Here is a 125,000-nt window from a genome sequence, read left to right on the forward strand (position 1 = left end):
TGATGACTCTCCCGTCTGTTGCTCTTCTCCCTAAATATCACCCGTGCGGTCGTCTATAGACGGAACGGAAATATAAGACGATTTACGGCTCACGACTGCAGCTTACAATTATTTTTACAGTGAAGTAATCAATCTCTCTCTCTCTCTCTCTCTCTCTCTCTTTATAGTCACAACATTTTAAATATACAACATACCGAAAGTCTATAAATATCTTTCCAGCATTTCATTCAAGACACGTCACTCTTCATATCATAGTGATCGAAAACGAAACACATTTCAGATTCGCGTCGTCGTAGCCAAACATCTTTCAGAACGACGGAAACGGTCTTTAATCACGTACAACACGAACACTCCAGTCTGTAATATATTTATTTTAAATGAAGTGGCGATCCGGCGAGTAACGTAACGACCGTTTATCAGGACGTGTCTTTTTATCCAGCGTATCCTCCGAGGTCACCGATAGATGTGTTTTATGGTCCGCGCTTTTATAGTTTATACCGTACAGACCTCCGTATGGCGTTTAATCACGCCACTGCCCTCTAACCAAGAATCCTCCTCTCCTCCATCGCCGTACATCATTTTAGTCGTGTTGTCTGTGGTCACCTTCAGAGTATCAGGCAAGTCTGATTTAGTCCCGCGAAGACGTCCGCGATTCCTGTGTCGGGGACGTCGTGTTAAAACTAGTAAAAAAAAAAAAGAGAGAGAGAAATATTGCAATTCTTTGAGGAATTTCTTTACTACATGATGCGTTTATTTATGGAGACAGGAGTTTGTTAACAAAGCAACGTTTGTTCGAATAAAGTGACGCTTTATTTAGGTGTTTTGTCCACAAAGATTTTAGAAATAAAATCTATACACAGTACCACAAAAAGTTAAACATAGCTATGACCTACAAGTAAAAGTCAAATTCATTACCTTCTTCCTCCTCTGGAGGAATGCTCGTCATTAGCTATTATGCTCGTCATTAGCTATTACAGCAAAGAGCAAACCCGTGTAAAGAAAAATCGAGACGTAAACCACTCCCAATCCACCGTTACACATGGGGCTGGGCGATAAAACGATAACGATATGTATCGCGATGGACACACGATCGATATCAATAAAAAATTTGTTCGATAAAACGTTCAATGTTTTTTGTTTTTTTTATTCTCCGTGGTTGCATTAACAAAGGCGCTCGTTCTCTGGTAACCTAGCAACGTCGGGAGTGACAGGGTAACAGCCAATCATGTAACAGTATCACGTCTGGTTGCGCCATATCGTCGTCTCGTGCCGGTCTGCTGGATTCCTCTTCAGTAACCGGCGACTGATGAGCAGAAAATGAGGAAATTGTAAATAAAAGAGGAAACATCAGCGCGCCAGTACAGCAGTTTTTTGGATATTATAAGTCTGACCGTAGTCACCAGAAGTGAACAGCTAGTGAACTTCCTCACACTAAACCTGCACTAAATTCTCAGGTTTTTGTGTTTATATTTAACACTTTGCACTATTTTATTACACTTTATTAAGCATTTCATACATTTTCTGTCATTTCTCACCTTAAACGTTAAGAGATAATAGTTAAGTGTTCATTGTGACTTTAGACTCATGTTTACATTATAATTATTGGAGGTTTCCTGGTTGTTGACGTTTCTGTCTTAATAACTGAGGGGATTCTGATCAGAGGAAGGTTAAGTTTAAAATAAAAAGGTTTAAATGTAATTTTTTTCTCCTGGTCCTTATTTTAAATGGGTCATAAAAAATAATCGATAATTATCGATATCGACCGATACGAAACACCGATATCGTGATACAGTTTTCAGTCGTATCGCCCAGCCCTAATTACACATCATGGTCACGGTTCTGGAGATCATCAGAAGTTCAGATCGCTTCTGTTTTTACAGAACTGTTACTGATCGCTTCGCAATGTTATAACATGAGGTGTAACTGTAGAATCTCCAGAGCGTCGTGTTTGTCGTCGTCACCTAACAAGTGCGGACGATTTTGGATGATCGAGACCTTCGGTGTTCGGCGTAATCTCCTAGTATAAGATGTGATCACACTCCTAGTCACTCGTGTTAAATGTTAACAGTTGTGGTGTGGTTACCTTTTTGTGTGTGTGTAGTGGGGATCCCGACAATTAAATGGTGCGGAGCTGAAGGAGATTACAACGTGATGGTGATGGAGCTCCTTGGCCCCAGTCTGGAGGATCTGTTCAACTTCTGCTCCCGCAAATTCAGCCTCAAGACTGTTCTACTGCTGGCTGACCAGATGGTAAATCCAAACACACACACGCACACACTGTTAATCAGAGGTTTTGTGTAGTAAGGTGCCTCCTACAGGAACCGGCGTTCATGTTCCGCCGATTCGAGCGCTGTGTCTCGCTCTTTTGCATCGTCACTGCGGATCGTCTGCGGATGCTAAGAGCGTTTTCTCTGACTCTGATTGGTCAGAAGTGTTTAGTCCTTACACATTACTATTAGCCATTTATTATTATTGTTTGTCTAGATCTCAGAGGAGAACCGGCTCTTGAAGTCGGAACACGCCGAACGCGCTCACGCACCCTTTTCTATTCCGTTTGTGTTTCCAGTCGTTTACAGACATCGTACACGTAACGTTTGTCGTGCGAGTTATCTATACGATCTGCGTGCGTGTGTGTTTCAGATCAGCCGTATCGAATACATCCACTCGAAGAACTTCATCCACAGAGACGTGAAGCCCGATAACTTCCTCATGGGCCTGGGGAAGAAAGGCAACCTCGTTTACATCATCGACTTCGGCCTGGCCAAGAAGTACAGAGACGCTCGGACGCACCAGCACATACCATACCGAGAGAACAAGAACCTCACCGGCACGGCCCGCTACGCCTCCATCAACACACATCTTGGCATAGGTACAGAGAACACACAGTAAATACCCTGCTCAGAGTTTTAGCTCTGTATTATTATTATTATTATTATTATTATTATTTATTATTATTATTATTTATTTTTTTAATCACGTTTATCGTCTCCTTTCCCGACGCAGAGCAGAGCAGAAGAGACGACCTGGAGTCGCTCGGCTACGTGCTTATGTACTTCAACCTCGGTTCTCTGCCCTGGCAAGGACTCAAGGCCGCAACCAAGAGGCAGAAATACGAGCGGATCAGCGAGAAGAAGATGTCCACGCCCATCGAAGTGCTGTGCAAAGGATACCCGTGTAGGTTCTGATTGTGATTCGGTTATTGTCCTATTCACACACACACGCAAAGGGCTCGTGTCAGTGCAGGTTTTCATTCCAATTTCAAATGAAGCAAAAGCAGAACACACCTGAGTTTATTGAAAACCAAGATCGAGTGATTAAACAGGTGGAATGTGCTGCTGCTCTCAGATAGGAATGAATAAACACACTTCTGTGGCGTTAAAGGCGCTCGTGCCCCCTCATACGACCCCATGTTTATTTCCTGAGGGTCACGGTGGCTTAGTGGTTAGCACGTTCACCTCCATGGTTGGGGGTTCGATTCCCACCTCCGCCTTGTGTGTGTGGAGTTTGCATGTTCTCCCCGTGCCTCGGGGGTTTCCTCCGGGTACTCCGGTTTCCTCCCCCGGTCCAAAGACATGCATGGTAGGTTGATTGGCATCTCTGGAAAATTGTCTGTAGTGTGTGAGTGAATGAGAGAGTGTGTGTGTGTGCCCTGTGGTGGGTTGGCACTCCGTCCAGGGTGTATCCTGCCTCGATGCCCGATGACGCCCGAGATAGGCACAGGCTCCCTGAGAAGTTCGGATAAGCGGTAGAAAATGAATGAATGTTTATTTTATTTAACGTGCTTATTACTTTTCCTCAGTCAGTGAACTCTTGCTTCAGCTCCTCCTCTTTTGTCTCCTCACAGCCGAGTTCGCCACGTACCTCAACTTCTGCCGCTCCTTACGCTTCGATGACAAGCCCGACTACTCCTACCTGCGACAGCTCTTCAGGAACCTCTTCCACAGACAGGGATTCTCCTACGACTACGTCTTCGACTGGAACATGCTGAAGTTTGTGCGTGTCCACGGGCCGGGGCTTCGCCTCAGCTTTGTTACATTAATAGCCGGCTTAGGTTTTGTTTACGTGATTTTTAGCGGGATGTATAAAGAAAAAGCTCAGAGGAGACCCGATCCTCCCGAATACAATTACAGATCATTACATTTGACGATGCATAATGTCTTTCAGTGAAATTAGTAAGAAATTACTCTCGTAATATAGTTACGACTTTAGCTCCGACTGTCATAAAGCGCCGACACCGGAGACTCCTTCCGTAAAGCTCAGAACATCACCGTCATGTTTTGTCTCAAGCGACACGACTACGTTCTGCTAGTGGTGTAACCGTAGTAACGGATAGCGATAGATAGAGATAGAGAGAGAGCGGGCGTGTCTAATTTGCTGCGATGAAACAAAAGGCTCTGCAGTAGAACGTGTTTAACGGACGGCAGTCGATTTACACGTTTAACTCATTTTCATCTATCTTTCAGAAGCTGATAGAATTTAGCTGTGTGTTTTAGGGAGCCAACAGAGCGGCAGAGGACGCCGAGAGGGAGAGGAGGGACCGAGAGGAGCGCCTGAGACACAGCAGGAATCCGGCGGCCAGAGGAATGCCGTCAGCCTCCAGCAGACCCAGAGGAACGCAGGACGTAGCACCACCCGCTCCGCTCACACCCACCTCACACACAGGTGAGAACGCTCAGCTGATCGTCACGTTGTTTTGGAGAAAAGGGTGAAAAAGCCACCATCATATTAGACTGACGAGGAACACGGAGTAAATGTTGTATGCAAATAAAATCCTTTGTATGTATTTGGTATAAACGTGGCCGAGGGCTTCGGGTTCTGGTGACGTACGTCTCTTTTCCATCAGAAAGAACCGGGTACTGGTTCAGAGCTCGTGCTGGTGCTGGTTCAAATTTGCTTAGTGATCTTTCTAAGAACCGGTTTGCCTTTCCATCGGTTAGAGAGCATCGCAGAGCCGAGTGTGACGTCACTGTATACATGTCACGTTACACAGCAACGTTAGCGCGGCAGCAACAAACACAACGTCAACAATGGCGGATGTTGCTTTACTGTTAATGCTCATGGCTTTGTGAACCTACATTAACATCCAAACGCGGCGAATCCATCGTGTACGTGCGGCTCCGTGTAATCTGTATAAACGGAGGTTGTAATCAAGAAAGTACTTAACGTCATTTTATCATTAACACAGAAAAACGTTAGCCTTAGCATGTAGCTACCTACTATCATGTGTGCTGATAACTGATCATATTACGGTAAAGTAAAAGTGCATTAAACATTAGTATACTTAAGGTACGTTATCAAATGCGCTAACAGTAGCCCAGCCCACAGCTCCTGACGCAAGCGGTTCTTAAGTCTAGACCAGCAATGTTTTGGTGCTACTTAAGAACCACTTTTCCTGGTTCAGAGCCGGTGCTTTGGCTGTCGAAACAGAAAGAACTGGTTCTAAATTAGGCTCCGAACCTGCACTCAAACTGCCTCAGTGGAAAAGGGGCAATAGATGATTTCCCTAGAGTTTTCTATCAGCTTTCTATTTTGTAATCAGCTACCTGGAAACCGAAAGGTTTTATAATATTCCATACCACGTCTGTGACTAAACCCTGGTTTCAGACCGTGCGAAAGTCGGTTTCATCGACGTTTACAGCACCGAGCTTCACTTCCTGCCTTAGCAGTGACATTTGTGGTTTTCGGTAGCAGCTCGGCGTCTCCTCGGGTTCCTCCGATTCGTGTTTATGTTGTCAGCTGAGAGGAAGCGGTTACACACCTTCCTTCTAAACAGGAAGTCACGATGAATAGTTTAGTTTAGCATTGAGGGATGAACCTGATGTACCTTTATTAGATGGAGGAAGTAACCAGGGGCCCGATGTAAAAAAAACCCGCCTCCGTATTGTTCTTACTGCGTGCGTCTGAACCTTATAATCGTGTCGCGTCAGTAAATGTGTCGCAATTCAGAGCGTAAACTGGCCCAAAACTGGAGAAACCAGCACTCAAGCTTTTATGTCTGGTTTCTTTTTGACGAGCACAAGCCTCGAATACTTTTATTTTGTTTTTGTTGTTGTTTTTTTAAATTCCATTTGAACAGTTTATGATGTCAATAACACATCTGTGTGACTCGAGTATATCTAAAGAAACGATTCTTGTTTACTTGTCGATTTAGCGAGAAGCTCGTTACAGGAAACCGATCCGCGACAGGATCCGTGACTCGGCCCGACGCGAAGCCGTCAGGTTTACACGTTACTTTACACGTGCCTGCGCAGGAGCGGCGGTAACGTGACCGTAGTGCGAACAAAGCCACACGTGTTTAACGTCACCGTGTATAAAATGCAGTGTAGTCGATGTCGTAAAACACGCCGACGAGCTCTAGGTCTCTCTCTCTAAACCGTTCGCCGTCGTCCAATCGTCGAGCCACGTCTCAGACCCAGAAAAGTCTGGATCTATATATTAAAACGTTAGTGAGTTCTGATGCTCGGGCAACACGAGTCCTGAACCTTTCTAACATGATCTTTTATTAAGGAGTTTTTATTTATTTATTTTACTATATAATCAGGTAGGTTGTACGAATGACATGATGTTTATACCACGATGTGATCGTTTTTAAGCGTCTGCCAGGTAAATCAGTGGTGAGAACGTCAGTTGAGATTTTGTTGTCCTTATTATTGTGCCACACTTTCAGGAATGGAGCGTGAGAGGAAGGTCAGCATGCGGTTACACCGCGGCGCTCCGGTGAACATCTCCTCCTCTGACCTGACCGGCCGACAGGACACCTCACGAATGTCCACATCACAGGTACAGATCCTGCTCGCGTCTCGCTCCCCGTCTCCCCCGAGCTTTCCTGTCGTCCGTGGCGCGTAAGCTGCCGTTTGGCTGTAACTGTGGCCACAGTGCTACTTCCTGCTCCTCCGTGGCTCCCCGTCTTTGTTTTCCTTGTCCTTCGGATGTAAACCGACTGACCCTGTAAAGCCTTATGTGGTGTTTCCCCCCTCTCTTTTTATCGTTATCTACAGGAGACGGCAGCAGGGAGCCTTGCGACAGCGTTACGATGCTGTTCACGTGCTAAGGCTCGGCATTAAACTTTATTAGTTGTTATCCATCTCAGTTTAAAATGCAGATTTAAACTAGAAAAGCCTTTAAATCAGAGCGTACAAGAGGTTCGTGATTGACGTGTAGATCGTCTTTCCAAACGAGTGGTTTGTCACCGGATACATGTTGAGTCGTGTGTGTTATCTGTTCTACTTTAAACAAACTGGAGAGATTTACATAATGGTCGCTTGTCTGGTTTATAGCTTTACACCCTTGTTTTTTTTTTGTTCTTCCCCGTTCCTGTTTCCATCCAAAAGCACTGCGTTGTAATGTGCTTGCCATTGTTTTCTTTACATCCTCAATGTCTCTTTCCCCTCCTCCTCCTCCTCCATCTCGTCCCCTTCAGAATAGCATTCCCTTCGATCTCCACGGCAAGTAGAGAGGCAGCAGCGGGTGAGTGACGGTCTGCTGCCATTATGTGTGGCTGCGTTCTTCCTGCACTCGAATAAAACCACTTCCTGCCCGCTCGCTCCTTTGCTCTGTATAATCCTAGCACTTCCTTTTGTGAAAGCCATTTCGATTGGGGTGGGGGTGGGTTCAAACAAAATTATTATTGTTATTATTATTTATTAATTTTTAATAATGAACGGTACAATCCGCGAGCACCAGGTTAGGCAGTTTGTTCCATCGATTATCTGCTAGCTGTAAGATTAGCGCAAACTTCGGCTTCGTCGTCTTGGCCACGGTTAAGAAATCCAGATAGCGGATGATTTATTTTTTCTGCGGTTTAATCTTGCACAAGTCGTCTGAAGCCGAGGAAAAGGGAACGAAGAGCAAGACGCGTCTTTGGCTCGTTTTTCCTGTTCGAATCCGTCGCCTACACTAATGAGTCATACGGGAAGAAATACAGCAGGAATAAAACACTGCACCATACTAAAGGCTCGCATCGGGCGGTTTGGGGCGATTTTATAGAGCGACCTTTACACGCTGGGGTAAAGGTGTAAAGATAAATCAGACATCATGTGTGAGTCGGTTATCTCCTGATATCCCTCAAGGTATTAAAAAAAATCAATAAAGACCAAAACCTTAGTTAGTTTATGTACATAAACCTGGAGTATTCATTTTCTCATGTAAGGAATAAAACAGTGTTTGTGGTTACAGGAAAATGAAGCAACACGTTCCTGTAACATCACGTCCCAGTGTTTTATTCCTCTTACACCACAGCAGCCTGTTAAACCTTTTTAACATTTAACGTTAAACATGTCCGTCACAGTAGCTGTAAGCGCCGCCTTTCCCTCGTTAGCATCTCTTTCGCTCTCTTGTCTCGCTCCGGAACGTTACAGACGAACAGAAAGTCGCCGGAAAACCGTCGCGGTCCGTGAACTTTATGTAACATATATATTTTTTTTAAATTTGTTTTATTACGTCCGATCGGCGGCTGTCACCCGAGTTCTTTGCGAACGAGCCGTTACTATAGAAACGATAAGGTATTAAATGCGTTAGCAGGATGTCAACAGTAGAAAACTAATCATCTAACCAATCACAATCCAGAATTCAGCAGCGCCGCGGTATCGATTTAACACAGACGGACAATTTACTAAGTAACCGTGTTTACTCATTTAAGTGTGGGGATTTTTTCGATAACACGCCGAACTCAGTAAAAGGAAAGCGACACACGACGTCTTTCCTCCGTCTCTCACTGACCGACGTGAAGCATAACGGAGCTGTGAGACGTAAAGGGGGGAAAGTCGTCCACCTGCCGAGCGAAAGGCCTGCGGCGATCTTTACTCAGAAGCGTTTAACCGAGACGAGGAGATTCAGATGCAGACTAAACTGCACACGTGTCCCTCTCACACACACACACACACACACACAGAGTGGAAACGATGATGATGATGACAACGAGGAAGCGGTCTAGAAACAAGGAAATGCAAGCTTGTATCAGTGCAGATAAAGGACGGACTTTTAACCATTCAACAGTTTGTGCCCATTTTATATCTCTGGATATAAATACATCTCCGGAGCGTCTCCTGTTGCACCAATAGTGTGGGAACAGAAGATTAATCAGCGTGCAGTCAGAGTTTTGTCCCTACATGGACTTGAATTCCCACCAGTCCATCTGCTGGATCTGTGTCCTTCCAGTAATCATATCTTACCGCGACTGCCACGAAACGTGTCCATCTGGAGCTCTCATTACATAACCGACTCTTTTTATGTATTTATTTATTTATTTATTTTGTTTATTTGTAACTTTCAGCTTTTTAAATAAAAATCCCACCCGATCACTTCGTAAACCGAGACGTCGTCTGAGATCCGGTTATTCTGAAAGACTCGATTTCCAACGAGACGTCGAGGAACCGTGTTGCATCACACGGCGCTCGCCCGTGTGTGTGTGTGTGTGTGTGTGTGTGTGAGGTGTTGTAGAGGTGGAGTGAAGGACTAGGATTAATCGTGTGCTTTTCTCACACTGCTTTGCACCGCTTTAACCGCCTACACGGCTGCTGAGCTGCTCGAGCGACGTTCTTTTAATCCCCGAGTGTGTGCTGCGTGTTTGTCCAGAGTGCTTCTGATCTCACGGGTCCGGGGATTAAAAGGCCGCTCGCTCGCCGTCCCCACGCTCGCCGTCCCCACGCTCGAGCAAACTGAAACCCGGGGCCTTGTTTAGAGACTGATGGGAACGTCACAGGCCTTACGGCGGCCCATAAGGGAACCTTCATCAGACTCACATCATTAATTATTAATAACCGGTTTGTTGTGATAGTTAGTGTTAAATTAATAATACAGTTTTTCCCTTCTTTCTTAAACCATTCACGTATTTTGTAAATGTTAAATAAATAATTAAAATTGGGTTTGATTGATTTTTGTTGTTTTAAATGAAAGTATAAATTCCTGGTAGCTGTTTTAGTATCTAAACTGTGATTCAGCTTAAATTACTTAGTGTTGGTTATAGAAGTAATTACACACACGCACGCACACACACACATACATACACACACTCACACACATACACTCACACACGCACACGAGATTCTAAAACATGACTAACAGACAGGTGGAGGTAACTAATTTCCCATCTGCACATAAATCAGGCTCCTGGTTGCGCTGTGTACGCGTGTGTGTGTGGTGCATGATAACTGGATCATTCCCACTGCACTGCTGTGTCATGTGTAAACCTGCACTGCTTTACGCTGTGTGTGTGTGTGTGTGTGTGTGTGTGTGTGTGTGTGTGAGAGATTTTAACATGTAGAATTAAGAGCTTCATCTTTTATTTGAATTTCTCTGTAATGGAACATCGTCTGAGCCTCAACACCACATTACTACAGTGTTGAGTAGAACGGAATCTCTCAAAGAACCTGAGTTTACCTTCAGACCTCAACGTCCCCTCTCTCTCTGTCTGTCTCTCTTTCTGTCTGTCTCTGTCTCTCTCTCTGTCTCTCTCTCTGTCTGTCTCTCTCTCCGTCTCTCTCTGTCTGTCTGTCTCTCTCTCTCTGTCTCTTTGTCTCTCTTTCTGTCTGTCTCTCTCTGTCTCTTTGTCTCTCTTTCTGTCTGTCTCTCTCTGTCTCTTTCTCTCTCGCTATGGGACACTGGGGGTGGGGTCACCTCTTTTTTTTTTCTTTCCACTTCCTGTTTTTGATTTGTTCTTCCAGCTCCACATGTTTAGTTTTACACTCTGCACCACGATCACTTCCTCTTATTGGAGGATGTGTGAAATGCTGCAGTGTTTATTTTACTGAAGAAAACAAAACAGTGCATTTTTGTTATACGCCCTCCTCCATCAGAAACTCTACACACCTCCACCTCTCTACATCCCACACTGTTTCTTTCTCTCTCTCACTCACTCACTCACTCACTCACTCACTCACACACACAAACCTTTCTATAGCTCCAAGTCTGTGCTGCCTTTTGGTTCTGTCGCTCTCTCTCACTCTCTCTCATGCCATCTTTCTCTCTCCCTCACTCATTCTTTTTTTCTCTTCATCCTTCTGTTTCTCTCACAATCTATTTCTGCCTCCATCTCCTGCTCCTGATGGAAATAAAACTGCAGTTGAATCACAAGTTTATTTTATTCAATTAATTGTTTAATTAATTAATTAGGGGGAATAAAAAAGGGATATTTTTCATGGTGTGAGACGACACTGACTGACTGTGTGTTTGTGTCCCATCAGGCTCTGTCCCGCGTCACTCCGAGCGGCCTGCAGTCTGCTGTTCCTCGATGAGCGTCTGCGCAGCCGCAGTCACCCTGAGCAAATCAAAGCCACACACAGACTCGACCTTTTCTTTTATTTTCCTCAACACACTAACACAAACTGTCACTGATGGAGACGGAGACACACACACACACACACACACTCTCTCACAGTCGCACTCGAATCAAACAGCCGAGGCGTGTCGTCTCCACGTGTTTCTTCACTCTGTTTTACTCAGCCCTCCGGAGTGGGTGGGGCTTTGGCTGAAGGGGGAGGGTTCTAGGCGGAGCCATCATGAGCAAAAAAAATCCCACAAACCCACTCGGCTTCAGACGGAGCCGTACTCACTGATAGCCATCGATTTTGTTTCTCTGAACTGTTTATGATTTTAAATTTTTTAATCCTTTATATATATATTATTTTTTTTCCTCTCGTTTATTAACGAAGATTAAACTCCACCAGCCGCAGGTGTGCCGATTCGCGTGAGACGACGTTTCGAAACGTTCTCACGAAACGATCCAGGTGGACGAAATCGTAGACGACAGAAAGCATTAATTACGTTTTTTTTTTTTCCTTTCTTTCGTTTTCTAAAGTGTAATCGTTTTTTTTTTTTTCTTCGTGCAAACTTCGAGCTGTTGATTACGTTTTTGAGACTTTAGGTCAGATCTGTGGTGGGGAATAAACCAGCGTTTGACTTGATTATAGACGTTTATTTGTTGTGAGACGTGAATAAATTGATCACATCGCAGTCGCACCGGAATTCATTGACGTTTTGTGTCCGTCGTCGTCATCTTTTTATTTTATTTCATTTTATTTTTCCTTTCCCTTCCCTCCTCCTTGCATTCCCAGAAGCTGTGAAGTTCACATTGCTGCAGTTCTCTCTCTCTCTCTCTCTCTCTCTCTCTCTCTTTCTTTCTTTCTCTCTCTCTCACATGGACGTGTGTTAAGTTTGGGATCCGTGTCCACGTTGCGTGTTTGTCGTGTTAAAGGACTATAGCATGTTGATTTGGTTGGGGTTTTTTTGGGGGAGGGTTTAATGACTTAAGAATCCAGGGATCGAATGCCGATGATCTTTGAGAGAGAGACGGAGACGTCGTCACCCTTTAAGCAAACTTTTTTCCTTTTTAACCTTTGATATTTTATTGGCTAAACGTTTTTTAGGCTAAATTCTGGGCGGTGCTCGAGTTTGTAGAAGGAAATCAGCGGCTCTTCGGCGTAGTCGAGCGTGTAGGCGTTTCTCTGTAGTCGGGCGGGGTGACGTAGTAGTGCTGAGGAAACTCATTCTGTTGTCATGTATATAGGAAGTTGTGTAGTTGATCTCGAGGTACCTTTTCTCTCCCCCAGCTGTAGCCTCTCGTTTGGTTGGTCGTCTGGATGTGTGTGTGTGTGTATAGTGTGTGTGAGCCAGACTTTAGTGTTTTAGAGGGACGATAAGGACTTTGTTACCCCTCCCCCCCTTATCTCTCTGTCTTTTTTCTTCTATACGCGGTGCCGGTGCGAGCGAGCGAGAGCACACGTTGGGATCGAGTGATTCTGGGGTTCCTTTTTTTTTTTCTTTTCTTTTCTTTTTCCCCCCCTTTGTCTGATTTCATCACCACCCAATCACCACACTGTGCTGTATCTGATGGAATGATGGGAATCTTCCTGCTTGGGAAGGTTTTATTTTTTTTTTTCTTCCTCATTTGTATTGCCACTGTATTTGTGTATTTTAAATCGTGTAAATAAATTAATAAGTACTTGTATGTTTCAGGAGTTGAATTTATTTATTTATCCCCCCGTCAGGAGACAAGAACAAGCCATGTTGCTGAATGTGTTAGTTTAAAACAGATCGGATCTGGATGACATGTACACCCTAACGGGCTAGATCAGACTCCTGTGTTGCTTAGCAACAGCACCGATTATTAAAACCCAGAACCCAAATAATTAGCGGTTTGGATTGAGGAGGCTTTTAATCGGAAACAATCAGACTAAGAAGGTAACGGGATCAAACACGGTTAAACTGTTGGATGGTTTGTTTATTGGGAGAAAGATTCAGTGGAACTGCACAATAAAACATGACTTTCACATTTACAAGAAATTATAAATATTTCTCAGATTTGCCGTCATCTTCATTGCAGGAACAACAAAAAAAAGTTAAATCAGCTTTCGATTATTTTATTTATTTTTTAAACACCGCCGTTAGAAAGACCGTCGTCACGAATCAACAAAGTGTTTACTGGAAATTAATCTATTACAAACACAAACAAAAACAAAACGGCTGTTACAAAGACGCGGATAAAAAACACTTCGGCGGCGTGAAAAGTCAAAGCGGGAACCTGAACAGCGAGTGAACGTCTCATTACACCATTTAACAATAAAGTCCATCCCTTTTGTGGATGTTTTAAAACAATACTGTTCCTCATCAAGGTCAGTCTCTCTCTCTCTACTCAGGCTTTAAAACCACTGACAAGAAAAAGAAAAATCTCACAACAGAATTTATAATTTATGGATAAAAGATTACGGAACGTTTCCGAGCTTCATCTCCGCGCTGATGAAACCTCTTAAGCAGATCGTCAAATTCAAATCAGACGTGACCAGTGTGTCTCAGACGAGAAAGAAATCCATTAGTGACCTCACCTTAAAAAACAAAAAAAAAAAGCCGAAATAAAACCTCCTCGGCGGAGATCCGACCCAAAAAGCTTCACTAAAAACAAAAACGAACTAAACAACGATTTCTTCATCTCTCTATCATTCTATCGGTTTAGCTTAAACACCTGCAAAAAACAAACAAACAAAAAAACTTTTCCAAAACTGTTAAAGTAAAAACTCGGATGAGACGCGAGATTAATACAAGCCTCAACATTAAAATAATAATAATAATAAAAAAAATCATTTCTTTCTCTTTGTGATTGGAGCTCGAGCTCAACCTCAGGCCAAAACTTTTAAGTCTGGAGATTCTCAGATTAGAAATAAATAAATACATCTATGTGGGGTTTAGGATATTAAGGCAATGCAGTGGCGTCGTCTTCATGCTCCTGTAGCCTGTGCGATTCTGGACGAGGACGATTAAAGGGACAGACGGAGGGAAATAAAGCAGGATATTGTGGCAACGGAGGGAAAAAAAAAAGCGACATCACGGGGGAAATAAAACGATGACGCACCGATCCGATCTCGCGACACACACCGTCCATCAACCTCGAACTTTTGTAGTGTCAGACTCGAGTCCGCTCGTCGCACGCCTTCGTCCTTCAGAGAGCGACGATGAACCAAAACGGTTGCTCGCGGCGTCACGCGTGAATACGGCGGCGTTACTTTACCTTTAAACGAGCTGGACGCCGATGCTGAAGCTGTGCAGGATGCAGACTGGACTGTGTGTAAAACAGTCAAACTCCTTTAAAAGGTAAAGATTCGCCGCTGCGTTTACTGCGTCCGTGCGAACGGATATTTCTATTAGAATTCTATGAGAATTTTTACGACGCTATTTCGGTCTTAAAAGTTCTGAGGATGTGTTTTATTCCAATGATGGTGTGAGTTTGTTACCAGGTCCGGCTCTTCTCTGACGTTTACGATGCAGAGAGAACAAATGGCTGGTTTTAAACTGAAACCCACAGCATTTTAAAAACGATTCTTAACTGAAGGACGAGTCAGAGTCAGGGCTGATTGGTGCTCTGACCGTGATGTCTGGATTGATGTTGAAGGTGATCGGTGCGCCCTGAACAGTGGACTAAATCGGATAAAACACACACACACGCGCCTCCGAGCACCGTCCTGCATTATAAAATCCCCCCTGCAGAGGGGAAGCACAACTCGGTCAGTGCAGCACTCAGAGGATGAGAGAAGGCTGTGAAGAGAAACACACACACAAAGTGAAAGGAGAAAGAGGGAGATTGTGGTCCAGAATTTCGAGCACATCTTCAGGGATTAGTGAATATAAGCTCTGTAGACTGCAGACATGTCATTGTCAGACTGGTCCAGAGCCTTCGCTCGCTTATACACCTGCAGGAACAGACGAGAGTTTAATCAGCTCATGCTTCAGTTGTGTTCATGCTACAGAGTCACTGTGCTCATGTGTCATGTAATCACACACACACCAGGAGACATAACAGGAGAATAACTGCAGGTAGGAACTAAACATCAGGAAAAAGAGAGACAGAAAGAAAGAGACAGACAGCCAGAGAGAGAGAGAGAGACAGACAAAGAGAGAAAAAGAGAGACAGACATAGAGAGAGAGAAAGAGACAGACAAAGAGAGAAAGAAAGACAGAGACAGATAGAAGAGAGACAGACAGAGAGAAAGAGAGAGACAGACAAAGAGACAGACAGACAGAGAGACAGACAGAGAGACAGACAGAGAGACAGACAGAGAGACAGACAGAGAGACAGACAGAGAGACAGACAGAGAGACAGACAGAGAGACAGACAGAGAGACAGACAGAGTTGTTACCTCGTTTGCAGCAGCTGCCATGGGTGTAGGGTGATTAACAGAGTCTCCCATGGAAATCGCTAATCTTAAATCTTTCTGAATGTGTTTTAGGTAATAATCTGGTTTGAAGTTGCCCTGCAAAATATCTGGAGAAGAAAACAAAAAGAAACAAACATCAGATTATCATAAAACATCATAAAATCTGTAATAATCTACAAAATTCTTCTGTTTAACTTCTCAGGGACTTTTTTTTTTTAATTGTATTTGATATTTTACTGCTTCTGTTGAATCTAATGGGAACTAAAGCAGATGTTGGACCACAGGACCATCAGTGTGTAATAGGTCCTTATTAGTTCATAAGGGAATATCATCGATTATCAAAACACACGAGTGCGATTTGGCTTCATTTCCTTTCACACGCTGCCCCCTAGTGGTGAAACGGTCTCAACATCAGCGTCTTCACTTCTGCAGAACAAAATATCTTTTATCTTTTAAAATAATCTGTAGCGCGGTCTTCGTCGCCTTAGCAGATCGTCCTCAAGCTCGGCTCAGGGGCCGCAGGGGCTTCGGAGAAAACCTCGGCTCCGGCTTTTTATTTACTCAACAATCGACTGAGAAAAGACGTCTTAACGTCACTGAGGTAGAACAAATAAACGTAAAGTCTGCTCACTTTGGCATTTCTGGTCCACGAACGTACTGGCCATTTGTCCCTGACACAGGATGTCCAAGAAGGTCTGCTGTGATTGGCCAGTGGCCTGAGCGAGGGTCAACCCCTCTGCAATGGTGGCCATAAAACTGCCCTGGACCATGTTGAGGATCAGCATCATCCTCGCTGCGTTGCCTGCTTCACCTAAACACACACAAAAAAAATCTGAACAAATTAAACTCCGCCCACAATCCAGGAATCTGTGTCGCCGTTTTAACTACTTCCTGTTTTGGGACACTGATAATTCAGCGAGCGTACAGAGGAGTACGGCAGGAATTCTCAGGTCAGATCACTCGTCCAGATCATCATCATCATCAGTTTAGACAATCAACAGTCTTTATTTACTTATCCAGCACTTTACATTAAACTTCTTTTAATTCATCTTTCTGGTGAAAAGAAAAAAACAACAACCCTATAATAACTGTCTGAAATCTGCAGCACTCTCATGACACGCTACTCAGAGAACCCTGTGTGTGTGCTTTAACTCTCTACATTTGATTAAATTGTCTTCTGGTAAAGTAGGTTCCTGACTTTTGTATACCATCTGCTTAACTCACTTTGTTCTAGAGTAGTGTGATTTGAATTGTGTTATATTCTATAGCATTGTTGATTTTATAGTGTTGGTCTTTGTTGTTCTCTCAGCTGATTAATCAGGAGTAGTTTCAGTCTCCCTTAAGGTGTGACTTGGGGGCAGGGCTTACCTATTTAAATTGAAGGTTCTCCCGTTTGTCAGAATCTCTCTCTAACATTAATGTCTAGTTCTGTTTGATATATTCTACCATACCTTAATTCTCACACTTGTTCGACTACAAATATGTGCCTATGGCCTTCCTCTGCCCTATGTTCACTAAACCCAAGAAAACTTCTTGTTCTGCTCCTTGGCTTTCAGATGTTCTGCGCAACAATTGAAGAGAGCTAAGATCATCAGAGAGAAAGTGGAAGAAATCACAACTTGATACAGATCTTGATTTTTACAGAACACTTCTTGTCAAGTTCTCCTCAGATGTGACTTCTGCCAAGACTTCCTTCTACAAGGAAAAGCTTGAAGCTTCCTCACATGACCCTCGGAAATTCCACATCATCTCTTCTCTGCTCAACCCCCTGGCTCCACCTTCTACATCATCCCTGACTGCAGAAGACTTTGCTTCTTTCTACCAGGAGAAGATTGAGGAAATCTACCGGACCTTCACTTCAGCCCCGACTGCACTTACATCTCAGAGTATGGATTCCCCTACACCTTTGTTGTCACATTTCTCAACTGTGGCAGCAGAAGAGATTTTACAACTCATCCAGTCCTGCAATCCTACCACCTGCCCATTGGATCCGCTCCCTACCACTATGCTCCAGACCATCTCACAAGATCTCTTGCCCTTCAATTCCACTATCATCAATAGATCCATAGCATCTGGTCAGGTACCAACTACTTTCAAGAGAGCAAGGGTTATTCCCATCCTAAAGAAAGCTGCTCTGGATCCATCAGACATCAGTAACTACAGACCGGTATCACTTCTCTCATTTCTTTCAAAAATTCTTGAACGCGTTGTCTATAATCAACTGTCTGTCTATCTCTCACAGAACAACCTCCAAGACCCCAACCAGTCTGGCTTTAAAGCAGCTCACTCTACAGAGACAGACCTTTTGGATGTCTCTGAGAAGCTACATGCTGCTAGATCAGCCAAACTATCATCCGTCCTTATCCTCCTTGACCTTTCAGCAGCGTTTGATACGGTCAACCACAAGACTCTCTTATCCACCCTCAAGAGCCCTGGTATTTGCGGATCAGCTTGGGAATGGTTTGCTTCCTACCTGGAAGGACGCTCATATCAGGTAACATGGAGGGGAGTGACATCTACTCCACACAGACTCTCCACTGGCATCCCACAGGGCTCAGTACTTGGTCCTCTTCTTTTCTCCCTGTATACTCACTCTCTTGGGGAAGTTATTTCCTCACATGGGTTCTCTTACCACTGCTATGCTGATGATACACAACTTATCTTCTCTTTCCCACCCTCAGATGCCACAGCTTCTGACCGGATCTCAGCATGTCTGGCAGAAATTTCATCTTGGATGACTGCTCATCAGTTAAAGCTCAATCCTAGCAAAACTGAACTGCTGTTCATCCCAGGTGATTCATCCCCAGGTCATGATCTTGCTATATCCTTGCACAACGATCTGATCTCCCCTTCAGCCACAGCTCACAACCTTGGGGTAACCATGGACAATCAACTGTCCTTTTCCTCTCATGTTGCTAATGTGACTCGCTCATGTCGGTTTCGTCTCTACAACATTAGAAGGATTCGGCCATTTTTGTCCACACAGACTGCTCAGGTACTTGTTCAGTCTCTTGTCATTTCTAGACTGGATTACTGCAATGCACTGCTGGCAGGTCTACCTATGAACGCAATCCGTCCTCTGCAAATGATCCAAAATGCAGCTGCCCGGCTTGTTTTTAACCTGCCAAAGTTCTCCATACCCCCCCGCTGCTGCGATCCCTCCACTGGCTTCCGGTAGCTGCACACATCCGATTCAAAACACTGATGCTGGCCTACAAAGCCAAAAATGGACCAGCTTCCTCTTACCCCAAAGCCCTCATCATTCCTTGCACTGCACCCCACACCCTCCGATCTACCAGCACTGCTCAACTGGTTCCACCATCTCTCAGGGTAAGAGGCAAGTATACTACAAGACTCTTCTCTGTTCTGGCACCAAGGTGGTGGAATGAACTTCCCATAGAGGTCCGGACAGCTGAGACACTGGCTATTTTCAAGCGGCGGTTGAAGACCTACTTATTCAGAAGACACTTCAACTAGCACTTCTTTCCTTATCTTTTGCATTTAAAAAAACAAAACAAAACAAAACAAAAACAAACACCTTTCATTGTAACTTTGAACAAATGTTTTAAACTCATCGTATCTCTTACCTGTCGCCCCCCCATTTTCATGATTTTCGCCTAGATGACATACCCACCTAAAAAGTGGTACAGCTCCCATATACTTTAACACACAGAGGTGAACTTGGTCTCATTGGAAAGAAGAGAGTCTCTAGTTACTAGAGTCTCTAGTCTTTCTGATACAAGTGTCAGCGTGATTCTAGGCCTTACTGACACAGAGTTACCGAGGCTATAATGGAGGATTTTTATTTCCATCTGAGTTGTTTACCTGATAAACTGATTACATACATTGCTGTATTTAATGATGGTAGGTAAACAACAAAAAAAATGAAGTCAAAAGACTCAAAAATGGATTTTATATGGATATTTTTCTACGGACATGTCCGTCCATTCATGTTTATATTGTTTATTTGTTTACTGTATAACTTTGTATAAAAAGACTGCATGCTTAGTTCAAAAGTCCTATAACAAAGACAACCCCTCTGCCTAGACGTCTGCTGTGAAAAAAGGCCTGTAAACTGACACCCTGAGGTGTGAGTGTGAAACGTTCGAGAATTGCGCAATAAAGGTGAAAAAAATTAATATGCGCATGCTCATTGCACAGCCCGCCCTCACCAGATGTATCATGTTGCATCTCGTTGGAATCGTCTCCTTATTGGCTATAGAGCTATGATGCTCGCGAAACATCAAATCGCTACTGGAGGGAGCAATTGTCAGTCAAAGGGAGGGTGACCCACATAGCATGGAGAGACCTCATTGGCTTCTTAGCTGCCTATCTCTGCAGCACAGGCACGGGTTAGCTCATGAGAGGGCTTGTTTGATTCGTTAGACCCTCGACTACAAATCTGACGTGTTTTGTAAGTTTTGTAAGCCTGAAATGAGAAGTAGGAGTCGAACAAAGGACGGAAGTGAACCGCTGTTTACAGTTTCCGGTCAGAAACATAATTCTTGTGTGGTGAGCAAAGCGTTTTGGATTAAAAGGCTTACATATTCCAGTTCCTTGGACTCTTGGGGATTTTTACAAGCATTTGTTTTGGAAAATACATTAACATTGGTGACAATGTGAAGAAAGGGAAATTTAAAGACCAGCGTTTAAAGGTGAGTAAACAAACCGAACTAACGCCACCTAGTTCAGGTGGCTATCAAATGGTTGAATTACTATGACTGCTATAAATCATATTATGCTTTGTGTGTGCGCTTAATAAAATCCTGAGAGTCTAAGCTTTCAAACAGTATATAATTTAACCGTGTATTTAGAGGATTTAATGCTTAAAAGTTACAATGAAGTTACAATGAAGTTGATGCAGTCTCGCCTCCTAGCGGTGGTGGCTCGTTCTCGCGACGGCGACCTGATAAGTGGTTAAGTATGTAACCTAGTGAGCCAGCATTAATGTATTCAATGTTAGAGATTTAAGCACTTATGTACGTCGCTCTCGATAAGGGCGTCTGCCAAATGCTGTAAATGTAAGTGTGTGTGTGTGTGTACCTAAGAAGAAGGAGGTTTTGCCCATAGCCTGGAAGCAGCTGCTGCAGTCCTCATAAACAGTTCGATCTCCTGCTGCCACGATCACCAACATGCCGTCATTAGAAAGTTGCTGACTGCCTGAAACCGGAGCTTCCAGGAAACGACCTCCTCTGGACGTGATCACCTTCAAAAACATCCCAACATCTCAGTTAGAGCAACGAGGATAAACGAGGCTATGAAAAGGTGTGAGAGCTGCGTGATGAAGATCACCATCATCAGTCTCAAAATCATCTACAGGAGTCTGAAGCAATCATCATCATCATCACTCACAGATCAGTCTGTGTCAGTCTGGGATTATAGCTCTACTGCACATGGGTGGGAGAAAGTCTCAGACACAGTGTCTCTCACACACACACACACACACACACACACACACAGACAGACACACAGTGTCTCTCACACACACACAGACAGACAGACACACAGTGTCTCTCACACACACACACACAGACAGACACACAGTGTCTCTCACACACACACACACAGACAGACACACAGTGTCTCTCACACACACACACACACACAGACACACAGTGTCTCTCACACACACACACACACACACACAGACACACAGTGTCTCTCACACACACACACACACACAGACACACAGTGTCTCTCACACACACACAGACAGACACAGTGTCTCTCACACACACACACACACACACACAGACACAGTGTCTCTCACACACACACACAGACAGACAGACACACAGTGTCTCTCACACACACACACAGACAGACAGACACACAGTGTCTCTCACACACACACACAGACAGACAGACACACAGTGTCTCTCACACACACACACACACAGACAGACACACACACACACAGACAGACCAGACACACACACACACACACACACAGACAGACAGACCAGACACACACACACACACACAGACAGACAGACCAGACACACACACACACACAGACAGACAGACCAGACACACACACACACACAGACAGACACACAGTGTCTCACACACACAGACAGACACACAGTGTCTCACACACACAGACAGACACACAGTGTCTCACACACACAGACAGACACACAGTGTCTCACACACACAGACAGACACACAGTGTCTCACACACACACAGACAGACACACAGTGTCTCACACACACACAGACAGACACACAGTGTCTCACACACACACAGACAGACACACAGTGTCTCACACACACACAGACAGACACACAGTGTCTCACACACACACAGACAGACACACAGTGTCTCTCACACACACACACAGACAGACCAGACACACAGTGTCTCACACACACAGACCAGACACACAGTGTCTCACACACACAGACAGACACACAGTGTCTCACACACACAGACAGACACACAGTGTCTCACACACACAGACAGACACACAGTGTCTCACACACACAGACAGACACACAGTGTCTCACACACACAGACAGACACACAGTGTCTCACACACACAGACAGACACACAGTGTCTCACACACACAGACAGACACACAGTGTCTCACACACACAGACAGACACACAGTGTCTCACACACACACAGACAGACACACAGTGTCTCACACACACAGACAGACACACAGTGTCTCACACACACACAGACAGACACACAGTGTCTCACACACACACAGACAGACACACAGTGTCTCACACACACACAGACAGACACACAGTGTCTCACACACACACACAGACACACAGTGTCTCACACACACACACAGACACACAGTGTCTCACACACACACACAGACACACAGTGTCTCACACACACACACAGACACACAGTGTCTCACACACACACACAGACACACAGTGTCTCACACACACACACAGACACACAGTGTCTCACACACACACAGACACACAGTGTCTCACACACACACAGACACACAGTGTCTCACACACAGACAGACAGACAGACTCACACACAGACAGACACAGTGTCTCTCACACACACAGACACGCAGACAGACACAGTGTCTCTCACACACGCAGACAGACACAGTGTCTCTCACACACGCAGACAGACAGACACACACAGTGTCTCTCACACACGCAGACAGACAGACACACACAGTGTTTCTCACACACGCAGACAGACAGACAGACACACACAGTGTCTCTCACACACGCAGACAGACAGACAGACACACACAGTGTCTCTCACACACGCAGACAGACAGACAGACACACACAGTGTCTCTCACACACGCAGACAGACAGACAGACACACACACAGACAGACACAGTGTCTCTCACACACACAGACACGCAGACAGACACAGTGTCTCTCACACACGCAGACAGACACAGTGTCTCTCACACACGCAGACAGACACAGTGTCTCTCACACACGCAGACAGACACAGTGTCTCTCACACACGCAGACAGACACAGTGTCTCACACACGCAGACAGACACAGTGTCTCACACACGCAGACAGACACAGTGTCTCACACACGCAGACAGACACAGTGTCTCACACACGCAGACAGACACAGTGTCTCTCACACACGCAGACAGACAGACACACACAGTGTCTCTCACACACGCAGACAGACAGACAGACAGACACACAGTGTCTCTCACACACGCAGACAGACAGACAGACAGACAGACACACAGTGTCTCTCACACACGCAGACAGACACACAGTGTCTCTCACACACACACAGACACACAGTGTCTCTCACACACACACAGACAGACACACAGTGTCTCTCACACACACACAGACAGACACACAGTGTCTCTCACACACACACAGACAGACACACAGTGTCTCTCACACACACACAGACAGACACACAGTGTCTCTCACACACACACAGACAGACACACAGTGTCTCTCACACACACACAGACAGACACACAGTGTCTCTCACACACACACAGACAGACACACAGTGTCTCTCACACACACACAGACAGACACACAGTGTCTCTCACACACACAGACAGACACACAGTGTCTCTCACACACACAGACAGACACACAGTGTCTCTCACACACACAGACAGACACACAGTGTCTCTCACACACACAGACAGACACACAGTGTCTCTCACACACAGACAGACACACAGTGTCTCTCACACACACAGACAGACACACAGTGTCTCTCACACACACAGACAGACACACAGTGTCTCTCACACACACAGACAGACACACACACTCCTGTGTATGTTGAGCACTACATCCTGTGTGTGTGTGTGCCCTCGAGTAACCTCTCACTGCACAGCTCCTCCATTTCCTCTCAACATCAACACTTCCTCATATTAGTGTGTTTCCTCAGTTTGCGTGTGTGTGTGTGTGTGTGTGTGTGTACCTGTGACAGCTCTGTAATGGTCTCAGGATCCACAGTGGACATCTCCACATAACACTTTCCGGGTCTGATTCCCTGTAAAACTCCACTGGGACCCAAAACCAGCTGGAAAAAAGAGAAACAAAAAAAAAGTCATGAAAATAGTAAAGAACATCAGAACATTAAACAGATCAAAGCTAATAAGCACAAAAAAACAAAAACGCTTTAAAATAATAATCTAAAAATAGATTATTAAATAGATAGATAAATAAATAAACAAATAAATAAAGACTTAATTTGATCAGATGATCTAACAAATAGAAAATTAACTATTTGGAAAATTTTTTCTGTAAGAGAAATTATTTACAGATATAGAGACCGAATTGAAATGTTACAGTTGCTTTTTATTATAATTGGTGATTTTTGAGGTTCTGTCACATGTCCACCTACATCTCTGGCAGCTTTGGGGTCTGACACGCAGGAGAAGGTGATGTCACACATGGACACGACCTCGGCTGGGGTCCGTCCTAACCTGGCTCCTTCCTGGATGAACAAGTCACACTGCACACAACAACATCACGCCCATGAGACTCGGCTGTGCATCTGCAGGTTCCTGGAACCTTTTTTTTAGTCCCCGACCCACTTTAGTTTAGTTCAGAAAGCACTTTCATCTCATTTATATGAAAACACTCTTTTAATCTGAATAAAAGTTCATGTAAAACCTTTTTTTTTTAAAAATAAACGTCAAATTAAAAAATAAATAAATAAAAACAACAACATGGATTCATCTCCGGCTGGAACGTTAAAGGTGGGGTCTCCGTTGTTTGAAAGCCAATATTGACATAAAATCACCAAAACAAACACGCCCCTAACCCAAATGGGTCCCACCCCTGTATCGATAGCTCCGCCCACACGTACATACGTAACCCAGGCGACTAACAGAAAGAAACGTGTCTTTATCATAGCTGAAGGGAAGAACAATACGATTGTAGATAAACAAACAAGCAAAAATGCCACACAAGCATAATGATGTAAAGGACAAAGGCATATATTAGTTCTGTGTAACAAAGCAAAACCAACGTTACTCACCTATCGAGAAAGAAAAAAGCACATCGGCGTCTTAAGTAAAGTCGGCCACATATTCACAGGTCGGAGTTTCCCGAGTCGATAACTCCTGAGCTAAACGCTGTTACTACACAAAACGCGGTTGTAGCTGCCTCTCTACATTACTACGATAGAAAAGAGGTGTTATTTGTGTAGTAACAGCGTTTAGCTCAGGAGTTATTGACTCGGGAAACTCCAACCTGTGAATATGTGGCCAACTTCCTGCTCCTTCAGTTCTCTCCAGCGCTGGAAAGCTGATCCTATATTAACACGTCCTACTTCTTGCCTTATCGTAAGTCTTTCTTCTCTTTCTTTGTTTTTATCCTCCATGTCGATGTTAATACCGCTTTCTGCTAATGTCACACATGCACACTGAACACTCACTCCGCCCATACTGACAAGACACGCCCCTTTCTGCTCATTGGCTACAGTTTTGTTTTTGTTTCGTTTGGCTGCCTGACGCGGTTTTCTGAACGACGGAGACCGCACCTTTAACTCCGGTGCTTCATATTAACTCGCATTCAAATCAAAATCAGAACCGCCTACTGAATATCAAACAACCTGTAAAAATCTTTCTCTAGCAAGAACAGATAAAAAAAAAAATTGTTGTGAACTGATTATAAAATGTTAATTGGACTTGTAGTAATCAGACTATAGTTCGTTGTGTTTGCGGTTTTGTTCCTTTCCCGATTTGAAAGCGTACTTTTTCCGCCGTACGATTCCACACGGTCACCACGTGGCCCATCTTCAGCAGGTTAGAGACAATTCCGCTGCCCATCAGTCCGAGTCCGAGGAAACCTATCCTGTTAGAGCGAGGAGACACAAACACCTTTAATACTGTAATCAACACACATGTATGATGTTTTAGTCACTTTTACCACACACACACCTCGGCGTGTACCTTTTATCCGTGGGCGTGATGCTGCCGTTGAGCGCCGTGCTGTCTGCAGCCTGAATGGACGTTGAGCCGGAGTCCTGAACGAGACGATTACATCATCACTCCATCGACCAGTTCTACAAATCCCCAGTATAACTATTTGTAAATAAAATAAACTTCTCACCTCTTCAATAATCTTCAACCGTTTGCTGATTGGCTCCATGGAAGATGCCGGCTATATATATAAAAAAATAAAAACCTCGTCACACATCGACTGTAACATCGACATTGGCAGGACAACATTGGCAGGACATCGCTAGCCTTATTACAGCCGCCGTATGAACACCACGTCTGCTTTTATTTCGTTTTGGATTTATTGTTTGTGTGTGTGTGTGTGTGTGTGTGTGCGCGCGCGCAGTCAGATCATCAAGCTTCACTAAAGCAAGTGATTGTTAGGTTCATCGTCATCACCATCGGAAACGACCAAGTGCACATTAAGCGACTTCTGCAGACTCAATGGCGACTAAATACGACAGAGAGTTGGTGTAAGGTCAGTTTTGACAACACGTGTGTGTTTGTGGGTGGGTCGGTTTTTTTGGTGTTTGATGGGACGACGAAAATAAAGAGAAAGCGCAAAACCTTTCAACATAAACTAGGTGCCAGATATCTGCATCGGTCCCTTCATGATTCCGCAATTTTACAAATTGCAGAAATAAAAACAAATCGATTCACTTACTCCAGGATATTTTAAGGAACCTGACGCAGATTTGGGGCGAGACGCGTCGTATGACGCCGTCAAAACGTCACTGAGCTTGAGTGTGGAAATGACATCATTTCCCAAGTTCCCAGCTGTTCCTGCCGACACGGATGCAGTAGAACATCTGCTCCTTTTACTATAATGACTTCGGGAGATTAAACGCTCGGGGTTTACGCTAGCGAGTCTGATTGAGCAGAAATTCACACAGGAAGCGTTAAAAGGTTTCAGGAAGTCAGTGAGTTTACACAGGAAGTAAACGACTAAACGGCGAATAAGCCCTCGATGATCTGATGCGCGCACACACACACACACGACACGTATAAAATGGACTAGAGGAAGACGGGAGCTGATCAGACGTGTTGTTCGGACGGAGGTTAAAATCATCTGCCGTGACCGTGTGATGATTTTAATGTGGCTCTGTGCTAGTCAGTGGGTTGCCTCTTCCTCTAAAGCTAATCCAGCATCCCATCTGACACAAAGAGCCACACACACACACACACACACACTGACACACACACACACACACACACCGCAGTGTTATCTCTCACATCCATGCGCTGACTCACTTCGAACCAAACAGAAGCTTGAGGCAACCGACAGACCCGCTTTTTTCCCCCCCTTCTGTTATTTTTCTCACTGAACATTTCGGATCTCATCCCCTTCTGAGAGAACGGCAGCAGGAAGGAAGCAGCAGCGAAGCAGAGTGCAGAGGAAAACAGAGGAGGTTTCACTAGATACCGGAGAGAAAAGCGCTCATGCACGCTGAGGGAAACTTGGACAGGACACGCTGTCGCCTGACTCGGGCCTGACTCTAGTACGACTTTTTGCTGGAGGACTTGTTATTAATCGCTCCGCTGTAAATAACATCCCTGTGCATCATCCCATAAACAAACAAACATTCACCAAAGTGTCTGAGGAGTGAGGAGGAACTTTCCAGACTAAATCAACTAATAACTAAAACTCCTGGGCGTTGATGACTAATCGTTCTCGTCATCGTCCTCTTGGGAAAACACATCACCTGCTGCTTACAGAGATGAGAGCAGCTGCTTTTCATGGCTTCCTTCACTCACGGGTTTCGTTAGCAGGCCGCAGAGTTAAACGGACTCGGATGCCGAGCGTGTCCTGGTTACGTACAATCGGATCGAGCAGAAAGAGTCTAATAATAACTCCTGAACCTGATCGGTCTGGGAAGGAGACGCTAATGTAAATAGGATCACTTTCAGTTTGATTTAATCTGGAAAAATTCCTCCGAAAAGAAAGAAAACTGGAGCTAGAAGATTTACTGTAGCAGTGAAAAGAGAGTGGGAGAGAGAGATAGAGACAGAGAGAGAGCAAGAGAGGGAGAGAGACAGAGTGAAAGAGAGAAAGACAGAGAGAGAAAGACCGACAGAGAGAGAGAAAGACAGACAGAGAGAGAGAGAGAAAGACAGACAGAGAGAAAGTGAAAAGGGGAGAGAAAGAGACACAGAGAGAGAGTGTCTGAGAGAGAGAGCGAAAGAGACAGAGAAAGAGACAGAGAGAGAGAGAAAGCGAGAAGAAAAGAGAGACAGAGAGAGATTGTTTCAGGAGTTAAAAAGGAAACATCAGGTCAGTGCAGGAGACAGAGGACAGAGGACAGGGAGAAATGCTGACAGCTTTCTGCACATCCTCTTACCTTCTCAGACTGGCTGAGCAGAAAGTGATGGAAATGTGGGTCATCCTTTACTGGCTACAATGGGAGAGAGTTAGATTGGAAGCTATTCTGTGAAGAGCTGACAGTCTACTTTGTGTGTGTGTGTGTGTGTGTGTGTGTGTGTGTGTGTGTGTGTGTGTGCGTGTGTGTGGTGAAAAGAAGCAGATCTGAGGGGTCGGACACTGTGCCAATGACACGCGCCGTCGAGCGGACAAAGTAACTGCCTCCCAGATTGCACTGTGAGCGGAGACGAGCAGAGACGAGCGCGTCCTGATCTCACTGTGTACCATCTGATTTAGTCGCCCACACAAAACTGAGGGCATTTTTTTTTCCCTGCTGCTCTTTTACTTGAAGTAAACTAAATTTGAATCTCTTCTTACAGAGTGTCCTGTAAATCACTTGCTGTTCGATACTCAGACGTGAACGGATGCTGAGGTCAAAGTGAAACCTGACAACCAACTAACTAACTAAGTAAACAGTGAAGCGAGGTGAAGGAGTGCTGTTACACACCACGTCCCGGTGACGTCTTTCACCCGCCCGGGTTCGAACGCTAGCGGAGGCAATTACTTTCTCACGCTTCACACTGAACAGACGGCACACGCACTGATGTCGCTCAGCCCAACAGAACACAGCACATGACACACACTAAACAGTTTAAACAGCTTTAAAAAAAAGAAGAAGAATCTTGTAAAGTGTCTCTGTTAAACCTAGGAGTAAAAGTGTCCCTCGACAAAGCGACAAAATCTGTCCTGGCGACACTAAATGACGACGAATGACGTTTTCTCAACCTGCTGCAGCGACCTGAGCCTTGTTTCTATGGCGACGTCCGACGTCTCCTTTCTACCGGGCGCGTCTCGTAAGATCGTTTGTTTCGTACCTTTGTAGATAACGAACAGAACTGTAGTACAGGAGGAACAGGACGCTTCGGGGCGAGTCGCGAAATGAACCAGAGCGGGGTACAGTAAAGCGTTTTTAATCAGTCTCTGGTCTGTGAAGTGTCCAGGAGGTGTTCCTGCCACTGGTTGCCATAGTAACTACGGTTATGATCGTCAGGTTTCTTGCGACTGAAATAAAAGGTTCTGGTGGTGTTTATCTGCAGTGGCTATGTGTGTGTGTGACAGGAGCAGAACTCCACAACACTGATTAGTTTCCTCCAAGAGCGTTTTATTCCTCACACTGACAACCGCTCTGCCTTTTCAGGTACAACGGACGAGATAACGACGGCACGGAAAACGTCGGGATGCTCTAACTTTACTGTTATTATCTGTCTATTATTGTAGTTAACGCTCACGGATCCAGAACAAAGTCAAACAGGAAACTCTTCTGGGATTCGATCCTGAGGCTAAAAATAAACCTTCGGGAAGATAAAACGCTGCCTGTTCTGTAGAGAATACGTACGATCGTGATACAATTATAAACAAAACAAAAAAAATCACCACCAGACGTAATACGTACCGGATCGCGTCCGAAAGATCGGCGCGGCTTTATTCGTCGAATAAATAAAGCGTGTGTGGGGCGAGACGACGTGGACGCCTTTTACACGACGAGTGACCTGCTCGGTGTGACTCGATCGGGGACGAGATTGTGTTTGTTTGTTAAGCTTGCACACGCGGCGTGACGGAGAAGAGCGAGATTTGTTCCGATCCCGATGAAGTACGTGTTTCTGCGTTGAAGTCGACGGCACGAGATAAAGTGACGAATTCCTTGTAGTTTAAGATACTTTGTTTTACGCTCATGCATTCTGACTAAGAGTCAAGACAAATAAAAGGAAGAGAGAGAGAGAGAGAGAGAGAGAGAGTATATTGGTATGGGCCCTAATCAGTGTGGTTTAAGAGGAAAGAGCACAGGGCCGAGTGTGAGTTTATCACCTACACTGCTCTCCCATTTGAATCCTGCAACTGTTCCAGCCACCAGCCGCTGCACAGAGGACGGTTCTGGGTCAGAGTCAGTTTGCTCCTTAAGGGAAAGAGAGACACATTTACCACATACTTAAGTTGTTTTTATAGAACACGTGGCACCTGAAGCAAAAAAGCAGCTCGTGCACAAGGAAGCCTTGTGTGTGCGCTCAAGCCACCAAGCACAACCAGCAATCAAATCAAGCCATGATGTGCGAATGAACAGGAAATGTGCGAATAGAATCCCGTGAGACCATGACACACAGGAAGTAGAGAACACACACACAGACAGACTCTCTCTCACACAGAAACAGGCAGGCACACACACACACACAGAGACAGACAGGCAGACGCACACACACACACAGAGACAGACAGGCAGACGCACACACACACACACAGAGACAGACAGGCAGACGCACACACACACACAGAGACAGACAGGCAGACGCACACACACACACAGAGACAGACAGGCAGACGCACACACACACACAGAGACAGACAGGCAGACGCACACACACACACAGAGACAGACAGGCAGACGCACACACACACACAGAGACAGACAGGCAGACGCACACACACACACAGAGACAGACAGGCAGACGCACACACACACACAGAGACAGACAGGCAGACGCACACACACACACAGAGACAGACAGGCAGACGCACACACACACACAGAGACAGACAGGCAGACGCACACACACACACAGAGACAGACAGGCAGACGCACACACACACACAGAGACAGACAGGCAGACGCACACACACACAGAGACAGACAGGCAGACACACACACACACAGAGACAGACAGGCAGACACACACACACACACAGAGACAGACAGGCAGACACACACACACACACACAGAGACAGACAGGCAGACACACACACACACACACAGAGACAGACAGGCAGACACACACACACACACACAGAGACAGACAGGCAGACACACACACACACACACAGAGACAGACAGACAGGCAAACACACACACACAGAGACAGACAGACAGGCAGACACACACACAGAGACAGACAGACAGGCAGACACACACACAGAGACAGACAGACAGGCAGACACACACACAGAGACAGACAGACAGGCAGACACACACACACAGAGACAGACAGGCAGACACACACACACAGAGACAGACAGGCAGACACACACACACAGAGACAGACAGGCAGACACACACACACAGAGACAGACAGGCAGACACACACACACAGAGACAGACAGGCAGACACACACACACAGAGACAGACAGGCAGACACACACACACAGAGACAGACAGGCAGACACACACACACAGAGACAGACAGGCAGACACACACACACAGAGACAGACAGGCAGACACACACACACAGAGACAGACAGGCAGACACACACACACAGAGACAGACAGGCAGACACACACACACAGAGACAGACAGACAGACACACACACACAGAGACAGACAGGCAGACACACACACAGAGACAGACAGGCAGACACACACACACAGAGACAGACAGGCAGACACACACACACAGACAGGCAGACACACACACACAGACAGGCAGACAGATAGACAGGCACACACACACAGACACACACACGGACACACAAGCGGTAACGTTTAAGACCCTGAGCAGCATGGTGAGACCGACCTTGTCAGAGGAGCCACCTTTAAATGCATCCTCATCATCTTCCTCTATGATCTTCATCGGCTTCGCATTGGCCTTACGCCCCTTCTCGGATTTGCTTTTGTCGTCTGAGCCGTGTGCCTGGAAAACGTTAAAAGAGTAACAACGGTGAAGATAACAGCAATCACCAGTGTCTTCTTGTTTTGTCAGCAGTGATTCAATTCTAATTTATTTGTATAGAGCTTTTAACATTGGACTTCGTCTCAAAGCAGCTTTACAGAACAAACACAAAACAAAAAGTTCATATAAAGTTTAAAATAATACAAAAGGTCAATATTAATATTAGACTGATATTTAAATGTGTTTATCTCTAATGACAAAGTCTGAGGTGACTGAGGTGAGGAAAAACTCCCTTAGATGGAAGAGGAAGAAACCTTGAGAGGAACCAGACTCAAAGTGAACCTCATCCTCATTTGTGTAACACTGGGGGTGTGATTATAAATATACAGTCTGACAATTGTGTATCGAAGAGGAGATGGTTGTTGTCCACAAAGACCACATGGAGTTGGCGTCTCCTCTTAGAATGTCTAAATATTTCATGAAACGGGATTACATCCTCCTTCCTAAGAATTTGATCCATGAACCATTTACAACATCTCTCAAACATCACACGGTAACCACGGTGACGCCCAAGCAGGCTGGGAACGAAACCCATCACCTTTACAGGATCGACGTACTATTCGCCTTCTCAAGCGTGAAATTGGAGAACTTCGAGAACTGAAGAAACGTAGATATATAGACAGATGGGTTTAGGAAAAAGAACCCACACATTAACACAACCCTGAAGCCCTGGAGCTACAAGTCAAATAACTGAGAAGGAAAGGAAAGAAAAAAAGGAGTCGATTCACTTTGACTGATTGATATGATTCGTTCAAACACCGATATGATTCGATTCAGATCTGATCCTGTAAGATTCGTATCACTGTTGCATCTAAATTCCCTGCGGATTTCTATTAAACCCACAGGTTTTCTTTTGCCTCAGGTCAGGAGATCCATGTTCCACTAAAAACGATGGTGTCATGTATCTGGGCTCATGTCTGAACTCTGTGTTCTGCAGAACATGAGTTGATGTTGGGGATGAGTTAGTGGTCGCGAGCTCTGAACCTTGAGCTCGGAGCCCTGTGTGTTTAACTCACTTGTTCTTTTCCCTTGGCCTTCTTCAGGTACTCCTCCACGGCATCGACGGCCTGCTGGAAGCGCTTGCCTTTGTTTATCTTGATCATCTCTTCCTTGTGGGGGTGGTATGGCTTCAGCTGTTCGACCTTTATCCATGCACTTGAAGGGGGCAAGAAAAGAAAATAACATATGAACACGTGTTTCGTTTCAAACAGTCTTGCAATGTAAAAAACCCAGAAAGGACGCTTTGTACTCACTGATCTTCAGTGCCGAAGAATTTTACAAAGAAGCATTTTTTGCCTCTTGGCTTCTTCAAGTCCTTTGGAGGACTGACAACCTATATGTATGTAGAGAGAGAGAGAGAGAGAGAGAGAGAGAGAAAGGGGAGAGACAAGACAAAGAGAGACAGACACAGGGAGAGGAGAGAGAGCGAGACAGACACACAGAGAGAGAGAGAGCGAGCAACAGACACAGGTGAAAGACAGGGAGAGAAACACAGGGATATATATATAGAAAGATAGATAGAGAGAGACACACACACAAGGGGAGAGAAAGCCGAAGAGAGACAGACACACAGGGAGAGGAGAGAGAAACAGACACAGAGAGAGAGAGAGAGAGAGAGAGAGAGAGAGAGAGAGAGAGAGAGAGAGAGAGAGCGTGTTCAAGGTCAGAAGCTGAGTCTCCTCCTACACATTTAGTAAAACATCAACACAACTCGGACAATTTAAGTTATTGGACATGGTGGACATAGTTTATTGTTGGACATGTCGGACACGTTTCTACAGCTCTTACCTTTCCTGGCCACGGCGGATACCGTCCCAGTTTCCCCCTAAAACACAACACAATGAGACACTTAGTTGTTTACCTGCAACACAAGTGCGCTGGTGCTGCGCTAAAGTGGCTAAACCTCTAACACAACAAACACGAGCAGTGTAGCAGCGCAGCTTACTGACAGACTCGGTACAGACTCGGTACAGATTCGGTACAGACTCAGTAGCCGTTATGAAGCTGTTTAACTCTCGAGCAGAGCCTCTAGCCGTTACACGGTGTTGTGTAAATATTAGCCGCTAGCACGTCTGTGCTAACTAGCTAGCAGCGCTGAGGGGTTTAATTCGCCTCAGTTCACCTGTAAAACTCTTTATAAAACTATCCGTCACACACACAGGGGCATTAAGGCATCAAATGTGCTGCGAACACAGCGACGGAATAAAAGACATAATCTCACCAAACCAGATCCCCGATCCGAAGGTGTACAGTCGCCATCTTAATTATGCTACTGAAACGTCGCACTGAATGCAGGGAAAGGAACAAGAACACACCCACCTACCGGTCACGTGACTCGGCTGCGTAGTCACGCCCACCCGCTCGTCACGTGAACAGCGGTTCTTTTTAAATAATTTAAAGTATATAAAACAATATTGTAATAATATAATATAAACCAGTAGAACGTTAAATTATTCGATTAGTTACAATTATTATTTTTATTTTTTTTTTTAATTGTAAAAAAAAATGTAAAATAGTATATATACTTTATATATATATTAAGAAAATATTTGAAAAAAAAAACATTTTAAACAGGAAATCTATTGTAAAATAAAATAGAAATTTTTCTAAATTTTAATTTCATTATTAATCTATATATCGTATAAAAATTACAAAAATTATATTCGAAAATTATTATAATATAATATAATATAATATAATATAATATAATATAGGGGGGCACGGTGGCTTAGTGGTTAGCACGTTCGCCTCACACCTCCATGGTTTGGGGTTCGATTCCCGCCTCCGCCTTGTGTGTGTGGAGTTTGGATGTTCTCCCCGTGCCTCGGGGGTTTCCTCCAGGTACTACGGTTTCCTCCTCCGGTCCAAAGACATGCATGGTAGGTTGACTGGCATCTGTGGAAAATTGCCCGTAGTGTGTGTGTGTGTGTGTGTGTGTGTGTGTGTGTGTGTGTGTGTGTGTGTGTGTGTGTGTGTGTGTGTGTGTGTGTGTGCCCTGCGATGGGTTGGCACTCCGTCCAGGGTGTATCCTGCCTTGATGCCCGATGACGCCTGAGATAGGCACAGGCTCCCTGTGACCCGAGGTAGTTCAGATAAGCGGTAGAAGATGAATGAATGAATAATATAATATAATATATAATACTAAAATTAAAAAATATATTAATTTTAGTATACAAAAATATATTGGGACTTTTATAGCCTTCTTTTATTAAGGTTATTTGAAAGTGAAATCATTTAATTAACATTTTTTAATAGAACTTAACTTTTCAAAAAGATATAATTATATTTTATTTAATAATAATAATAATAATAATAATAATAGTAACATAGTTAATAAAACTATTTTAATAACATTGATATTATTTAAAAGATATACATCATGTTTTTAAAAAGTGATCAAATATCTACTAGTATCATTATTGTTGTAAAAAATTATGTAGACTTGTTAGTTCTTCATTTTTCTCTTCTTATGAATAATTTTATTGTCCACATTTTAATTATTTATAGAAAAAAAACAAATTTATTGTAAACACATATATAGATATTTATGAATATTTATGAATTGTGGATTCTGGTTCAATTTAAATGTCCCTAAGAGCACAGTTTAAAGAGTCAGCATAATTAGAAATGCCATGTGTGGTATGTTTATTGAGTACATAAAGTATTCAGGTATGTTACGATGCCTGCTATTTTGATGGGAAACAATCTGATTTATAGCCATGTTTCTAAACAGGTATGAATGTGGATGTTATACGGTCTGCAGTACACTTTCACTTCCTCTACGTTTAGTATTCCACTAAAAGTCTCCTTGGATTTCTTTGTGACATTCCTGACATAAATACCAGAAAATTAAATTTTTCAAATTGAATTGTTTTCAGGGCTTTAAAGAAAGTATGTAAAATATTCATAACTTTTTAATTCAAATCTCTCCATTGTATTTGAAAAGTTTCAAACATTTCTTTTGTTTGTTTTTTCATGACCTTTTTTAATCATCTTGTGGAAAGCAAAAAGTCTGTCACCAGAATAAGTGAGAAGTGGATATAAAGTCCCTGGGGGGTTTAAAGAGCTCAAGTTCTGTGAATCTGTTGTCAGAGGAATTTAATTTAGCACTTTTGTGAATTCTTCTTATCTACTAAACAGTATTCGGCATCAGAGTCCGTATCAGCAGGTGTCTCTATTTCCTTGTTAGCCGTATATACAGTATACATATATGCTGAATAAATGGACGCTTGCATGCATCATACATCACTGGACATAAAAAAGGGGATGTCCGACCAACCGCCAGTCTCAAAACATCAAAATAACCCCATTCACACGAAACCAAGTGAAAAAAAAGATACAGTAGTTTCCCATATATATTTTTATTTAACAACATCAGACACTCTGTGCAGACAGACAGTAGTGTTTTAATTGTTAATAACAGCACAGATATTTCTGGTAGGTGTGAAGTTGAGTATACTGATGTCAGATAACGTTCACTGATATATCAGAATACATCTACCCATCAAGAGGAAGAAGAAGAAGAAGAAGAAGAAGAAGAAGAAGAAGTTTCATATAACGTTCTCCCTAATATATTAGCGCGGTTACATGCAAATAAATATACAGTGCATTAAGAAAGCCCAACCCAGAAAGCCTAAGAAAAAAAAAATTAAACTTGTGCTTAAAATCAGAAACATCGCCCAATAGCTCCACATCAAGTAAAGTGATCAAACATAAACCAGATAGATTTCTTATGGGATTAGTAACGCTTTGCAGAAACCATGAGCCCAAACTCCTGGAGGCTGATTTCTTTGTTCTGGTACTGCTGCAGCTGGTTTTTGGTGATGGTCTCGGACCGCAGGGCATCATCGATGGAGAACTCTTTGCCCGATTTTTTGTCGCAAAGAACCGACGACGCTCCATTTGGACCATTGACGGTGATCTCCTCCCAGTCGCATTCCTGGGTCTGGAGGTTGACGAACATCTTCCCCTCGATCAGCCCCTGCTTGAAGGCCTCTTCTGGCCTCATCTCTTTGCCCGTGTTGGGGTTGATGACGACGAAAGTGCGACAGAAGTGGTTTTCCCTCTGCTCTCTCTTCGCACTCACAGCAGACAAGCTCTTCTGTAGTCCTTCGATTTCTTTGTCTTTCTCAGACGTGATGCGTCTCAGGTCCTGAAGCTCTTTGTGCAGTGCCGTTAGGCGAATTTCCAGGCTCCTGCTACTGTCCATTTCAGACTGGAGTTTTCTGATCTTGCTCTGCAAGCGCTGGTTCTCCTGGAGAAGTCTGCTGCTCTCTTCGCGGATGTAGTCAAGCTCTTTGGTTGACTTTGTGTTCGTGAACTCCAGTTCGATTAGCTTGGTGGTGGAGGTGCTGAGCTGGATGTCCAGTTCTTGTCTGCGTTTTGTCTCTTCTTCAAGGGTCCTCTTCAGACGCTCGATCTCATGCTTGGCTTCTGGGTCTGCCTCAACTTGGACCTTCTCTGTGCAAACTACTTTCTCCCGGACCTCCATTTTCTCCAGCGTTTGATGTTGCTGCACCAAAAGGTTGTACTCTTTCTCCAGAAGCATACGCTTGTGTCTCTCTTCTTCGACCTGAAGTCTTAAGATTGAATGCTCTTTCTCCTGCTGTGAGTCTTGCTGCAGAACAACCTTTTGTTTGACTGTAACTTTCTCTCTGGATTCTTTGTCCCTGATCTCGAGCTTGCTGTCGGTCTGAATGGTTTTGACTTCCTTTTCAAGCTGCTGCCTTCTCAGGATCTCGTCCTCCAGCTGATTCTTAATTCTACAGGATTCATCTCCTGGAGCAGAAGATTTCACCGTCTGAACGTTATGCTGGATGACTTGCATCTCTGCTTGCTGTTAAATATTACATTTATGAATAATCAGTTAACAAGCAAAACACGTCATAGTGAAGCGTTTTGGTGGACGTTATATATCGTACCCGATTGAGAAGACTTTGTGCAAACTCGAGGTTCTGGAGTCGTTGCTTGTTCAAAGCATTGACCTCTGTGAATTTGGCCTCGATGGCTGCTTCCTGTTTAATACAATGGTTTCAAAGAATAAGACAAAAGGATGGTTAAATAAAGTAGAAAGGTTATTGACCACGGCTTCCACCAAATTCCACGAAGTTTGCTTGCTGTTTTTAGGAACGATTTGGACTGTACTGCCCCTTTTCCTCCGAGGCAGTCTGAGTGCAGGTGCGGAGCCTAATTTACAACCAGTTCTGTCTTTTTCGACAGGCAAAGCACCGGCTCTGAACCAGGAAAAGTGGCTCTTAAGTAGCACCAAAACGTTGCTGGTCTAGACTTAAGAACCGCTTGTGTCAGGGGCTGTGGGTGGGGCTGGGGGCATGACTACTGTTAGCGCATTTGATAATGTACCTTAAGTATACTAATGTTTAATACACTTTTACTTTACCGCAATATGATCAGTTATCAGCACACATGATAGCTACTTTTTTAACTTTTTTCTGTGTTAATGATAAAATAATGTTATGTACTTTCTCGATTATAACCTCAGTTTATACAAATTACACAGAGCTGCATGTACACGTTGGATTCGCCACGTTTGGATGCTAATGTAGGAAAAGGGTTATACCTGATGCTTTATTAAAGGCAGTTAAACAGTGTTGAGTGTTAAACAGATATACGTCCCGTGCTAGATTCTATATCAAGATGTTTTTTTGTAGAATTTTTAACTCTCAAAGCCCACTTTTTACTAACAGTATGTTATCCAACTTAAGAAAATATAATTTTCCAAATAAATTTATACCAAATTGCTAATATAAGGCTACACCATCATTGTATCTCTGTTGGTCTTGGTCCATATCTCTATATTATCATGGAGAAAACCATGCTTTACATGTAAGAGTCTTATCATTGTACCTCTCTCTTGACTCTCAGTGCAGGTGATTCCAGTCGGCTTCTCTTGTACGTTTGCGTGACCAGGCCGTCTTTGAGGTTGAGAACGAACCTGAACCTCTCGGCTTCATTTTCATAATCCTGAACAGAGAATCCACAAAGAGCAAGACGTTAAGGTTTCACCGCAATTCATCTTGTATTTTAAATGATAAAAGATAATGTATCTGTATGGGACAGAGACACACCCTGACTGCTTGTTGGTAAAGCTGCGCGTTCTCAGAGACGGTGTTCAAGTCCGATTCCTTTCTTGAGATGTCGGAGAGCAGGTTCTAGGGACGAACAAAAAACCTGTCAAATTTGCTCAACCTAAACGACATCGGTACTGTAGGTGAGTCGAGAACTTAAATATACGCCATGAAGCGTTGATGTCAGACTCAAGTGGACTTACTCTTTGGTTTGTCAGTTTTCCTTCCACCTGCTGGATTGTGTCAGTCTCTTGCGCCTCGTAGTTTGGTATGCGAGAGAGCCAGCTGTTCAGATTGTCGTAATCTTTACGGTAACCATTGTACGAGTTTTTAGCTCTTTGCAGACTCTGTGATCTGGGGGTAAAATTAGTGCAGTAAATCTACATTGCCCAGTAAGTGGGCTTTTATTTTGAGCTTTGTCCTGGAAAGCTGATCCTATATTAACACGTCCTACTTCTTGCCTTATCATAAGCCTTTCTGCGCTTTCTTTCTTTGTTTTTATCCTCCGTGTCAATGTTAAATCCGCTTTCTGCTAATGGCACACATGCGCACTGAACACTCTCTCCGCCCATATTGACAAGACACGCCCCTTTCTGCTCATTGGCTACACGTTTGTTTTGTTTTTGTTTTGTTTGGCGGCCCGACTCAGTTTTCTGAAGCGTTTGTCAAACATCGGAGACCCCACCTTTAATAGCATTGATAAGCTGTATATTTGGGTTTAACAAAGTGTACGTGAGATACGTTTCACACAGATTGTTACCTGGTGTCGATCTGCCTGAGAAGATTGTCGTAGCGTTTGTTGAGTTTTTGAACTTCGGCTTCCTGCCGGTCGAAGTCAAGACAGTGCTCCTGCACCTTGTTCACCATGTTATCACAGCTGTTTTTTGAGCTCCTCAGGTTGTTATCCAGCTCCGGGATTATGGAACTCTTCGCCTTCAGCTCCGAGCCCATGTCCTGTGTTAGATGAGATATGTAATAAGTGTGTGTGTCTGTGTGTGTGTTTGATGTAGCAGATAAATAATTCTTTATATATATATCGCGCTGTGGTGTGTTTGTGTAAAGGCAGTGTCTTACAGATAGCTCACGGAGAGCCATATCCAGAGAGGTTGGGTCAGAGGGAGCGATTTCTTCCCTGGCCAACCTGTTCTCGTAGGGCATCAGCAGGTTTTTGCCGTTCTGTATCGAGGTCTCCAGCTTGTTGGAGTTCTTAAGTCTACAGAAATAAACGAGAACATTTTTCGTTTCAGGTTTCTCACACGTGCGAGCAAAAACAAGCATAAAAGAAGATCCAAAGCACCTACCTATCATCCGCACACTGCAGCAGCTGCTGGACCTTGTTGTGTTTGTTGATGGTCGTGTCGACCTTGGAGGAGAGCTGCGGGGCGCTGGCACACTTGGGGTTGGTTTTGAGAAAAGTCTCAGCCTCACGAATTTTGGAGGTCTTCTCCGGTTCGATTTTACGGACGGCGGAGGCGATGTCCTAATAATAACATATTTCAAATGGTTCATATTTGGAAATTGCGGTGTGGAGAATCAGGCAGCGCTTTACATTAAATGAGAATGTTCTGATTTTTTTTCATCAAGCATCTGCATGATGTAAGTGTGGCATTCTAGTTTATTTTCAGCGCAATAAACAAACGTGTGCATGATCTATGTAGTAAAGTGAATAAATCGTCGATAAATATACCGGTGTCGATATAATATGAAAGAATTTAATAAATAACTAATAACAAACTGTATGTAAATATTATTTCAGCACAAAAACACCATTGCATCTTATTTTATAATGAGATTGTCATGTTTGGATTTACTTAATTATTTATTTGTTCATATTCAAATTTCCTGACAAGAAAAAAAAAATTATTTATCGAACTGAAATATTTTTGTTGCTATAGCAACATCACATAAATCTTCTATTTATAGTATATAATACCTAATATCTGTTACGTGCAGCTCAGAGTGTGTTTAAGCTGAACTATAACCTTGTGTAATCTGTATCTGAAATTATTATATAAGTAATATAATATAATTATCATTATATAAATATAAATAAGTATTCATATTTATATTCAAAGTATATAAATATCTTTTTTTTTTACCCTCATGTTCTGAAGCCTGTCAGCGCTGTCCTGTACGGGGCGGTTCTGCTCCAGAGGGGGGCGCACTTGGGAATAAATGGCTTTCTCCTGCTTATCGAGGTCGTTCACCACTTTATCCAGTCCGGCCATCAGCTGGCGGCACTGCAGCTCCTGCTTATCTGTGATACAGGGGCCAGAAATCAGATTAATACCTTCAGGTCTTTAAAGTAGGTCAGCTTGACAGAATGAAGCACAAAGTGTGAAGAGGATTAAGATTCAAGCATTTCCCACATAATAAAACTAAAAAAATCCGTCAGGACCAACGGTGGCTCCCCAGAAACTTTTAATAGGGGTGGCCAGAGGAGGCCACAGCGAATCTTGGGGTGGCACCAACGACGAGACAGAGAGGGGGAGGGGCAGTGAAACAGCTACTCTGGTGGTGCCAACAATCTACAATCTTTTTTGGTGGCTGCAGCATGTGCTTCATTTTATTAATTAATTTATTTATTTTTCACTTCATAAACTATTCTGAATTTTCATTATGCATTCAAATTCAAATTCATACTAGGGGTGGCCACAGGGGTGGCCAGAGTTTATACAGGGGTGGCCGTGGCTACCACTGGAAACCCCTTAGGGGCGCCGCGATGACTATTATCATAAAAATAATACAATAAGAGATCCAATAAAAGGGATCTGTTTGGTCCTAAGATTATTCCTGAGAGGAATATTCTGGAAACGGACCGACGTCTGAACCCTAAATACACGTCTTCATGAACATGTTATGATTCCACCCACCTGCCAGTACTCACCAATCATCTGACCCCTACCAGGTGAGGAAGATAAAAAGGTGCACACATGCTTTCTCTGAAACATGGGAATGAACCAAAGCATCTATTCTTTACAAGGGCAGTGTAACATTCTCCTCTGTTAGGAAAGCGTTATTGAAACCCTTCGTCATACACGAGTTCACAGACCCCTACGATTGGTTGGTGATGAACAGGATGCATGACATCACTCATTTTTCTCTGGACGACAGAATCCCAGGCTAAAAATGATCAGGGTTTGGCGATCAAGTGACAACATTAATTATTTTGCTGTAAATCACTGCACAGGTCTTTGAGCTAAAAATAAAAATACTCGTGATGGCATAACACAACAAAACACACCCCTTAATTTTACAAGAAATAAAGATCATTATTTCCTTGCCTTGGGTAACAGAACAAAGATACGCACAAACCACAGGCGTCAAAGTCTGTCACGGATTTGATTTATTATCCACAACAGTACAGTAGCTCAAAATAGGCGAGTCTTTTTTTTAGTAGAAGTGATTTGTAATACAGTTTGTTCACTGACATTTCTCCAGCTTCGTTACTCGAGTATGTCAGTATATTCATGATGACGTGTACGATGACAGACGTTTTTAACGATGTGACATTCAGCATTGAATTAATCTGAATTCGTCCCAGAAACACACCTTGTCCACCTGTGCTGTCCTTCTTCAGGTCACCCAGTCGGGTCTGCAGCACTGTTTGGCTGCTTTCCACCTTCTGTTTGTTGGCCTTCTGCTGACTCACCAAACTGTATTGCAAAAAAAGGAAAAATAAATACTTCATTCATTCATTTATTTTCTACCACTTATCCGAACTTCTCGGGTCACGGGAAGCCTGTGCCTCAGGCGTCATCGGGCATCAAGGCAGGATACACCCTGGATGGAGTGCCAACCCATCACAGGGCACACACACACTCTCATTCACTCACACACACACTCATAAACTCACACACACTCACACACAATTTTCCAGAGATGCCAATCAACCTACCATGCATGTCTTTGGAAACCCCCGAGGCAACCCTGGAGGTGTGAGGCAAACGTGCGAACCACTAAACCACCGTGCCCCCCACTGTAAATCGGCGATCAACGAATTAGCTAAGTAACTGAACTGAACTGCACATGATAATAAAAGGTTTCGTGGTCCACCCTGGACGGGGCACTGAGGACACACGGACACACGTCAGACAATTTAGTGACGCCAATCAGACTAGAAAGCATGTCTTTGACAAGGAGGAGGAAACCAGAGAACCAAATGGAAATGTGTCTCGTAGCCTCGACGCAAAACATTTCAGTTTCGGACTAACATTCTTTTAATATTTGTTTTCACAGCACGCCACTTTGGTAAACATTACACCGTTCAGGACACAGGCTCTTTAAAGCTGCGAGTGAGATCTGTCTGGTTAGAAAGCTAGACAGAAAGAGGAATACTCACTTTTCAGCGATGGCGACAGATTCCGGGTCAGTAGGTGGGATGATGAAGCATATTCCGGGGGCTGCTAGGGTGCGACCTGATGAGTCTTTCACGTCCCATTTCGGTCCGTTGTTCCTAAGCATGGTGTAACGTTCTCCTCGGTTGATCTGACCCTGCGTGTGGCGTAAATAAAGAAGGAAAAGCGTTTGTGTCAATCGTTTTCCATGAATATCTTCCAATAATAAAGAGGGACAGAAGATGACTAATGGTTAATACCCCTTCTGTGTCAAAGTCGCACAGAGCCTCGATGGGAAGGAGTTTTTGTGGTGCAGTTCTGCGGTACTTCAAGGGCAGAACCTGAAGGCTGCGGTTTTGAAGCGATTTCACTCGATCGTCAAAGGAATCCATGGCTTTCCCCTGGTCCTGAACGAATAAAACACAACACAACCTTTACTGAGACTCTAACACTACCTTACATGCCCAGACTTACACACACAAAGCAAATCCTATTAATAAAATGCCAAAAAGACTATTTACTTTCAGGTCCGCGAGTAAGCCTTCTAACTGGTACTGGTCTTTAAAGTCAGGGTTGTATTTCTGGTTGATTTCAGTTTCCAGGCACTTCAGCAGGTCCAGAGTGTCTCTGGACTCCATCTGAAACTGTACATGGCAAACGAGAGACATAAAAATCCCACAAGCTTTTTTAATGCTCTGACATTGTATGGATGTTTGTTTAGCCCTTAAAGCGAGCGCACGGTTCCTTACCTTATGGTACTCGTCCATGTTCTTGAGGTGGTTCTCTTCACAGATGAGCAGGTTGAGATATTCCTTCCAGTCTGCATGGACAGCATCCATATACGCCTGGATACGAATAACTTTTTTTTTTTTCAGACAATTCACAATAAGGTTTACTAACAAACTATTTTTCAACGACTACAGAGGTACATTATTTAATAAGCTACGGTTTTAATGTTGCCGAACAAAATTCATTCATTCATTCGTTCATTCGTTCATTCATTCATTCATTCATTCAATCATTCATTATTCGTTCATTCATTCATTCATTATTCATTCATTTTCTACCGCTTATCCGAACTACTCAGGTCACGGGGAGCCTGTGCCTATCTAAGGCAGGATACCTGTGCCTATCTAAGGCAGGATACACACTGGACGGAGTGCCAACCCATCACAGGGCACACACACACTCTCATTCACTCACACACTACGGACAATTTTCCAGAGATGCCAATTAACCTACCATGCATGTCTTTGGACCAGGGGAGGAAACCGGAGTACCTGGAGGAAACCCCTGAGGCACGGGGAGAACATGCAAACTCCACACACACAACGCGGAGGGGGGAATCGAACCCCAAACCCTGGAGGTGTGAAGCGAACGTGCTAACCACCAAGCCACTGTGCCCCTCAATTTAAACATCAGCTACTTCCAATTAGATAATCAGACAGATTGAAAATCCGAGGCGGGACACAAAATTTCCAGAATTGGGAATTCGTCGTTTTTCCCTGAAGCAGTGACTACACTAAAGTAAGCTTTAAGACCATTGTGCGTTTTCCAAAGGTCCAATCACAACAAGGTCAAGACAGTGAATGTCACATGTATCGAAATGAATACATCCGAAAAACATCCGAAGAAGTGGATCTTGCACCGTAACAAATCGCCTGCACATAAACTGAGGGGTTTTAACGGCAAAACTATGCGGTCATGTCATCACATCCACCATATTTACGAGATCTCACCGCTTGTGTGTGTGTCGGTTCACAGTCACAATTTTTTTTTGTTTTCCCCCAGACTCCTAACCACCATAATAAATTAATCGAACAATTCAGCTAAAAAAAAGACGATCATCATCATCACGGTGTGATTTGATCTGATGTGCTGTTTCGGCACCAAAACACTGATCTTGAAAACCTTCGTCTAGCATAGTCAGATAGCAAAACAAACAATCAAACAAACAAAAATAAACATCTTAAAGTCATGTGATCTTAGGGGGGGAAAAACGACACAAATGTCACTATATCCATATGACAGCGTCGTATCGTGTAGCATACAGTAACTCTTTCGATCGGTTTCGATTTCGACGTATGTAGCAGATTTTCTTTACAATAAAAAATTGGGACCGTACCTCGATGATGTTCTTTCCTGGGTGTCCCTGGGCGATGAGTTTTTCCCCGTCATCACTCAGTTTGGTGATGGTTCCTTCCTTGGATTCCAGACACTTGCTGATGAAGTTCTACATAAAAAGTGTTAAGGTGGAAGTTTTCAGCCTTATTATTATTATTATTATTATTATATTTATTATTATTATTATTATATTTTGGGTTATAAACCCGTTAGGTCTGGTTTGATTGATTCATTCATTCATTCATTTTCTACCGCTTATCCGAACTACCTCGGGTCACAGGGAGCCTGTGCCTATCTCAAGTGTCATCGGGCATCAAGGCAGCATACATCCTGGAAAGTGTGCAAAGCCCATTGCAGGGCACACACACTCTCATTCACTCACACAGTCACACACTACGGGCAATTTTCCAGAGATGCCAATCAAAGGTTGTGGGTTCGAGTCTCGGGCCGGCCACGACTGAGGTGCCCTTGCGCAAGGCACCAAACCCCCCAACTGCTCCCCGGGCGCCGCAGCATGAATGGCTGCCCACTGCTCCGGGTGTGTGTTCACGGTGTGTTTGTGTTCACTGCTCTGTGTGTGCACTTTGGATGGGTTAAATGCAGAGAACAAATTCTGAGTATGGGTCACCGTACTTAGCCGTATGTCACGTCACTTTTATATCTTATCAACCTACAATGCATGTCTTTGGACCGGGGGAGGAAACCGGAGTACCCAGAGGAAACCCCCGAGGCACGGGGAGAACATGCAAACACCGCACACACAATGTGGATGCGGGAATCGAACCCCAAACCCTGGAGGTGTGAGGCGAACGTGCTAACCACTAAGCCACCGTGTCCCCCCGGTTTGATTTATTTTACTGAATATATTAAGGTTAATATAGTAAGACAAAATATTAGGGACGTGTTTCATCGATTTTCTTCAGTAGTTAAAGGGTTAGGGTTAGACCAGATAACCAGATGGGGATTTTTCAGGAAACGTTACAGCAGGTTTGTTATTACAGCACCATGACACACACTTGGTGACGGTTGTTACCTCGTACTGCCTCTTGCGAGCCGGGTAGTCGAGGTTGGCGTCGCTCCAGTCGTACATGATGCGTTCGTCAGCCTGCTGATCCAGCCAGTAGAGCTCGTTGGTGCAGCGCTGCATGTAGTCTCTCAGACTGAGCAGGTTCTTCTGACGAGCCGTAGAATTTGCCTGAGTGTGATTGGCATAAAAAATGCATTCTGTCATCTGTTTGCTGAATAAACTCAATCTTACACCGATCTAAATTCTTAAACCATCTACTCAAACTGGATGAACTTCAAACTCACAGACTTTAGAGCTCTTGGATGAAAGGCTACTGATGAGTTTGATTTCTCTACACAGACTTTTAATGAAATCTAATGCTAGAACATGCATGAAAGCATTTACCAGGAGTTTGTTGTATTTCAGCTGCAGGCCATCGACATACTCCTGCAACACAAATGGGAGAATCAGATGAGTCCTGCTGATTTGGAAGAACAATCAGCAGCTTTGGAGCACAGCTTTAACATATGATTATGCGCCAATGCTAATAAGCAAATTAGCCGTGCGGTTACATCACCTTGTCTCCCTGTCCGATGTAAGGAGCCAAGGCCTCCACTTCACTATGAATGATATTGTGCTCTTCCACTTCATTCTCAATGGTGGGCAGATCTTCTCCAAATCCTTTGCTGTTAAGAATTGCCTGCAACACACACACACACCAACACAGACACACACACACACACCCTTCCTGATAAATAGTTGGCTTTGACTTGATTTCCAAAAGAAGACATGGAAATAAAAAGCGAGCCTAAGAGATGAAGAGAGAAGGAGATCATTGTGATTAGTTACTCACCGTTTTCTCGTCGATGATCTTGTTCCAGTTGAGGCTGGGAACCCCTTCGGATCGTGTCAGGTGGTAAATGTGGTCGTGGTCATTACACAGCTTCTTCACACGCTCGCGCAGCTGCTTCATACTTAACAAAAAACAAACAAACAACAACCTCAGTGTACTTTGTGTATCGTTTAATCCACCGCATCCTAAACTACCTACAATGTCGATGCCTTAATGTTAAAGCAGCAAGACAGTAATGATGGTGGTCAAGGTGAGGGGAGGGAGGGTTGTTGTAAATTATTCTCTGAACATCATTAGAATGATCAAAGATGCTACATGATTTAGAAGTTCTGTAAACCTTCTGATTGGAATCGTTGTTTATGGTAAAGAGTGAAGCTTCCTATAGAGTAAATATCAGTGGGACATGTTTGCACATTCAACATTCACAAGGATGTTAAACTGTTGATGTCATGATTTTATCGGCGTTCTGTCTTGTGGGCATCTACTCACTCGTGCTCGATCATCTCGGCCTGCGGGTGCTGCAGGCGCTTGGCTTCAGCTGCGTTCTCGTCCAGACCATTTAGCAGTAACAGCGAGTTCTCGATGGTCTTGTTAGTGGAGTCCTGATACAGCGGCGGCTTGCCCTCGTTGATCTTGATCACATCCTGTAGTCATTGAGGAAGTCATATGGTTAGGATGATGAACTTTTTTCATTCCTGTTGCCTTTGGTGTTCCCTCAGACACGCATCAAATCTTCGGACATGCTTGTTCCTTTAATTAGATGACCTAGAGAAAGTTTCTTTGGAGGATCATTTTGAGAACAGGATCTTTAAACGGTTTAGATCTTCAACACCGGATACGTACCGTCCCTTTTTAACCACGTTAAAACTGATATGAAATAGAACGAATATTTATCATAAACATTAGGGATGTCGTAAGGGTGTTATAACAAATAAGCGTCACCTTGTTGAGATTCTGCTCCGTCTCCAAGATGTTCTTTTCCACCTTGTCAGCATTCTTCTGCAGCTTCTCGATCAGAACGGTCAGATCCCTGGAGTGCAAAAAGAAGAGACCAAAAAAACCACGTTTACTCTACAAACTGAAACGAGCGAATATATATATTTTCCACAAACAACTGAATCTAAACGTTACAGCCGTTCATAAACAGTTTATAGAGAAAGACAATACGGCACCCGGTCCCTCTGCTCACCTGTCAGATAAAACAAGTCCACACCTGCGTTTATTTTGTTAAAAGTGATGTGTGCACAAACTCTCTTCGTTCCCAGAACAGAGATAGAGTCACACTGGGAATCGAATGTCCTATAAAACTACTTTTCCCTCTACTTTTTTTGACCAAGGCCTGTACTGTATTGTGTTGAATCATGAGGAAATCTTTGGAGTTGTAACAAAGGTGTAATATTTGTTATTTTGCACAGCTGGACCTGACTTAACTTGAAGAACCTGACAGCACTTTTACCCAGAGGTCTTCTCGTGCATGATCACTTTAGCTCTTTAATTCTTGGAGAAAAGCCTTCATCTGTAAGAGCTTTGTCATGCTAGGCTATCCTATGTCATGCTAGGCTATGGTATGCCTAGTGGTGTTAAGCTACGTCATGCCATGTTATGCTTCGCCATGTTAAGCTATGTTTTGCCATGCATGTCACGACGGGCCATGCCATGCAATGCTAGATATGCTATGTTACGTTTTGCTAGGTAATGCTATGCTTCGATACACCTTGCTATGCTAGGTTATGCTATGCTACGCCATGTCCGTCATGTTACACCAGGTTACGCTATGCCTTGCTAGGCCATGTTATGTGTATGTCATATAAGGCTATGTTATGCCAGGTTACGTCATTCCTCTCCCCAATTTCCGTTTTATGCTTCGGTTGATATGCTATCCAGCTCATTAAAACAGTCGACAAGCTGCATGGTTGGGCAAAGCCGACATCGCAGATGACTTAAAAAATAAAAATAAAAAAGGCACTAAAAGGAGCTTCAGGAAACAGAGCAGAGAACACAAACCCACCTGCGGAGCGAGTGAGCACCTTTAAGTTCTCGTGTTAACATCAGCGAGGATCTCACCTGGACCTACACACTGACGCAGCGCCGAAGAAGGCACTCAATGTCTCTTCTACCCAAGACGGCCGAGGAAGATAGGAACGAGCCCTAGCATCCCCAGCATGCTACACCTGCACTATAAAGAGCATCCTGTCGGGTTCCTGGTTCGGAAACAGCACGCTGGCAACTGTAAAGCTCTGGAAGTGTTGCACAAACCACCAGCCACATCGTGGGAGGTGAGCTTCCCTCCCTCCAGGATATTTGCACAAAGCAGCTTATAAGGAAAGACCGGAGGATCATCATGACTTCAGCCACCCGTCCCACAGACTGCTCTCTCTGCTCCCTCAGGAAGATGTCTTCACAGCATCCAATCCCGCATTAGCCGACTGAGGGATAGCTTTTCAACATGCTCGTTGCAAACATGCCGCCATCCAGGCAGCTCAGGGGAAGCTCCCCTGCTGCACTTAGCTGAGTAGATATACAACATGCTTGTTGTACTACAACAACAAAAAATTGCATATGCTGCCATCCGCTCAGCTCAGGGGAAGCCCCCCTACTGCACTTAGCTGAGTGGATATACAACATGCTCGTTGCAAATATGCCACCATCTGCTTAGCTCAGGGAAAGCTTCCCCTGCTGCACTTAGCTGAGTGGATATACAACATGCTCGTTGCAAATACGTGTGCTTTAACTCTCTACATTTGATTATATTGTCTTCTGGTAAAGTAGGTTCCTGACTTTTGTATACTATCTGCTTAACTCACTTTGTTCTAGAGTAGTGTGATTTGAATTGTGTTATATTCTAGACTATTGTTGATTTTATAGTGTTGGTCTTTGTTGTTCTCTCAGCTGATTAATCAGGAGTAGTTTCAGTGTTCCTTAAGGTGTGAATTGTGTTATAAATTTATTTGATCGCCCTCTCTGTCTCGGTCGCTGGTCTCCAATTGTGTTGTGTTGATTATGTTGTGTCAATTATGTTGTGTCAATTGTGTTGTGTTGTTTGTGTGTAATAATATTGGTTGTACCTATAGTTGGACATGGGTAATTCAGGAACAAAATATCCTAAGCCAGACCATGAGGAAACTATTTGGCATCTGCTTACATTCAAATTTATGATGGCTTCGGGGATCCTGATTGGGATTATCAGTACATGACAGACAGTTATAAGAAATGGCTAGAAATGAAACTGATCTGGGATAAATAGCACTCTATTCCAAACTCAAAAAAAATAAATTAAAATCTCTGAATCTCTGAATTAAACCGAAATCGCTAATCTTTTGTTCCTCACAACCTTCATGCATAATTGTAGATTTGAGGTGCAAAAGGTTCTTAAATATCAGCTCAAAGATCATGGCAATATGACAGTTAAAACTCTATGGGAGAGAGTGTGCACCATGGAACGCGATGGTATTTTAGAAAGTAGACAAGTAGTATGCCTCGCTGTGGCTGAAAAAAATTTATATAATGGTGACTCGGCCCGAGGGAGAACCCGAGGGAGGGGCTGAGGGAGAGGCCGGGGAAGAGGAGGAAGTAATTCATACTCCTGAAGCCCCGGCGCCTGTTTTTATTGTGGTAGGAATGCGCATCACCGGGATGCGGGCAAATCCTTATCACGCATATGTTGCTACATTGTACATATGAATCACATCAGGTAAATGAAATGCCTTTTCTTGAGTTATGTGTAAGTAGCACAGTATATTCTTTCCTCTTTGATATAGGAGCTACAATGTCAGTAATGGGGAAGCAATATGAGTGTCCTCTCTCAGGGGGATCCGTTAGCTCTGTGGGAATAGAAGGGGTCACAAAAGAAACGCCTTTTACTCCAGGCCTCCTTGTCAGATGTCCTTCTAATCCTAACATTTTTTATATCACTGATCCGTTTAATCTTTTTTGGGAGGGATCTCATGAGCAGGCTACACGTTTCTATTAGCTTCTCTGGCTCTAAACTTGTCGTTTCTGTTCCTGAGTCTGCTCCACTGTCACATTTATCTGATATGACGTTTAACGACTGTTTTCTCTCTTCCACACAGAAATCACCATCCCCATCTTTTGCTTTACTAGATGCTCTACCACCCTTATTGTGGGCTGATCATAAGAATGACGTGGGTCTCGTGCAGTGTACACTCTATGAGGCTAAGTTAAAACATTTAGACCCTGTGTTCGTTAAACAATATCCTTTGTCTGAAGCTAAATTGCAGGGCTGATGGAGTTTTACAATCTCTTCTACAACAGGGGGTAGTCAAACCATGTGTAAGTTCATACAAAACTCCTGTTAATCCTGTCCCTAAACCAGATGGTTCCTGGAGCTTCACACAAGATTTGAGGAAAATAAATGACATCATCCCTGTGGCACCTGTTGTGCCTCAATTCTCACCTCAATTCCATGTGAACATACTTTCTTTTCTGTTATTGAATTAAGTTCTGCCTTTTTCAGTGTTCCTGTCGAAGAGCAGAGGCAGCCTCTCTTTGCCTTCACACACAGGAGGCGGCAGTATACGTGGACATGCCTACGACAAGGGTATATTGATTCTCCGGCAGTGTTTTCTGCCGTTGTAAGGGATGCATTATGTGATCTTGTTCGCCCCACTGGTTCTGTTGTCTTACAGTATGCAGATGACCTCTTAGTCTCCGCAGCCTCTGAAAAACTCTGTGAACAAGCCTCCCTCTGCCTCCTGCGCCATCTAGCTTCAAAAAGGTTCAAGGTTTCAAAACCCAAGTTGCAGTTCTGTCTGCCCACGGTGAAGTATCTGGGGTTTGAACTCTCACAAGGCAGAAAAAAACTCTCTCAAGACCGTATACAGGTAATCCTCAACAAACGGCGTCCTGACACAAAACACGCTCTCATGGGCCGTCAATGGATACCCGACAGTTCTTACTATGACAAATGTCTCCGGTCTGCAATCTCTCACAAGGACCCAATGCAACGTCTGCTAATGTGGACTCCTGAAATGCTCGAAGCGTATGAGGCTCTGTGGACAGCTCTATGTTTCGCTCCTGCTCTGGGGCTCCCGAACTATGCGAAAGAGTTTCATCTCTATGCCTGCGATCATGAGGGCACTGCCTCTGCTGTCTTGGCCCAGGAGCATAGGGGGGCATGAGACCATGTGCATTCCTGTCAAAAACACTTGATACTGTTGCCCAGGGCTTACCAGTGTGTCTCTGGGCTGTGGCCGCCTGTGCTGTGATGGTACAAGATGCTGAGAAAATTGTCCTGTCTCATCCATCTCATTACATTTACCACATCAGGTAAAACAGGTCCTTCATAACTTACAGACTCAACACATGACGGCACAAAGGAGGTCAGGTTATGAATCTACCTTATGTTCAACCAGTAATCTAGAAATTAAAGCCACCTCCTCATTAGATACTTAGGTCTTGCATGTCTATTTAGTACTCAGGATGCCACCCTGCACGACACTCCGCATGATTGCTTTGCTGAAATCATTCACTCTACTAGCATTCTCCCTGATTTAGATTCCACTCCATTAAATACAGGCGATTTGCTATTTGTTGATGGCTCTTGTTCAAAGCCACATGAAGGTCATTTTCTGTGTGGGTATTCTGTGTGTGCTCTGCCTGATGTTGTTGTTGAAGCTTATTCTTTACCTTTTATGTCTGCACAGGCAGCTGATTTTTTTTTTGCTCTAACCCGTGTGTGCATTCTCTCTGAGGATAAGGATGTAACAGTTTACACTGAATCCCGTTATGCTTTTGGCGTTGCCCATGATTTCGGACGAATTTGGCAAACACATGGCTTTTGCTTTGCAGAGGAGAAAATTATTTCCCACTTTTCACTGGTGCAGGTCGTGCGCGAGATTCACAGTGTTACACATCACGCCCGAAGAGGGGTATGGGAAGATATGAATAAACTCTTTTGTGTAGCTAATTTAAAAGGTACAATAGACTTAATCCTATCTAGATGTCTGACCTGTGCTCAAAATAATCCTAATAAAAGCACAGCTAAACATGAAAATCTTCCAATACCAACTGCACCATTTTTTTTGAATGACTTTTTTAAAATTGATTTTGCACATATGCCACCACAGGGGCCTTTCAAATATCTCCTGGTGATAGTAGATAAGTTCTCAAGGTGGGTAGAGGCTTTCCCCTGTCAGCGAAAAAATTCTAAGGTTGTTACACATATTCTGGCCAAAGAAATCTTGCCGAGGTATGGTGTCTCACAGGCTATTGACTCAGATAAAGGAACGTCTTTTACTTCTAAAATAACACAAGATCTGTGTAAGTACTGTACCTGTCTCTGTCATGGCGCTTTCAGTTTCCATATCATCCCCAATCCTCAGGGATATTGGAAAGAACTAATCGAACAATTAAGGCTAAGTTGACTAAAGCTATGCAGGCGACGGGTAGCAAAAATTGGGTTGATTTGTAACCCGCTGTTCTAGCAGAAATGAAAAAGACGTCCATTTATCACCACACGAAATTATTTTTGGTCGTCCGTTTCCCACACCCTTGAAGAAGGGTAAGCCAGCTATAGATACAAGTAATTTTGATGTGCACATCGCTGAATATTCCGCTGCCCTGATTCAAAACATTATGAACAAATATCAGCAACTATACCTGTCATTTCTAAGCCGACACATCCCTTTAAAGTGGAAGATATGGTCCTAATCTAAACCATTGGGTGAAACTAAATATGATGGACCAGCGGAAATAGTCACGACTACTCGCACAGGTATACTAACTGATCTTTTTCCACAATGGATCCATGCTACCAGGGTGAAGAGATGTCCTCCAGGGGTCGACTCCGCCATGAATGTATAAAAGTGTACTCTGTGTAACACCATTTTCTTTATGTTACAGAGATACAGCTTTTTAACCCTTCCATGAGTTTTTAGAAGGTAATCATTAATATAAAATAATCATTCTTTATGTTACCAACCATGGAAACTAAGGGAAGTATAGGTTCACTTCCCCGATAAGATATGACTTTATTGGGGTAACGATGACTATATATTCCTGCTTTTCCTAATAAACTTTGGAACTTCTCTTTGATATACTGACATGTGTGTGTTTCATTGAGACTTCCCCAAGGCCTTGTGGAGAACAGAAACCGAGCAGAGGAACGAGAGGCTGAATTTTAGGTTATCCTGCCCAGGCGGCAGACGAAAGAGGGTTTACCTGTCCAAGCGACGGATGAGAATTCCTTACAAAGAGACATTGATGCCTACTGAATTCCCAACGAGGCCTTGGTCTATGGTAGGAGAAGATTTGTTCCAGAAAGACAACAAGCACTACTTGGTCATTGTGGACTATTTTTCTAGGTTTTTTGAAGTTTCCAAACTGTCCTCAATGACAGCGGAAGCTGTAACTGAACACTTCAAATCCATCTTCACACGTCATGGAATTCCTGAGTTGGTGCGCTCGGACAACGGGCCACAGTTTACTTCTGAGGGTTTCCAGGCCTTCGTACGGGGCTGGGGTTTTGGTCATGTGACTTCAATTCCTCGCTTTCTGCAGAGTAACGGGGAGGCAGAGCGAGCTGTAAGGACCATCAAGGACCTCCTTAAGAAGTCTGCGGACCCCTACCTCGCACTTATGGCTTATCGAGCGGCCCCTCTCCCCGATGGTTACAGTCCTGCCGAGCTCCTAATGGGAAGAAAGCTCCGAACACGAGTTCCTGTGATTCCAACTCAGCTCATTCCAGAGATTGCAGATTTGGAAAAGCTAAAAATGAAAGAACTGACGTACAGACTGAAACAGAAACAATGTTTCAACCAAAGACACAAAGCATGTGACATGACGTTCTTGCGTCCGGGTGAACATGTGTGGGTCTGGGTACCTCTGGGTGTGTTATATATTTACATGTTCAATGTCTAATAAGAAAGTCAAGTATAGTCATTGTTGGTTTATTTGCTCCCCCATGTGTTAAATAAAGAAAAGAAAAGTAAGAATCTTATTTATGAAAAGGGGTATGTAGTATTATGTTACTTATGGTAATGCTATAAGGCATAGAGTATGCTTAGGAACCTATATTGGGGGTGTTACGGTACTGTTGGAAAGAAGAATAAAAGTTCTGGTAAGAAGTCATGGCCGGCTGTGCCGTGGTTCATTTATGAACGATTTATGTTGTACCTATTAAATGACAGAACAGCAGACATTTTGTCAGTTTAATTCTTGTAAGTATATTTCCCACTATAATCATCATAGGCTCTACATTTAAATTTACACTTACATTTATAGCATTTGGCAGACGCCCTTATCCAGAGCAAGGTACATAAGTGCTTAAATCTCTAACATTGAATACATTAATGCTGTTTCACTAGGTTACATACTTAAGATACCATGAGTTAAAAAAATTTGTTTAAAGTTACAATGAAAAGTGTCAAAGGTTTTTTTTTTTTTTTTAATGCAAAAGATAAGGAAAGAAGTGCTAGTTGAAGTGTTTCCTGAATAAGTAGGTTTTCAACTGCCGCATGAAAATGGCCAGTGACTCAGCTGTTCGGACCTCTAGGGGAAGTTCATTCCACCACCTTGGTGCCAGAACAGAGAAGAGTCTTGTAGTATACTTGCCTCTTACCCTGAGAGATGGTGGAACCAGTTGAGCAGTGCTGGTAGATCGGAGGTTGCGGGGTGCAGTGCGAGGAATGATGAGGGCTTTGAGGTAAGAGGGAGCTGGTCCATTTTTGGCTTTGTAGGCCAGCATCAGTGTTTTGAATCGGATGCGTGCAGCTACCGTAAGTGTGGAGGGATCGTAGCAGTGGGGTGGTATGCGAGAACTTTGGCAGGTTGAAAACAAGCCGGGCAGCTGCATTTTGGATCATTTGCAGAGGACGGATTGCGTTCATAGGTAGACCTGCCAACAGTGCATTGCAGTAATCCAGTCTAGAAATGACAAGAGACTGAACAAGTACCTGAGCAGTCTGTGTGGACAAAAATGGCCGAATCCTTCTAATGTTGTAGAGACGAAACCGACATGAGCGAGTCACATTAGCAACATGAGAGAAAAAGGACAGTTGATTGTCCATGGTTACCCCAAGATTGCGAGCTGTGGCTGAAGGGGAGATCAGATCGTTGTGCAGGGATATAGCAAGATCATGGCCTGGGGATGAATCACCTGGGATGAACAGCAGTTCAGTTTTGCTATGACTGAGCTTTAACTGATGAGCAGTCATCCATGATGAAATTTCTGCCAGACATGCTGAGATCCGGTCAGAAGCTGTGGCATCTGAGGGTGGGAAAGAGAAGATAAGTTGTGTATCATCAGCATGGCAGTGGTAAGAGAACCCATGTGATGAAATAACTTCCCCAAGAGAGTGAGTATACAGGGAGAAAAGAAGAGGACCGAGTACTGAGCCCTGTGGGACACCAGTGGAGAGTCTGCGTGGAGCAGATGTCACTCCCCTCCATGTTACCTGATATGAGCGTCCATTCCCAAGCTGATCCGCAAATCCCAAGACTCTTGAGGGTGGATAAGAGAGTCTTGTGGTTGACCATATCAAACGCTGCTGAAAGGTCAAGGAGGATAAGGATGGATGACAGTTTGGCTGATCTAGCAGTATGTAGCTTCTCAGAGACATCCAAAAGGTCTGTCTCTGTAGAGTGAGCTGCTTTAAAGCCAGACTGGTTGGGGTCTTGGAGGTTGTTCTGTGAGAGATAGACAGACAGTTGATTATAGACAATGCATTCAAGAAGTTTTGAAAGAAATGAGAGAAGTGATACCGGTCTATAGTTACTGATGTCTGATGGATCCAGAGCAGGTTTCTTTAGGATGGGAATAACCCTTGCTGTCTTGAAAGTAGTTGGTACATGACCAGATGCTATGGATCTATTGACGATAGTGGAAATGAAGGGCAGAAGGTCTTGCGAGATGGTCTGGAGCATAGTGGTAGGGAGCGGATCCAATGGGCAGGTGGTAGGATTGCAGGACTGGATGAGTTGTAAAATCTCTCCTGCTGCCACAGTTGAGAAATGTGACAACGAAGGTGTAGGGGAATGCATACTCGGAGATGTAAGTGCAGTCGGGGCTGAAGTGAAGGTCCGGCAGATTTCCTCAATCTTCTCCTGGTAGAAAGAAGCAAAGTCTTCTGCAGTCAGGGAGGATGTAGAAGGTGGAGCCAGGGGGTTGAGCAGAGAAGAGATGATGTTGTGGAATTTCCGAGGGTCATGTGAGGAAGCTTTAAGCTTTTCCTTGTAGAAGGAAGTCTTGGCAGAAGTCACATCTGAGGAGAACTTGACAAGTAGTGAAATTCTGAAACTCTAAATGAGTTGTATATTAGCATAGTACAGATGCAGCAGCTCAGAATTGCTGTTTGACACTGTGATTCTGGCAGACATGCACCAGGAGTGCTGCAATGGTCATGTTCCCCCGCTCTGACATAGTTAATGAGTAGCTGCCTTATTCACACCCCTACACGCATCTGTTGCAATGACGCATTGATCCACCAGGTGGCGCAGTGATTAGTGTAACAGCTGCTGGCATTAACCAATGAAAGTCATTATATTAAATGTAAACAAATTGCAGCAGAGAGAGAGACACGGCGATCAGACACCGCCTCGCATTGTCATGGATATAAATATCTATAAAAATTCATATTTTTATGATATTTAAAATCCTTGCACGGTCTCAAGCTACTGGCAGAAGGATGTGGGAGCAGTGAATACTTTGGGCCAATCGGTACATCTACAGTACCGGCGCAGAGACACCGTCAGGGTAATGGTGCCGCCTCCTCTGTATACGGACATGTAACTAATAAAGCCGGCAACTATCGATAAATATAAGCGTGGTGCCAACGTCTAGCACGTACGTATGATCACAGTACAACCACGTTATGTTTTTCCCACTGTTTAAGCACTAATATGTGAGGGTTTTTTTTTCAGAACGGATTTATTTCCTATTATTTCTTATGGAGCGGCCAGGGTTTCCCGCAGCGCTTTTCAGTTTAGGCGGCCCGCCAAAGCTGGGAAGCTTTACCGCCTTAACTAGGTCGTCCAAAAAAAAAAAATCCCGCTGCACAAAAGGCCGTCAAGTGCATCTTGGGGAATAGCATAGACTCGCTTCACACCGCGAGTGCGCACGCACGCCACACGGCCGAAATGAGAGAAAGACGTGGTCCGTCACTGTCTAGAGGATAACTAGCCAGTTGATAAAACGTGTGTCCACAAAATTTTTAATGTTGTTTTGCACTTTCTTATTTATTATTATATGTTGTTTAAATTTTATATTTGGTGTTAAATAAATAATTGTTAAATGTAGTACAGAGTCACTCCGTCCAGGGTGTATCCTGCCTTGATGCCCGATGACGCCTGAGATAGGCACAGGCTCCCCGTGACCCGAGAAGTTCGGATAAAGCGGTAGAAAATGAGTGAGAGAGAGTGAGTACAGAGTCTGTGGTCTTTCTCACAAAGAAGCGCCGCCCTGCCCCTGGCCCCGCCCACCCACCGAACCCTACCGCTGAACCCTACCGCCTTATCTAACAAATTTTCTGCGGGAAACCCTGGAACGGATTATGCTAGTATCTCAATGTATTACTGTTGTTTTTTTTTCACAAAAAATCTGTGAAATTGATTTGTCATTTGCAGTTCTTTATACTAATAAAGAATTCTAGTGATTACTGTGTGACAGCAAACAACAAGTTCTTTGCACTAAAATTGTATAAAAACAAAAAAGAACTTTTTTTATATAATTATGTAATTATTTTATATAATTAAAATAACCCACCCCCAGAATAAAGACAACATATAACATTTATTGAATGGAAAGCAAACATTTATTTGGTGAATTTTATTGCGTATGTTATACCACTGCCCTGTGGTCAGATCTGGAAATCTGTGAGTGACATATTCATGTATTTTTCCTGTTAAGTTTCTGGGAAGCCGTGGCATGGAAGAGTGCTCCGCCACAGGAAGGCTGGAAAGGGCTCATGGTGGGTTTAAGTGGCTGGTTTTCCAGGTGGGGGCACCACAACTTCACCATGTGCATTTGCCTGTTATTACTTTCTAGTGCATCCAAATCAAAGAAAGACTCGTGGAAGTTTCATCCAGAAACGTATCTCGAAATAAATGTTTGCTTTCTGTTTCATAAACATTTCATGTTGTCTTTTTTCTGGGGGTGTTTTATTTTAATTATATGAAATAATTACATAATTATGTAAAATAAAAAGTTGTTTTCAATACAATTTTAGAGCAAATACCTTGTTTACTGTCACAGAGTAAACACTGGAATTTTTAACTGGTATAAAGAACTGCTAATGACAAATTAATCTCTTTTTTACATTTCTATTGTTAGAACTAATTTTCTTTTACATTTCTATTGTTAGAATTAAGTCAGCTACCATTTATTTGATGACTGCATTTTCAATACTTATTTAATTATCTTTATTTTTATACTCTTTAATTATTTCTACTTGTATTTCATCTCAGGTGTTTTCAGCTATAGTTTTAATGTATCAGACACTTCCATTCATTCAGCATTCCAGCTTTCACAGGGCACAGAGACACATCGTGCAGCCACTGTGAGCCAATACACAAATTCCAAGGGGCCACTAGATTTACTAAATTTGGGTAAATTCCCTGGACCTCACACCTACTAGCACCCCTACAGCTCCATTGTTCTCCTGCTTTTTTTGTGAAAACACCCCCATTACCTGTGAGGCCTGGCTTATTTGCATTTGTTCACTCAGAGTAGCTCAGATCCAAGGCAGGCCAAACCTCTGTGTGTGACATGGAAACCTTCAGAAATGTATCTATACAAAATAGTCTGTTTTATTTATAAAAAAAATTGTGTGCTAAGGTTTGTCATTGCCATAGTACATATCATATTTATATAACCCTTGTGCAGACCTGGGGTCTATTTGACTCATCTGGAAAGTTTAATGTGTCATAACTCGGGTTTCCTTCCACATATTTGCCTGAAATTTACCAGGATTGTTCAAAATTATGAACTTTGCAAGTTATAATTAAGTTAAAATTAATTTAAATTTGAAAGTTAAAATTAATTTAGTCTATTTTTGTTGAACTATGTGTTCATAAAATAAATACTTTCCTTCTCAAGTCCTCCCGAGTCAGTTTGACTCGGCCACATTTAGTGGGGCAATAGGTCACACTTTTGATATGCCTTTGCCTAGCAGAGGGCAGAATATGATCTACCAAAATGATGCTGCACACACATGCACACACACAGTCAAACACTGTTCAAAGCATTGTTCATTGCATTTCAGTTGGCCTCCAGACAGAACAAAAGCTATACATTTGTAAACATTTCACACACACACACGCACATGTGCGCGTGCACACACACACAAATTGGGCCTTGCATTTCGTTAGGCCTCCAGAAAAAAAAAAAGCTACACTTTTGTAAATATTTCACACTTTTTATATGCCTTTGCCTAGTAGATGGCACACCTCGGGACACCCTGTGTCTTCCCCAGCTCCTTAGAGAAGATGTGCCTCTTGTACCGCTTTGACATGTTGCACTTACAGTAGGAAACATCTCCGTCCAACAAACCACAGTTTCTGTTTCTCACATGTGCTGCTTTCAGCATTCTTGTGCAAAGTGCTAATGAGAATAAAGTTTTTCCCTTGTTGGGGGCAGTAAGACATTATTGTTGTTACTGGCTGCTCTGAACAGTACTGTATGTGAAGACTTTCTCTTTAGAAGCTCCTGGCCCAGGTTGTAGTTTGTGAACAAATTGTTACAGGTTATGTTGTTCCAATCAAACCCAAAAGTTCCAGTCATAACAAAACTGAATTTTTGCACCTTATAGATGATGTCAAGACAATATAGGAGAGTGTGTGACGTAAATATGTCTCACAGCTGCAAACAAAAAAGTCCTACAGTATATGACATTTAACCCTACAGTACTCTAACCCCATGATTGTAGGGAGGGTTGCAAATATGTGATGTTAACCAATTTTTGAGGAAGTTTTAAGCGGAAAAAATACTTTCAACTATTTGTTTATTTTTAAAAAAAACTTGTAGGTCAATTTGACCTGCAACATACTGTAATAAGAGGGTTAAAGTCTAAACAGGTCCTAGATGCATGTCCTGAAGATATCTTGTCCTCGGTTCAAATCATGCTCTTGGCATACAGTATATTTGTCTTAGTTTTCATTTTTGTAAGTAAAAATGCATCAAATTTTTAAGAATGCTTGATGGTAATAAATGATCCAAAATCATTCTTTTTTAATTTAAGCATAATATGTCTGTGAAGATTCTGAGTCATCCAGGTGAAGTGTTCTGAAAGTGAAGGTTTTGTCTCAAGGCACATCATTCTCCAAGAAGAGAGAACAGTCGAAGGAGGATGGTGAGAACATCGCTGATAACACCCAGCTCTGCTCCCCTAGTAAGCATAACAAGAGGTGTTCTCTCCCTCACGTCTCACAGACAGATACTGTAGGTCAATCTACAAACTCTGGTATTCACCTCCTGCAAATCTGAGGATTCCTATTAAAACAGATGTCTCTAATAGTGCAGTGTTGTTACACTTGGTGATAGATGTTTTAATATATATAATAAAAACTGAATTTTTTTATTTAATTTGCACAAGTTCAAAACACAAAGTGTCACCAAATACAACATCCATCTGTCTGTCTGTCTCTCTCCAATGTGTGAGAATGACAAAAGTTTCAGGTCCTTCCTACTATCTTCCTGCTGGACAGGTACAAGGTGAAAGAGAAAAATTGCTTCTATACTCTTAAAAAATGTTGTCACTGTCCTGTAAAGTCAGGGTCAGAAAGTGTTTGTGAGCAAAGCCCCATCTTCTGGTTGTGCCCTGGAATTGCAATTACAACAGCTAAAAATGGGGGTGGCTACATTAGAATATTCAACATGTGATGAATGCCTGGCTAGCACCTGTCAGGTGCAGGAAAAGAACAATTTTGAGCCGCTACATCTGTATATATATTTATGCTGTATGCGAATATGAAATTAAATGTCTATTACTTATTACTCCATTGAAGATGAGGCAGAGGCAGGCTCAGAGAGTGAGGGAGAGCCCATTGAGCATCAGCCAAATCAGACACCTTCAGGTAAGTGTCTGGCTGACAAGTAAAGGATTCTGAATATGCTAGAGTTTGATAACAAGAAATATAGTCAATAAATTATTTGAATGTAAGAGTAATATTACAAGAACATGAATTTAATTATCACTAAAGCCTAACAATTGTATTTAAAATATGTGTATATGTATATGTATTCATTCTCTATATTAAATTGCCTCAGAATCAACTCAACAGAGTACAAGTGTAGGTCTTGGAACTGAGCCAGAGACAGAAAAAGTTCAGAGAAAGAAAGGCAATACAATGAGACAGAGATGGAAGAGACAGACGCAGAACAGGAAGAAATGGAGAGTGAGGCAGCCACAGCCATGTACACAGAGGAGAAAGATCCAGAAGACTTTGAGTTTTTGCTTCACTTACAAAATCCATCAGATCCTGCTCATGTAAAGAAATACAATATAACATACAATGTGGCCTTCACAAAATATTCTTCTCTGATCTTCTGCTTATGGCCATTGAAAAAAGACATCCCAATCATAAAAGATGAGGTTATTAAGATCTTTCAGGACATGGTAGCAAAGAGAAAGGTTTTGCTGTAAAAGGGAAATGTAAATATAAAAATGTAAAACAGCAAATAGTTTCTGTTATTATCACCAATGTGTAATTGTAAATCATAAAAAATTTGGTTATCAAGATCTTTAAGGTCATGGTACCAAATAAAGTGTTGCTGTAAATGGAACAGGTAAATAAAAAAATGTAAAACAGCAAATAGTTTCTGTTATCAGCAATGTGTAATTGCTGTTATGTTCTATCAAAACATCTACAATAAAGTCTAAAATGTATTTGAGCGTGTGCTATCTTCTCTTTTAATTGTACATTTTGTAATAACTGGATAATTTGTGTTAATAAGCAACCACCCCTTTACTGCCCCTTTTTTTGGTTTAGGCCACTGCCCCTCAAAATGTCTGTGCACGGCCCTGCATACACATACACATACTGTACACACATGCACAGTCCTGAACTAATGCAGAACGAAACAAAACTCACTTTTTAGTGACTGACATCGGAGTAGTCACACCGGTCCTCAATGTCTTCTTGAACAACAGATTCCCAGCTCTTGTATCTGTAAAATCCACTCAGTCGCGTGCGGTTGTGCTTTAATGTTTATCTATACACTGAGCACTGGTAGAAACTCACACTGAACACTCGCAAACCAGGACTGACAGCTGTTCTGTTATAGCCAACACCTGCAGCCTGGGCTATTTTACCATGCACAGGGCAACGCCCACGCTTGTGGGCGAGGTTTCAGATGTGGGCGTGGCTTCATGCACATAATGCATGAATGTGTGTTACAGGATTTAGGGTGAACTAGAAAAGGTTTAACTCCGTTTAACTACAGGATAAAATTATACAATTTTAGAAAGCAATGGAATTAAGCCTTGCAATGAAAATCATACCCAGAGGATTAAAAAAAACAAACATAAAATGACACAAAGCAATGACATCATACTTTATATAAAGAAGACAGAAATATAAAATATAGAATGCAGTAAGAAAAATATATATAATAAAATTAGAGAATGAAAAACAATTCGAATTATTATTTTTATTTATTTATGTATTTATTTTTTTATTTTTTTACACCATGAACAAAATTCCAAATGAGCCAAAAACAGCAATAAATAAGTAAATAAATAATCAGAATGGAAAAGAACCTAAATCAAAATACCCAAGTCTATGACGTTCAGACTGCAGAGCAAAAAAATACAAAGAAACAAACAAAAAACAACAAAACATAAAAGTACAAAATATGATTAAAATGTTTTTCTTAAAAAAGAAACATCACAATATATTATTATTATTATTATTATTATTATTATTATTATTTTATTTATTTATTCTTCTTATTATTGTTGGTATTATTCTTGTTATTATTATTATTTTATTTATTATTATTATTAGCACCAATGCTAAATTTTAGTCAAAACCAAAAGATTAAATGGTGACGGAAAACAAATTTTCGAACATATTTAAGCACAAATGCATCTAAATGTTTTATAGCCAATAATGTTTGATGTTCTAGGTAATGGTCTACATTTTGCACCTTCAATTTGTGTGTTCATTATTGTATAACCTGTACATGGTCATTGTGAATATGCATTAAATATTAATGCTGTGAAGCAGACAAACACTGTTAGTTACAATACTGTTGTGAATACATAATAAACAATGACATGTTCGGTAATGAAGTAAGGGGCTTGTGTTCAGGTGAAATGTTACTGTTGTGCACGATCGAGAACGTATAATGATTTGGAAACAGCTGACGGCTCAGAGAGAAACTCCAAATCATAGCCTGTGTACTTGGAGTCTTAGACTTGTTCCTTCAAACCATCAAGTTAAAAACATTCATTCTGTTTCCTGACTGGAATAATAGAAAAAATATCTAATAATAAACTTTTTTTTTTCTCTCCACAGTACAGTATTAACTTTGTGTTCTGGTTCCAGTCCCCTGATGGAGCAGATTAATGTAACCTGTCTAACCTGTGTGAAGAATGCATGCAGGTGTCATTATTGTGTCTTCATCTGTCAGGCGCTGATTCGTGGTAAAATGTTATAATGAAGAAACGTGTTGAGCTCAAAAAAAAAAATAAATTCACTGGAAAGCTAACCAGTTGATTTCACTGGAATGTGTAAGGAGTGTGGAGGACAGGGCCATGCACAGACATTTTGAGGGGCAGTGGCCTAAACCAAAAAAAGGGGCAGTAAAGGGATGGTTGCTTGTTAACACAAATTATCCAGTTATTACAAAATGTACAATTAAAAGAGAAGATAGCACTCGCTCAAATACATTTTAGACTTTATTGTAGATGTTTTGATGGAACATAACAACAATTACACATTGCTGATAACAACAGAAACTATTTGCTGTTTTACATTTTTATATTTACCTGTTCCATTTACAGCAACACTTTATTTGGTACCATGTCCTTAAAGATCTTGATAACCAATTTTTTTATGATTCACAATTACACATTGCTGATGACAACAGAAACGATTTGCTGTTTTACATTTTTATATTTACATTTCCCTTTTACAGCAAAACCTTTCTCTTTGCTACCATGTCCTGAAAGATCTTAACCTCATCTTTTATGATTGGGATGTCTATTTTCAATGGCCATAAGCAGAAGATCAGAGAAGAATATTTTGTGAAGGCCACATTGTATGTTATATTGTATTTCTTTACATGAGCAGGATCTGATGGATTTTGTAAGTGAAGCAAAAACTCAAAGTCTTCTGGCTTTTTCTCCCTTGTGTACATGGCTGTGGCTGCCTCACTCTCCATTTCTTCCTGTTCTGCGTCTGTCTCTTCCCTCTCTGTCTCATTGTATTGCCTTTCTTTCACATTCTGAACTTTTTCTGTCTCTGGCTCAGTTCCAAGACCTACACTTGTACTCTGATGAGTTGATTCTGAGGCAGTTTCATCTTAATATAGAGAATGAATAACAAACCTTTTACCTAATTATTTTAAATACAATTGTTGGGCTTTAGTGATAATTAAATTTATGTTCTTGTAATATTACTCTTACATTCAAATAATTTAATGACTATATTTCTTGTTATCAAATGCTAGCATATTCAGAATCCTTTACTGTCAGCCAGTTTACACTTACCTGTAAGTGTCTAATTTGGCTGATGCTCAATGGTATAGTATTGAAAAAAAGTATTGATTTTTTAAAATGATGAAAAATCATAAAAAATCAACAAAAAGACATTCCCCTAAAATAAATGTTTTTGTATATGTATTAGGACATCAGTGATGTGTGATCTGAGTTTGGTGACAGTACAGTGTATTACAGTAAAGTTATTAAATATAATTTCCATAATAGTCAATTTATTGATTTTTTATATTATGAAAAATCATAAAAAACAACAAAAAGACATTTCTCCCAAACAAGTGTTTTAGTATATGTATTAGGACATCAGTGATGTGTGATCTGAGTTTGGTGACAGTACAGTGTATTACAGTAAAGTTAATGAATATGATTTCCATAATAGTAATGTAAACATGTCATCTTTATTTGTAAACTTGTCAAAGAAAGGATTACTTTTAGCTCATTTAAACATATGCAGTCTTAGAAACAAGATTCATGAAATCGCAAGAATCTCAACAGAAAATATTCATGTTTTAGCTTTATCTGAAACACATCTAGACGACAGTTTTGAGAACTCACAGCTTACTGTTGATAAGTACAAATTATATAGAAGAGATAGAAATCAAAATGGTGGGGGAGTTGCGTTTTATATAAAGGAGAATATTGTTGCTACAATTAAATCAGATTTAATGTGCAAAGATATTGAAATAATATGGTTACAGATTAACCTTCCATTCAAGCCATTTTTGGTTGGTTGCTGTTATAGACCTCCAAACTCAAATGTAGAGTATGTACAAAAAATATGTGAAAATATGGACATGGTTTCAGATCAAAATAAAGATATCTTTCTGCTTGGGGATTTTAATATTGTAATCTCAAACAAGTGGTGACACAACCCACAAGAATTTCTATGGATAATACATCTAAATCAACATGCATAGATCATATTTTTACTAATGTTCCTGATTTATGTTCACAAGCTGTTTCTGTGGGGGTAGGATGCAGTGATCATAACCTGATAGCAATTTCAATAATGATGAAAATTCCTAAATTTGGTGGAAGGATCATGTATCGTAGATCATATAAAAACTGGCCACCCACCTGTGCACGGCCCTGGTGGAGGACACTCGAGTTCCTCCACTCCAGCCTACGCAAACCACCTCTTTGTGTCACGATGGAACAGGTTTCAGCCCATTAGTTCCAGTGAAGGGAAAATTGTAAGGCTTCTACTGACAAAGATACAAGTGTGATACAAGTGAATGCTTCCATCACATATATATAGTAGGTGCCATAGTCTTCTGTCCACAAACCTTTGGCTACATAGTGCATGGTTTATTACTTAGGTTGAAGTTTGGGGACCAAGTTCCTTCTCATACTCTGGGCTCCTTCCTTACTATTAAGCACAGCTTCCAGTTTGATTGTAAACTGAACATACATTGGTGTGGAGTTGTACATGTTAACCATCTGACCTGTTTGGATTTCCTCCAGGTTCTCCGGATTCCTCCTGCCTTCCAAAAACATCCCAGTGCATGGATTGTCTAGAATAAATGATGTGAATGAGCCCTGTGAGTAGAATTCTCTCTTCAACCCTGATAAGAAAAAAATAGCTAAATAACGATGAGGCTTTTTCCCATTTTTCTCCTCAGTTTGTTCACCTACTAATTCACAGCCATCACCCAGATTTCCCTGGACACATGAAAGGTACATACAGAAAAAGTGTGAAGGATAGTGTGTGTTTCTTTCTCCATGACTGTCATATTCTTCCTGCTCAGTCGGATGTTAAACGGCCACTTCCGGGGCGGCAGCCATCTTGGCTGTGGCACTTCCGGGTTATACCATTTTATAATCCGCCACACTATATAAGCACGCGGTCTGCAAACACTCCTTGCCAGATTGTATCATCGCGTTACCACTCGTGTATGCCTTTTTCGGTCTGTAAGTTTCACTTTCATTTCCCGTGTTGGATTTCAGCCGGGTGTGTGTTAAATCGTGGATTTTCCCTTTTGTTATTTTTTTTTGGATTACTCATTTTTGCCTTTGTCGGCCAGAGACCCTTTTTGTATTTATGCTTATTTCGTTTGTGGATCAGTCCTATTTTTCTGACTTTTTGGTGGGATTTATTTTTTGTTTTTCCTTCTGTGGACTTAAGGGCCTTGTTGGATTATTCATTTGTTTTCTTCAAGAATTTTTCCTGGACTCGCTCTTCTTGATTTTGTTTGTGGATTCTTATCATAGTCTCTTGTTGGAACATTTAGCTTGGCCTGTTTTTTCTGCGACTGTTTATTTCTGTGTTGGATTATTCCCTGATATTATATACATTCCCCTTACTAAACCTATTTTTGTGGAAGTCGTATGTGTTCTGAATTTTTGGATCCATTCCCCCCTGCACCCTGACAGTACAATTTGGCCAACCATGGACTCAGCAGAAGCACCAGACTTGCCCACTATTCTCTCGAACCTATCACAGTTACAGGATTTCACCAAAGCCACTCACAAACTCATACGACGTGTTGGCTCTCTCTCCAGTCTTGCTGCCTCAGCCCCCACTCCGCCCGAAACTCCTCCAGTCATGCCCCCAGTTCGAGAGCCACATCTGCTACCTCCTGAATGCTTCAATGGTGAACCAGGATTGTGCCGAGCCTTCCTCATGCAATGTGCGGTCGTCTTTGAGCTCCAACACTCCTCTTTTCCCTCAGAACGCTCCAGAGTGGCCTACATTATCTCCCTCCTGTCTGGCAAGGCAAAGTTGTGGGCCACTGCAGAATGGGAACGGCAGTCACCCATCTGCTCCTCAGTCGAAGCTCTCTCCTCTGAATTACGGAGGGTTTTTGACACCACCTCCCTCAGCAAGATGCGGCCCGGACAGTGTTTGAGACTGCACAGCTTAAGGACGAACTCGCTGGCCGGGAGCTACCCCATGGACTGGATGATCTCATTTCTCTAGCCACTCAAGTCAACCAAAGAATGCAGGAGCGAAGGGCTGAGAGAACTCATCAGCACGTCTGGAAAACTACCCCTCATACCAGCTTTTCTTCTCTGCCAAATTCCCCACAACCCTCATCCTCTGCCATACCCATGGAAATTGGTCGGTGGCACATTCCAGCCAGTGAGAAGGAGAGGCGCATGGTCAACGGACTATGCCTATACTGTGGACAGGCTGGGCATATGGCCTTCTCTTGCCTGGCTCTCTCTCCAGTCCTGCTGCCTCAGCCCCCACTCCGCCCGAAACTCCTCCAGTCATGCCCCCAGTTCGAGAGCCACATCTGCTACCTCCTGAATGCTTCAATGGTGAACCAGGATTGTGCCGAGCCTTCCTCATGCAATGTGCGGTCGTCTTTGAGCTCCAACCCTCCTCTTTTCCCTCAGAGCGCTCCAGAGTGGCCTACATTATCTCCCTTCTGTCTGGCAAGGCAAAGTTGTGGGCCACTGCAGAATGGGAACGGCAGTCACCCATCTGCTCCTCAGTCGAAGCTCTCTCCTCTGAATTACGGAGGGTTTTTGACACCACCTCCCTCAGCAAGATGCGGCCCGGACACTGTTTGAGACTGCACAGCTTAAGGACGAACTCGCTGGCCGGGAGCTACCCCATGGACTGGATGATCTCATTTCTCTAGCCACTCAAGTCAACCAAAGAATGCAGGAGCGAAGGGCTGAGAGAACTCATCAGCACGTCTGGAAAACTACCCCTCGTACCAGCTTTTCTTCTCTGCCAAATTCCCCACAACCCTCATCCTCTGCCATGGAAATTGGTCGGTGGCACATTCCAGCCAGTGAGAAGGAGAGGCGCATGGTCAACGGACTATGCCTATACTGTGGACAGGCTGGGCATATGGCCTTCTCTTGCCTGGCAAAAGGTTGGGCTCGCCATTGAGCAAGGGGGCAGTGGTGAGCCAACAGCATTCAGTCCCCTCTGAGCCTCTTCTAAAGCTTCGGATCACGCTCGACAGCCAGACCCACGACTTGGCGGCCTTTTTAGATTCAGGAGCTGATTCTCAATTCATGGACCGTGAACTGGTACATCAACTGGGTATTGAGACTGAAAGTTTGCCTTGTTCACTCTTCGTTCGTGCCCTGGATGGTCATATCCTCCATCAGGCCACTCATCGCACCAAGCTGCTCCAAGTCACCATAGCAGAGCATCATCATGAGAGGCTGTCATTTCTGGTCATTGCTTCCCCTCAGACACCTGTCATGTTGGGCTTCCCGTGGCTTTGCCAACACAATACTCATCTGGACTGGAGCAGTGGGTGTGTCCTTAAGTGGGGTACCCATTATCAATCTCACTGTCTCCAGCCTCCTGCACCCAGTTCCTCCTCTGACCCCAATGATTCTCCGAACCTCAGTTCAGTGCTGCCTGTTTACCATGACTTCAAGAGGGTTTTCAGTAAAGCACAGGCCTCCTCCTTACCCCCCCCCCCCCACCGACCATTCGATTGCGCCATTGATCTCCTTCCCGGGACTTCTCCTCCTTGTGGTCATCTATTCAGCCTCACTGGGCCAGAAAGGGAGGCCATGACAACATACATTCAGGAATCACTGGCTGCTGGTCTTATTCGTCCGTCCTCCTCCCCGGCTGGAGCCGGGTTCTTCTTTGTCGGTAAGAAGGATGGTTCACTACGACCCTGCATTGACTATCGGGCACTTAACGCCATAACAATTAAGAACCGATACCCACTGCCTCTTATGTCTTCTGCTTTTGAACTGCTCCAGGGGGCCACTATCTTTTCCAAACTCGATCTCCGGAACGCCTATCATCTGGTGCGCATCAGGGAGGGTGATGAATGGAAGACTGCCTTTAACACTCCCACTGGTCACTATGAATATCTCGTCATGCCGTTCGGCCTCACTAATGCCCCGGCGGTGTTTCAGGCGCTGGTAAACGACGTGCTACGGGAGATGCCGAACCAGTACGTCTTTGTCTATCTCGACGATATACTCATCTTTTCCCGTTCTCTGGAGGAACATCAAGTGCATGTCCGGGCTGTGTTGCAACGCTTGCTGGAGAATCATTTGTTTGTAAAGGCTGAGAAATGCGAGTTTCATGTCAAACAGACCACCTTCCTGGGGTTTGTTCTCTCAGTAGGCAGCATCCAGATGGATCCTGTTCGTATTACGGCAGTCAAGGATTGGCCGAGCCCTAGGTCACGCAAGGAGCTTCAAAGGTTCTTAGGGTTTGCCAACTTTTATTGGCGATTTATACGGGGCTTCAGTGCGGGTGCCGCCCCCCTCCATCGGCTCACCTCCACTCTTCAGACCTTCACCTGGAACTCGGAGGCCGAGCTGGCCTTTAATAGGCTCAAGGAGCTCTTCACCTCTGCCCCCATATTGACTCTACCTGATCCAGCCCTCCAGTTTATCGTTGAAGTTGATGTATCTAATCAGGGAGTAGGAGCCGTTCTCTCTCAGAGGTCATCCAAGGACAATCGGGTCCACCCCTGTGCCTTCTTCTCTCGCCGTCTCACCCCAGCAGAACGGAACTATGCCATTTGGGACCGGGAGCTTCTGGCTGTTAAACTCGCCCTTGAGGAGTGGCGTCACTGGTTGGAGGGGGCGAATCAACCTTTCATTGTTTGGACCGACCACTGCAACTTGGAATATCTCAGAACGGCCAATCGTCTAAACGCGCACCAAGCTCGCTGGGGTCTCTTCTTTGGCCGGTTTAACTTCACCCTGTCTTATCGTCCAGGTTCCAAGAACGGTAAACCTGATGCCCTTTCAAGCTTATACTCCCCAGAAGAGGAGGATTGTAGCACCGAAAGTGTCCTTCCCACTTCAGTGACCGTCCGGATTCTTCAACTGGATATCGAGAGGAAGGTCTGTCAGGCCAGCAATTGTTCTGCAAACAGACTTTTTGTCCCCAATAGTCTACGCTCCCAGGTTCTCCAGGGGTGTCATTGCTCGCCTTTGTTCTGTCACCTCGGTGTGTCCCACACCTTGGCAACCGTTCAACAGCATTTCTGGTGGCCCACCCTCCGCCGGGACGTTCGCCAGTTTGTGGGGGCATGTACCACCTGTGCTCAACATAAGAGCTCTCATACTCCACCTGCTGGGTTCCTTCGTCCTCTTCCTGTCCCTCGTTGACCGTGGTCTCACATTGCCATGGATTTTATTACTGGATTACCTCCCTCGGCCGGCCAGACCACCATCCTCTCTGTAATGGATCGTTCTCGAAGGTGGTGCACTTTATATCATTGCCCAAGCTCCCTTTTGCCAAGGAGACTGCTCTGCTCCTCCTCCAGCACGTCTTTCGACTGCATGGCTTGCCTAGGGACATTGTTTCTGATCGAGGACATCAGTTCACATCAGGATTCTGGAGAGAGTTCTGTCGACTACTGGGGGCCTCACTCAGCCTGTCATCTGGATTCCACCCCCAGACCACTGGTCAGGTTGAGCGTTGTAATCAAGATTTGGAGGCAGGTCTTTGCATCTTATGTGCTGAGCAACCTGAGGCCTGGTCCACCAAGTTGGGTGTATAATATGGGTGGAGTACGCCCACAACTCCTTGCCCTCCTCAGCCACAGGCATGTCTCCATTCCAAGCTGCTTATGGATACCAACCACCTCTTTTTACATCCCAAGAATTCGAGGCTTCTGTCCCCTCTGCTCTTGCCCTAGCCAAACGTTGCCGTCACACCTGGAGAAGAGCTCGTGAGGTGCTTCTTAAGTCCTCACAGAACTATGCCCGGTGGGCTAACAGCAACCGGCGTCCGGCACCTAAGTACCGTGTCGGCCAAAGGATATGGCTATGCACCAAGGACCTTCCTATCAAGGGGTCTTGTCGCAAGCTCACTCCTCGCTTTGTCGGACCATTCCCCATCGCCAAGATACGCATTCAGTGTCCGTCGCCTCCTACGCTCCAGGCATCGTGGGAGAGGAATACAGTACCTGGTTGATTGGGAGGGCTATGGCCCCGAGGAGCGTTCTTGGGTACCGGCTCATCACATCCTTGATCCTGACCTCATCGCCGAGTTCCACAGATTGCATCCCGACCAGCCTGGTCGGTCGTCATGAGACGCCCGTATGAGGTAGGGTACTGTCATATTCTTCCTGAACAGTCGGATGTTAAACGGCAACTTCCGGGATGGCAGCCATCTTGGCTGTGGCACTTCCAGGTTATACCATTTTATAATCTGCCACACTATATAAGCACGCGGTCTGCAAACACTTCTTGCCAGATTGTCTCATCGCGTTACCACTCGTGTATGCCTTTTTCGGTCTGTAAGTTTCACTTTCATTTCCCGTGTTGGATTTCGGCCGGGTGTGTGTCAAATCGTGGATTTTCCCTTTTATTATTTTTTTTGGATTACTCATTTTTGCCTTTGTTGGCCAGAGACTCTTTTTGTATTTATGCTTATTTCGTTTGTGGATCAGTCCTATTTTTTTTTGTTTTTCCTTCTGTGGACTTAAGGGCCTTGTTGGATTATTCATTTGTTTTATTCAAGAATTTTTCCTGGACTTGCTCTTCTTGATTTTGTTTGTGGATTCTTATCATAGTCTTATCATGGAACATTTTGCTTGGCCTGTTTTTTCTGCAACTGTTTATTTCTGTGTTGGATTATTCCCTGATATTATATACATTCCCCTTATTAAACCTATTTTTGTGGAAGTCGTATGTGTTCTGCATTTTTGGGTCCATTCCCCCTTGCACCCTGACAATGACACCTGAATCTAATTGATGCCAAGTGTATGCACACTCAAAGGGAAAATCTAACCAGTCACTTCATTCATGATTTCACAGACACCAGCAACCAGCTTACATTGCTGTGATTGACAGGTGAGAGAAAGCCCTCCCACATAGACAGCACAGCCAGTCAGATCTCCAGACGATAGTTTGAACTCTTTCCTGCCGCATCTCTCAGGATCTCAGAGTCCGAACCACCACTCTTTGAATATAATCTTTTATTTTCATTGTGCTTTGGGAAATTAAGACATTTTTTTGGCATAGTTCTGTGAACAGAGCAGGATAAAACTCACAGATTGTGCTGATAGAATGGCTTTGGTTGTTGGATGAGTCATAGGCAGGAGTGTGTGTTTGGGATAGGTTGAGACTCCGTAGGACTGAGAGCAAAACTGTGAAACTGTTAAGCAGTACAATTCCGCTCACATGCCCATGTCACTTAATTAAAAATGATGAGGCTTGTTGACATCTCTGGCTCTGATCAGCGTTTAACTTTGGGCTCAGATATCACTAACCTCAGAATGAAACTGAATCCCCAGACCGACCGACCGCAAAATGTCCTCAGCACAGAACGGGAGGAGAACGACCCAACACAGCCTTTAAAGCACAGTTAAAGCGGTAAAACAGTAATTATCATGAAATATAATGGTTTTATAACAAGCTCATTAAAGGAGGAGCTGCCCGTGCATGTTTTAATAAAATCTGGGGAATATCAGACAAAACTCGATCAGAAATCAAAACAAAAGGACTCTCGCTAACACACAAACTGGGCACCGTTTTGCTAACATGGTGATTACTTTTATTTTATTGTTTATTTACTTATTTTTAATGCAAGTTTCCAGAGAAGAAGCAAAGGAGGAAATGAGAATGCATAATTGTGCTAATTAATGAAGATGATATAATAGCTAAAAAAAATTACAAATGACAACTATTGGCTAGGGGGCACAGTGGCTTAGTGGTTAGCATGCTCACACCTCCAGGGTTGGGGGTTCGATTCCCACCTCCGCCATATGTGTGTGGAGTTTGCATGTTCTACCCGTGCCTCGGGGGTTTCCTCCAGGTACTCCGGTTTCCTCCCCGGTCCAAAGACATGCATGGTAGGTTGATTGGCATCTCTGGAAAATTGTCTGTAGTTTGTGAGTGTGTGAGTGAATGAGAGTGTGTGTGCCCTGCGATGGGTTGGCACTCTGTCCAAGGTGTATCCTGCCTTGATGCCCGATGACGCCTGAGATAGGCACAGGCTCTCCGTGACACGAGGTAGTTCGGATAAATGGGAGAAAATGAATGAATGAATGAATGAATGAATGAATGAATGAATGAATGAATGACCTTTTTTTAATCACCTTGTGGGAGGCAAGAAGTCTGTCACCAGTATAAATGAGAAGTGGATATAAAGTCCCTGGGGGGTTTAAAGAGCTCCAGTTCTGTGAATCTGTTGTCAGAGGAATTTAATTTAGCACTTTTGTGAATTGTTCTTATCTACTAAACAGTATTCGGCATCAGAGTCCGTAACAGCAGGTGTCTCTATTTCCTTGTTAGCCGTATATACAGTATACATATATGCTGAATAAATGGACTCTTGCACGCATCGTACATCACTGAACATAAAAAAGGGGATGTCCGACCAACCGCCAGTCTCAGAACATCAAAATAACCCCATTCACACGAAACCAAGTGAAAAAAAAGATACAGTAGTTTCCCAGATATATTTTTATTTAACATCAGACACTCTGTGCAGACAGACAGTAGTGTTTTAATCGTTAATAACAGCACAGATATTTCTGGTAGGTGTGAAACCGAGCATCCTGATGTCAGAGAATGTTCACTCTGCTATATCAGAATACATCTACCCATCAAGAGGAAGAAGAAGAGGAAGAAGAAGTTTTATATAATATATTAGCCCGGTTACATGCAAATAAATATACAGTGCATTAAGAAAGCCAAACCCTGAAAGCCTAAGAAAAAAAAATTAACTTGTGCTTAAATCAGAAACATAGCCCAATAGCTCCACATCAAGTAAAGTGATCAAACATAAACCAGATAGATTTCTTATGGGATTAGTAACTCTTTGCAGAAACCATGAGCCCAAACTCCTGGATGCTGATTTCTTTGTTCTGGTACTGCTGCAGCTGGTTCACCCTCACAGCAGACAAGCTCTTCTGTAGTCCTTCGATTTCTTTGTCTTTCTCAGACGTGATGCGTCTCAGGTCTTGAAGCTCGTTGTGCAGTGCCGTTAGGCGAATTTCCAGGCTCCTGCTACTGTCCATTGTGGTGGACTCTGTGATTTGCCTGGTTTCTTTTGTGGTGATCTGAATTTCAGACTGGAGTTTTCTGATCTCGTTCTGCAAGCGCTGGTTCTCCTGGAGAAGTCTGCTGCTCTCTTCGCGGATGTAGTCAAGCTCTTTGGTTGACTTTGTGTTCGTGAACTCCAGTTCGGTTAGCTTGGTGGTGAAGGTGCTGAGTTGGATGTCCAGTTCTTGTCTGCGTTTTGTTTCTTCTTCAAGGGTCCTCTTCAGACGCTCGACCTCAAGCTGGGCTTCTGCGTCTGCCTCAACTTGGACCTTCTCTGTGCAAACTACTTTCTCCCAGACCTCCATTTTCTCCAGCGTTTGATGTTGCTGCACCAAAAGGTTGTACTCTTTCTCCAGAAGCATACGCTTGTGTCTCTCTTCTTCGACCTGAAGTCTTAAGATCGAATGCTCTTTCTCCTGCTGTGGAGGCTGCTCTCAGCCTCTGAATTCAAGCTTGGCTTCCCGCCGGGCTCTGCGCTCACGTTCGAGCTCCTCCAGCTGGAGATCCAGATCAGCCTTCTGACGCTGCAACCTGGCCAACTCATATTTCAGAATTTCCCTCTGTTTCACCTCAGTGTTGATGTTCTGAGTGAAGTTCACACATTCAGACTTCAGCACTAAGTCTTCTTCCACTTTCACCACTTCTTGCTGCACAATCTTCTCTCTGACCTGTGATAAGTATATCCTCTTTTTTTATTTCAGAGTTTACACCGTGAGCAAAATTCAACCACCGGGTTGACCCCCGAGGCCTACTGCCTTCGGTTCCTCCCTGGGCTCCTTACTGGTCTGTGTGTCCTAGCCTATGCCTGCAGCTGATGAAACTACTTTACAGTATGAGACATGAGTCCAACTTTTTCCTTTACATAGTAGCATTCTGGCAACTTTCTTCACTTCGCCTATAAAATACGTCCTGTTTGTTCTCTCTACTTGACCTGATTCTGTTGGCATACAACACAGCGTTTGGCTGTCTCTGTGGCTATACCTCTAAAAGCCGAATTCCAGGATTACACCAGTGATTTGACAAAGGTTAAATCATTGCCGCTGGACTAATGTGACTTAAGTTAAGTAACTGCTGAGACAAATATGGCAGAAGTGATTCTGGTGCCATATATTTTTCCCCCTTTGGTCCAGTAGCCTGTAAAATCAACCATGGCTCCCATATCAAACCATTTCCATGATTCATACTTTGGAACATCTTTGTAGAGGTCTGTTAGAGAGTCTGGAGGCATATTGACACTGGTTGTTGTCATTCTAGTACCCACTTGCACTGTACCCTATGAACATGCTTTTTTTGCAGCTACGTCTGCAAGAGCTTTACCCTGAGATTCTGCAGTGCTAGGTTTGGAATCTGGGAGATGACTGGAAGCTACTAGATCAGATACAGAGGTCATTGCTTTTCCTGCTCTTCTATTCCCTCCAATGACTTGAGCTGAACCATCAACAAACAATTCAAAATCAGCATTATTTAGTGGACTCTCTGCAATAGTATTTGAAGATGAGTGTGTAAGCATAACACAATCATGAGTCATTTCTTCATCCTCTAAAGGAACATCAATCATTGCAGACATCACACAAGAGGATGGGTTAGTGACAGGGGCATGGTCCAAAACCTAGTTGAGGGCTGTGAGAGTAGTTAATCAATTTCCCCAAAAGGAGGAGGTGATTTTAGCTTGATTCTTTGATGTGGATACTGAATTACTTTTATTGTTTGGCCTAAAACTGCATTTGTACAGGCCTGAACAAGCTGTCCTATGGTTTCACTAGAAAGAGGATGGACTACCTCTCGGTTATAAGCAGGCTGGGTGGGTGAGGGGTTAGGTTGTAAATTTCTTCTGCTATCTTGCTGCTTTTTCCTACAATCTTTTACCCAGTGCCCTGATCTTCCACAATAGTTACATGTTCCCTCTCTCTTAGGGAATCCGGGTTCTTGCCTAGTCTCTGCATAGGAATAATTTAGCTATCTTGCGGCTGTTCTGACTTTTATTCTAACATCAGAATCCCTTTCCCAGATGGCTAACCTGTCCAAGTTGCTTTTCAGTGTATGAATAGACCAAGTAAGGTCTAAGAAAGGCAGAGCATTCCTGTACTCTGATGAAAGGCCATCAAACCATGCCCTGACTAATGGTCCCTTATCATCTAATACATCATCTGGACTGTTGGCTATTCCACTGTATGCAACAGCTGATTGACAAAATCTTTCAGTTTATTCACTTACAGTTTCTTCCTTTTTCTGCACACAGCTAGTAACTCTGGCCCAGTTGATCTTTGGCCCAATAATATCCTTCAGTATCCTAAGGACTCCTTCTCAAAACTCATCTTTGCTGACACGTTTGAAATCAGAAGTATACACAGTACTTTCAAAACACTTAAATTCTGATTCTGTTAACACCTCAGACATAAGTTGAGTGACCTCCACTAGAGACATGTCATAGAGAAGCAGTTTTTTTGCTAATGCTCTCCTAAATTAAAAAAAATTAGAATGTGCTGATGGCAAATTTTGAGAAAGTCTCTCTATTGCTTCAGGCCCTAAAGTTTTAATGACAGTTTGCATTTGTAATACTGGAGATGGGCAAGGAGTATTTTCTGCCTCTTCAATTCTACTTTGAACCCTTTTTCGAGCTCCACACACAAGGGCATTGACTGGCTGATCAGTAAGGTCACTAAAGGACACATTATCTCCCTCTTGGTTAGACAAGGAATGCAAGTCAGGATATACATTAGTGATGGAAGATACTTGTGCACGTAATTCTTTGTTTTGCTCTTCTAGCTCTGCAATGCGTTGGGCATGCTTTTGTGCTGAGGTAACACAAAATTCCATGTGGTAACAGATAATTCCTTTGACATTTTTCTTTCTTATACAAGCACCTAGCACCATTTTGCACTCTTCAATAGACCACACTTTGTCTGGATGAATGCCATATTTCTTTGTCAAATTCTGTTTGACTGAGTCTGTCACTATAACATTCATTTGTTCATCTAACAGTGATTTGAACTCTCAACTAGTCCACAAAGGGGTAGCTAATCCACCTTTTTCAATAGTGGGGATCAGTCTTGCATTCTTTTTAAACATTTTGATTGCTATGGGATTTCTCTTTTTAGACAATCTTCTGTTCTCTAAAGTAGGGAACAACCCATAACTGTTTCTGATTTCTAGATGATAACACACAATTCTTCCCTGGTATACAGGGGATAAACCAAAACTCTTCCCCGAATAAACAGAGGGTAACTCAAATTTCCTCCCTGATCAACAGAGGATACATCAAAATTCTTCCCTGATCAACAGAGGATACACCAAGGTTTTTCCCTCATAAACAGAGGATAAACCACAATTCTTCCCTGATTAACAGAGGATAAACCACAAAATCTTCCCTGGTAAACAGAGAATAGACCACAATTCTTCCCTGATCAACAGAGGATAAACCACAAAATCTTCCCTGCCTAAACAGAGGATAAACCAAAATTGTAGTTAAACCAAACCCTGCTGCTGTTTGTTAACTCTTCCCTGACAAAGCAGAGGATAACCACATGTATACTGGTCTGTAGGTTCTTTCGATAGAGTGACACTCACCAAACCAAAGTTGAGTTAGAAAGAATCTGAAGATTCTAGAGCTTGAAGTTTTGAAGAAGTTTAGTGAGATGAGAAGCTCTATCCGGGTCACAGCACCATCTGTTGTAAACTTTTTCCAGAGAAGACCAGGAGACTTGGATATCCTTGTGCAGTAGTCTTTATTGTAGATACACAATGAAACATTTACATTTACATTTACAGCATTTGGCAGACGCCCTTATCCAGAGCGACGTACATAAGAAACGAGTTTACAAGTCAGAGCGTACTGGCACGGGCGATGCAGTCATCAAGTCTGACTTAAAGTTGTAGTACATTGTAAATATACACATTTTAGGGGGCAGTCCCATCAGATAGCGACAAAACACTCGGGTGACAATCAAACCATGAAAGGATGTAACAGCCCCCACACCAGATCCTGGAATTTCACCCACCCTTGATCCCATTAACATAACAACAGGTCAAATGGCACAAAGAGACATATTATACCCTGAGTTACCTTGCCCCTTCCCTTCAATATTTATGAGATACAGGAACCAAAAGTCTAATGTAAAGATTGAATTTAAGTAGCATTGTAACTTGATTGGGCTTCTATATTATCCACAGAAATATGCTAGAACTAAAGGGAAATAAAACAATGACTTAAAAAATAATTTTATTCTTCCTCTTCTGCCATTGAAGTCAATGGCAGCCCATAGAACCGTACGTAGGAAAGTTATGAAATTTGGCACACATGTAGAGGCTAGTCTTATAATTTACTATAGCAACTTTGCTGTGTCTAGCTCAAACCCTCTAAACACCAGTCCAAAACAAATTGGGCATGTTTTGTCACACACACACACACACACACACACCAGAATCATTATTATTCTTCCTCTTCTGCCATTGACGTCAATGGCAGCCCGTAGAACCGTTACGTAGGAAAGGTATGAAATTTGGGACACATGTAGAGGCCAGTCTTATAAGTTACTATAACAACTTTGGTGTGTCAAGCTCAAACCCGCTAAACACCAGTCCAAAACAAATTCTAGTATTTGAGAGGCGGTTTGGCACACAATATGTATTGGGTGCTAAAATCAGAATCAGCACCACAGTGACACACACACACACACACACACACACACACACACACATTTCGCAACGTTTCGTGACCACGCCCCACCTAGTGGCCATGAGTTTTTCACGTTAAATACAGTATTTTACAAATGCAATGCCATATCGCTACGAAACTTAGTATGGTTGGTTCATCAGCAACATATTCTGAGCGCATCTGATCGGCTTGACCCCGGAATCGCTGCTTGCAGCTATATTTATTAGGGGTCAAGCCCCGAAGGGGCGTAAACACCTATTGTTATCGTTAGTTTTCTTATTATTATTATTGTTCCGCCATTGAAGTCAATGGCAGCTCATAGAACCGTACGTAGGAAAGTTATAAAATTTGGCACACATGTAGAGGCCAGTCTTCTAAGTTATTATAGCAACTTTGGTGTGTCTAGCGCAAACCCTCTAGCTCCACCAGTCCAAACAATTTGAGGGGCAAGTTGGCACACAACATGAACCGTACGTAGAAAAGTTATGAAATTTGGCAGACATGTAGAGGCCAGTCTTCTAAGTTACTATAGCAACTTTGGTGTGTCTAGCTCAAACCCTCTGAACACCAGTCCGAAACAAAATCTAGTATTTGAGGGGCGGTTTGGCACACAATGTGTATTGGGCGCTAAAATCAGAATCCGAATCAGCACCACAGTGACACACAACACACACACACAATAGTGACATCAGCGAGTGATTTTTTTGGTGAAATAGTTTGTTTCTGCATGTTTTCACACACGCGCACACAAGTTTTACGTTGACTGGTGTGCGGTTTTCTGTTCAGCATGCCTGGTATGAAATGTGTGTGTGTTTCCTTCTGTTGTTCTGTCACTGGAGACACACACACACAGTTCTGCCTGGTAAAAAAGTATAAAGTTTTGGAAATGTTTGGAAAATTTTAATTTAAGCTATTTTGTAATTAATTAATTTTAATTTATTTTATTGATTGGAGGAGCCTAAATTTGCCTAAAGATTATTTTGTATTTCTGTCTGCCTGATTGTTGTCTTTAAAAATAAAATCAGACGTTACTTAACAGTTACTCAGTACTTGAGTTTTTTCACCAAGTACTTTTTTTACTCTTATTCTGATGTGTGTGTGTGAGTGTGACAAAATGTGCCCAATTTGTTTTGGACTGGTGTTTAGAGGGTTTGAGCTAGACCAGGGGTCGGCAACCTTAAACATTCAAAGAGCCATTTGGAATTAGGGGTCGGCAACCCGCGGCTCCGAAGCCGCAAGTGGCTCTTTCATCCCTCTGCTGCAGCTCCCTGTAGATTTGGAAAATTAAAATTTAATTAAAATTTATTTTATTTTAGTTAGTTAGTTAGTTTAAAAAAGTAATTCTAAATTCTTAGATTATGATGCTCTTGTAACATTAAAATAAACCGTGTTTAATTTTTTTGTCGCTCAAAATATGAGTCATAACTGCCGACTTGTGAAATCCGACACACAGAAGCAGATGCATTTTTGGTTTGCTGCAGTCTTTTATCACGCTCTCCCGCCACACATCGTATTTCTCATGCAGAAAAACTTTGACTATTTATCATATATTTAATAAGCTGCAGCACCCAAAATGTATCAGTCCGCACCGCTGTCTGGAACCGCTCAGGAATCAAGCGCGTCTCCCCTGAAGTTATTAGTTGAGCCTGACACTTATCAGCCAATCAAAAAAAGGCTACACAATAGCCAATCAGAAAATAGCAATATCTGGGAAAGATTTAACCCAACAACCAATGAAAAAATTGGGGTTGCGAGGGGGTTGGAGCTGTCTTCAAAACTTGAGAGCCGAAGAGGACTCAATTAGTCATTGAACATTTTATTTGAAAGTAACCTTCAACCCAGCGTCTTTTTACTTAAGGTTAGTTCAAACTGTTCAAAATATTTTTGTTTGCCTGCAGAAATAAAATTTCGTTTATTCGGTAGCAGTTCATTGATTTCATAAATGCAACACTACAGTTTTTTCTATACTTTCCATAAAGTTAAAAAACAATATATGCAGTGTTATCTTCATTTTAGATGTCAAATGGGTTTTGTGGTTCCCTGTGTTTTTTTCTGTGGGAAACGCGTCCAAATGGCTCTTTGAATGTTTAAGGTTGCCGACCCCTGGTCTAGCTCAAACCCTCTAAACACCAGTCCAAAACAAATTGGGCACATTTTGTCACACTCACACACACACACACACATCAGAATCAGAATCATTATTATTCTTCCTCTTCTGCCATTGAAGTCAATGGCAGCCCATAGAACCGTATGTTGGAAAGTTATGAAAAAAGTCTTATAAGTTATTATAGCAACTTTGGTGTGTCTAGCTCAAACCCTCTAGCTCAGTGGTCCCCAAACTTTTTTTAGCCGCGGACCGGTCAATATTTGATCATTTTACCGCGGCCCGCTGGGGGTGGGGGCTATACAATTCAATTAAAATTAATTATTTTAATTTAATTATATTTAAGCATGCCTTTTTAACTCACTACAACACTAATTCAATGAGAACCCTGAGCTTGTTTCTTTGCAACTAGACGGTTGCATCGGGGGTAGTATAGGAGACAATGACACCCAAAGTGTGTTGCTTATGTCCAGTTTATCCCGTTGTTTTGTTTTGGTTGCCGTCACTGCAGAAAACCCCGCTTCACACAGATAGCATGTCGGAAATGGCAATAGGGATGTAAGTGCTGTGGTGACAATCTCAGGGTATTCCGCCATGACTTTAATCCAGAACACCGGCAGAGTTTCTAACTTTCTAACGACGTCTGATCCATACTCATTTTTGTTAATTTGTGGGTTAAACTTGAGCAAACACAATATACACGTACACCAAGCACTGTTAAACATGACAAAGTACCGGTGAACAGAGAGAAGAGCGATACACACCTTCTCTCCACCAAAGATACAACGCCACTGCCGCTTGCAGCCGCTCAGCTCCTGACGTCACCTAAACCCGGCCCGCTATCATGATATTTTGCGCAAGTGCAGAATTGGTGTGGCTTTAGGTGATGTCTCTCAGCTCCCGATTAACTTCTCGTCCATGGAAAGTCGCACAAATCCGAGAGAAATACACCACAGTAAATAAAATGGAAATAATTTAATGTTCCTTGGGCGGCCCGGTACCATTTGGTCCACGGATTGGTACCGGTCCACGGCCCGTGGGTCGGGGACCACTGCTCTAGCTCCACCAGTCCAAACAAATTGAGGGGCAAGTTGGCACGCAATATGAACCGTAATTAGGAAAGTTATGAAATTTGGCACACATGTAGAGGCCAGTCTTATAAGTTACTATAGCAACTTTGGCGTGTCTAGCTCGAACCGTCTAAAAACCAGTCCAAAACAAATTCTAGTATTTGAGGGGCGGTTTGGCACACAATATGTATTGGGTGCTAAAATCAGAATCAGCACCACAGTGACAGTTTCATCACAGTTTCGTGACAGCACCACCTAGTGGCCACGAGATTTTCACGTTAAGTCCAGTATTTTACGAATGCAATGCCATATCGCTACGAAACTTGGTATGGTTCATCAGCAACATATTCTGAGCGCATCTGATCGGCTTGACCCCATAATCGCTGCTTGCAGCTATATTTATTATTGTTATTATTATTTTATTTATTATTATTATTATTATTATTATTAGCACCAATGCTAAATTTTAGTCAAAACCAAAAGATTAAATGGTGATGGAAAACAGATATTCGAACATATTTAAGCACAAATGCATCTAAATATTTTATAGCCAATAATGTTTGATGTTCTAGGTAATGGTCTACATTTTGCACCTTCAATTTGTGTGTTCATTATTGTATAACCTGTACATGGTCATTGTGAATATGCATTAAATATTAATGCTGTGAAGCAGACAAACACTGTTAGTTACAATACTGTTGTGAATACATAATAAACAATGACATGTTCAGTAATGAAATAAGGAGCTTGTGTTCAGGTGAAATGTTACTTTTGTGCACGATCGAGAACGTATAATGATTTGGAAACAGCTGACGGCTCAGAGAGAAACTCCAAATCATAGCCTGTATACTTGGAGTCTTAGTCTTGTTCCTTTAAACCATCAAGTTAAAAACATTCATTCTGTTTCCTGACTGGAATAATAGAAAAAATATCTAATAATAATAATAATCTTTTTTTTTCTCCACAGTATAAACTTTGTGTTCTGGTTCCAGTCCCCTGATGAAGCAGATTACAGTAACCTGTCTAACCTGTGTGAAGAATGCATGCAGGTGTCATGTTATTGTGTCTTCGTCTGTCAGGTGCTGATTCATGGTAAAATGTTATAATGAGGAAACGTGCTCAAAAAAAAAAAAACAACAACAATTCACTGGAAAGATTGAACCAGTTGATTTCACTGGAATGTGTAATGAGTGTGGAGGACAGGGCCGTGCACAGACATTTTGAGGGGCAGTGGCCTAAACCAAAAAAAGGGGCAGTAAAGGGGTGGTTGCTTGTTAACACAAATTATCCAGTTATTACAAAATGTACAATTAAACGAGAAGATAGCACACGCTCAAATACATTTTAGACTTTATTGTAGATGTTTTGATAGAACATAACAATTACACATTGCTGATAACAGAAACTATTTGCTGTTTTACAATTTTTATATTTACCTGTTCCATTTACAGCAACACTTTTTTATTTGGTACCATGTCCTGAAAGATCTTTTATGATTGGGATGTCTTTTTTCAATGGCCATGAGCAGAAGATCAGAGAAGAATATTTTGTGAAGGCCACATTGTATGTTATATTGTATTTCTTTACATGAGCAGGATCTGATGGATTTTGTAAGTGAAGCAAAAACTCAGTCTTCTTGCTTTTTCTCCCTTGTGTACATGGCTGTGACTGCCTCACTCTCCATTTCTTCCTGTTCTGCGTCTGTCTCTTCCCTCTCTGTCTCATTGTATTGCCTTTCTTTCACATTCTGTACATTTTCTGTCTCTGGCTCAGTTCCAAGTTTCATCTTAATATAGAAAATGAATTACAAACCTATTACAATCATATTTTAAATACAATTGTTAGGCTTTAGTGATAATTAAATTCATGTTCTTGTAATATTATTCTTACATTCAAATAATTTAATGACTATATTTCTTGTTATCAAACTCTAGCATATTCAGAATCCTTTACTGTCAGCCAGTTTAAAACACTTACCTGTAAGTGTCTGATTTGGCTGATACTCAATGGGCTCTCTCACTCTCTGAGCCTGCCTCTGCCTCATCTTCAATGGAGTAATAAGTAAGAAATTAATTCCATATTCGCATACAGCATAAATATATATACTATGTGTGATGGTCTTGCCCGGGCAGTCCTTTCTGCTGAGATGCACAATGGAGAACGCAGGAAATAAGGGAACCCACATGGAGAATTAAAACAAAACTTCCACAGCACAGTCTCATTATCTCTGCTTTTTATTTGGAACAGTTCTTTTTTTTTTTTTAATCTTTTTAAATCAATTAAACCTTTATGCGTTGTGATCGTATAGTGTATTATTAATCAGTGAAAAACTTAATTCAATTAAACTAAACTGAATTGGAGGGTAAACATCCCCAACTAGCGGCGAACACAGTTCAATTAAAAAAAAATCAACTAACATTAAAACACCACATCTTACAACATACCTGCACAATGGAGAATGCAGGAAATAAGGGAACTAAAATGGAGAATTAAAACAAAACTTCTACATAAAACAAAGACAATGCACAATTAGGCATAACACAAACTAAAATTAACTCAATATAAAACACCACATTCGATGCCAAACACATATCAACAGTTCCACCAGTGGTTCATTGCAAGGTAAATTCACAATACAGCAATTAGTTGTTTGTAATCATTTTAAACAATTAATTCTCCACTACTGAAAACGTGCGACTTACCTACAGCACAGTCTCATTAACTCTGCTGTGGGCGGTCCCTATTTATGCAGCAAGCAGATGGCGCTGTCCCCATTTATGCATCATTTTAACTATTTACACACCGTTACATATGCTAATATACGACTCATTTAGAGACTATGATGATTATAGTGGGAAATATACATACAAGAATTAAACTGACAAAGTGTCTGCTAACTGTTCTATATGATGATTTACCTGCTGGCTTGCTGAAGCTTTTAATCCATGTCTGCAGTGTTGAACTGCCTTTAGCAGCCTCCCTTCGCTCTCTCTCTCTGTCTTCTTTTTTGTGAAGGCATTGTTATTTCGTTAGTCTTTTTTGCGGGGGGTGGGGTGTCTACAAAGCGTGCTAACAAAAGCAAATGTAGTTGTTTGTATTAGATCTGATCGAGAGTACAATAATTTGATTAGATAAACAGCTGATTCTAAGAACGAGTACAAGTTGTTAGCACTAGTAGAAGAGACTTAAGTAAAGTTGGCCTCATATTCACAGATTCGATTTTCCCGAGTCAATAGCTCCTGAGCTAAAGGGTGTTACTACACGAATAACACCTCATTTTTATCGTAGTAATATAGAGAGGCAGCTAAAACCAAATTTTCCTCAATATAAGCTTTCCTCCGCGTTGGACAAAATACATAATTCTCTAAGTGCGAACACCGAAGAGACAGATTCCAAGGGACCATCTGCAAAGTGCAAACCCCGAAAAGCGAATACAAAAAACAGTCAATAACTTTACTGTAATACACTGTACTGTCACCAAACTCAGAACACACATCACTGATGTCCTAATGTGACCTTTGGTCTAACCTGGCCCAGTCTGATCCACTCCTCAACAGCACACACACTCAATGTGGATGATATTACCATTTATTTTCTGCACACAGAGCAGTAAAAAGGAGAGAATAATGAGTCTTTTCAGCTGGGATGCAGCTCCATCCACAGCAGTTCTCTCTAACTCTGCTCTCAATATAACAAACAATTTACTTAGTGTTGTATTTAACAAGACAAAAATAAATCAAAATTCTGAATTGTCTTAAATTGAAATGTGATCGTATAGTGCATTTAACATTAATTATGAATATAAATAAAATTATTAGAACATTAATACAGCATAACAGTTTGCAATAAACATTTTCAAAACACAGGAAAGGCTATAAACAATTCCCTGCACACAGAGCTGTAAAAAGGAGAGAATAGTGAGTCTTTTCAGCTGGGATGCAGCTCCGTCTACTCAAGAAAACATTTCACGCAGTTAAGAGCACATGGGAAAATGGCGCACATTAGAATATTAGTGCAAACGGAAATAAAAGTAGGAAAATTCCAAGAAATATATACAGAAAACACTCCAAAAATGAACCAAAGCCCACTGTGTGCAATCTCTTACATGCATTGTCTAATATTCGAACATTAAACCAATATTTTATAACTCTTAGCACGGAGCTGCAAAAGAACCGACTCACCCACAGCAGTTCTCTCTAACTCTGCCGCAGATATTTCGAACTCAGCGCGCAATAGCGCCACCGGCGCGGCCAATAGGGTGCATTACAGGCATTACATTACAGCAGGATTTATTTAAAGAACCCTCTGTAATATTTATCCCGTTACACTAATACACATACTAAAACACTTATTTGGGAGAAATGTATTTTTGTTGATATTTTATGATTTTTCATAATAATAAAAAATCAATAAAAAAAACTAACTTTTCCCCAAAATAAGTGTTTTAGTACATGTATTAGGACATCCGTGATGTGTGTTCTGAGTTTGGTGACAGTACAGTGTATTACAGTAAAGTTATTGAATATAATTTCCATAATGGTCAATTTATTGATTTTTTTTATATTATGAAAAATCATAAAATATCAACAAAAAGACTTTTCCCCAAAATAAGTGTTGTAGTATATGTATTAGGACATCAGTGATGTGTGATCTGAGTTTGGTGACAGTACAGTGTAGTACAGTAAAGTTATTGATTTTTTAAAATTATAAAAAACCATAAAAGTAAACAAAAAAAAATTCCCCAAAATAAGTGTTGTAGTACATCAAATAGGACATCAGTGATGTGTGAGTTGAATTTGGTGACAGTACAGTGTACTACAGTAAAGCTATTGACTGTTTTTATAGTATTCGCTTTTCGGGTTTTGCACTTTGCAGACTTTTGCACTTTCTCAGTTGTCTGCACATAGAGACTTGTGTATTTTGTCCACCGCGGAGGAAAGCCGATTTTGAGGAAAATTTGGTTTTAGCTGCCTCTTTACATTACTACGATAAAAAAGAGATGTTATTTGTGTAGTAACACCCTTTAGCTCAGGAGCTATTGACTCGGGAAACTTGAATCTGTGAATATGAGGCCAACTTTACTTAAGTGTAGAAGACCAAGAGCAAAACATTACCGACATAAATACAAAAAGATTTCGCAGATTCAACCACTGTCTTGCATAGCCTACCTGTTAATGCGACAGCTTTCGTGAACTCGTGAACTTTCGTGTCGTGTTCAGTTCTAGTTTCAAGAGAGCGCTGCAGACACATACCGTGAGTGATGCTGCGCTTGCGGCATGCGGAGCGAGCTGGAAAACCTGGATCAGATTAGCGGAATCAGCGGAATCCTTTGAGCGGAGCGATGAGGGTGGGGAACCGAGGCACCTCAGTCGATGAGGGCAGAGGGGCAGTGGCTCTGGCCACCCGGCCACCCCCCTGTGCACGGCCCTGGTGGAGGACACTCGAGTTCCTCCACTCCAGCCTACGCAAACCACCTCTTTGTGTCACGATGGAACAGGGTTCAGCCCATTAGTTCCAGTGAAGGGAAAATTGTAAGGCTTCTACTGACAAAGATACAAGTGTGATACATTCTATACAAGTGTGTGCTTCCATCACATATATAGTAGGTGCCATAGTCTTCTGTCCACAAACCTTTGGCTACATAGTGCATGGTTTATTACTTAGGTTGAAGTTTGGGGACCAAGTTCCTTCTCATACTCTGGGCTCCTTCCTTACTATTAAGCACAGCTTCCAGTTTGATTGTAAACTGAAGATACATTGGTGTGGAGTTGTACATGTTAACCATCTGACCTGTTTGGATTTCCTCCAGGTTCTCCGGATTCCTCCTACCTTCCAAAAACATGCCAGTGCATGGATTGTCTAGAATAAATGATGTGAATGAGCCCTGTGATTGGAATTCTCTCTTCAACCCTGATAAGAAAAAAATAGCTAAATAACGATGAGGCTTTTTCCCATTTTTCTCCTCAATTTGTTCACCTGCTAATTCATAGCCATCACCCAGATTTCCCTCGAAAAAGGTACATACAGAGAAAGTGTAAAGGATAGTGTGTCTTTCTTTCTCCATGACACCTGAATCTAACCAATACCGAGTGTATGCACACTCAAAGGGAAAATCTAACCAGTCGCTTCATTCATGATTTCACAGACACCAGCAACCAGGTTACATTGCTGTGATTGACAGGTGAGAGAAAGCCTTCCCACCCAGACAGCACAGCCAGTCAGATCTCCAGACGATAGTTTGAACTCTTTCCTGCTGCATCTCTCAAGATCTCAAAGTTCCAACCACCACTCTTTGAATATAATCTTTTATTTTCATTGTGCTTTGGGAAAATAAGACAATTTTTTTGGCATCGTTCTGTGAACATAGCAGGTTAAAACTCACAGATGGTACTGATAGAATGGCTTTGGTTGTTGGATGAGTCATAGGCAGGAGTGTGTGTTTGGGATAGGTTGAGACTCCGTAGGACTGAGAGCGAAACTGTGAAACTGTTAAGCAGTACAATTCCGCTCACATGCCCATTTCCATTTGCGGACCGACCGACGGCAAAATGTCCTCAGCACAGAACGGGAGGAAAACGAACCAACGCGGCCTTTAAAGCACAGTTAAAGCAGTAAAACAGTAATTATCATGAAATATAATGGTTTTATAACAAGTTCATTAAAGGAGGAGCTGCCCATGCATGTTTTAATAAAACCTGGGGAATATCAGACAAAACTCGATCAGAAATCAAAACAAAAGGACTCTCGCTAACACCTAAACTGGGCACCGTTTTGCTAACATGGTGATTGCTTTTATTTTATTATTTATTTACTTATTTTTAATGCAAGTTGCCAGAGAAGAAGCAAAGGAGGAAATGAGAATGCATAAGTGTGCTAATTAATGAAGATTATATAATAGCTAAAAAAAATTACAAATGACATCTATTGGCTAGGGGGCACGGTGGCTTAGTGGTTAGCACGTTCGCCTCACACCTCCAGGGTTGGGGGTTCGATTCCCGCCTCCGCCTTGTGTGTGTGGAGTTTGCATGTTTTCCCCATGCCTCGGGGGTTTCCTCCAGGTACTCCGGTTTCCTCCCCGGTCCAAAGACATGCATGGTAGGTTGATTGGCATCTCTGGAAAATTGTCTGTAGTTTTTGAGTGTGTGAGTGAATGAGAGTGTGTGTGTGCCCTGCGATGGGTTGGCATTCCGTCCAGGGTGTATCCTGCCTCAATGCCCGATGACGCCTGAGATATCCACAGGCTCTCCGTGAGGTAGTTTGGATAAATGGAAGAAAATGAATGAATGAATGAATGACCTTTTTTAAATCACCTTGTGGAAAGCAAAAAGTCTGTCACCAGAATAAGTGAGAAGTGGATATAAAGTCCCTGGGGGGTTTAAAGAGCTCGAGTTCTGTGAATCTGTTGTCAGAGGAATTTAATTTAGCACTTTTGTGAATTGTTCCTATCTACTAAACAGTATTCGGCATCAGAGTCCGTATCAGCAGGTGTCGCTATTTCCTTGTTAGCCGTATATACAGTATACATATATGCTGAATAAATGGACTCTTGCATGCATCATACATCACTGGACATAAAAAAGGGGATGTCCGACCAACCGCCAGTCTCAGAACATCAAAATAACTCCATTCACAAGAAACCAAGTGAAAAAAAAAGATACAGTAGTTTCCCAGATATATTTTTATTTAACAACATCAGACACTCTGTGCAAACAGACAGTAGTGTTTTAATCGTTAATAACAGCACAGATATTTCTGGTAGGTGTGAAACTGAGCATACTGATGTCGGATAACGTTCACTCTGCTATATCAGAATACATCTACCCATCAAGAGGAAGAAGAAGAAGAAGAAGTAGTTTTATATAACGTTCTCCCTAATATATTAGCCCGGTTACATGCAAATAAATATACAGTGCATTAAGAAAGCCCAACCCTGAAAGCCTAAGAAAAAAAAAATTAAACTTGTGCTTAAAATCAGAAACATCGCCCAATAGCTCCACATCAAGTAAAGTGATCAAACATAAACCAGATAGATTTCTAATGGGATTAGGAACTCTTTGCAGAAACCATGAGCCCAAACTCCTGGATGCTGATTTCTTTGTTCTGGTACTGCTGCAGCTGGTTTTTGGTGATGGCCCCGGACCGCAGGGCATCATCGATGGAGAACTTTTTGCCTGATTTTCTGTCGTAAAGAACGGACGACGCTCCATTTGGACCATTGACGGTGATCTCCTCCCAGTCGCATTCCTGGCTCTGGAGGTTGACGAACATCTTCCAGTCGATCAGCCCCTGCTTGTAGGCCTCTTCTGGCCTCATCTCTTTACCCGTGTCGGGGTCGATGACGACAATAGAGCGACGGAGGTGGCTTTCCCTCTGCTCTCTCTTCACCCTCACAGCAGACAAGCTCTTCTGTAGTCCTTCGATTTCTTTGTCTTTCTCAGACGTTATGCGTCTCAGGTCTTGAAGCTCGTTGTGCAGTGCCGTTAGGCGAATTTCCAGGCTCCTGCTACTGTCCATTGGGGTGGACTCTGTGATTTGCCTGGTTTCTTTTGTGGTGATCTGAATTTCAGACTGGAGTTTTCTGATCTCGTTCTGCAAGCGCTGGTTCTCCTGAAGAAGTCTGCTGCTCTCTTCGCGGATGTAGTCAAGCTCTTTGGTTGACTTTGTGTTCGTGAACTCCAGTTCGGTTAGCTTGGTGGTGAAGGTGCTGAGCTGGATGTCCAGTTCTTGTCTGCGTTTTGTTTCTTCTTCAAGGGTCCTCTTCAGACGCTCGATCTCAAGCTCGGCTTCTGGGTCTGCCTCAACTTGGACCTTCTCTGTGCAAACTACTTTCTCCCGGACCTCCATTTTCTCCAGCGTTTGATGTTGCTGCACCAAAAGGTTGTACTCTTTCTCCAGAAGCATACGCTTGTGTCTCTCTTCTTCGACCTGAAGTCTTAAGATCGAATGCTCTTTCTCCTGCTGTGGGTCTTGCTGCAGAACAACCTTTTGTTTGACTGTAACTTTCTCTCTGGTTTCTTTGTCCCTGATCTCGAGCTCACTAAGTCGGACTCTCAGCCTCTGAATTTCAAGCTCGGCTTCCCGCCGGGCTCTGCGCTCACGTTCGAGCTCCTCCAGCTGGAGATCCAGATCAGCCTTCTGACGCTGCAACCTGGCCAACTCATCTTTCAGATTTTCCCTCTGTTTCACCTCAGTGTTGATGCTCTGGGTGAAGTTCACACATTCAGACTTCAGCACTGGGTCTTCTTCCACTTTCACCACTTCTTGCTGCACAATCTTCTCTCTGACCTGTGATAAGTCTATCCTCTTGACCCTGATCATTTCTTCAGTGGTCGTTCTCTCTCTCTCTAGATCCAAGCGCTTCCTCTGTTCCTCAGCCAGCCTCTTCTTGAGGGTCTCGATTTCTTCTTTGGTTTTAGGGTCTTCCCTGTACTGAAGGACTTCGTTAACCACCTCCTTGGTCTGCACCTGAGGCTTAGTGTCTTTCCACCTCTGAATCTCACTTTTTAGTTGCACTATCTCTAGTTCAAATTTCTCCGTCATGTGCGTCTTGTCCACGATTTCGTTCCGGAGTCTCTCCAGCTCTCTTTCGGTTTCCGGATCGGTCTTGTACTTGATAACCTCCTTGATGATTTCTTTAATCTCGACTTGTGGGCCTCGGTTTCGCAACACCAACAGCTCATCCTGAGTGGATGTCAGTTGGAGCTCGGCAGCTCTGCATCTTCTTTGCGCTTCCACAACTTCAAGTCTGAGATTGGCTACCTCCGCCTCTGCCTTGGGGTCGGGTCTGACGATCTCACGCATTTTTTCCTGAATGATGACCTTCGACTTTTCCTCCTCGAGGCTTGTGATCTTCCTCTGAAGGTCGGTTCTCTCTCTCTGAATAGACATGTGCTTTGACTTTTCATCTTCAAGCTGCCGTCTCAGGGTCTCGACCTCCCTCTCCAAAGCGATATCTTTTTCAACCTTGACAACCTCTCTGATAGAGATCTTCTCCTCAGCCATGGCCTTTTCCTTCTCCAGACGCTTAAGCTTTTCTTGCAGAAATCGGAACTCGTCTTCCAGCTGTTTGCGGTTGTTGATTTCTTTCTGCTTTCTTTCCACAATCAATTGGTACTCTCTCTCTAGCTGAGGATCGTTTGTCACCTTTATGACCTCTTCCTCCTTGATGACTTCTTGCTCCCTGTTCTTCTCAGCAGCCAGGATTGTGATCTGCTTCTGGATCTGGACGACATCATTGTCCTTGACTAGCTTTTGCCTCTTGAGCTCCTCCAGCTCTTCTCTTAGCCTCCTGACTTCCTCCTCCTGTCCCCGGTCTCTTTCGATACGTAGCACTTCTTTGACTGTGTACTGCTGAGCACCTTCCTTTATTTCTGTCTCAATGCCACGGAGCTTCACGCGGAGAGTGTCCAGCTCGCCCTCGAGGATGCGAGTGGTCCTGCGTTCATCCGAAAGCCTCTGCTGGGCTTTGCTCATTTCTTCATCCAGCTGAGGATCGGGAACCTTCTTGATCAGCTCTTTTTTGACAATCGTATCCTGTGGCTTTTGTCCTTCCAGCACATAAATGTCGGTCTGAATGGTTTTGATTTCCTTTTCAAGCTGTTGCCTTCTCAGGATCTCGTCCTCCAGCTGATTCTTAATTCTCCAGGATTCATCTCCTGGAGCAGAAGATTTCACCGTTTGAACATTGTGCTGGACGACTTGCATCTCCGCTTGCTGTTAAATAATACATTTATGAATAATCAGTTAACAGGAAAAACACATCATGGTGAAGTGTTTTGGTGCACGTTATATATCGTACCTGATTGAGAAGACTTTGTGCAAACTCGAGGTTCTGTAGTCGTTGTTTGTTCACAGCATTGACCTCTGTGAATTTGGCCTCGATCGCTGCTTCCTGTTTAATACAAAGAATAAGACAAAAGGATGGTTCAAACGGTAAATAAATTAGAAAGGTTATCGACCACAGCTTCCACCAAATGGCTGTTTTTAGGAACGATTTGGACTGTACTGCCCCTTTTTCACCGAGGCAGTCTGAGTGCTGGTTCAGAGCCTAATTTAGAACCAGTTCTTTCTTTTTCGACACCCAAAGCACCGGCTCTGAACCAGGAAAAGTGGTTCTTAAGTAGCATCAAAACGTTGCTGGTCTAGACTTAAGAACCGCTTGTGTCAGGAGCTGGGGGCGGGGCTACTGTTAGCGTATTTGATAATGTACCGTAAGTATACTAATGTTTAATACACTTTTGCTTTACCGTGATATGATCAATTATCAGCACACGTGATAGTAGGTAGCTACATGCTAAGGCTAACTTTTTTCTGTGTTAATGAAAAAATAAATGTTACAATAAATAAATCTACTTTCTCGATTACAACCTCCATTTATACAAATTACACGGAGCTGCACGTACACGTTTGGATGCTAATGTAGGAAAAAGGTTATACCTGATGCTTTATTAAAGGCAGTTAAACAGTGTTGAGTGTTAGACAAATATACGTCCCGTGCTAGATGTTTTTTTGTAGGATTTTCAATTCTCAAAGCCCACTTTTTACTAACAGTATGTTATCCAACTTAAGAAAATATAATTTTCTAAATAAATTTATACCAAATTGCTAATAAAAGGCTACACCAGCATTATGTCTGTTGGTCTTGGTCCAGATCTCTACATGTAAGAGTCTTATCATTGTACCTCTCCCTTGACTCTCAGTGCAGGCGATTCCAGTCGGCTTCTCTTGTACGTTTGCGTGACCAGGCCGTCTTCGAGGTCGAGAACGGACCTGAACCTCTCGGCTTCGTTTTCATAATCCTGAACAGAGAATCCACAAAGAGCAAGACGTTGAGGTTTCACCGCAATTCATATTGTATTTTAAATGATTAAAGATCATTCTGTATGGGACAGAGACACACCCTGACTGATTGTTGGTAAAGCTGCGCGTTCTTAGAGACGGTGTTCAAGTCCGATTCCTTTCTTGAGATGTCGGAGAGCAGGTTCTAGGGACGAACAGAAAACCTGTCAAATTTGCTCAACCTAAACGACATCTGTACAGTAGGTGAGTCGAGAACTTAAATATACGCCATGAAGCGTTGATGTCGGACTCAAGTGGACTTACTCTTTGGTTTTTCAGTTTTCCTTCCACCTGCTGGATTGTGTCAGTCTCGTGCGCCTCGTAGTTTGGTACGCGAGAGAGCCAGCTGTTCAGATTGTCGTAATCTTTACGGTAACCGTTGTACGAGTTTTTAGCTCTCTGCAGACTCTGTGATCTGGGGGTAAAAATTAGTGCAGTAAATCTACATTGCCCAGTAAGTGGGCTTTGATTTTGAGCTTTGTCCTAGTGTAGAACACCTTCTTCTAATACAGTAAGCAGTAAGTTAAGTATACGTTCAAGGAAAACACTTGTATGATACAAATATGAGTGCTGAACTGAAAAAAAAAATCTTCCTAAAAAAAGATCTATCCAGATATTAAGATAGGTTTAAAGGTGGGGTCTGCGATGTTTGAAAGCCAATGTTGACGTTTGAAATTACCAAAACAAACACGCCCTTAACCAAAATGGGTCCCACCCCTGTATCGATAGCTCCACCCCACACGTACGTACGTAACCCAGGCGACTAACGGAAAGAAACGTGTCTTTATCGTAGCTGAAGGGAAGAACAATACGATTGTAGATAAACAAACAAGCAAAAATGACACACAAGCATAATGATGTAAAGGACAAAGGCATATATTAGTTCTGTGTAACAAAGCAAAACCAACGTTACTCACCTATCGAGAAGGAAAAAAGTGCCTCGGCGTCTTAAGTAAAGTCGGCCACATATTCACAGGTCGGAGTTTCCCGAGTCGATAACTCCTGAGCTAAACGCTGTTACTACACAAAACGCGGTTGTAGCTGCCTCTCTACATTACTACGATAGAAAAGAGGTGTTATTTGTGTAGTAACAGCGTTTAGCTCAGGAGTTATTGACTCGGGAAACTCCAACCTGTGAATATGTGGCCAACTTCCTGCTCCTTCAGTTCTCTCCAGCGCTGGAAAGCTGATCCTATATTAACACGTCCTACTTCTTGCCTTATCGTAAGTCTTTCTTCTCTTTCTTTCTTTGTTTTTATCCTCCAGGTCGATGTTAAAACCGCTTTCTTCTAATGTCACACATGCGCACTGAACACTCTCTCCGCCGCATATTGACAAGACACGCCCCTTTCTGCTCATCGACTACACGTTTTCTCAGTTTTCTGAAGCGTTTGTCAAACATCGGAGACCCCACCTTTAAGAGCATTGATAAGCCAAATATTTGGGTTTAACAAAGTGTACGTGAGATACGTTTCACACAGATCGTTACCTGGTGTCGATCTGCCTGAGAAGATTGTCGTAGCGTTTGTTGAGTTTTTGAACTTCGGCTTCCTGCCGGTCGATGTCAGGACAGTGCTCCTGCACCTTGTTCACCATGTTATCACAGCTGTTTTTTGAGCTCCTCAGGTTGTTATCCAGCTCCGGGATTATGGAACTCTTCGCCTTCAGCTCCGAGCCCATGTCCTGTGTTAGATGAGATATGTAATAAGTGTGTGTGTGTGTTTGATGTAGCAGATAAATAATTCTTTATATATATATATATATATATATATATATATATATATACAGCTGTGGTGTGTTTGTGTAAAGGCAGTGTCTTACAGATAGCTCACGGAGAGTCATATCCAGAGAGGTTGGGTCAGAGGGAGCGATTTCTTCCCTGGCCAGCCTGTTCTCATAGGGCATCAGCAGGTTTTTGCCGTTCTGTATCGAGGTCTCCAGCTTGTTGGAGTTCTGAAGTCTACAGAAATAAACAAGAACATTTTTCGTTTCAGGTTTCTCACACGTGCGTGCAAATAAAAAACAAGCATAAAAAAAGATCCAAGACACCTACCTATCGTCCGCACACTGCAGCAGCTGCTGGACCTTGTTGTGTTTGTTGATGGTCGTGTCGACCTTGGAGGAGAGCTGCGGGGCGCTGGCACACTTGGGGTTGGTTTTGAGAAAAGTCTCAGCCTCACGAACTTTGGAGGTCTTCTCCGGTTCGATTTTACGGACGGCGGAGGCGATGTCCTAATAATAACATATTTCAAATAGTTCATATTTGGAACTCGAGGTGTGGAGAATCAGTCAGCGCTTTACATTAAATTAGAACGCTCGGATTTCTTTTCATCGAGCATCTCCATTTTATTTTCAGCGCGATAAACAAACGTGTGCACGCTCTACGTCACGAAGCGAAAAAAATCTTCGATAAAGATCCCGATGAGTCATCGATATAATATGAAAGAATTTAATAAATAATTAATAACAGATTTACTTAATTATTTATTTGTTCGTAATCAAGTTTCCTGACAAGAAAAAAAAAAAAATTATTTATCGAACTGAAATATTTTTGTTGCTATAGCAACATCACATAAATCTTCTATTTATATTATGTAATACCTAATATCTGTTATGTGCAGCTCAGAGTGTGTTTAAGCCGAACTATGACCTTGCGTAATCTATATCAGAAATGATTAAATAAGTAGTCATATTTATATTCGAAGTATATACATATCTTTTTGTTTTTTTTACCCTCATGTTCTGAAGCCTGTCAGCGCTGTCCTGTACGGGGCGGTTCTGCTCCAGAGGGGGGCGCACTTGGGAATAAATGGCTTTCTCCTGCTTATCGAGGTCGTTCACCACTTTATCCAGTCCGGCCATCAGCTGGCGGCACTGCAGCTCCTGCTTATCTGTGATACAGGGGCCAGAAAACAGATTAATACCTTCAGGTCTTTAAAATAGGTCAGCTTGACAGAATGAAGCACAAAGTGTGAAGAGGATTAAGATTCAAGCATCTCCCACATAATAAAACTAAAAAAATCTGTCATGACCAACGGTGGCGCCCCAGAAACTTTTAATAGGGGTGGCCAGAGGAGGCCACAGCGAATCTTGGGGTGGCACCAATGACGGGAGGGAGAGGGGGAGGGGCAGTGAAACAGCTACTCTGTGGGCGCCAATCAATGTACAATCTTTTTTGGTGGCAGCAGCATGTGCTTCATTTTATTTATTGATTAATTAATTTATTTTTCACTTCTTGAACTATTGTGAATTTTCATTATGCATTCAAATTCAAATTCATACTAGGGGTGGCAACCATGGGGGCGCCCCTGATGACCACTAACATAAAAATAAAACAATAAGAGATCCAATAAAAGGGATCTGTTTGGTCCTAATATTATTCCCGAGAGGAATATTCTGGAAACAGACCGACGTCTGAACCTTAAATACACGTCTTCATGAACGTGTTATGATTCTGTCCACCTGCCAATTCCCACCAATCATCTGACGGCTACCAGGTGAGGAAGATATAAAAAGGTGAACACATACTTTCTCTGAAACATGGGAATGAACCAAAGCATCTTTTCTTTACAAGGGCAGTGGTAACATTCTCCTCTGTTAGGAAGACGTTATCTGCCCCCTTCCTCATACACGAGTTCACAGACCCCTACGATTGGTTGGTGATGGACAGGATGTCATGACATCACTCATTTTTCTCTGGACGACAAATCCCAGGCTAAGAATGATCAGGGTTTGGCGATCAAGTGACAACATTAATTATTTTGCTGTAAATCACTGCACAGGTCTTTGAGCTAAGAATAAAAAGGCATAACACAACAAAACACGCCCCTTAATTTTACAAAAAATAAAGATCATTATTTCCTTGCCTTGGATAACAGAACAAAAATACGCACAAACCACAGGCGTCAAAGTCTGTCACGGATTTGATTTATTATCCACAACAGTACAGTAGCGCATGAAGTAGGCGAGTCTTTTTTTTAGTAGAAGTGATTTGTAATACAGTTTGTTCACTGACGTTTCTCCGGCTACGTTACTCGAGTATGTCAGTATATTCATGATGACGTGTATGACGACGGAAGTTTTTAACGATGTGACATTCAGCATTGAGTTCATATGAATTAGTCCCAGAAACACACCTTGTCCACCTGTGCTGTCCTTCTTCAGGTCACCCAGTCTGGTCTGCAGCGCCGTTTGGCTGCTTGCCACCTTCTGTTTGTTGGCCTTCTGCTGACTCACCAAACTGTATCGCAAAAAAAAAAAAGAAATACTGTAAATCCTTCATTCATTCATTCATTTTCTACCACTTATCTGAACTTCTCGGGTCACGGGGAGCCTGTGCCTACACACACAAGGTGGAGGCGAGAATCGAACCCCCAACCCTGGAGGTGTGACGCAAATGTGCGAACCACTAAGCCACCGTGTCATGATGGCGATCAGCTGAGTAACTGAACTGAACTAAACTGCACACGACAATAAAAAGGTCCACCCTGGACGGGGCACTGAGGACACACTGACACATGTCGGACAATTTTGTGACACCAATCAGACTAGAAAGCATGTCGTTGACCAGGAGGAGGAAACCAGTGAACCAAAAGGAAATGTGAGTCTCGTAGCCTCGACGCAAAACTAATGTAAACACATGAACAATAAGCACACATTTCAGTTTTGGACTAACATTCTTTTAATATTTGTTTTCACAGCACGCCACTTTGGTAAACATTACACCGTCCAGGACACGGGTTGTTTAAAGCTGCGAGTGAGATCTGTCTGGTTAGAAAGCTAGACAGAAAGAGGAATACTCACTTTTCGGCGATGGCGACGGAGTCCGGGTCAGTAGGTGGGATGATGAAGCATATTCCTGGGGCTGCTAGGGTGCGACCGGATGAGTCTTTCACGTCCCATTTCGGTCCATTGTTCCTAAGCATGGTGTAACGTTCTCCTCGGTGGATCTGACCCTGCGTGTGGCGTAAATAAAGAAGGAAAAGCGTTTGTGTCGATCGTTTTCCATGAATATCTTCCAATAATAAAGAGGGACAGAAGATGACTAGTGTTTAATACCCCTTCTGTGTCAAAGTCGCACAGAGCCTCGATGGGAAGGAGCTTTTGTGGTGCAGTCTTGCGGTACTTCAAGGGCAGAACCTGAAGGCTGCGGTTTTGAAGCGATTTCACTCGATCGTCAAAGGAATCCATGGCTTTCCCCTGGTCCTGAACGAATAAAACACAACACAACCTTTACTGAGACTCTAACACAACCTTACACGCCCAGACTTACACACACAAAGCAAATCTAATTAATAAAATGCCAAAAAAAGACTATTTACTTTCAGGTCTGCGAGCAAGCCTTCTAACTGGTACTGGTCTTTAAAGTCAGGGTTGTATTTCTGGTTGATTTCAGTTTCCAGGCGCTTCAGCAGGTCTAGAGTGTCTCTGGACTCCTTCTGAAACTGTACATGGCAAAACGAGAGATGTAAAAATCCCACGTCAGGTTATTCAAGCGTTTTTAATGCTCTGACATTGTATGGATGTTTGTTTAGCCCTTAAAGCGAGCGCACGGGTCCTTACCTTATGGTACTCGTCCATGTTCTTGAGGTGGTTCTCTTCACAGATGAGCAGGTTGAGATATTCCTTCCAGTCTGCATGGACAGCATCCATATGCGCCTGGACACGAATAACTGGATTTTACTTTGTTTTTTCAGACAATTCACAATAAGCTTTACTAACAAACTATTTTTCAACAGCTACAGAAGTACGTTATTCAATAAGCTACGGTTTTAATGTTCATTCATTCATTCATTCATCTTCTACCGCTTATCCGAACTTCTCGGGTCACGGGGAGCCTGTGCCTATCTCAGGCGTCATTGGGCATCGAGGTAGGATACACCCTGGATGGAGTGCCAACCCATCACAGGGCACACACACACTCTCATTCACTCACACACTCACACACTACGGACAATTTTTCCAGAGATGCCAATCAACCTACCATGCATGTCTTTGGACCGGGGGAGGAAACCGGAGTACCCGGAGAAAACCCCCGAGGCACGGGGAGAACATGCAAACTCCACACACACAAGGCGGAGGCGGGAATCGAACCCCCAACCCTGGAGGTGTGAGGTGAACGTGCTAACCACTAAGCCACCGTGCCTCCCAATTTAAACATCTTCCAATTAGATAATCAGACAGATTGAAAATCCGAGACGGGAGGCAAAATTTCCAGAACTGGGAATTCGTTGTTTTTCCCTGAAGCAGTGACTACGCTAAAGTAAGCTTTAAGACCATCGTGCATTTTCCAAAGGTGAAAAACATCCGAAGAAGTGGATCTTGCATTGTACCAAATCGCCTGCACACAAACCGAGGAGTTTTAACGGGAAAACTACGCGGTCATGTCATCATATCCACCATGTTTACGAGATCTCACTGCTTGTGTGTGTTGGTTCGCAGTCACTTTTTTTTTTTTGCTTTCCCCCAGACTCTAAAGCACCGTAATAAATTAATCAAACAATTCAGCTAATGTAAAAAAAAAAAGACGACCATCATCATCACGATGTGCGATTTGACCTGATGTGCTGTTTTTTTTTTTAAGGTTGGCACCAAAACACTGATCTTGAAATCCTTCCTCTAGTGTAGTCAGCTAGCGAAAACAAACAAACAAACATCTTAAATATCTTCTTCGGAGATATATTGAAGAACCAAAACCTGCGAAGTCATGTGATCTTCGGGACGACGACGACGACACAAATGTCACTATATCCGTATGATAGCGTCGTATCGTGTCGCATAACTCTTTACATCAGTTTCGATTTCAACGTTTCAATGTAGCAGATTTTCTTTACGATAAAAATTGGGACCGTACCTCGATGACGTTCTTTCCTGGGTGTCCCTGGGCGATGAGTTTTTCCCCGTCGTCACTCAGTTTGGTGATGGTCCCTTCCTTGGATTCCAGACACTTGCTGATGAAGTTCTACATAAAAAGTGTTAAAGTGGAAGTTTTCAGCCTTATTATTATTATTATTATTATTATTGTTATATTTTGGGTTATAACCCCATTAGGTCTGGTTTGATTCATACATTCATTCATTTTCTACCGCTTATCCGAACTTCCCGGGTCACGGGGAGCCTGCGCCTATCGGGCATCGAGGCAGGATACACCCTGGACGGAGTGCCAACCCATCACAGGGCACACACACACTCTCATTCACTCACACACTCACACACTACAGACAATTTTCCAGAGATGCCAATCAACCTACCATGCATGTCTTTGGACCGGGGGAGGAAACCGGAGTACCCGGAGGAAACCCCCAATGCACTGGGAGAACATGCAAACTCCACACACACACAAGGTGGAGGCGGGAATCGAACCCCCGACCCTGGAGGTGTGAGGCGAACGTGCTAACCACCGAGCCACCGTGCCTGCCCGGTTTGATTTATTTGAATAAATATATTAAGGTTAATATAGTAAGACAAAATAGTAGGGACGTGTTTCATCGATTTTCTTAAGTAGTTCAGTACTTAGGGCTTAGGGTTAGACCAGATAATGTTGGGGATTTTTTCAGGAAACGTTACAGCCTGGGTTTATTATTACAGCACCGTGACACACACTTGGTGAAGGTTGTTACCTCGTACTGCCTCTTGCGAGCCGGGTAGTCGAGGTTGGCGTCGCTCCAGTCGTACATGACGCGTTCGTCAGCCTGCTGATCCAGCCAGTAGAGCTCGTTGGTGCAGCGCTGCATGTAGTCTCTCAGACTGAGCAGGTTCTTCTGACGAGCCGTAGAATTCGCCTGGGTGTGATTGGCATAAAAAATGCATTCTGTCATCTGGTTGCTGAATAAACTCAATCTTACACCGATCTAAATTCTTAAACCATCGGTTCAAACTGGATGAACTTCAAACTCACAGACTTTAGAGCTCTTGGATGAAAGGCTACTGATGTGTTTGATTTCTCTACACAGACTTTTAATGAAATCTAATGCTAGAACATTCATGAAAGGAAACAGCAGAGTTTTTTGTTTTTTTTTACCAGGAGTTTGTTGTATTTCAGCTGCAGGCCATCGACATACTCCTGCAACACAAATGGGAGAGTCGTGAGATGAGTCCTGCTGATTTGGAAGAATAAATCAGCAGCTTTGGAGCACAGCTTTAACATAAGATTGTGCGCCTATGCTAATGATAAGCGAATTAGCTGTGCGGTTACATCACCTTATCTCCCTGTCCGATGTAAGGAGCCAAGGCTTCCACTTCACTATGAAAGATATTGTGCTCTTCCACTTCATTCTCAATGGTGGGCAGATCTTCTCCAAATCCTTTGCTGTTCAGGTTTGCCTGCAACACACACACACCGACACAGACACACACACACCCTTCCTGATAAATAGTTGGCTTTGACTTGATTTCCAAAAGAAGACATGGAAATAAAAAGCGAGCCTAAGAGACGAAGAGAGATGGAGATCATTGTGGTCGGTTACCGTTTTCTCGTCGACGATCTTGCCCCAGTTGACGCTGGGAACCCCTTCGGATCGTGTCAGGTGGTAGATGTGGTTGTGGTCGTTACGCAGCTTCTTCACACGCTCGCGCAGCTGCTTCATACTTAACAAACAAAACAACAACCTCAGTGTACTTTGTGTATCGTTTAATCCACCGCATCCTAAACTACCTACAATGTCGATGCCTTAATGTTAAAGCAGCAAGACAGTAATGATGGTGGGCGAGGGGAGGGGAGGGAGGGGTGGGTGGTGTCTTTGGTGTACATGTACATTATTCTCTGAACATCGTCGGAATGGTCAAACATGCTACATGATTTAGATGTTCTGTAAACCTTCTGGTTGGAATCGTTGTTTACGATAAAGAGCGAAGCTTCCTATAGAGTAAATATCAGTGGGACATGTTGCTACATTCAACATTCACAAGGATGTTAAACTGTTGATGTCATGATTTTATCTGCGTTCTGTCGTGTGGGCATCTACTCACTCGTGCTCGATCATCTCGGCCTGCGGGTGCTGCAGGCGCTTGGCTTCGGCTGCGTCCTCGTCCAGACCATTTAGCAGCAACAGCGAGTTCTCGATGGTCTTGTTAGTGGAGTCCTGATACAGCGGTGGCTTGCCCTCGTTGATCTTGATCACATCCTGTAGTCATTGAGGAAGTCATATGGTTAGGATGATGAACTTTTTTCATTCCTGTTGCCTCCGGTGTTCCCGCAGACCAGTTCACGCATCAAATCGTCGGACATGCTCGGTACTTTTAGTTAGATGACCTAGAGGAGGTTTCTTTGGAGGATCGTTTCGAGAACAGGATCTTTAAACGGTTTAGATCTCCGGCACCGGATACGTACCGTCCCTTTTTAACCACGTTAAAACTGATATGGAATAGAGCGAATATTTATCATAAACATTAGGGATGTCGTAAGGGTGTTATAACAAATAAGCGTCACCTTGTTGAGATTCTGCTCCGTCTCCAAGATGTTCTTTTCCACCTTGTCAGCATTCTTCTGCAGCTTCTCGATCAGAGAGGTCAGACTCCTGGAGCGCAAAAAAAAGAGACAAAAAAAAACGTTTATGCTACAAATGGAACAAGACGACTGAAACGAGCGAGTGACATAACATATACAGTATAACTATATATATATATTCATCTATATTTCCACAAGCAAATGAATCTAAACGTTACAGCCCTTCATAAACAGTTCATAGAGGAAGACGATACGGCACTCTGTCCCTCTACTCACCTGTCAGATAAAACAAGTCCACACCTGCGTTTATTTTGTTAATAGTGCTGTGTGCACAAACTCTCTTCGTTCCCAGAACAGAGATGAAATCACACTGGGAATCGGATGGCCTGGAAAACTAAACTGCCACGCCCTTTTTTTTTGACCACGGCCGGTACTGTATTGTGTTGAATTATGAGGAAATCTTTCTCATAAGAGTTGTAACAAAGGTGTAATATTTGTTATTTCACACAGCCGGGCCTGACTTAACATGAAGAACCTGACAGCACTTTTACCCAGAGGGCTTCTCGTGCATGATCACTTTAGCTCTTTAATTCCTGGAGAAAAGCCTCCATCTGTAAGAGCTTTGAGCTTTGTCGAGATTAAAGCGACGAGGGAAAGTGAGATCGCGACACGACAGTGCCGGTGTTTCGTACTGTACGTGAACGGGACGGACGGGTTTAATCCCCTACGGGTTTTTGAAGAGATAATAAAAGTAAATCAAACTGAGAGAAATTCTATAAAAGATAAACACATCTCGATGACAAAGAACGTGCAAGCTCTCAGGGCCTTGCTCAGGGGCCCAGCAGTGGCAGCTTGGTGGACCTGGGGCTCGAACCCTTGACCTTCCGATCAGTAGCCCAACTCCTTAACCACTGAGCTACAGTACCACATCCCCATAAAGCCACATATACATTACAGCACAGGGGAATTATTTTCTTCACATACCCCAACTGAGGAGGTTGGGGTCAGAGTGCAGGGGCAGCTATGATACAGCTCCCCTGGAGCAGGGAGGGTTGAGGGCCTTGCTCAAGGGCCTGGCAGTGGCAGCTTGGCTGTGCTTGGCCTTGAACCCCGATCTTCCGATCAAAAACCCAGAGCCTTAACCAGTTGCGCCACCACTGCCCCGAAGGTCTATATGAGAGAGGGAAAAAAAAAAAAAAGCTTTTATAGACAGGACAATCTGAAAGGGTTTTGACTTGCAAAGCGTCTCGCTGCCAGCACCATCTGAGCTCACCGTCAGTGTGCAGAGATCTGCGCTTCAGGCACAATATCAACATAACTTTATTTTCCCAGGCGATGACTGACACGATACTACGCTGAGCTACGACGAAAACTCATAAAGCTGTGCAATTTTCTGCCAAGCGCTCGCTTTAAACACTCATGATGTCATGATGTTTTTTTTAGCAGTTCTGTGATCGTGATGTAATTCTTGTAATGTTTGGATGTTCACTTCCAGCATAATGGAAGCTTTCTGCCGAGGACGTTTCTCCTTTCTTTCATGCTTCGTTTCTGCCGTAAAGATATGCAGGGAGTTGGTGCAGTATCAGTGGGAGAGGTCACAGTCATTTGTTGCCACACCGCATGTTTCTTGGATAAACACACAGTGGTGGCGCCGGTTCTGGGATTTTTGGTGAGAAGGGTAAGAGTTCACGTCACAGCGTTGCCAACAGTGAGCTCTTGAGTAACGCTGTTAACTCTCTGCTACTCGAGAGACACTGTAACATGTTGGAACTCACTGCCGAGGCACAGAAGACTACATTTGCCAGGTTTTGCCATTCCTCAGACAAGCCAAGTCTGAGTTCTCATAGAAACACAACAGAGATTCTGTGGAGAATTAAAAAAAAACCCTAAGCCTACATTTTGTGCTGCATATTCTGACCATAATACCTTCATTATCCTCATTAGAAATAGGCAATCAAATCATTTTATGAACGTGAGGTTTTCCACCATTCGACAACATCGGGTGCGACTCCCATCGATGACTTAGACAGAAAGCTATGCATCTGAAATGTTTTCCTTCTCTGACATCTGTTTTGAATACAATAATTTCAACAACAAGAAGAAAAAAAGCAAAAGCAAGCCACATCCCTGCTGTGTACGTCCCTTAAAATCTACCCAGAGAGCTCTGTGTAGGCTTGGCATGAGGAGAACATTGTGGGTTGTAGTTTTGTGGCTGACGATGACTCATGCGAGAGCCGGGCCTTTCTTGTGTGTCTCGTACAGGAAACGAGTGTCAACGTTCAACCGATCCGATTCACATGTAGGACGGAAGGCCGATCACAATACATTGACGTGGGCTTCGACACCACACACATCAAACACGTCCCACTGAGCTGCAGCACAACCAGAACAAACTTCACTGGAAAAATGCCAACGATTTTTTACTAAACCTTAACACATCTAGTATCTCGTCGAGAGCTGGTGAAGCACCGTTTCAGATCTTTATGTATGAAAACAAATCAGCAGCACAAACGCTCAAGGCTAAACCCATATATCCGATCCAGTCTGCTTGTTTCAACTTGAATTGTAGTTTCTTGGACCTTCCAACCCTGGAACTAGAAAATCAGGCCATTTGAAAACAAAGAGACACTTCAAGGTCTTAAACAAGAAGATCTAGCCAGGGAAAGGTGCGATGATAAGGGAGGGGAAAGCGGACATTGTTCAGATTCCGTGTTACCTCCCACCCAGGTAAACATTCATGCAAAGAAATGCCATTCATGTCAAACATCCACACACCTAGAAATGCCATTCGATCCAAGACGATGTTAGCGAAACGAAGCGCTGTCGTATCGGACACCTCCTATTAACACACCCGTTTTAATTAGTCGTGTCGTTGTAAGATGGCTTAACGAATACACCCGCATTAAAAGGCACCACTGTAGCAAAATTATTATTATTATTATTATTATTATTATTATTATTATTATTAACTAAATAATGACTGATTAATTGATTGTATTAATTAATTATTAACTAAAACGACTAGTTACATTTCTATGTAGGAATAACAGGTGTAGCTAAGTACATTCTCAAAAATAAAAGGTACCAAACTTTCTTTTCCTTGTCGCTGGGGTGGTGCCATCAAGGGTGCATCTTTATTATTTGCCTCTATACCTTGAGGGTACACGATTAGACATTACAAAGTATCGCTATTAGGGGATGTAATAGCCTAGCGGTTACGAGGAAGGTTGCGAGTTCGATTCCCAGGTCCAACAAGCTGGGCCCCTGCTCAAGGCCCTTAACTCTCGGTTGTATAACAGAATAGGATGTCTGATAAATAGAATAAATTATATCCCTTTAAATCCAGGTACATTCTTACAAATAAACATCCCCTCGTATTGTAGTCAAGGTGCCATCGTCATCCAGGCGACACGTTTTTGTACATTTACATGTTTTGTATATATCATTTAAGATACATAACTGGACCTTAACGATGACAGCACATTAACACGCTATAAAAGTTACACCACATTTACCTTCTCAAGGTTTATTCTCGGATATAAAGCCGGGTTTACGTTCAGGTTCACGAGCTGTCACTTTCATTTGGGGGATTTTATCTATCAGACAAATTGTTAGTCTATCTTAAAAATAAATAAATAAATAAATAAATAAATAAATAAATAAATAAAGGTTTACGTGTATAGACTTTAGAGCTGATATAGAAATGTTACACCTTGGATACTGAAAGTAGGTTGGAAAGGAAAGGGAAGTGCACACAAGCCCGTAAACAAATAAATAAACAAATGTGCGCGCGCACACACACACACACACACACACACACACACACACACACACACACACACACACACACACACACACACACACAGTCCTGAACTAATGCAGAACAAAACAAAACTCACTTTTTAGTGAACGAAGCCGGAGCAGTCACACCGGTCTTCACCGTCTTATTCTTGAACATGTTGACAGATTCCCAGCGCTTGTATCTGTAAAATCCGGTCAGTCGCGTGCGGTTGTGCTTTAATGTTTATCTACACACTGAGTACTGGTACAAACTCACACTAAACACTCGCAAAGCCAGGACTCACAGCTGCTCTGTTATAGCCAACACCTGCAGCAGTCTCACACACACACACACACACACACACACACCTGGGCTATTTTACCATGCGCAGGGCAACGCCCACGCTTGTGGGCGAGGTTTCAGATGTAGTACAGTGGGCGTGGCTTCGTGCACATAATGCATGAAAGTGTTACAGGTTTTAGGATGAACTAGAAAAGGTTTAACTCCGTTTAACTACAGGATAAAATTATACAATTTTAGAAAGCAATGGAATTAAGCCTTGCAATGAAAATCAAACCCCAGAGGATTAAAAAACACACAAAATGACACAAAGCAATGACATCATACTTTATATAAAGAAGACAGAAATATAAAATATAGAATGCAATAAGAAAAAAATATATAATAACAATTCAAATTAATTTTTTTTTCATTTTTAAATTTTACACCGTGAACAAAATTCCAAATGAAATGACCAAAACAGCAATAAATAAATAAATTAATAAATAAATAGATAGATAAATAAATAAATAAATAAATAAATAAATAAATAAATAAATCAGAATGCAAAAGAATCTAAATTAAATTACACAAACCTATGACATTAAGACTGCAGAGCAAAAAAAATACAAAGAAACAAACAAACAAAAAAAACAACAACATAAAAGTACAAAATTTGGTTAAAACGTTTTTCTTAAAAAAGAAACATCACAGTATATTATTATTATTATTATTATTATTATTATTAGTAGTAGTAGTAGTAGTAGTAGTAGTAGTAGTAGTAGTAGTAGTATTAGTAGTAGTATTATTATTTTGATTTTTATTATTATTATTATTATTACTAGCACCAATGCTAAATTTTAGTCAAAACCAAAATATTAAATTGTGACGGAAAACAAATTTTCATATTTAAGCACAAATGCATCTAAATATTTTATAGCCAATAATGTTTGATGTTCTAGGTAATGGTCTACATTTTGCACCTTCAATTTGTGTTCATTATTGTATAACCTGTACATGGTCATTGTGAATATGCATTAAATATTAATGCTGTGAAGCAGACAAACACTGTTAGTTACAATACTGTTGTGAATACATAATAAACAATGACATGTTCAGTAATGAAATAAGGAGCTTGTGTTCAGGTGAAATGTTACTGTCGTGCACGATCGAGAACGTATAATGATTTGGAAACAGCTGACGGCTCAGAGAGAAACTCCAAATCATAGCCTGTGTACTTGGAGTCTTAGACTTGTTCCTTCAAACCATCAAGTTAAAAACATTCATTCTGTTTCCTGACTGGAATAATAGAAAAAATATCTAATAATAATAATAATAATCTTTTTTTTCTCTCTCCACAGTACAGTATTAACTTTGTGTTCTGGTTCCAGTCCCCTGATGGAGCAGATTACAGTAACCTGTCTAACCTGTGTGAAGAATGCATGCGGGTGTCATTATTGTGTCTTCGTCTGTCAGGCGCTGATTCGTGGTAAAATGTTATAATGAAGAAACGTGTTGAGCTCAAACAAAAAAAATTCACTGGAAAGCTAACCAGTTGATTTCACTGGAATTGATCTGTCATTAGAACTAATTATGTTGTAATGACTGGAATTCAATTTTGGTTTTCATCGAGTCAGGTATTTTGACTCAGTTCACTCACAAGAGTCGACTCTTCTGGCTCATGAATGATTTGCAGATATTTTCGTGCAATATTTCGACCGCTTGTTGTACGGTATTTCTTTTACTATTTTTTCTACATTGATGTCCATTTCATTGTAGTTTATATTGTTCCTGTTGGTTCTCTGTTTAGTTATCAGGACTCTGTTCTAATTATTCTAATCAAATTTGGATTCTGCAAACTCATGGTACATGCATACAGCACCTATCAGTCACACTGCCTCTAGACAAGGCCTCATACATGCTGCCTCATACACAATGTCCTATGCACACTGTCTCATACACACTGCCTTATACACAATGCCTTTTACACACTGCCTTTAGACAAGGCCTCATACATGCTGCCTCATACATGCTGCCTCATACACAATGTCCTTTACACACTGCCTCATACACACTGCCTTATACACACTGCCTTATACACACTGTCTCATACACACTGCCTTATACACACTGCCTTATACACATTGTCTCATACACACTGCCTCATACACACTGCCTTATACACACTGCCTTATACACACTGTCTCATACACACTGTCTCATACACACTGCCTTATACACACTGCCTTATACACACTGTCTCATACACACTGTCTCATACACACTGTCTCATGAGACAGTGTGTATTAGATGGCATGTATGAAATCAAATCAAATTAAAGTTTATGTGTATGTGATTTGATTTTACACATGCCATCTAATACAGACTGTCTCATACACTGTCTCATACACAATGTCCTATACACACTGTCTCATACATGCTGTCTCATACACACTGTCTCATACACACTGCCTCATACACACTGCCTCATACACACAGTCTCATACACACAGTCTCATACACACTGCCTCATACACACTGCCTTATACACACTGTCTCATACACACTGTCTCATACACACTGTTTCATACACACTGTCTCATACACACTGCCTTATACACACTGTCTCATACACACTGTCTCATACACACTGTCTCATACACAATGCCTTATACATTTACACTTACACTGTCTCATACATGCCGTCTCATACAAACTGTCTCATACACACTGTCTCATACACAATGCCTTATACACTTACACTTACACTGTCTCATACATGCCGTCTCATACACACTGTCTCATACACACTGTCTCATACACACTGTCTCATACACAATGCCTTATACATTTACACTTACACTGTCTCATACATGCCGTCTCATACACACTGTCTCAAACATACTGTCAGCATTCAGCACTGTCTCATACACACTGCCTCATACACACTGCCTCATATATGCTGCCTAATACACAATGCCTCATACACACTGCCTTATACACAATGCCTTATACACACTGCCTCATATATACCGTCTCATACACAATACCTCATACACACTGTCTCAAACACACTGCCTTATACACACTGTCTCATACCTCATACACACTGCCTCATACATACTGTCTCATGCACAATACCTCACACACACTGTATCAAACACACTGTCAGCATTCAGCAACTGTCATACACACTGCCTCATACACACTATCTCGTACACACTGGCACACACTTTTCCTACACACCAATACACACATTTCGCCTCATATACACTGCCTCACACATTTTATACATGCCGCTTTATACACGTTGACACTTACACACTGCCTCATACACACTGGCTAATCCATGCTGTCTCACACACTGTTTGATACACACTGACACACATGTTTCATACATGCTGCCTTATACACTCAGACACTTACAAACTGCCTCGTATACACAGACACATACTCACGTAACATACACACATTTCACACACGCTCCCTCAGACAGGTTGCCTCATACACACAGACACATACACACGTAACATACACGCTCCCTCAGACACGTTGCCTCACACACACAGACACATACACACGTAACATACACGCTCCCTCAGACACGTTGCCTCACACACACAGACACATACACACGTAACATACACGCTCCCTCAGACACGTTGCCTCACACACACAGACACATACACACGTAACATACACGCTCCCTCAGACACGTTGTCTCACACACACAGACACATACACACGTAACATACACGCTCCCTCAGACACGTTGCCTCACACACACAGACACATACACACGTAACATACACGCTCCCTCAGACACGTTGCCTCATACACACAGACACATACACACGTAACATACACGCTCCCTCAGACACGTTGCCTCATACACACAGACACATACACACGTAACATACACGCTCCCTCAGACACGTTGTCTCACACACACAGACACATACACACGTAACATACACGCTCCCTCAGACACGTTGCCTCATACACACAGACACATACACACGTAACATACACGCTCCCTCAGACACGTTGCCTCATACACACTGTCTGTTATTTTAATTATATGAAAGTGACTTTTTTTTGTACTTGAAAATTGCAGTATTATCTTCACAGGTGTTTAGTGGGGTTGAAGGTCAGGGCTCTGTTCCTCCACTCCAGCCTACGCAAACCACATCTTTGTGTCACGAGGGAACAGGATTCAGCCCCTTCGTTCCAGTGAAGGGAAAGTATACTGTAAGTATGGGGCTACTACTGACAAAGACATTCTATACACGTGTGTGCTTCCATCACATATATACAGTAGTAGGTGCCATAGTCTTCTGTCCACAAACCTTTGGCTACACAGTGCATGGTTTATTACTTAGGTTGAAGTTTGGGGACCAAGTTCCTTCTCATACTCTGGGCTCCTTAATTACTATTAAGCACAGCTTCCAGTTTGGTTGTAAACTGAAGATACATTAGTGTGGAGTTGTACATGTGGAGTTATCCATCTGACCTGTTTGGATCTTCTCCAGGTTCTCCGGATTCCTCCTGCCTTCCAAAAACTGATGTGAATGAGCCCTGTGAGTGGAATTCTCTCTTCAACCCTGATAAGAAAAAAATAGCTAAATAACGATGAGACTTTTTCCACATTTTTCTCCTCAGTTTGTTCACCTGCTAATTCACAGCCTTCACCCAGATTTCCCTGGACACATGAAAGGTACATACAGAGAAAGTGTGAAGGATAGTGTGTGTTTCTTTCTCCATGACACCTGAATCTATCCAATACCGAGTGTATGCACACTCAAAGGGAAAATCTAACCAGTCGCTTCATTCATGATTTCACAGACACCAGCAACCAGGTTACATTGCTGTGATTGACAGGTGAGAGAAAGCCCTCCCACCCAGACAGCACAGCCAGTCAGATCTCCAGACGATAGTTTGAACTCTTTCCTGCCGCATCTCTCGGGATCTCAGAGTCCGAACCATCACTCTTTAAATATAATCTTTTCTTTTCATTGTGCTTTGGGAAATTAAGACAATTTTTTGGCATCGTTCTGTGAACATAGCAGGTTAAAACTCACAGATGGTGCTGATAGAATGGCTTTGGTTGTTGGATGAGTCATAGGCAGGAGTGTGTGTTTGGGATAGGTTGAGACTCCGTAGGACTGAGAGCGAAACTGTGAAACTGTTAAGCAGTACAATTCCGCTCACATGCCCGTGTCACTTAATTAAAAACGATGAGGCTTGTTGACATCTCCGGCTCTGATCAGCGTTTAACTTTGGGCTCAAATATCACTAACCTCAGAATGAAACCGAATCCCCAGACCGACCGACCGCAAAATGTCCTCAGCACAGAACGGGAGGAGAACGACCCAATGCGGCCTTTAAAGCACAGTTAAAGCGGTAAAACAGTAATTATCATGAAATATAATGGTTTTATAACAAGCTCATTAAAGGAGGAGCTGCCCGTGCATGTTTTAATAAAATCTGGGGAATATCAGACAAAACTCGATCATGAATCAAAACAAAAGGACTCTCGCTAACACCTAAACTGGGCACCGTTTTGCTAACATGGTGATTGTTTTTATTTTATTCATTCATTCATCTTCTACCGCTTATCCGAACTTCTCGGGTCACGGGGGCCTGTGCCTATCTCAGGCGTCATCGGGCATCGAGGTAGGATACACCCTGGACGGAGTGCCAACCCATCACAGGGCACACACACACTCTCATTCACTCACACACTCACACACTACGGACAATTTTCCAGAGATGCCAATCAACCTACCATGCATGTCTTTGGACCGGGGGAGGAAACCGGAGTCCCCGGAGGAAACCCCCGAGGCACGGGGAGAACATGCAAACTCCACACACACAAAGCGGAGGTGGGAATCGAACCCCCAACCCTGGAGGTGTGAGGCGAACGTGCTTGTAAAGTACTAATTTAGCTCAAATATCAAGCTAGCGCTAATTCGGTTGGAGGTTTGATAGAAGGGTTGCTAGATTTCATCATTTCCGTAGACGGTTGAGAGATCGACGGGTCTGATTGGGACTCTACGTCCATAAACTGGGACTATAAATGAATCTGGATATTTTGAATAAGAGCTAATAATCGTTGGTGTAACATTGTGATTTGTAATGATACTCGAGGCTAATCAGATGACGCGCGCGTTCGGTTGGGACGAGTGTGTTATACAGTAGTACCCGGCAGAGCGGAGTGTTTAACCTGCGCTCGGAGAGATGGGATGCTGTGGAGTGACATCACCGTCGACTTTCACGTCCAAGGCCGTTGGTGGGAGGGGCCCCATTTTATTTACACACCTCTCTACAGTGTCATAAATAAACACACATTACACACCAAGGAATACACAAACACACACACACCTCACACATAGAAGTACACACACCCTTAAGCGAGTCAGTTTGATGGTATCATGTTACTGCCATAGTAATACTTAGTAGTATGTATCTATTTTGGTGTGTGTGTGTGTGTGTGTGTGTGTGTGTGTGTGTGTGTGTGTGTGTGTGTGTGTGTGTGTGTGTGTGTGTGTGTGTGTTTGTGTGATCCTTGTACTAATATGGCATTTGCGAGCTGTTAAAAGTCTCAGTATTACTAACTTTCTTCCTTCATTTTGTCTTACATTCTGACCTGATACTGAAGTATGTGCCGTATTACTGAAAAGATAGAAAGACATAAACCAGAGTGACACCAATCTGTGTGCTGAGAAAGAGAGAACTTCAGCTTCAGACTGTTTATCGCTCCATGTCTATAGATAACAGTGCGTCGCAGTGCCAGAACTTTCGAGCAGCCCGAAGGAAACGTCCGAAGGCCCGCTCATTTGCATACCGTTTGCATATTTATAGTTCCATGCATTCTTTGCAGTTGTACAGATGTTTAAAGGCCACTTTTACTCGTCGTACAGGCGTTACGCAACACGGATTGTTTCACAGGTATAGACGTTTATATATAACTTGTGTTTTCACAATGGCATGTGTAGGTTATACTTTACTATGGGAAGAAAATGACATCCACTTTACAGTTTGATCGTTCATTATACCGTGTCCTGAAACTCTCTGAGGTTCTGATCAGCTGAGTCGGCGTCGTGGTGGATCCGGAGTCTATCGGTCTCTCTCAGGGCAGTCTGCGCACCAATCCACATACTGGCATGATCTTTGTTTCAGGTTTTGAGAGGAAACCTGCAAACCTGGAGGAAATCTGGGTCTCTCAGGATAGAATCCAACGGGGATATAAATTATGAAGAAATAAAGTGACGTGACGTGACGTGACGTGCGGCTAAGTACGGCGACCCATACTCAGAATTCGTTCTCTGCATTTAACCCATCCAAAGTGCACACACACACACACACATACACACCGTGAACACACACCTGGAGCAGTTGGGGGGTTCAGTGCCTTGCTCAAGGGCACCTCAGTTGTGGCCAGCCCGAGACTCGAACCCACAACCTTCGGGTTACAAGTCAGACTCTCTAACCATTAAGATGAGCAACAGGACAGTGTTCATGATTACAGCAGCAGCAGTTCACAGGCACAAAGCTACAGCATCCAGCTGAGACGCAAAGTGCCACAAATATCTCTCACTCCTCTATGGTCATGGGTTTGACTCCCACCTGATTTTGACAGTTTTTCCTCTTTCAGAGCAAAAAAGTACCCCCCAAAGTACCTTTCAGTAAATGGCTCTTCAAAGAACCCTCTTTTTTTTTTCTTAGTGCCATGAAGAACATTTTTATAGTCTAAATAACCACTTTTCCCCACTGCAAGGAACCTTTTGTTCAGTGGAACCTTTGAAAGTTAAAGTTCCATAGATGTTAAAGATTGTAAGAGTGTAGACGTGAATGGGTTTGTGAGTCCTTGTGTATGATTGTGCCCAGGGATGTTGACCACCAGTTCAGGGTGTCCCCTGGCCTATGCCCCAAATCCTCTGGGATAGACTCCAGGCTCCCTGTGACACTACATAAAATGGATGGATGGATGAATGGATGGATGGATGTATACTTAATGAGTGGTCCTGAGGTTCCATGAGCTTTGTTGATAGTGTCACAGAGGTAGGGGTCCAAGCACCAAAGTCAACTAAGACCTGTTCATGAATAGGCTTTATTATTATTATTATTATTATTATTATTATTATTATTATTATTATTATTATTATTATTATTATTATTTTAATTCATTAATTCATTCATTCATTCATTCATCTTCTACCGCTTATCCGAACTTCTCGGGTCACGAGGAGTCTGTGCCTATCTCAGGTGTCATCGGGCATCGAGGCAGGATACACCCTGGACGGAGTGCCAACCCATCACAGGACACACACACACTCTCATTCACTCACACACACACACACACACACACTACGGACAATTTTCCAGAGATGCCAATCAACCTACCATGCATGTCTTTGGACCGGGGGAGGAAACCGGAGTACCCGGAGGAAACCCCCGAGGCACGGGGGTTTATGCAAACTCCACACACACAAGGCAGAGGCGCGAATCGAACCCCCAACCCTGGAGGTGTGGGGCGAACGTGCTAACCACTAAGCCCCCGTGTCCCCCCATTATTATTATTATTATTATTATTATTATTATTATTATTATTATTATTATTATTATTATTATTATTATTATTATTATTATTTAAAAGAAAAAAATTTAAAGAACTTAAGAAACGAATCCATGCACAGGGTTCCAGTGGAATTTATTTTACAGGATGATAAGCCACTTCACTCGATCACAGTCCATCCACATAGTTAAACATTAACTGTATCAATTATTCAATCATCAGTTTGTATCTCTGCCAAAGTTCACAAACTAAAGATAGAGGAGCTTCAGAGCGCTCGCTTGTTAAACCAGAGCTTCTGCATATTAGGATTCTTGATGGAAGATCTTTGTATGCAGATAAGATGCTCGTAATTACAGTTGTACTATATATTTATCAGTAAACCCTGTGCTGTTCTGTGGTGTCTGACAGACAGACGGATCCTTTAAGATCCTGTAAGTTGGGAGGTGGGACCTCCATTCGTTGGACTTGTCTTTGCAGCACATCCCACAGATGCTCGAGCGGATGTGGCGAATTTGGAGGCAAGTCATCTTGAAATGATGATCTCTTTGTCATGTTCCTCAAACACCTGGTTATCCCTCAGAGAACATCGTCCTGCAAAAAACAGACACCTGTTAAGGAGTAACATTGGCATGGGGTTATTGTAGGATTGTCAAAGTATACTGTAGCCAGCAGAACATACTGTACTAAACTCACACTGCTTGCTTTTTCCCATAGTGCATCCTGGTGCCATCCCCTCCCCAGGTACACAACACACACACACACACACACACACACACACACACACACACACACACACACACACACACACACTATCAGATGTTATCAGATTTATCTGTTATCAGATTCACTTTTCAGCAATATACAGGTGTATTTACAGGTCTACAGCACTTTGGTGTCCATGACCCTGTCATCGGTCCACTAATTTGTAACCCTTGAAGCACTTTTAGTAAGTTTTGCGACCTGCTGCTCCGAACCGGTCGTCCCTCCGGCGATATTTATCCCTTTTCATAGTCACTCAGGTGCTTTTATCCTGCTTCTTACACTATGACTGAAAGTGACGTGACGTACGGCTAAGTACGGTGACCCATACTCTCTGTGTTTAACCCATGCAAAGTGCACACACACACACACAGCAGTGAACACACACACACACCGTGAACACACACCCGGCGGCCGGGGAGCAGTTGGGGGGGTTCGGTGCCTTGCTCAAGGGCACCTCAGTCGTGGTATTGCCAGCTAGAGACTCGAACCCACAACCTTAGGATTAGGAGTCAAACTCTCTGACCAAATATAGCCTAATATATCCTGCCCATTTACAGGTTTCTAATGTTATGGACAAATTTCTGAACCAGTTAATACCCTTTATGTTTTATGTTTTAGGCTCATTTAATTTAAAAGTATGTTTTTTATCTTATTTTAAACTTTATTGAAGGTCATTGTTGTATGTGTGACTGTGTGGAGTCTCTCCAAACAAATGTGTGTGTGAAAGGCAAGAATGTGTTCTGAATTCTTTTATGTGTACAGTGTGTGTGTGTGTGTGTGTGTGTGTGTGTGTGTGTGTGTGTGTGTGTGTGTGTGTGTGTGTGTGTGTGTGTGTGAGAGGGGATTCTTTTGTGCATTTTTTTAGATCCTTCTAGTATAAAGGGGTGTGTTTTGCATGCACCATGTTTATCATGTGGAATCTGTCTGAGACGATCTGTCACTAAAGAAACTCGTTTTTGAAGTAATGTGGAAAGCGTGGGCACATTCCTGCAGTGGGTGGAGCCGAGTGACAGTGTGTGTGTGTGTGTGTGTGTGTGTGTGTGTGTGTGTGTGTGTGTGTGTGTGTGTGTGTGTGTGCTGTTCTGCACAACTCTCACTAAAAGGTAAGCGTGGCCAGAGACGGGGAAAAGTGTCTGTTGGTTCATACCATAGATAAAAGCACTTTGGTCTTTTCAGATACAATCACTAAACAACTATGTTAAAGGCCAAAGGCTAAAAGTCACTTTCATTTAAAAAAAAAGAAAAAAAAAGAAAAATACAATTAGTTTCTTAAAACAAATATTATGTGACATCGCTGTGCCTGTGTGTGTATATCGTGCTACGTTTTTGCTATTGTTAGCTAGCTAGCATGTGATTTCCTTAGCATGCAAACACAAATATTAGTAATAGATACACGTTGAATTGATCTCTAAACGATGATCATTTTGGTCATACTGATTTTTTTTTACGTTATATACCGTACATCCGCTCTGAGAAAAACATTTCCCAAAGTAAACTGCTCTAAATAAGCGCTAATAAGCTTCTCATAAGCTAACGAGTATTAACATCATTCATTCATTTTATACCACTTATCTGAACTTCTCGGGTCACGGGGAGCCTGTGCCTATCTCAGGCGTCATCGGGCATCGAGGCAGGATACACCCTGGACGGAGTGCCAACCCATCACAGGGCACACACACACTCTCATTCACTCACACACTCACACACTACGGACAATTTTCCCAGAGATGCCAATCAACCTACCATGCATGTCTTTGGACCGGGGGAGGAAACCGGAGTACCCGGAGGAAACCCCCGAGGCACGGGGAGAACATGCAAACTCCACACACACAAGGAGGAGGCGGGAATCGAACCCCCGACCCTGGAGGTGTGAGGCGAACGTGCTAACCACTAAGCCACCATGCGCCCTCAGTATTAACATCAGTGGAACATAATATTTTAGCGGTCGGTTAAAGAAGTGTTTTTGTTTTTTTTTTCAAATGTTGTAGCGCTAGTTTGATAATTTTTTTGTCATTGATTTTTTGAGCCATTCATGTACGCGGCCTAGCTGAACATCGCTAGCTAGCGAGTCACAAGCGCGAGTGGCACACGTCGAGCACAAACACCACTCTTGTGTTACACACGCGCACTCTAAGTAGTGGAGACGTCATTCTGTCAGAGCTCTGCTGATAGAATCTGGATGTGTTGTAAAGTGATGGAGGTGTGTCTCCGTGCTCGGGTGTGTCGGCTTTATCGCTCAGGGACAGGAGTGTCACCGATCTCTGGGTTTAAACACATTTTTTTCAGAGGAGTGTCATACGGTGTCTCAATTTTTCACGCTCGGATTCAATGTCATCTGGACCAAGGTGTTTCAAATATGCACACGGTGCAAAGCATTTTTTTTTTGCAAGTGACATGGAAAGAAAAATAATAGCGAGATGATTGGAGATAATAAATGAAGTGAGGTGAAATGAGGTGACATGATGCATTGTGAGATCTTTAGACTTCGGCCTGACTGACTGACCTGAAGACACAGATTTCTGTCAGCGCTATTGACATTGAGATGCAATGCAATGTTTAGTTCCATTGTGCTGCTTTAATATTTAAACCAGTCCTCTTTAACCTTTGGAAAGGTGTCATTTTCATTCAGTGTAAATAAACTGATGTCTGATGTCGTGTCTGTGAGTCCGATCTAAAATAAATCAGGACTCTGTCGTTCTTTCGGTGTGTTTTAGACGTGTGTTTGTCCCTCTGTCGATGATCTTACACTGGATTTTAGTGTCGAAGAGAAATCTGAGCTGCTTTTTAGATGAACAAACACTCGGAGCTTCTCAGGGAGCAGAAATGGGTTCGATATCGACGTTTACTCTGAACATACAAACGTCTGTGTTTGTAAAGACGTTCGGTCATCGACGTGGACGCAACACGGGAGCTTTAGGGAACTTTCTCCTTTCACAATAACCCACCTTGAGCTAAATAATGCACAAAAAATGGTTCACCCTATAATCAAGGGCTCTTGAGTTTGAATGGCGAAAATGACCCGACTGTCTAGCCGTGCTCTTTGGGTGAGACGGCTGGCGTAATGTCACTCACCTGTGGATTGCAGCGACGTCGTGCACCTGTGGCCGTCTGTGAGCTCAGGTGTGATCAATTTCCTTTAAGTGTGTCTGTCTTAAGCTGTCTGGTGATGAAAGGAAGGCAGAGGTGGGTTTCGTGTCTGTCTGAAGAAACACATGTTAATGCTTAGCAAAAAAATCCACAGCGAAAAGCTAAACAATACGCTGGGGAGAAAATGAGGTGGGAATTTCATCGGTCAGTTCTATTATAGCACGTTTGTAAGTTTTGATCTTCTTATAATTAATACTTTCTCCACATCTAGTCAGTAAATGAGAACGATAAATACAGTCATCACCACCTGAGGTCTTACTGTTGGACATGAGCTCCTCATTAGCTTGTGTTCATCTCTACACCTGTTCCAGACCTGAGATTGTATTATTTTGTATATTGTTATTGACATTATTTATTAATATACTGTATAATTAGCTCACTGTCTGCCCCATCTGTTGATCTGGTTTGTTATGGGAGTTTGTTGGAAATTTGTTGGGAGTTTGTTGGGAATGTGTTGGGAGATTGTAGGGAATGTGTTGGGAGTTTGTTGGGAATGTGTTGGGAGATCGTAGGGAATGTGTCGTGAGATCGTAGGGAATGTGTTGGGAGTTTGTTGGGAATGTGTTGGGAGATCGTAGGGAATGTGTCGTGAGATGGTAGGGAATGTGTTGGGAGTTTGTTGGGAATGTGTTGGGAGATCGTAGGGAATGTGTCGTGAGATCGTAGGGAATGTGTTGGGAGTTTGTTGGGAATGTGTTGGGAGATCATAGGGTATGTGTTGGGAGTTTGTTGGGAATGTGTTGGGAGATCGTAGGGAATGTGTTGGGAGTTTGTTGGAAATGTTTTGGGAGATCGTAGGGAATGTGTCGTGAGATCGTAGGGAATGTGTTGAGAGTTTGTTGGGAATGTGTTGGGAGATCGTAGGGAATGTGTAGTGAGATCGTAGGGAATGTGTTGGGAGTTTGTTGGGAATGTGTTGGGAGATCGTAGGGAATGTGTAGTGAGATCGTAGGGAATGTGTTGGGAGTTTGTTGGGAATTTGTTGGGAGATCATAGGGTATGTGTTGGGAGTTTGTTGGGAATGTGTTGGGAGATTGTTGGGAACTTGTGCATTATCCATAAGCCGATCTTATTTCGTTCTTAATTTTGCACTGACATTGAATTGGTAGTTTGTGTGTGTGTGTGTGTATGTGTGTGTGTGTGTGTGTGTGTGTGTGTGTGTGTGTGTGTGTGTGTGTGTGTGTGTGTGTGTGTGTGTGTGTGTGTGTGGTGTGGGTAAGAGTAAATCAGGTGTGTGTTTTATTTTGTGGTCAAAACATTACTTTAAATGGAGGGTAATGTATGTGCAGCGCCAGAGCACCACCCCTTCAAGTGAGGAACTGTGTGGTTGAATGAGGGCTTCATGGAAGACAAGAGCAGAGCAGAGTCGTATTCCCAAGGTGTGTGTGTGTATGTATGTGTATGTGTGTTTGTGTGTGTGTGTGTGTGTGTGTGTGTGTGTGTGTGTGTGAGAGAGAGAGAGAGAGAGAGAGAGAGAGAGAGAGAGAGAGAGAGAGAGAGAGAGAGAGAGAGAGAGAGAGAGACTCATAAGCTAAGAATCCTCCCTAGGATCACGAAACAGAGGCTGAAACCGAGACTCGGTTGAAAGACTTTCTGGAACAAAACTGCTGTGCTGCAGTGAATCCAGCAATAAATACAGCTCCTGTCCTCAAAGCCCAGTTTAAATAAAAGAAAAGAAAGAAAAACTAAGAAAGAAGGAAAATAAAAAAGAAACACACTGATATGTGGCTGCAATCATTTGTGTGCTCCACTTATTCACTTACATAAGCTTCTCTCTCTCTCTCTCTCTCTCTCTCTCTCTCTCTCTCTCTCTCTCTCTCTCTCTCTCTCTCTGTGTGTGTGTGTGTGTGTGTGTGTGTGTGTGTGTGTGTGTGTGTGTGTGTGTGTGTGTGTGTGTGTGTGTGTGTGTAGGTGATGACAGCCACACCCAGATCACCCAGAAGAACCTGCTCAGCTGGACTGATATAAAAACACACACCGAGTCCTTCACACATTCACGAGCAGGGCGGGGCAGAGATACAGGTTGTTTTCAGGTTCATTCCTTCCATTCCCTGCCTGAAACCACACACACACACACACACACACACACTCCCCTTCCACACCCTCATCGCTCATCGGCAAAACCGATTAATCATTAATGAACTGTGATTAATAAAGATATGAGCGTATAATAAAGATTTTTTTTATAAATAAATAAAAAAGTTCTTGTTTTTAAAAACGGATTAAATATAATCAACATACAAAATATGTTTCTGAAGGACGTCCATCCCTTCTGATCATCTGTCACTAAACATCACCTAGAGCTACATGCTTCCACCACCGTGTTTCACTGCAGGGTTCATTTCAACAAGCCCTTTAGGTCCATCTAGGTAGGATTTCCTCTTCTTCTTCCTCTTCTTCTTCCTCTTCTTCTTCCTCTTCTTCTTCTCATCTTTTTGAGAACTCTCATCTTTTTTACAGAGGGGTCTCTATTTTCCTTTCACATGATTGGTTGAGGTTTTATGGACAACGTCTACAAATCCAGCTGAATGAGGTTGCTGCTTGGCCAGTTTGACCTTTACTTATTTATTTATTTGTTTTATTTAATTTAAAAAGTGTGTGTGTGTGTGTGTGTGTGTGTGTGTGTGTGTGTGTCTGTGTGTGTGTGTGTGTGTGTGTGTGTGTGTGTGTGTGTGTCTCTGTGTGTGTGTGTGTGTGTGTGTGTGTGTGTGTGTGTGTGTGTGTGTGTGTGTGTGTGTGTGTGTGTGTGTGTGTCTGTGTGTGTGTGTGTGTGTGTGTGTGTGTGTGTGTGTGTGTGTGTGTGTGTGTGTGTGTGTGTGTGTGTGTGTGTGTGTGTGTGTGTCTGAAAACATGTTCTATTCATATTATGTAGTATTTATTACAGTGTAATAGTACATTTTATTAGAATTTAATCAATAGTTCTTATCAAATAAAAGTAGCGGATTTACGCATTAAGATATCGTTTCAAACAAACAGAAGACAAATAAGACATTTTACAGTTTGACCTTTTCTTTAATTATTGGCCTGTAAGTCTGTACATCTTTTATGATTGTGTAGCTAATGTCCAATAATGCGTTCCAGGAAAATGAGGACGTAACGGTACAGCGGTCAAGGTGCTGGGTTCCTAATCAGAAGGTCGTGGGTTCAA

General features: G+C 42.8%; 4 protein-coding genes and 1 long non-coding RNA gene across 15 annotated transcripts in view; 1 reads left to right on the forward strand and 4 right to left on the reverse strand.

The window, feature by feature from the left end:
• Positions 1 to 12,943, forward strand: part of csnk1da (casein kinase 1, delta a) — a 27,801-nt gene extending 14,858 nt beyond the window's left edge. The window contains exons 3-10 of one of the 2 annotated variants that reach the window (XM_027178870.2): positions 2,102 to 2,250; positions 2,641 to 2,869; positions 3,004 to 3,174; positions 3,845 to 3,993; positions 4,494 to 4,662; positions 6,668 to 6,780; positions 7,421 to 7,467; positions 11,181 to 11,353. In XM_027178870.2, coding sequence (XP_027034671.1) covers positions 2,102 to 2,250; positions 2,641 to 2,869; positions 3,004 to 3,174; positions 3,845 to 3,993; positions 4,494 to 4,662; positions 6,668 to 6,780; positions 7,421 to 7,453 — 1,013 coding nt within the window. In that variant the 3' untranslated portion in view covers positions 7,454 to 7,467; positions 11,181 to 11,353. Of the gene's footprint in view, positions 1 to 2,101; positions 2,251 to 2,640; positions 2,870 to 3,003; positions 3,175 to 3,844; positions 3,994 to 4,493; positions 4,663 to 6,667; positions 6,781 to 7,420; positions 7,468 to 11,180 lie in introns of both variants that reach the window. The other variant, XM_027178869.2, reaches the window with a different exon arrangement.
• A 255-nt stretch (positions 12,944 to 13,198) lies between these two features.
• glyr1 (glyoxylate reductase 1 homolog (Arabidopsis)) lies at positions 13,199 to 34,513 on the reverse strand. 7 transcript variants are annotated; one of them, XM_047800876.1, is made up of 16 exons: positions 34,392 to 34,513; positions 33,959 to 33,995; positions 33,424 to 33,503; positions 33,187 to 33,325; positions 32,015 to 32,131; positions 30,321 to 30,404; positions 28,431 to 28,484; positions 26,204 to 26,254; positions 26,044 to 26,117; positions 25,846 to 25,945; positions 24,489 to 24,599; positions 24,063 to 24,164; positions 20,685 to 20,847; positions 16,273 to 16,452; positions 15,624 to 15,748; positions 13,199 to 15,176 (listed from the first exon to the last, which is right to left on the reverse strand). In XM_047800876.1, the coding sequence occupies exons 1-16, from the start codon at positions 34,427 to 34,429 to the stop codon at positions 15,102 to 15,104; spliced, it is 1,530 nt and encodes a 509-aa protein (XP_047656832.1). In that variant the 5' UTR covers positions 34,430 to 34,513; the 3' UTR covers positions 13,199 to 15,101. The 7 variants fall into 7 exon arrangements, with proteins under 7 accessions (XP_047656832.1, XP_047656830.1, XP_047656835.1 ...); XM_047800874.1 differs by having other exon boundaries at positions 26,032 to 26,117; XM_047800879.1 differs by lacking the exon at positions 30,321 to 30,404 and having other exon boundaries at positions 26,032 to 26,117.
• Positions 34,514 to 36,515: 2,002 nt separating this feature from the next.
• LOC113663540 (periplakin-like) lies at positions 36,516 to 63,730 on the reverse strand. The gene is made up of 22 exons (XM_047800865.1): positions 63,620 to 63,730; positions 48,518 to 48,605; positions 48,065 to 48,219; positions 47,576 to 47,696; positions 47,300 to 47,422; positions 47,128 to 47,169; positions 46,750 to 46,911; positions 45,718 to 45,825; positions 44,342 to 44,437; positions 44,114 to 44,236; positions 43,853 to 43,999; positions 43,598 to 43,749; positions 42,808 to 42,911; positions 41,355 to 41,512; positions 40,557 to 40,735; positions 40,330 to 40,468; positions 40,016 to 40,209; positions 39,459 to 39,609; positions 39,256 to 39,339; positions 39,035 to 39,151; positions 38,092 to 38,184; positions 36,516 to 38,006 (listed from the first exon to the last, which is right to left on the reverse strand). The coding sequence occupies exons 1-22, from the start codon at positions 63,634 to 63,636 to the stop codon at positions 36,909 to 36,911; spliced, it is 3,651 nt and encodes a 1,216-aa protein (XP_047656821.1). The 5' UTR covers positions 63,637 to 63,730; the 3' UTR covers positions 36,516 to 36,908.
• A 12,111-nt stretch (positions 63,731 to 75,841) lies between these two features.
• Positions 75,842 to 109,463, reverse strand: LOC113657310 (periplakin). 3 transcript variants are annotated; one of them, XM_047800864.1, is made up of 23 exons: positions 109,205 to 109,463; positions 105,288 to 105,375; positions 104,828 to 104,982; positions 104,326 to 104,446; positions 104,060 to 104,182; positions 103,881 to 103,922; positions 103,480 to 103,641; positions 102,714 to 102,821; positions 101,423 to 101,518; positions 101,182 to 101,304; positions 100,919 to 101,065; positions 100,664 to 100,815; positions 99,997 to 100,100; positions 98,594 to 98,751; positions 97,914 to 98,092; positions 97,682 to 97,820; positions 97,350 to 97,543; positions 96,125 to 96,275; positions 95,922 to 96,005; positions 95,704 to 95,820; positions 94,821 to 94,913; positions 92,978 to 94,735; positions 75,842 to 76,610 (listed from the first exon to the last, which is right to left on the reverse strand). In XM_047800864.1, exons 1-23 carry the CDS (start codon positions 109,261 to 109,263, stop codon positions 75,960 to 75,962), a joined length of 5,004 nt encoding a protein of 1,667 aa, XP_047656820.1. In that variant the 5' UTR covers positions 109,264 to 109,463; the 3' UTR covers positions 75,842 to 75,959. The 3 variants fall into 3 exon arrangements, with proteins under 3 accessions (XP_047656820.1, XP_047656819.1, XP_027024784.1); XM_047800863.1 differs by having other exon boundaries at positions 75,843 to 76,526; positions 92,894 to 94,735; XM_027168983.2 differs by lacking the exon at positions 75,842 to 76,610 and having other exon boundaries at positions 91,686 to 94,735; positions 109,205 to 109,460.
• On the reverse strand, positions 85,190 to 88,274 carry LOC113657309. 2 transcript variants are annotated; one of them, XR_007137926.1, is made up of 4 exons: positions 88,204 to 88,274; positions 86,941 to 87,091; positions 86,000 to 86,066; positions 85,190 to 85,808 (listed from the first exon to the last, which is right to left on the reverse strand). It is a non-coding gene; the product is annotated as an uncharacterized LOC113657309 (long non-coding RNA). The 2 variants fall into 2 exon arrangements; XR_007137925.1 differs by lacking the exon at positions 88,204 to 88,274 and having other exon boundaries at positions 86,941 to 88,196.
• Positions 109,464 to 125,000: the final 15,537 nt, after the last annotated feature.

The sequence above is a fragment of the Tachysurus fulvidraco genome, chromosome 15 (assembly GCF_022655615.1).
Source record: "Tachysurus fulvidraco isolate hzauxx_2018 chromosome 15, HZAU_PFXX_2.0, whole genome shotgun sequence".
Classification (NCBI taxonomy): Eukaryota; Metazoa; Chordata; class Actinopteri; order Siluriformes; family Bagridae; genus Tachysurus; species Tachysurus fulvidraco.

What these genes read in the sequence shown, in the direction of transcription:
- glyr1 (XM_047800874.1), bottom strand. Translation starts at nt 34,429, where the DNA reads ATGGCGACTGTACACCTTCGGATCGGGGATCTGGTTTG. An exon ending in GGAATCGTACGGCGGAAAAA is followed by an intron (nt 24,600 to 25,845) that starts GTACGCTTTCAA and finishes TGTTGTGTGCAG; the next exon opens with TGTGACTTGTTCATCCAGGA. An exon ending in CCATTACAGAGCTGTCACAG is followed by an intron (nt 20,848 to 24,062) that starts GTACACACACAC and finishes ATGTTTTTGAAG; the next exon opens with GTGATCACGTCCAGAGGAGG.
- LOC113663540 (XM_047800865.1), bottom strand. An exon ending in CTCGCAAGAGGCAGTACGAG is followed by an intron (nt 45,826 to 46,749) that starts GTAACAACCGTC and finishes CTTTTTATGTAG; the next exon opens with AACTTCATCAGCAAGTGTCT. An exon ending in ACATGGACGAGTACCATAAG is followed by an intron (nt 44,237 to 44,341) that starts GTAAGGAACCGT and finishes TGCCATGTACAG; the next exon opens with TTTCAGATGGAGTCCAGAGA.
- LOC113657310 (XM_027168983.2), bottom strand. Translation starts at nt 109,263, where the DNA reads ATGTTCAAGAATAAGACGGTGAAGACCGGTGTGACTGCTCCGGCTTCG. An exon ending in CAGGAAAGAACGTCATCGAG is followed by an intron (nt 101,519 to 102,713) that starts GTACGGTCCCAA and finishes ATTCGTGTCCAG; the next exon opens with GCGCATATGGATGCTGTCCA. An exon ending in TGACTCTCCGTGAGCTATCT is followed by an intron (nt 97,544 to 97,681) that starts GTAAGACACTGC and finishes CATCTAACACAG; the next exon opens with GACATGGGCTCGGAGCTGAA.